General features: G+C 38.4%; 3 protein-coding genes and 2 non-coding genes across 5 annotated transcripts; 2 read left to right on the forward strand and 3 right to left on the reverse strand.

Moving 5' to 3' along the window:
* Positions 1-9759: 9759 nt before the first annotated feature.
* On the reverse strand, positions 9760-12871 carry LOC105387700. The gene is made up of 5 exons (XM_048631263.1): positions 12723-12871; positions 12149-12239; positions 11734-11845; positions 10412-10508; positions 9760-9942 (listed from the first exon to the last, which is right to left on the reverse strand). The coding sequence occupies exons 1-5, from the start codon at positions 12787-12789 to the stop codon at positions 9776-9778; spliced, it is 534 nt and encodes a 177-aa protein (XP_048487220.1). The 5' UTR covers positions 12790-12871; the 3' UTR covers positions 9760-9775.
* Positions 12872-32982: 20111 nt separating this feature from the next.
* On the forward strand, positions 32983-34307 carry LOC105387683 (actin, muscle). The gene is given in 1 exon segment (NM_001309126.2): positions 32983-34307. A coding segment is annotated over 1 exon segment (1131 nt). The 5' UTR covers positions 32983-33046; the 3' UTR covers positions 34178-34307.
* Positions 34308-36301: 1994 nt separating this feature from the next.
* Positions 36302-36419, reverse strand: LOC119692081. The gene has a single exon (XR_005254123.1). It is a non-coding gene; the product is annotated as a U5 spliceosomal RNA (small nuclear RNA).
* Positions 36420-41446: 5027 nt separating this feature from the next.
* On the forward strand, positions 41447-41564 carry LOC119692082. The gene has a single exon (XR_005254124.2). It is a non-coding gene; the product is annotated as a U5 spliceosomal RNA (small nuclear RNA).
* A 7827-nt stretch (positions 41565-49391) lies between these two features.
* LOC105396116 (retinal homeobox protein Rx1) lies at positions 49392-87269 on the reverse strand. The gene is made up of 4 exons (XM_038111222.2): positions 86870-87269; positions 76769-77013; positions 50923-51091; positions 49392-50375 (listed from the first exon to the last, which is right to left on the reverse strand). The coding sequence occupies exons 1-4, from the start codon at positions 87255-87257 to the stop codon at positions 50203-50205; spliced, it is 975 nt and encodes a 324-aa protein (XP_037967150.2). The 5' UTR covers positions 87258-87269; the 3' UTR covers positions 49392-50202.
* Positions 87270-120734: the final 33465 nt, after the last annotated feature.

The raw sequence follows: 120734 nt of genomic DNA on the forward strand, positions 1-120734 counted from the left end.
AATTACAGCCGTTACAAATAAGAAACTCAACGCAATAAAGGTTTTTAAAAAAATCAAAATTTTATAAAATGTCAAGATTAACTGAACAATAGATACAAAAGGTTTATCAGAACACGTTGTATTGAGCAAAGCTTCTTACGAGTCTCACGACGCGTGACGTCACTCAGCTCGTGACGTCACCACTCGAGCCTCCCTCGTTCCACTTCGACACCAATTTTTCCCAAATTAATCTTCGATCAAACACTTCAACTCCTGCCGGAGTGGAGGGCTGCCTTCAATAGAACGGGTGATGGGAATATGAATATCTGTTGTAGGTGTTTTAATAAAATTCTCCGTCGCGCAGAGATGGACTGGGATAAGCTCAAGATGTTGACGAGGTTTAAAATTACAATAAAGAATTGTATGATATAAGTAAGTATAAAACAAATTTATTACTTTAATTGGCTACGGAAAAAGAAATAATAAAATAAATAATAATATATGATTAATAAATTAAATCATAAAACTAACTAGAATTATCTGAAAGCTTACGCCGGCTCCATACGTTGGCCCCAACGCAGGTCCCAACGCTACTCGTCCAACGTATGGATCTAGAAAATTGCATTGGCCCCAACGTTGGGGCGAGCGTTGGTAGTTGGCCGGCTCGTGTCGGTTTTATCAAAGGAATCTGCGCCAACGCTGGCGGTCACGCCCACACGTTGGCGCTTTGCTCAGTGCTCTTGCAACATGCAACGAGTGCGGACGTCAAGCGAGAATGGATTTCTCATCCACAAAATCATCACCTTTATGGAAAAATTAAAAAGTTACAGATTTTATTGAACTTAACAACAAGCACATCCAATAATATGAGATGAAACTCGAAAGGAACATAAAAATCAAAATGTATTATTAGCTGATGCATGGCGCAGCATTCAACAGAAGATGGGCATGATCTTCTCAATTGAAGATTCAAAAAAGCGGGAATCATTAATGAGCACATATTTATCGCCTCAGAGCAGTTAAGATTTCTGTATCGGGCATCTTTACGTTGGCCCTGCCGGGACACAACTAGTTTATTAGCCAACGTATGTAAGCCTCACCCAATTTGCAGTCCAACGTTGGTACGAGCGTTGGGGCCAACGTATGGAGCAGGCCTTAAGCGAAGTCCATTAATTATAAGCCTAACGAAATTTTCGGAAATGGTAAGTACCTAAGTTACCAATAAACCTTCTGAAACGGCAAGAAAACGAGCAGTGAAACCCTCCATCGTGCCTGTAAACAAGATCCCGACCACACGAGACCCGCAACTAAACCGCCGACAAACAAGAACTGAATTTTAATTAACTTACTCTCCCCCCTCCCTCCCCCTCCCTGAAGCAGAGTTACCTAATCTGTTGACTCCTTGTTCACAAGCCCAATACCGCTTACGCTTAGCGGCCGCCGGGGAATCAGCCAGGGAATGTAAACCTGCGGAGGACGCGGCTGATTCTAATCATGTTAGCCGATCCCATTCCTGCAAATTCTTGGAGAGCCAGGTAGTGTGATGTGATACAAGATAATAGATGACTGCGATTTTAAGTCCTAAAATGTAATGCCGGCCACACACGTAGCGGTATACTTGACCGGAACTGTAGACAAGTTTACTGATGTTTTCCCAATCGATTAAGTTGACTTTTCTTGGGAGTACCCCTGGGAGTCAATTTAGGTCCTCTATTTTTAATATTATTTCTTTATTCATTTAATAATAACGACAAGGTTTTGAATAATGTGTCTGCTCATTACAACAACGAATCTTTATCTAAATAATCAAACAGTTATTAACTTTTATCAGGCTCTGTACATGAATCTGTTATCAGTATCAATAAAGCTCTAACACGCAGGCACCTGACTCAATAACTAGTTGATAATGTGATAACTGTGTTATTTTGCTACAACGCGTAATAGGGCGGCAAATTGAACAATCAATCATTAGTGTACTTTATTATATCCAGATATCTGATATCTGATACGTGATATATATCTGCGTGCGACGTGGCAGCTGACGCCTCGTATCGCGATACTTGAGCATAATCAGCTTTTTATTACTTTTGGAGTTATCGTGATGTAAGTAAGTAAGTACTATTGGGTAGGCGTAAGTGGAAACAGCGAGATTACTTTTTGTAATTTGGATTTTTATTTGGATGTACACGGTTAGACAGGTAAGACGATAAAGGGGAAGATGTCAGTTGTACATAGAGCACATTGCTTTTCTTAAATAGAATACAATCACACAATAAGGTTGTACTGGTTTATATCATTATTCCAACAGTGGCCCTTAAACCAGTATAATAATATGTACTGTGACCTTACTCCTTAAACTTGAAACTAATTCACAAACTTAAGTTACAAAAACAAAAGTACTTATGACAGAAACCAAAATCATTTCAAAATAAAATCAGTCTCCATAAAATAGTGGCCCTTAATAAAACATTGAAATAACAACAAAACAGTAACACAACAATAGGGGCTTTTACCCTATAAAAATATAAGTAGGTACAACAACAGGAGCATTTATCCTATAAAACACATAAGTACCTATCAACTTATAAATCAAAGTACATTATAATATCAAGCTTTGGCACTGGAGAGGGCAACTGTTAGTTGTTTAAGACTCTCTCCCATGAAGTAACAGAGTTACCTAATTTAAAGACGTACCCTTTATATCACCTACGGACAATCTCGCAGCTGGCCCAATCGCATCAACTTAACCTTTGACATCTAGGCCGCTCTTACGATGCGATTCACCCTGAGAACTCACACATCAGTCGGAGTCCATAGAATCCAACGTAGAGTCTCCTGGTACATAGGTGGGATCAGAACCTGACGTTTCATTGTCTGACAATGACAACTCAGAACTTGATGCCCTTGACACCACGCTTCGCCTCTCTGTAGGGATAACCTGCTGACTTGGAGAAGGACCTGCACTAGCAGCGGAACCATCAGATGGCATCCTTTCCTCGCTGCTATTTGCCGAACAGTCCAACTCCACCATGTAGAACATGTCACCATCATTACTAACTTTCTTGAAAAACTTATTTTCGAAGAATGTGACATTTCTAGCTTTTATGCACTTACTTGGATTACAAGGATCTAGCAGTCTGTAGCCCTTACTGTCCTCACAGTAACCGACGAATATGTACTCTTTGCATTTGGAATCTAGTTTTGTTCGATTCTCGGTAAGAGCATACACTACACAACCAAAAGTACGTAAATGGCTTAGATTTACCTTTTGATTGGTCCATCTCTGTTCAGGGGTAGCTCCAGGCACAGCACGGCTTGGGCTTCTGTTTTTTAAATATACAGCCGTATTAACAGCCTCTGCCCATACCCTCTGGTCTAGTCCAGCGTCCTGTAGCATACATCTGGCCTTCTCGACGATCGTGCGGTTTGCCCGCTCTGCCACTCCATTTTGCTGCGGCGAGTGCGGGATAGTAGTTTGATGTCGGATGCCATGCTTCTTGAGGAATTCCCGGAACTGAGAACTAACATACTCACCTCCATTGTCGCTACGAAGCTCCTTGATTTTCTTGTTTGTTTGATTCTCCACCATTGCCTTGAAATATTTGAAGTTTTCGAAAACTTCACTTTTATTTCTTAGAAAATAAACAAACGTCTCTCTACTGTAATCATCGATAAACGTCAATACATACTTAGCACCACTGAAAGATTGCACAGGCATCGGACCACACAGATCCGTACGTACAAGCCCTAACACATCTGTGGCTCTGCTCTTTGATGCCTTCGGAAACGGCAAATGACTCTGTTTACCTTTGACACAAGCAACACATGCTTCAAATTTACCTACGTCATAATCAACACCATCACACATACCATTTTTCAGAAGACGCATGCTTCTGGCATTCAGATGACCCAACCGGCGATGCCAAGTATCCTGGGTAGTTTTGTTCCCAGATTTAGCCGCCATGGATAACTCCTTCTCCTCAGGAACAGCAGACTCACTGCTTAAATCTGATTCAATCTGTGGACAAACAAAACAGTTGCCCTGCTCCCTACCTGATGTTCCATCATTCAACTGATACATACCATTTACATGACTGGCTGTGGCAATAACCTCACCATCATCATATATTTTACAACTTTTATCATCAAAAATAACCCTATAACCCTTTTTAGTTATAGCACTGACAGATAACAAGTTGGCTGTCAGTTTAGGTACATACAGAACATCGCTGATAGTCTTTACTTTTTCCAATTGAATCTTAACATTACCCTGTCCGGCTGTAAAGATCTGCTCACCATTGGCAACGCATACTGCAACAGGCTTGCTTTCACGGAAATCAGTCATCATTGATTTGTTTCCACACATATGACTCGTCGCCCCGGAGTCCAGGTACCATCGATCACGCCGCATCTCCGCTGACAGTGCATTCAACATCAGCGCTCCATTCGCCCCCTTTGCTTGACAGCTAGTAGATTTGTTGTCGTTGCTCGGAGTGCTTGACTTCTTTGGGCAGTTCTTGATACTGTGTCCTGGTTTCTTGCAGCGATAGCATTTGAAATTCTTCTTTGCTACAAGTGCTGTGGCCGATTCATCTTTACCTGCTCTTCTTTGGCATTCTTGTTGTAATTTCGCTTTGACAACTTGGCTCGACAGCTTGATATCCGAGTTCTCAAGTGCCATTATCAGTGGGTCGTAGTCAGATGGCAACCCACTAAGCAATATTACCGCCAGGAAATCGTCGTCTAGAGGTGCTCCTATGTCTGTAAGTTGCTGTGAGACATCACTCACCCTGCCTATGTAGTCTTCCATGCTTTGACATTGATCGTACTTTGTCGCGAAGATTATCCTCAAAAGACTTAACCTTCTGCACAATCCTTTGTCTTCAAAAGCTTTCTGTAAGTTGTTCCAAGCTTTGTAAGCTGTGCTCGCGTTTCTTACGTATGTGAATATTGACGGCTGCACCGACAAACATATCTTCTTGAGAGCCTTTTGTACACGCTTTTCGTCTGAACAACTCTCACTTTCGCAGCAATCCCAAAGATCTTCGTGTATAAGTAACATTTTCATTTCAAATTTCCAATTAGTATAATTATCCATACCTCGTAGTTTTTCGAGCGGAAAAGCAGTCGCCGCAGTGTTCGCCATATTGTAGTTCACTTTTCACAATATTAATATTTTTCGGTAATTAGTTTAAATATTTACCAAATAATATGCTCAGTGTTTTATTTAAGTTCTGGGCCCATAACCTATTGGGTAGGCGTAAGTGGAAACAGCGAGATTACTTTTTGTAATTTGGATTTTTATTTGGATGTACACGGTTAGACAGGTAAGACGATAAAGGGGAAGATGTCAGTTGTACATAGAGCACATTGCTTTTCTTAAATAGAATACAATCACACAATAAGGTTGTACTGGTTTATATCATTATTCCAACAAGTACGTATATTTTTAGGTGATTTTCCCCTATATTAATGAGTAGGTTTGACTGACAAATACTTTTTTTGGATTTATATAAAGGCAATGATTCTAGTCCTGCCAAATTCACCTTATTCTTGGCCGTCAATAGTGTTCCTACACCCTTGCAGTAGCCACCTCACTGAGCCCAATCAGTGAATTAACAGAATTCCCACACGCGGCCCCGTATGTGTACCGCAACATGACTGCACATTGTCGCGGTGCAAGCGCGTAATCGCGGGAGCGCCAAGTGACTGGGTCGCTATACTCGCTGTGTAATATTTGCACAATTATTGCCGACTCGCTGGTCAGTGCTTCGCGTGAGAGTTTGGAGTTTTTTTTTGTTTTATTGTTATTCAAATTGAGTGTTTTGTCGATTTTAATTGGAGTTAATTTAATTGATTTTCAATTGATTTAACAATACTTGTTAAGCTTATGCACCTGAAGAATGAAAATCAACAAGTTCTCATGATCAAAGTGCTGTTGTCATCTATCTCTACCTCATTACTCTAGTAAATTGATAGTACCTTTCTTGAACGTAATTATAATTTTTATACTTATGTTTATTTTTTCGATTATTTATTTTATTGTAGAATTGAATAGAATCGGATGAATTGGCCTACTAATTACAAATTAGACTACTCCTTATTACATTGGCACCAATGTCATAGAGTGGTAGTCTTGCGTTGTTGCACAACAACTCACGACTGCCTACCCCGCAGCTCGCAGTTCGTGAGTGCCAGTAACAAATTCGTCATTTATATCAAAGGGGCATATTCATTGAATGCTTATCAACGTTCTTTGATATTAGTCGATATTGATGAGCTGAGATCCTTTAAGAATTCATGATTTTTTTCCGTCCGAGCTTTTATCGTTATCACAAGACTATTTAAATTAACAAAGCAATAAATCAATAAATTTTAGCAACCAGACTAAATACTACAGACTCAATCACCCCTGTAGTTAATACGTACTGAGTGTACTGAACTACTGTACTGACTGAGCGAGTATTAAATTGATACAAACGATTACCCTCCCCCCCTCCCCTTACCAGAGGGCCGGGGGTGCAGTAATAGCCGATATTAAGTTTATCTAACGATTTGTGTCTCCTCACTCTGTAAACTGGGGTGAGAGGAAGATGAGAGACACTGCGATTTAAAAAAAATGTGGAATGATTCATTTGAACTTTCGCCAGGTACCTACATCTACAACATTTATTATTTAATTAGAGTCTCGCACATACCTACTTATAAATATCAAGACTTATTTGTTTGAAATTGACGTTTTTGTTGAATTCAATTAGTAGTATTCGTTAAGTACTTTAAAACCAATTCTTTTAGAATCCACGCTTATCTAGTCCAGTACCTAAAATATAATAAAATTTATTTACCTATATAACTCCACAACCCACAAGTTGTAAACTAACCCCCGCCCCCCGGTGCGGCGCAGCAGTGAGCGTCAACATTTCATATTGGGTCAATTCATACCAGCCAGCTTTATTACTTACCTCCTCTCTACCACCGACACCGCACTATCGCTCCTCAGGCCATGCATTGCTGCTTTAGCTGTAACTGCTTCTGTCTAACCACGGATATACTCCGCAGTGGATGTGGACTGAGGGAAACCTGTCGTGTCGTTAGTGGTCTGGTGGTGCGGGGTATTGGCTGTGCAATGACATTTGCTCATCCCTCAGATTACGGCGTGAACTGTGGCTGTCGGTTGTAAATTAGTTTGTGAGCGCCCTTCAGCGAGTTATTGCATTTGTTTGTGTGAACAGGGCTTACTGGGCAGCTTATTATTCAATAAAATATTTATAAAATTTTGAATGTTGACAAAAATATTGAATATTTTAGTGTGTATTTTTTTTTTAAATCAATGTAGGTATGTTGTTTAATTGGTTTGTAATTGTACCTACTACCTTATACATTAGAAGTGTAGATATAGAAATCGGCTGTCTACATTATTTATTAACTTTAACAACTGTACGGTAAATAAACCCGCAATTAGTACTGCAAGGTAGAAACCGTAATCAACTTGCCCCAATCAAGCGCAGCGATCAAATATCAACGCGGCTTTCTGCAACTCCGTACAATGGGAGCATGAGTTTGACAGCGCGGATACGGTGGTATTCTGGTGTCTTTATAAATCATATCATTTTTGCGGATAAGCTTCCATTATTTATAGGTACCGGTCTGCATAATATTTGTATTTGTAGTGTTACTTACTAAATACACGAATAATGTTCGTTCGATTGACAAAAAAACTGGTAATTAGATAAGTTCTATGAATTCGTACTACCCCGTCCTTCCCCTTGTAGCGATTTACAAACATTATTCAACAATCTAGGTACCTCTAAGAATACGACAGAGGTACTTCATTCTATTCTATTCTATTCTCTGTGGGGGTGTAAGTACCTGCACCTGGCTCTCTCGAGTCGAACCTTTGTGCATATCCCCAAGGTCTAAACTGCCTTCCTAAGCTTGGACTATTTCCCACCACGCTGGTCCACTGCGGGTTGGTGGTTTCACATAATTATCTAGATGTGCAGGTTTCCTCACGATGTTTTCCTTCACCGTAAGAGCGATGGTATACATTGTACTTAAGTTAAAAGAACTCATTGGTACACGTCAGCGCCGGGATTCGAACCCGCATCTCTTGCGTAAGAAGCGGGCGCTTACCCGACTGAGCTACCACCGCTCCGCGTTGGATCATCCTCATAACTTCTATGATACAGTGTCCCAGTGAGTAGAGACAGAAAACACAATACCACGGGTCTACACGGCCACCGGTGACACAGTCGTTTCGTTTCCTTTTGTCTTGATCGCACTGAAGCCGCTTCCCGTCACAGAATAGTCCGCTCACTGATAACGTTATAAAGCTATTTATTCGTAACTGGTTCTTCATTTCTGCTCGTTACCAGAAGACAAAGGCTGCAGATACAATGGAGGCTGCGGGTGACAGACAGACAGACACGCCGGCTAGTAGCGGGCGGGAAATTGTACCTACTTAATTTCTAAAACACTCATTTAAAATACTTAAGAAGTATTTGTGTAAACTGCTTTTTAACCCTTATAAAACAGCTGCTCTCGTATTATTTATATCGTATTTTTTTTTTATACTTAACACGAATGTTTATTCCCTATTTATTTATTTGCACGTATAGATAGTTATATTTAGCGAAATCGTCACTTAATAGTAAGCGATTTCACAATTGCACCTAAGTATATTGTTCATCACAAAAATCAGCGACACTAAACTTCAAAAACATCCATGATACTGTATTAACAAGTCATCCGCCTTTTGTTTGCAGAATGAATACACCTGATATTAATAAAAGTGATCAGTGAATGCAGTGCTGTAGCTCTGTGTGAATATTTTTATTGTATTTGTGTAGTAGCTAGCTGGTGTCGCGCCCCGCTCGAGTCAAACGACTAGTTATTGAATCTTTATAGTCACTGCAGTTCACCATCACTTGCCTTGAGTATGGAGTGCACAGTGATTTAAAAAGGAATGATGAGCCCATCAAAACATTTTGTTTAAAGAAAATGTTAAGTAGATCCATAACTGGCACATAATAACATCTGGCACAGTTTACTGTGCCAAATGTTATTATCTCGAAATATTTTTTTAAAATCACCAACATCTTAAGTCTTTCTTATTAGACGTTTTACATTTACCAATCAGTGCTGATGAAGCACAACCGAATACTAAATTTTCCCCCGAAAGTCGTACTTTACCGAGTGCCACTAGCTACAGACGCGGTCTGCCCGTCCACGGCCGCGCATATTAATTGTATTGTGTCTCGGTGCATTGTGCCGCGTCTGTATTGTCCGACGCTCACTTGTTTCATTTCATCCGCTGCAGAATGTCTGATTGAGTCTGCGTGTAATGACACAAGTAATTGTCTTTGTTTGTTGTTTGATTCGATACTACTGAGCCATTAATGAATATTTAACTGTGTCGTTAGTTGTTGTGCGTTTTGTCATCCTTTAATCTGACGGAGTATATTAACTTTAACAAATCTTTATAACAAAGTACAAGACATATTTAACACTGCTTATGGGCTTGTACACAAATTTTAATAGTGTTGCGACGTCGCATTGCAAAATCATTTGCCCTGAAAAACTGTCAAACAGTCACAGATTTTTGCGATGCGACGTCTCAACTCTGTTTTGTGTACAGGCCCAACACCACTAAAGAAATGCAGTCTGATTGCTGAAAGCAATCTCAACCAGACAAAAACACTAGAGCTGGACTCGGTGGTGAAAGGGTTGATGTCACAAAAATCCAGAATAAAAAGAAATAAACAAAAAACAACCACAAAATTCCTCTCTCCCTAATTTAATAGAACTCTCCATCCGACAGCTTCATGGCGTACAGGTGTAGAGCTCTGAACTCGCAGTGCTGGTGCGAGCAGCGGCCGCCGCGCCCGTCCGTGCAGCGGCACGAGTCGCACTCGTCCATGTACTTCTCGCCGGGCGTGCACACGAAGAACGGGTTCTTGATCACTGGAAGAATGAGAGTACAGATATGCCATATGCTGTGGTAATGGATTAATTTAGGCCTTAATCCAGGCGATCTGTTGGTCCAAAAATAGAAAATGTAATCTCATCTAAATCTTGGACCAACAGGGCGCCTATCTCAGCTATTGCAACACACAGGCTTGCTGCTCCAGTTTACTCGGGAGCTAGGCTGGCCGGGCTGTGATTAAGGGGATATGTACAAAAGATACGCTCGAGAGGGCCACCTACAGAAACTTTGCCCCCTCTCTGAATAGAATACAGGCTTTAATGGAACTTAAAAAAAGCTTTTATTCAAGGGCATCACATGCACAAATTTTAATCTTACGGAGACTTGAATAAAGTCTACTCTTCATGCAAGATGCAGATGTACTGACCATGCACAAGGGAGTTTATACTTTTGCGAATGGTGTAGGGACAAGGTGTACATTCTTGTGCAGATGCGGGTGGTACGTACCGGTGCAGCGCAGACAGGGCGCGCCGCGGTCGCACAGCGCGGTAACCGTGGGCTCGCAGTACACGCAGCTCGGCATGGCCCGACACGCGCCCGAGTCCTGACAGGAATGTGGAGGTTTATGTAGTAAATGGCAGAGAAACCTGAACCCTCTCAGAAGCATTGTTACTATGAGAGGGGGTCAGGTTTCTCTGCACATGGCCGTACTTGCGATAGTGATAGTGATAGTTATGGCATCTTAGGTAGTCAGCGAATAGACTACGCTGATTGCCGAAACCCTTCATAGCCTAGCCTTATGACTTATGCCAAAGGATAGTCCTAACAACCTATGAATAAAGACATAATTGTCATCATCAGCCAAGATTTGTCCATAGCTAATTAGCTAGACATAGCTGGCCACTCCCAAAGTTGTAGATAGTGCATGCAGGCAGCAGGCAGGTATGGACACGTCATAACTTTGGAATGACAACCAATCCATTATAGACCCGTGACACAACTGATATTATTTTATTGTATTACATCTGGAGGTAAGAAGATTGGGCAGTCAGATTAGTGCCAGTTGCTGACTGTCCATGGTACACCAGACCATACAGAAAAGGGAATCTATCAGTAGAGGGGGCTCCTATGAACCGCCGCATGCTACCGGGTCCTAGCATTCTACACCATATTAGTAACCTAGCACACCGGACATTACATGCGTTACTTATACCTCACCGCATGTCACCTGCGCTTCTATCTGAAGGGCTAGAACGGGGCGCATTTAAGACGTGACAAAAGTTTTGCATCGCGCAGCCTCAAGAGCGAGCGCGACGAAAAACTTTTGTCACGTCTTTATAACGCCCCGTGCTAGCCCTTCATAAGACAGCTAGTGTGGTGATAGAAGAGCAGGCTATGGTCCTATAGTATGACCCGCACATAACATACATAAAAATAAGTCTGCATCACATACATAACATCCTGCTACAAATATAATATATTATTATATAGAATCATACCAAAGCACACTTTCTCACAACACACACGCATACATACATACACACTGACACACACCACTCACATATAATGTTATATTTATTTAGTTAACACAACACTCAGGGACGTGCTGAAAAACAGCGCTGTCACAAAACATCTGTTTCCGGCAGCACATGCTGAGCATGGCACCTTTTGCCGAAAGTCTGTATTTATATGAATAATTGTGTTTAGTAATAGTATTATGTACTAGGTGTTTCTTTCCGCATGTGTGCAAATGTTTCGGCAATAATTTTTTTTTTCTTTCTTTCTTTCTTTCTTTCTTTCTTTCTTTCTTTCTTTCTTTCTGTCTATACCTGCGCCTCGCACAGCAGACAGTTCCTGGCGTCGGGCGCGCGCGTGAGGGCCGTCTCCTCCTCCCAGTGAGCGTGCGGCGCCCGCGGCCGCGCCGGCACCGAGATCATGTAGCTGCAACACACGGGGGGACAGGGAAGATTATAGAGTCACTACAGGATAAGGTACTAGTACGAATATGGCTACAGCTACAGGTGTCCACCACAGATATCTAGGAACAAAATCCAAAAGATAGCACTTCTTGGGACAGCTCTAGCAAGAGTCAGCCCCTTCTTGTGTTGAAAGGATTGGCCAGTCAGATGAGCGTCATTCGCTACTTAGGGCGCGCCATACGTATGTAACTAACAGGTTTACATCACTCAAAGAATAACACCGTCCGTGCACCCCTAAATACTTAATACATAATGATAAACTTACTTCTGTGACTTGGGTCTGTAGACGGGCGGGATCTCCTCCCCGTCTCCCCCCACACTGCTCAGCGTGCCCGGCGACGGCGGCGGCGACCCACCTGTCAACACAACATCATCATAAGATACTGGATACCTACCTACATAAGGCACGGACATAAAGTCTGTGGAGTGATAATAAAATCTTAAAAAAAAAAAAAAAAAAAAAAAAGATAGGTACTGGATTTACTTAGTCCTCTTGCACTACAACCTACAACGCTCTGTCATCGGCCTTCCTCATCCAGTCACTACCATCCACCTGTCTTCGGTCGTCGGTCGGCTTGCCTTACGCTTGCCTGTGCTTGGGCGAGAAGTCGTTTACTAAAAAATTACCACGACGTTAATCGGTTTTTCAGCTTACATACTTCTGGGCCCTGAGTGCGAGTTTTTTTTAACCTATCGAGAAATGAAATCGAGACGCAAATTTGTATGGCGCGGAGCTAGTACAGCTACTTACCGCTAGATGGCGTGTCTCCAGCGCCATAAAAATTTGCTAACGGATCACATTAATGACGTCACCTCTACAGCTTCAAACTCCTACTCACTGTCTCCATATCCGATCCCTGCGCTGGCGGCGGCGAGGCAGGCGGCGAGCAGGGCGGCGTGTAGCATGGTGTGGGAGCGGCGAGTGTCGCCGGCCGGGGTGGAGGCAGCCAATCACAGCCGCCGTAATTGCTACTGCCGATAACGTCTACAGGACGGATGGTTTACAACATTACATGGTGGGTTGATCCGTACCAGGAAATGAGGTATCCATACTATCAATTTTTTTTATTTGTGCTGTGTGTGGCACTCTTTAGATCAGGAGTGGACCTTTATTGGATGATGATGTTTATCGTAATTCAAGACAGCAACCCAAGATTATAACCTGGTCCGACTTTCTGCCAATAGATTAGATTTTGATGCTGCTAATGAATAAAGTAATAAAGACATAGCCTGTATACAGTATTTATCGTTACGTATAAATCATTTTACATTCACGTTTATTAACGTTATCGAGCTCGTTAGCAGAACCCAATTGCTGGTGAACTCACAGTGGCAGTGCTATGTGTATTTGCTACGCTCAGAAACTTTCTTCACACAAATAGCAGACTATGACTACGCACGAATATACGATATACGTCCGGTACGCGCGGTGGCAGTCAGACTGGCCAATCCTGTCAATTCTGACAAACCCTAATCCAGTTCTAGTATTTGTCAACATCACAGATGAAGATCATTGGTAATGATTACTTACCCCGTAAACTAGTGGTAACAGCCAGATACGCTCCAGCCTGAAGCTCCAATAAAATTAAGCTCAGTTAATACGCAAATTATTAATCCTCATTAAATCATCAGTTCGTAATATTCAGCCCATTAACATTCAGATATTGTGGATATTGCATTACGGATTCAATATTTGAATTATTTCAGCTCATTGAAATTATTTCAGATTGCAATAAAATTATGAAAACGTACGGTACATGCAATAATCCTTTATAAATAAGTAGAGATGTGTTATAGGTACTTTATTACTAATTTATGTTTTAAGGTTTATTAAGGAGCCCTATAAGTCTGCCTTCTGTGTTCTGTCTACCTAGGTAACTCTCTATAGGGCACCTAGCACTTCGTCTGGTCCTAAAACACTGAAAATCCAAGTCTAAACCTACTATTATACTTACCTAAAGTTTTAACAATTTTAGAGTCCATTTAATTTTTCATCCTTCCTTCCAACTCTCTAGCTACAAACTCACACTCACGTAAGTAGGTAATTCTCACAACATTTTCACACGATAATATCAATTACCATTTCAAATTATTTATTCAAAGGATCCTATTTACCATTTACCTTTGTGGCTTCACCGCTTCTTCAGTGGACCACCACGCCCGTGTCCGACTCAACAAGTTACCTGTAAAGGCGCATTCACACTCGAGCCGTGAGCCGGAACTGCCTGATCCGGTAATGAACTAATGATACAAATATTGCCGTTCTTCTTTCATCGCGTCAAGTTGTGTGTGCGCCGCGTATCCGGTCAAGGTAGTAGTAGGGATCCGTAGTTAGTTTGACTTGAGATCACGAAAAAACGTATGTTAAAACGTTGTTACCCTCAAGAAAATATAAATTTACTTACATAGTACGAATAAATAATATCTAGACATGAAAAATAAAAAAGAGTTAGAAATAAAAAAATAAAAAAGAGTAAGAAATAATATAAATTTTTCATGAAGTATTGGAAAATGTTCTGATTGCATGTAAGTTTTATTAATAATCCCTATCAAGCATTATTTGGCTACGGGTCCCGCGTCTAGTTCGCTGGATCCAACAATTGTGCCGATTTGATGTTTTCGGATAATATAAACAGGCAAATAGGGATGTAATAGTGCAAACGAATGGTACGTGGTGTGTGGTCTTCATATTATCTATAATCTGATTCTGGATGTTTTTACATTTTATAAAAGTACTTAATACAGATACTTATTGTATACTTATTAAGTACCTACTTACAAATTTCATTTAAGGTTTTGCCTCTGAAACATTACCTGTTTTCATTATGTTTCTTTAAAAATACAAATGATATAAAAAGTCTCCGTACCGATTGCAGCGTAGATAATAATTTAATAACTGTACTTTACTTTCCTAAACATACATTCTACTTCCTTTCAGAAAGAACTGTTATTATTGAACCAGTACAATATGAATTTGATTTATATCTCTTTGACAAACAAAAAATATATATAAGTAAGTAATAATTATGTTTGTGTAACTACGTGTAGCAATATCAATACAAGATCACTATAAAAAAAGTTTCAAATCCACCCAAAAAGGTAACCGAGCTAATAAAAGCTTACACCGCACTAAATATCAATTTCATACCACAATGATGTAAATACTGTGTTCATTATTTGTAAGGAACATTTAGTTCCGAAGGTCGGAAGTGCGAGATCTGGTGACAATGAGCACAATACAACAAGAGTTAAGTATTTGCGATATTATGAGCCGCGCTTTGTGTGAGCGCGCCTTTATGTCGGTTCATATTGTCACCACATTTCGTCGCAAAAAATAAATAGGTCAGGATTGTACTTTAAGTAGGTAATTGTAATTTTATTGGGCACCGATATTTTTGCCTTGGGCTTGCTGAAATGGTACCGATGAAATGGTTTCAGAAATAATAAATTTCATGTTACATTGTTTTCGCTCCTCTGCAGAGTTTATGAAAATCCTTGCACTGAACTGAAAATGTTCCATTACGGTGATGGTTTCATCCACTGTGAGAGTAGAGCCAGCTTCTATTATATTTTTTGTCAAACTACTTAACAAACCGTCAAGTTTAGAATGAGTTCATGAGTTTGTCAACGTACTTCATAACTGTATAGCTACTTATGAAGCTAACTGGTACTTATCGCAACATACAAGTGCAAATATAATGTAAAAGTAGCTAAATGTCCCAATTACTAACCAGTAGTAAAGAGTTTTTTTTCCCCAGCACAGCGGTAGTACAATATTAGTAGTGGTAAGTACCTAATGAGTACAACAGCGCAGCGTGGGACGCCCCCCGCGGCGGCGGCAGAAGCGGAACTGGGGATGGGTTCCGTACGGTATGAAGTTTGGTAGTTTATGCATTGCATTTAGGGAATGCAATCCCGACTCGAGATTGCGAATTCGGGATCCCGCGGGATTAGAAATATTAATCCCGCGGGATCCCGGAATTTTCGGGAACCCGTCTAATTAAAAAAGAAATCAGATAACTGAAAAAGCTAATAACTGCTTGTTTGTGATAGTGAGGCTAACTAAAATAACATATTACTTACTCGAAATAAATAATAAAAACCTTTATTCTTTAATCTTACCAACTAAATAATAATCAGGTTGTAAGGAAATTAACGTAGGTAAATTAGGTAATACGCTTATTTCAAGGGAATTAGGGAAAACAAGTGATGTTGAAAATTACTCCTTAAAAACAAGGGGTATTAATAGTTCCATCTGCTAAACGGCATCTAATGTCTGTTGCAATGTACCCCGATACTGAGAATGCCCTCTCCGACTCAACGCTGGTTGGCAACAGCGTGACGAAGCAATTATTCCCGTCAATCTCGAACGGGATCTCGTCATATAATGCGTCGGGATTGATCCCGAAAAATTACACGAGATATCGCGAGATCGGGATCCCGCGGGATCGGGATTGCATTCCCTAATTGCATTGTATCTATTGCATTTCTTAAAATATATCGATGAAGAATAAAAACTTATTACATAACTGGATATTATAACGTTTAGGTAAGTGTATCAGACGTAGGTAGGAAAAGATGAGGAACAATTGAAATGACACTCGGGGTGGCCCTGACATCGTTCTTTATTAACTTTTTACTTACATTTAAGTAGTTACATACTTTGTTGACGTGAATATTATAACCGTTGATAAGTGAGTGATTAAGAACACTCCCTAACTGTGCAGTCACCAATATTGTAACTTTTTTATTATTTAAGCTAAAGGTTTCCATAGTGTTTCTACGGAACCCTCCAGTCGTCCCCGCCTCGCTGCAGTAATCACGGGGCACCACAACTAAATATCAATATTTTGGGGCGAGGACAAAAGATCTGCGGTTATTAAAGACTAATAAAAAGAATTTGTTATTTTTGAGCATCAATGGAGTCATAATACTCGTAATGTAACGGATTTAATGTGCACCTCTCACCCTTGCGTTGTCCGCGCTGAGTTGAGTGCTGAGAACGTTGTATAGGTACCTATCTGGTAGGTACTATACTACCAGCTAAACCGTATCATAAAATTAATTAAATAACGGGGCAGTTATAAAAAAATCAGTTTTTTTTTAACTTAAATAGATGGAGTGAAAACATTGTGGAAATCTTTTAAATTAGGTACTAATTTAAACCAAGAATTTACAATGTTTCAGGATGCGTTTCAGGACTGTGACGCAAAAGTGAACAGGAATGCAACTAATAACGCCCCTTATTTAGCTCCTTGAAAAAAACAGCAATAAAAACAACCCAAAATAGCTATAAAATTACAAATGATTAAACTTTGATTCTTTTCATACTCAAGAACATCGCAAGATCGCAAGTCTAATAGCCTCGTCTTATGATGTGTACCACAAAGCGCCGACACTTCATTACACATCATGTCATTACATTACACATGATGAGTTCCGGATCTACTGAGCGTCTAAATATCTGAGAAGTTGGGTGTGTGATCGGGTGCAGTGCGCGCGATGGCTCATGTCACTCGCTTTTGACTATTTATCGAGAGTTTTATAATATTTAATTTAATACCTACTTAAACTTAGATTGTTATTGGGGCAGCAACTAGCATAAGTTGTTATAAATTACAAAAAACGCCATGGAAAGTTTTAAGCCAAAGAAAAATTGGCTGTTGATAGTAGTCGTTATTTCATAAACAAGTATCACGTAAGGTGTTTATGAATAAATACTTGTTATACTACTTACTTCATAATTACGTTACAGTTAGCGGTAACTTTATGTTGCGTGTAACAGATTGATACACTTTGATGAGGATTGATGAGACTTATATAAGCTTTAATTAGCTGTTTGCATTTTTGTCGTACAATAATCTTATTATTAGTTACTGGTACAATAGTCGTAGCCATTAATGTTTGCTCCAAGTATGACTGAGACGGGTGTACCATTTTATGAAATAGCAAAAAACTATGAATATGGAATTGAATCGTAACTAGCCAGATCTGGTGACAGTTCCATTGTGCAGCAGACACATACACACATACAATAAGTGAGCAACTAACCCACAAACCGCATTCTCACGACAAACCCAGTTCAAAGAAGGATATTCTGAAAAAAAGGTTGATATCGATGACACCCACTGCGCTTTAGAAAAACGATGTCCATTTGATGGTTCCTCGATCTACTAACTATCTACAAATAATAATTATAGAGATAAAAAAATTCGTTAAAAACTTTTTAAAATTTTATTATGTAACATAGTTTTCCATTAACATTTACTAAAAAGCTAAGATAACATACATCACATAGAAATGATTAAGAATTAATCAAGAATGTAAATAAACCGGAACAAATTAATTATGTTTTATTTATCATGCAAATAATACATTACCATTTTTACGGATTTCAGCATGGAATAGGTTAGTTCGTTAAATTCTCCTAACGTGTTCTAATTAGTTATTATTATTACATAATCATTATAATTAAAATAATAAAATTAATAAAGTACCGTTACAGTGTAACGTTATTAAGCTCATATTAATAGAGTTACGAACTGTAATTACAAGTTGGAACATTTTCACTAATTTATCGCAGAACTGTACGAAAGCTCGGCCTGTACGTCCAGTATCAGCTGACCCGCGCGGTAGAAGTCACGGTATGGAGAGAGGGGTCACGGTTGTCTGGTCGCGCCGACACTCGCGCGCGCCTTATTTAGACCCGCGAGTGAGGCGGCTCGCGGTGCGGTAGAGCAGCGCTGCTGTATTGTGTGGTGTGTGTGTGTTCTAAATACTCTTCTAAAGCAAAAATGTGAATCTTTCTGATGGGAAATTGCCCATAGATTGGAGGGAGGGCTGATTGGCGGGATGGAGATAAAATATATGACACAACATAGCATAACATAAGAAAAAAAGAACAGAACTGTATGTCCCATAGTTAGCAATTAGTACAAATCATAATCAAAGAAAATATAAGTACTATCATCATTTTATTTAAAAAAATGCTACCAATGTCACTAATACCGTCGTCCGACGGTAGGCGATTGGACACCCGCACCTCCCCATAGACAGTAAATAAACATTTAAGATTATTTTAGGACCCGAGAGCAAAATAATCCAAACCAAACTTAAGATAGTTTAGAATGGGTGTCTTTTAACTATAAAATGTACCTATAGAAAAATGGTTTGCTTATTTTACTCACTGATATTCTATTTTAGCAATAAAGGTATAAAAATATAGTGTTCTTGGCCAACAATACTAATTAAACAACTTTCCAAGTTGTTACACACACAACACATCAAAACAAATTCATCAATGAAAACGTAAAAACTTAAGTTTGCCGTAGAACCTAAACCTAAAGATAGTGCGATGATGAACATAGCTAGGAGCATTTAATGAGCACATAGATGTTGAAAACACAAAGTTGTTCATAAAATATCATAAAAAATTTCATATCGCAGAAGCATGCATCTTCTTAAGAAAGGTCTACTAATGTTTTTTTTTTTAATTTTCTAAAGCTTTTTAAACAAAATTTTATTTAAAATCAGCCACTTCTCTCTTTTTAGCTTTTGAAAGTTCATATTTATAATAACGAGTACTATCAAAACGTAACTGAATTATTTTGATGAATTGACACCGGATAGGAACAGCTACTTATCAGTGAACTTCCCGCTGCCGGAAGTTAAAAAGTTTAGAGTCACTTTCATATTAAAAAAGCTTTTATATCATATTTCTATCTTATGGTGGCTACTTTTATTCACATTATTACCAAATTGATGGTTTGTAGCCAAAATAATGTAATTCATTAAACGGACGACCGAATGGCGTAGTGGTTAGTGACCCTGACTACTGAGCCGAAGGTCCTGGGTTCGATTCCCGGCTGGGGCAGATATTTGTTTAAACACAGATATTTGTTCTCGGGTCTTGGATGTGCCCGTAAAATGGCAATAGGCCCGCCCCCTATTACATTGGGACTAACAGAACACTCTGGCGAAAAGTGGGTGCAGCAATGCACCTCTGCCTACCCCGCAAGGGAGTACATTAGTACAAGGCGTGAGTGTGTGTGTTTCATTAAACGGAAAAGTGGTGTGTGGATGTGTTGTGTTGTGTTGTGAGTGTGTGTGGTTGTGTCCGCTGTGACGTGGTGCCGCTCTACCACACCGCGAGCCGCGCCGCAGTGCTCACCAAATAAGCCGTTCCCCGCAATCTGCAACACTCTATTAATACACGTTCTCTTACAATATCAACCCTATCACCCAAGACATAAAGCCCAAACTACATTGGGAAGTTCATTCCAATTCCCACACACCGCGAAAAGTTATTATAATTTTTATTCCGCTCATTTTAAAGTTTAATTTAGTATGTTTAGCGCGGCTCGGTTAGTTTGAACACTTTCTATTTAAATTGCACTCTAAACTTTTGGCAGCTGAAATGAAATTTGTTCCGCGGCTTTGTGTCAATCCTGAAATAACCCCTTCCTGTTTGCCAACCAAATATACACCTTCAGCTTATGCCATTGATTTGATATTCCGTCAACCGTAATGCCCCAGACTTAAGCCGTTTTCATTTGGAAGCGAAGTAAGTTCTCCTGAAAAGGTATCGCGGTGCAGTATCGCTGTCTCTGTCCGACGTATGGCGGAATGATCAGCTGGGTCGTGCCGTCTCGCTCTCGCGCTAATTCTGTAAACTGCTCGCACGTGGCCGGGGCTGTATTTATAGTGGGCTCTTACGATAAGACTTGCTAAGTATTTGTCTGTCCAGTCACTGGATTACTATTTCAGAAGTTCACAATATTAGTATGTCAGGTAGACAGGCAGAGGTAGAGGATGGATGAGGATGGCAGAGGACAGAGGGTTGTGGTACGCCTTGGGAGAGTTTAATCTCTATAATTAGGTAATTATTTTGATAATGTTGATAGGAACCACACCTACAAGGCTCTTAAGGCAAAAAGAAGATGGGTCATCATCATCACTAACCTATCCACTGCTGGACAATGGCCTCTCTCAAGGACCACCAGAACTATTATAATAGCATTCTGTCTTCGGCTTTCCTAATCCAACCATTACCCGCTACTTATCCAAGAGCATTTTTCCAGCGGGCCGCAGGGCATCCCACGCTAAGCTTGCTTGGTGGTGGTCTCCAATCAAGAAGTCGTGAACAGGCACCAAGAAACTATATTGGCCACTCCACCGCAATTACGCAAAGGTTTCGTATTGTATGGCACCACATAATGTAGATACTTACCTACACTATGTAAAGCTTTGCAAGGAAACCTGTTAATTAAACTGCATTCTGTAAGAGTTCTTATTGTCTATTTCAAAAGAGTCCTGAAGCTATTCTCAACATGAGTACAATGTCATGTGCCGTCAGGATCGCATCGTTACAACTATTTATACGATATCTCCCGCGAAGCTCACTTCACTTCACATTTAGATATGTATGCAGATAGTAGAAGTCATGGTGATCTTGTTCTTTATCTTAGCATGTCGGTGACAAGCACATGAAGGGTTTGTCACCGCGGTGAAAGGATTGGCCAGTCAGAATAGCGTCAGTCGCTGACTGCCCAGCATGCACTGGACGTAAGTATACAGGGTGCTTGTTTCATAGCAAAGTTAAATACCTACTCAATCAGAATGTATGGAACAGCTGTTTTATTTTTCTCGATTTCAGGGTTGATCCCATAACGAAAGTTATTATTATTTATTATTTATATATTAGAAGACCAACAAATGATACACTTGTTAAATACATCTAGGCTACATAAATAAAATACTTAATAAAGTTATACAGTATGACGAGAATTCACCTGCCAACGGGATGACCACTAATAAACAAGCACCCTGTTTAAATTACAGTTGATACGGCTAGGGAGACAATGTGGCTAGGTGTGGGTTCTCGGATGTACAAAATCTGAGTTGCTTGTGTGAAGGGCTACAAACTATGGTACATCATACAGTTCTGTTGTAGGCATGTATTATTTAGCGACTTTGTTGGTTTCTCGTCGACACGATTCGATTCTGAAACCGCCTATCCAACTATCCATTCATTGTTTGAAACATTGACGGTTCGTCAGTTTGACAAGGTACAAAAGTGTATAACGACTTATGCAGCTGACCGTACATCACTTGGCGAGGTGTACCCCTTGTTAACAGATGCCATTAGTTAACATTGATTTGTCGCTTAGTATTGATTATATTATGAATGACGTCCGTCAGCTCAGTCGATTGCAGATAATGGGGCGTGATCTATCGATACATGTCGTACGGTTCACATAACCTGGTAATTACGATGTTGGCAACGAATACACTTTTGTACCTTGTCAAATTAACAAAGATTGACATTTAATTCGTTTTTTTGTCTACGGTTCTACTAAATAAATCTTTAGAAGAAAGACTTCAACAATAAGATCAATACGCGTTAGTTCAGAGCAAGTGTAATTAATTTCATGAGTTACTATTTATTTCCTTAAGTCATGTTGCAGTCACAACTACACTGGGTGAGACAGTGAGCGGTGGTCCACACAATCATTAGTTGCACTAATCCAAATAACAATGCGTCTGTACATCGTAAGATAATTCCTATGACGTTATGGAGACGTTTTGAGTTTTACGGTTATAGAGATATCCCATCTCTTACCTTAGGCGGGTAGCCGGTAGTGGTTGGATGAGGAAGGCCGAGGACCGAGTGTTATGGCGCTCTTTGGAAGAGGCCTATGTCCAGTAGTGGATGATTATTGGCTGATGATGATGATGAGATATCCCATAGTGAAATTCTATACATTTTGTCTATCGACATAATTTATGAGTCGTATCCAATGAAATGTAATTAATTAACACAAATTTCGCAATAGTATATTTGTGTGCGTCGTTCGGAAAATTGTGAACTGTCATAGGAATTTGCTAAAAAGAAGTCTAGCTTAGTATCTATGAAGTACATGTAGATGCATGCGAGTATGCTAGTAGATGTAATTGTATTTGCATGCCACCATACAGTTGCCAAGTCTAACGCTATGTGCAGAGATGGTGCCAAAATTTTGTCATTATTTAGCTGCTTTTATAGAGCAACTTAATCAGAGTTTAGAAACAGAAATGGTGCACGAAAGGACTCTCCCAGAGTGACGTTTCAACTGTACTGTACTTTATTATCCTACGCACCCTAGACTGCAACTATAGCGACTGATAACGTCTTTCCACACGGTGACAATCGCTAGTCCAGTCAAGTGTTTGTCACCAAAACTCTAACAAGTAGATGAAAACAAAGCGATGGTCCCACCCGGGAATTGAAGGCAGAATCTACGCAGCTCTACTCTGCTCTGCTCTCTCTACCACTAGTAAAACTACACCACTAGTGTTTTGTATCATCACGATGCTAGTCTTATATAAAATTTATCCTGAACACGCCTTTCCCTCAGGTCACCCACTGACCGGTGCTGTCACTGTAACGACTTGCTCCACATTCGCGTCTCGGCGTGGGAGGGGCGTCCCACAGGGACATGCTCGTACAAGACGTGCTAAAACTACCGCTACAAGAGTTAACGGAATCCGATCTGACTGGATCACTGCATCAATCAATCGTTCAACCATAGTCACTCAACAAACAAACACAGCATATAGTAGTCCATCGTGCAAAGCTCTCTTCGCTTCTGCAGGCGGCTGAAAGTAATAATATCACACATCACTAACACTCAACATACAAGACCTCCTACTGAAAGACCTATTTACCCAGTTGACCCGTATTTCCCACAACATAATAATATTCTTTTTGTTGCAATTATCTGGTGACTGGAACATTCAAGAATATCCTGAGCACAGGGAATCTGTAACGAGACTGAGCACTACACTTCTGTCACTGTAACAGACTGCATCCAATCCACATTGAATGCTATCCAAGAATAAAATTGTGATCCTCTTCTTCAGAAGTCAGTAAACGCTTCCTCGGACATGTATCTTGCATCAGGCTCGCCGCTGGACTATCGCTGTAACACAACTCGCCGCTGTTCGGGGTCCGCTGGGACCGTGGGAACGAGTATATTTAGCGTCGTGTCGTCATCGACGAGCATCAACATTACACTCTATGTGGAGATACAGACCTGGTTGATAAGAAAATCAGCGCAGTTCAGAATCATCATCTGTTTAGCCAATCACGGACCATTACTGGGCATCGGGCCGCTTCCAAGGAGCGCTAGAACCACTGCATCGTAGGGTTTCTGTATCCAACCAGTACTGGTTAGCTTTTCAATGTCCACCGTCCCACTATATTACCATAATAATATTCGAGCACAGCACATCAAACACAGCTGGAAAACAAGATTAAAATATGATTCTTAGGGCGTCTTGCATAACAAAGTTAATCAAAATTAAATCTATGACCTCTTGCTCTGACATTATACTATCAGAGCAAGAGACAAACTATTTAATTTTATTTAACTTTGTTATGCAAGTCACCCTTAAACTTCATAATTATGTTTGGGCCAGCGAACTATATTAGAATTCGCTGGTTACTGCTGAGTAAATTAACTTTATTTTCCTATCTGAGAAATTGCAAAATAAAACGGGGAGGATGGATGCACACAATGGCCGTGTGTTTATAAACGCATTACAGTCGCCCGCTCGCCGGTGTGACTGTGTTTGTTCAGTCCTGTGGGAAACGAGCGATATTAGTTAATCCTTTGTTGTTATTGAATACAATTGTTAACGTATTGCAAAATTCATTAAATAGGTACCTACTATTTGACATTTTAAGAGTCAAAACCCAGTCTTTGATAAAAGCAAAATGGTAAGGCCTAATTTCACACCATTCGGTTAGGTTAAAAATACCTCGGTTTGGTTACATTTTGGACCGTTAAGGTTAGTGAGTGTCCCACCATGCTAAATCACGGGGTTAACTCCCTTGATCGGGTGATAAACTTGATTGCTGCTGTGGGGTTCCGCTAAGACTTGGTTAAGACCGGTAACCAGGCAACGGGTTGTTTACTTGTCACTCATTCTGTCAACATTCAAGATGGAAAAATGAACAGAGCCTTTGATAAACGATATACGAACTAGATGTTGTGTGACATAAAAAATTAAGCGAAATACTGTCTGGGTTTTATATAATGTCAAACCGAGATAAAAGTTTAAATTTAAGGTCCTAACCTAACTTGGAACCGCAATATAGAAACACAAATTGATGGCCCTACCTGGAAATCGAACCCGGGATCCGTGGGTGATGAAGCTGAGCTTCTACCACTAGACCACAGAGGTAGATTCAAGAAGTTAAACCTAATGACTTAATGAGAACTATTGAATTAAGTGAAAAATCTTCTAACAAAATATTTTAAAATAAGACCTTACTTAGAAATTGATATGTTATTTCCCGAGAAGTTTCTTTTGCACTGACACTCCATCTTGTTCGTTGTATTGTTTTTCAAAGGGCATGGCGTAATAATATTATTTTCAATGACGGATGTCAAAAAACAACCTCGGTAGAAATAGTAACCATGGCAACCTCAAAACCAAAAAGTTTGGTTGTTTGAGGTTGTTTGAAATCACAGAGACATAGACAGCAAATTTCAATGAATATGACAGAATATTGAATGAAGTGTGAGTGAATGATTCACATAATGCTTGATTTATGAATGGACTGTTAGATTTTCGTCATGGGACTCATCCAATTTATTTAACCAAACAAGGATATTAATCCTTAACCGCGTCGTCAGCAAATCCGCTATTGAGACTGTAACTAACAGAATCATGAGAAACCAGGTCTAAGACTTCCATTTGCTTCAATAGGTTCTAGGCACTAAAGACGAGTTTAGGCGTTCATTTTCTATAAACTTACGATTGATAATCATCTGGAGTCCTCCGTAATCGGAAATTCGATAAAATTTATCGTCCTAACAATTCCAACTTTTAGGCCTAATTTCACACCATTCGGTTAGGTTAAAAATACCTCGGTTTGGTTACATGTTGGACCGTTAAAGTTAGTGAGTGTCCCACCATGCTAAATCACGGGGTTAACTCCCTTGATCGGGTGATAAACTTGATTGCTGCTGTGGGGTTCCGCTAAGACTTGGTTAAGACCGGTAACCAGGCAACGGGTTGTTTACTTGTCACTCATTCTGTCAAGATTCAAGATGGAAAAATGAACAGAGCCTTTGATAAACAATATACGAATTACATGTTGTGTGACAATTAAAAATGAAGCGAAATACTGTCTGGGTTTTATTGTCAAACCGAGATAAAAGTTTAAATTGAATGTCCTAACCTAACTTGGAACCGCAATATAGAAACACAAATTGATGGCCCTACCTGGAAATCGAACCCGGGATCCCTGGGTGATGAAGCTGAGCTTCTACCACTAGACCACAGAGGTAGAATCAAGAAGTTAAACCTAATGACTTAATGAGAACTATTGAATTAAGTGAAAAATCTTCTAACAAAATATTTTGAAATAAGATCTTACTTAGAAATTGATATGTTATTTCCCGAGAAGTTTCTTTTGCACTGACACTCCATCTTGTTCGTTGTATTGTTTTTCAAAGGGCATGGCGTAATAATATTATTTTCAATGACGGATGTCAAAAAACAACCTCGGTAGAAATAGTAACCATGGCAACCTCAAAACCAAAAAGTTTGGTTGTTTGAGGTTGTTTGAAATCACAGAGACATAGACAACAAATTTCAATGAATATGACAGAATATTGAGTGAAGTGTGAGGGAAATGAGTGAATGATACACATAATGCTGGATTTATGAATGGTCTGTTAGATTTTCGTCGTGGGACTCATCCAGTTAACAAGGGTAACAATCCTTAAACGCGTCGTCAGCAAATCCGTTATTGAGACTGTAACTAACAGAATCATGAGAAACCAGGTCTTAGGCACTGTCACTGAATTCTAGATAATAACATTATAGAAACTTCAACTAATGAGTGAATTCTGTATTGGTGTCCTCTGCCGGTCCGTGATTGGTCGAGGCACGCGCCCGGCGCGCGGCGGCTAATCGTTTGAACACCGAGACCTATTAGCACATCCGATCAGACAGGGTTGACAGTTTGCAAATTTTGATTTACTTGCCAAAGCTTGCTCTAACAATACCTTAAAATGGCACCCTGACTTTGCCAAGGAGGCAGTGATACGTGAATGTATTTAAATCTATCTCTCTGACCCCTTAGCATGAATTTTCATCGTGAACGTGACACGTGACGTGAAATTACTCGATGAATTTTGTAGGGAAATTTAAGTTCTGCTACCGACCGCCAGGGGCGCTGTTCATATTTTCATACAAAATTACTCGATGAATTCTACTTCACGTTCACGATGAAAGTTCATACTAAGGGGTCTGGTCCGTATTCAAGGATCTTTGACATACCTACTCCATTCAAGAATTCTGCCGACTCATTCATCTGTTAGTACGACCGAAATTGACTTTATGTACCTTGTTCCTCATAACTTGGTCATCCTCTTCCTCCCTGTCCTGTTTAATGATAATAATGACTTAGATAAGGCTTAAGCTTAAGCATCTGCAAGCAAGGAGAGCCTGACATCTTACACTGCCCCAGTATTTGCCATTTATGGATTATACAGCTTTGATAATCCATGGTGACAACCCTGGGGCGCCGCTAAAGGGCAACTAGTACGGGTGAGTACAGCGAGGGGTGAGGTAGTGGGGGGGGGGACAGATACAATAACGATCAAATTAAGTATACATCGCCCGCGGCCGCCGGGCGCACTGCGGGGCAGGATGATAGGGACACCGGGTGAGGCGAGGAACACTGTTCACAAAGTGTTCTGGCTATTAAACTATGGTAAATTCATAGTTTACTACCAAAAAATAATAATTTAATGAGTGTTTAATTCAAAATATGATACATTTACCCGTTTGGAAAAGTTCAACACATTCTTCTGAAGAAAAATTAATAATTGAAATATACTTTACCTACTGTGTCCCCTGAGTCCACGATGGGCTTCAATCAATGCCAATGTCAGTAAGACTAAATAATATGAAAATATTGTCTGATAGTTAATTCTCTGCTCGCCACTGTACAAGAAGCAGCAAATCACCAATTAGCAACATTATTATTTGACGGCACACACGCGCCCGATCCACCCCTCCCACACACGCCAAAATAACCCCTAACCCAACTCCCATAAGGCTCATTAGGTATTATAATAACAATTACTAGTAAACTGGTTAATAAAGACAGTAAAGCAACTATTCCAGCTAAGTTGGATGAAATTGGGCTGTAATTGGATGGGATCAAGGTCGGTAATGGAATGGTAAGTTAAGTTGTTTTTTCAACTTGGGACCTCCCTCAGTGGATATAGTTGTCATTGGGCACAATCTGAGGGCACAGAATAAAATATTTCACAGAATAGACACCACATTGGATAAAAATGTATTTGATAGATATGTCCGTTACCTAAGAAACATGATTTTTCTCTTAAAACCATACTGTCTAAGTAAATCTAAGTATTTCCTTAGACCCGACACATCAAATAATTAATAATGTTATTATAATCGGTACTTTACAGCTAAACAATTAAATTGTTTTTTCGTTTTCATCAAAAATGAAGTTAAAAAAACATAGGCCCCATTAAAACACCCTGGGGCACACCTTTATATTTTCACTTATTCTTTCGCTCCAATTTGTTATTGTGTCGGGTCTGTGCCTGCAGCATGGACCCTCACTCTGGACAGGTCCTGTCTCAGCGACACAATGGACTGATTTCATTATAGCGACCATTAGCCGCCACGCGCCGACTGTGTCAATAGCAATGCGATGTTTATTGAGAAATATGCCGTTTTCTTAATTTCACTGGATTCTGTCAACCCTATAAACATACAGTAAGGTACTAAATAATAATTATGTCCTGCTGGTGAAATTTCAATGACAGTGGACAATCAATCTTGTTATAATCAGGCTGGTATTCAGGCATAGAATTGATGGATAGTTGCTGACTGCACAGTACACGACTAGAGAGAATTAAGTACAATCGTGAACCATAAATATTATCATCATCATCAGCCCGCAGTCGTCCACTGCTGGCCTCTCCCAAGCAGCGCCAAAACACTCTGTCCTCGGCCTTACTCATCCAGCCACTACCAGCCACCTGACTCAATTCTTAAATAGGTAGTATTTAAAATTAGTATTACAGGAATAAACCACAAACTGATTTATAAATCTCCGAGCCCCAGAACATGATCTAGACAAAAAATATCCCCTCGTAATGAAACCATATGAAAAATGATATCTTATTATCTTATTTATGACGGTATGTAAATGATAAACCCAAAATTAACCGATGAAATTCGATAACATCTCCACTTATTAATAAAATTCACTACCAACCAAACACAATAGCCCTCGAAATGAACAGTTATCTAATAACCCATCTTGATACTTTATTGATAACGTTAATAAATTCTAATACAAAAGATCATCCCTAATACACCCTCTGATAAATATACGCTCAAAATGTAATAACTACCGAAAGAATTGCATTCGAAAACCTTTCTTTCGTATTTGTCGGTAGACCCAAACTCCTCTGGCACATCTAGTTTAATATAATCAAAATCATATTAGATAGACAGTAAGCCAATATTTTCCTAATCTCGTCGGTAATAGGGTTGATTTTTTCGTGAGGCTGGTGATTAATAAGATGAGCGTAGTGATCTGTGAGACGGAGTGATTGTGCGCGGCGCGTGACGTCACATTGTGCGCACTACAGTACACAAGTACACGGGACACAGTAGCTGACACTGGATAGGAGATCATCATGAACTTTGTTTGGGGCCGAATTCTGTTCATAGTTTTTTTTGTTTGATCTGAATATTGTATGAACATTTAAAAGTAGGTACCTACATTATGTGTTTTTTTTAGTTTATACCAAATAGTTGTCTATGTTTTTCACATAATATTTATGAAAACATACTGCAACAATGTGGACTAATGATGAGATTTTTATTAAATACAATACATTTATAAGGAGTTGGAGTTGCCAATCTGTTAACATACTTTTAATAGGCTGCTTTTTATCCCGGAATTATCAGCGAAGCTGGCGAAGAAAGCTACTGAGAAATTGTAGTTTATAGGTATTTAGCTTACAATGTTTAAGTATTATCATTGGAAGTCCAAACCTATTTTGTCACTATAGTCACAGTGGGTGCAGAATAGGCCTGCTCCTACATCTGATATCGACGAACAAATCTTTTGATTGCTCATTTTCTGCCCGAGGGCCCACACTCTGTGAGGGTGACGGAGAGCTCTGATCATGGCAAAAATACGTTTAAAGAATGGGTTTTGATCGTAGCAGACTTCAATCAGAAACGTTGAAGCAGTCAGCCACGTAATCCATAATTACTTCCTGTTAGTCAGTTACGTTAGATGTTTGTAGTATTTTACCTTTTGGACTTAGGATTGTAAAATGATAGCCGGTAAGTGAGCTATGGAGTCCATTAGCTAAATATGTAACAAAGCATTAATGTTTGTAAAGTACATCTGAAAAAATCTGGTGCATATCAGGGTTAGTAAACTCTGCCTTACGAAAAAACGATCTTTTTTATCCTTGTATAGGGAGGATAAATTAGGACTTAATTGATTACAATAAAGTCCTAATTCATTCCTCTTTTTAAGCTAAAGTTACCATTCACGAGAATGTTTATTATACGTTGTGCCTTACCTTCGTTCAAAAAAGATTTTTATAATAATATGCCTAGATATTCTTTATAACAATGTCTAAAAATTTCATGCAGCCGGGTAACCCCAAAATGTAAGCCAAATGTGACTCAACGCTCCAACACTCACTGAAAACCAAAAAAGACAACAAACGAATTACGCGAAGCATAAATAGTGATGTGATTGACATCAGCCAGTCGGCCAGGTGCGAAACAATCGAGGAATAGAGAAGCAAAACAATGTGTTGGCCTCGCTCCAAGCATCTCGTCGATGCGACACCCATCAGTGGGAGTCGAGTAGCGAGACCTTTCGATGTATCGATCTATTTAGTTGATCTTGTTACTGCGTGATGAAGGGCTTCCCTCGCACTGAATGATTATTATTATTAGACTTTGACGATAGAAGATAGTCAATATTGATTAATGATTGTTTGCATTTTGATGAGATGAGAGTCATAAAATGATATTTCTCTTAAGGCCTACTGGAAATATTATAACTAACGATAAATGTAAGTAGATAAGTTCGCTGAAATAAAGAACAGAGGTAAGAAAAATTTAGATATTCAAACAAAATTATGTAGGTCAATAATTCAATTATTTTTCGTCAGATGTTCCAGGCATTGCATTATTATTATACCTCAAGGAGTAAAAAGCTTACAAAATACGAAACACAATAAATGACATAAACATCGTGTTGAACTCTACCAAATAGGATCAACTTCATAATATTTGAACTTGTGTTTCTGTGCACGCCTGATGTTGCGAAGTAACGCGGTATTTATAGCAACGGACGGGAGTTCATACGACTGAACGGTAGTCTTCAATGAAATCAATTATTATTACAAGACACCGGGTATAAAGTATCAAAATACTAAAACTTCTGAGAAGCTATAACATAATAGTTCTAGCATAGATTAGATATAGAATATAATAAACGGTTGAATATGCCAAAACAAAACCGGGTCAGTAGTATTCAATAATACCTATCCGTAAACCCCGAAAACACAACTATATAATTACACAGTTGGACAATCTTATTCATCAGTTACCTTTACGAAAGATTTTCAAATGATTACCCTGAAAAAGTTAGGTATTTACATAATAAGTTATCGCAACGCCAACACTCGTATTCCTCGCTATGATGCACCTCGCGCTTCCTTCATCTTCACAGAAATAGGGTTTTCCGAAAACCATTCCCGAGCCGTGTTTACATGTCCACTTATGGGCATCCACCTGAACCCCGCAAATAGAACGCGGTCGTTGCACCGAGATGCAGACACGATCAGCTAAAACCCTATGCTATCGCTGAAAAATATTCTACATCCATCGCCGCTTTTCTTACCAACCATGGGACAGATGGTAATGAAGGAGCACAAATAGATAGTGAAGACAGCGATGTTACAGACTATCCTGAAGCTAATAATAAAGGTATTGGTATTCGATTGAGTGCAATGAATGAACGGCTGCAATTTGTAGCAGTGACATTTGCACCTATAGTCATCTGATTAATGCAATTGTAATGAGAGGTAGTAAATAGTTTGGCTGATCGCTTTGTGCTAGTAGCCGATAAATTAATTCTTGTTGTGACAATAGTGTCAGGTACTCTTTAGATCAATTGTTTGTTTGTTAAGAAATTATAACATTGATGATGTAGTGTTTACAAATGGTTATTTATGATCAGTAATACTTCTAAGGATTAGCTAATCTATGAGACTACTGTAGGTATGATATAAGATGATAATGATGTAAAGAAGAACTAAAGTTAGTAAATAATTACTTTCATCTACACTACACTTTTACATAATTAAATAAATAACGCAGTATGCCAGATGATAAGCAAAAAAATTGTTAATCATAACTGTGCCTCAATTATTTTATAATTGCTTCAACAATGCATTATGAAACTTATCTTAGATCAACAATAAATAATGTCAAAGAGTGTTACATCCACTGGTCGGTGCATCATGCTGCTAAATCTGCACTGATGGATGGTTGGGCTTAAAATAGATTTCATTGCGCCTACACTAACTACAGGTGAACCAATCATAAGCAAAGAATTCCAGGCGCGAACTCTCTTTGAGTTCTTTTTACCAGAATTCCGAGACATTTCCTAAAATAGACATGATCCCGAGGGACTGAAGAAAGTCCTCGCTCCACAATTCTGTCAATCAATAACACCATGAAGTAACCAAACATAATATTTCATCCAATTGGATTCGCCGAATCCGGACTCGATGTTTGATAGCGCGGCGCGGGCTCGCGCATCGCCCGAAATGGTTTCGCGGGTGACAGGTCCTGTGGGGTCCGGGGGGTCGGGTACCAGGGTCCCCGCAGTGCCCAGGAGGTGCCCGCGGCCCCGGCGGGGCTGCAGCAGGGTCCGGCGGGCCGGCTTGCCGCGCGCCATGTATGGGCCGGCGCGCGCCGCGTGTCAGTATATAAGCGCGCCGCGGCCCGGAGCGGCGCACTCGCAGTCTCGCTGCCGTAGAGTCAACTCCAAAGTTCCAACCCCACACTCTTCAACATGTGCGACGACGACGTAGCCGCCCTCGTAGTGGACAATGGCTCCGGCATGTGCAAGGCCGGTTTCGCCGGCGACGACGCGCCCCGCGCCGTCTTCCCGTCCATCGTCGGTCGCCCCCGTCACCAGGGAGTGATGGTCGGTATGGGACAGAAGGACTCCTACGTCGGTGACGAGGCCCAGAGCAAGAGAGGTATCCTCACCCTGAAGTACCCCATCGAGCACGGCATCATCACCAACTGGGATGACATGGAGAAGATCTGGCACCACACCTTCTACAACGAGCTGCGTGTCGCGCCCGAGGAGCACCCCGTGCTGCTCACCGAGGCCCCCCTCAACCCCAAGGCCAACCGTGAAAAGATGACCCAGATCATGTTTGAGACCTTCAACTCTCCCGCCATGTACGTGGCCATCCAGGCCGTGCTCTCCCTGTACGCCTCCGGTCGTACCACCGGTATCGTGCTGGACTCCGGAGACGGTGTGTCCCACACCGTGCCCATCTACGAGGGTTACGCCCTTCCCCACGCCATCCTCCGTCTGGACTTGGCCGGTCGCGACTTGACCGACTACCTCATGAAGATCCTCACCGAGAGGGGATACTCCTTCACCACCACCGCTGAGAGGGAAATCGTGCGCGACATCAAGGAGAAGCTCTGCTACGTCGCCCTGGACTTCGAGCAGGAGATGGCCACCGCCGCCGCCTCCACCTCCCTGGAGAAGTCCTACGAGCTTCCCGACGGTCAGGTCATCACCATCGGAAACGAGCGTTTCCGTTGCCCCGAAGCCCTGTTCCAGCCCTCATTCCTGGGTATGGAATCTTGCGGCATCCACGAGACCGTGTACAACTCCATCATGAAGTGCGACGTGGACATCCGTAAGGACCTGTACGCCAACACCGTCATGTCCGGAGGTACCACCATGTACCCCGGTATCGCCGACAGGATGCAGAAGGAGATCACCGCGCTGGCTCCCTCCACCATCAAGATCAAGATCATCGCTCCCCCTGAGAGGAAATACTCCGTATGGATCGGAGGATCCATCCTGGCCTCTCTGTCCACCTTCCAGCAGATGTGGATCTCCAAGGAGGAGTACGACGAGTCCGGCCCTGGAATCGTCCACCGCAAGTGCTTCTAAGCGCCGTGAGCGTGCAGTGAGAGTGGTCCGCAGGGACGTGCGTTGTGCCTAGTGATACCTGAGAACTGAACATCTGATGACGCCATCTTATTGTATAATGTAATTTATTGTAAAATTTATATAAATTTAATTTCTTTTTTATTTTTATTATACACGAGATCGTTATGGATCTCAACGCCAAAATGTAATTAATAAATAAACGGTTAATTTATTTATTTTAATTACAATTTATTTCTTTTTATACTTGATTTATGCCTTTTTAATAATAGCGAAATTCCTGAACCCCTCTTCCTTCCGATGTATCTCGATGACGTGAGCGTCGATGAGGCCTCGCATGAGGTAATAATAAACGCATGACCCGATATAGAGCAGTCAGTTGATCTCGAACCGATAGATGTAGGTCAGACTGGAGCCAAAATTCTTGAGCATCAATAACTTTGAATAGCCAACAGCGAACATGAGAACCATCACAATATCGAAGACACGAGGAAAGCAGCGACAGGCGCTAGAAAGTGAAGCATAATTTTAAAATTAGACCAAAGTCCGGCGCCCGCGCACCACCATAAATAGTAAAGACACCATCGCGAGCGTTCTCTAATTTTACCGGAATTCCCGTGCGATGTAAACTGAACCTAGAGCATCGACAGCTAGGATTAGATTCCAACGCGCGGTGGATTCCCTAAATAACACGGAGGGAGGCGGTGAAAAAAGCTTCGGCGGCGCTCTATTAATATTTCCCGACTCCCGGAGAGCGGCGCTCCCTACATGTAGCGTCGGCGCGTCGCCATCGCCTGCCGCCGCCGCCGCCGCCTGCTGCGTGGGCGCGCGGGGCGGGCCTTGCTGAAGCGTCATCTGGTGTTGTTGGATATTCTTCGCCACGTGTCCGCTTGCTCGCTGGGAGCGGCCGCGCTATGGACTCGGCTATTTCAAGATCGTGAATTTTGTTCTTGTCGTCTTTCAAGTAAATGGTTGAGTGGTTTGTTTGTTAGGTTGATTACGAAGAGTTTGTTTCTGAAGCTTGGTTCTGGGTATCGTCATTGGTTGTTTACATGATTCCATTTTTCAGTTTTGTGTTTACCAATTGCAACGTCAGGATTTTGCACATCTTAATAGCCTTAGTTACAAAGGTTTTTTTTAAGTTCTTTCACTTTCGGTAAATTTCATATTTCGGTAGGTGAAGTTTTTGGTTGATTTTCGTCAAGAATTTATTACTTTTTTTTCTTTCAACCCTCTAAAATGTTTGGATTATCTCTATTTAGGTATTATTTATTATATTTTTCTACTTAGGTAAGTACCTGCAATTTTTACTTCAAAATCATCCATATCATTCATGCTTTCAATAATTTTACTTCTAACTCCCATGTCAACAACTTTACAGATGTAATCGAAACAAGATTCGTCAGTGAACGGTCCAACGCAGAAACTATTAAAAGTGTTGGTCAAAAATAGAATGTTGTCTAAGATGTGGTTCAGAGTGGAGTAATGACACAGATACTGGACGCGAGCTGGTGTTTGATGCCAAAACTAGTAAACGATACCCATTTATTAATAGTCATAATTTTCAGTGCTGCTTTATTTTAACAATATGCATTAGGGTCTAATCGGGGTATTTTATCAACAGATATTTCTGATAGATTAATTTACATTATGTAGGTTAAATTGTAATTAAGTACGTCTAAGGTTATTTTAGTAAAGATTAATTGAAACATTATCGTGGTTGTAATTAAAACCCTTGATTTACTTGATATAATACATAATAGAAATGAAAATATAAGAAATGATTCCACAAACATGAAAATATGTATGCCTGTCTAGGTGAAAGAGATAATTGAGAGAATTAAACGAAAACATCAGTTGATGTTTTCGTAAAATAAGTCATCTTACAGTTCAAAAATAAATGTAAGATGCCTTATGCTAAAGAATGACAACTCTTTAGCCATTGCTATGAAAATATAGTATTTCTAATATATTTTATTTTATTTTATATAGTATCTCTTAATAACCCTTGCTGAGTATCCAAATCCGTACGGGTAATTGGTCTTCTACATTGATGATATTTCGGACAGACTACAGAGGATGTAAAAGATGAGCTGATCTCTTCAATCAAAGTATTAGAAACTTGTCAACTCTGCCGAAGCAGAGTTTTCAAAAATATGAGTTAGACTCATTTGAGTGTTCCCCTCCACGGAAATCTTTAGTAAAAGGCGAAAGATTTATACGTTTTGAAGGGAAACCAGAGTAACGACATAACGACTGCTGTCAGTTAATGTACTAAACGTGAAAATATCTTAATACCGCGATGTAGCTTTAGCGTCAGCAACGCCATCTGTAGTGATTTATAGGAACTTATTACCATGATTTCTTTTCATGTGGAGAGTGTTACTATTATTTATTGATGCTAAACTATTATTTCCGTTTTACTTTATTATCATTAGCAGAGTTTCTGTTTGTTATTTTTTTAATTTTAATTATTGTCTTTGCTAATGCTTCTCCATTCTAACTATTATGTAGGTACTTACACTTAAAACTACAATGTTTTTAGTTGATGATTACCCCATCAGAGTCGGAAGCTGTTTCCATTACCCCTCGTCGCCGTACGACGGGCCGCGCGTGACGTCACTCAACTGTGTAATGCTTTGATCTGCTGCTCATTTGATTATTAACATTTTCGCATTCTCTGCGCACGTCTGTCGATGCGATCACTTTATTAACTTTACGTTGACAATGGAGTCTTTAGTTGAGTGAGTATTCGGAATTAAGCGTGTTATTAAATATTTCTGGAGTTAGAATCGATGATTAAATTGATTTACGTGGAAGCTTTGTTCATATATTTTATGTATAGATCCTCATTATATGCCATTTTGTGGTAATCGCACATTTTTTTCATTTTTATTTTAAATAATCATACCTACTTAAAAGTTATAATATTAAGTTGAAATACTTTACGTCATTCTACCAGAATGTATGAATAGCAATCACTTTATCTGTGTCAAAACGTGCCTGAAACACAGAATGTACATTTTTTGTAAGTAGGAAATGCAATTAATTACATTAAGTACTATATTGATATAAATTAATTATAATTAACTAATAAGCACATAATCACAATAACTATACACACAGCTATGTCCTCTCCACATCGGTCAACACCCCGCTAACTAGACAATCTAATAACCCTATTAACCCCCTTCCCCCCTACCCCCCCTTACCCCGGGGCGCAGGTTAATATTAATAATGATTATTAATATAGTTTGCATCGTCGGTGAAGACAACTTGTTTAATATCGGAGTTAGACTTCGACTCGTGATGGACTAGTCGGGCCGGGAGGGTGGAAGAATTATATTTAAACTATTATCATTTATTATCTAACTATCTAATTATCATCCGCCCATAGTTGTGAACTGCTGGACTTAAACCTCACTAAAATGGGTAAAACAATATTCTGTCTTGTCTTTGGCCTTTCTTATTCAACTATAACCCTCAAAAATAATGAGATAGAAACTAACCCATAATGTATTTTAGTACTTAAAAGGATGTCTGAACAGCAATCAAGCTATGTATGTTCTTGTGAAATAAGTAAGTAAATCTTTCACTTTATTTTCATTCTTGTTCTGACTACTGCACTTAAATTTGCATTTGTGCAAATTTTACAGTTACTGCAAAGATCTCATGACACTAACCAAATAACATGATGAGCTTTAAAATAAAGCAATGAAGCTGATAGTCACTAACAAATCAAGTATTATTATATTAGTCTTCAGTTTACAATTATAAATCATTTGTAATTTTTGACTGAAGTAGTAAGCTCAGGCATACTGTACTTAGTTGAACGAACATCCCGCCTCACGAACAAAAGACTAGACATTCATATTGAAAATGATATTACGAGTGCGGCTTTCATCTCCACTCATCAGGATGGAATCAAATAGTTCCGTTTCTACTAATTAAATAGTTAGATTGTTTTAAATGGAAAGATCTTCCTGGAAATATTAATAATTTCCTATATCAAAGCCAGCTTGCCTTACTGTTTAAAGGGTAAGATTTACCAAGTATTGAACAACAGTGATAATTGAGAAAATATACCTATTTATAATCTTCTGATAAAGAACTTTAAGTAGCCCCAGCATCTAATACCGTCGACTTACAAACGTAGAAGTCAGATAAGTAAATATACTAATGGAAGAATTACAACACCTTTCTTCTTCCATCGGAGTTTTATGAATTCAGAAGTATATACAGCCAAAGTGTTGTAGCGAGTGACTAGTCGTCTAATTATATGGTCTCCCACGCCAACACTCCATACTCTTACTCATGCAACAAGTATTTGGCATTCATCTGCATATTAGGATCTATTAGTGCATTTATTTATAGATGAGCCAGGAATGAGAGCGTTCATGCTTGAAATCGCTTACATTCATCCCGAAGTGACGTACCTTAACTATTCATATTTACACATTTTAGTGGAAATCATCTACTGGAACCCATAATCATTATTTGGCGCAAGCTTTTGACTAAAAAACTATTAAAAGACCGGAAGTTAAAAAACACAACACATAAGTAATCCTTTCAATACTCAATTACAAATTGTAACAAAAGCTAAACCGTTTCGTAATAGTTCTCTAAACAGTAGTTACACTACAAATAACAAAACGACTTGTACAAAAAAACAACTTTAAAAAGCTAAAGCTATATTTTTTTTCGAAACGATTTCACCCTTTTCATGCTTATAATAAGAGCGACTGTAGCGTTGGTTTAGTGTAATGCCGGGGTGGTTTAGTCCACACAATAAAAGAGAAACAATATTCTTTAATCTCTTTTCGTTTAAATACGAGTAGTAGCGACTACTGGGTATTTCAGGGGACACATTACGGGTGGCAAGAGTGAAATCATTTGTGAAGTGAGGGTTCCTTTTAAATAATACAAGCCCAAAAAACAAACAAAACTTTACTTTTTTCTATATCTATAGTCGACAATGAGATAATAAAAAAACACCAAATGAAACGAAATTGTATTTACTAAACTAAAGGAGATTTCTGTATAATTAATATTTCTAGTGGCATTGTATTTATCCTGGATTGACATCATCTTTCTAACGTAGTATATAACGTTGTATTTATAAATAGTTGAGGCGACACAAACCTTCCCTGGGGCACTCTATAAATTTTCTACTACAAATAATTGTTAACCAACTTATACCAACTTTGTCCCACAGATCTCTAAAACGTTAGCGCTAATGCAAAGTGAGGGTACCTTTTTAATATCCTTTTCTGTTTATTATCTGTGTCTTATCTCATTTCTCCCAGTAACTGTGTGTTGACGCCGCCGCTGACTTGCTGATGTATTGTAATATTCGTGTAATGACGACAACGATACTGGGAACTGTATAAGCGGATCAGTGTTGCCGCGGCGATGACATAATGTCTCTTGATAGAAATCCTTGCGTTTTTATTTAGGCATTGGAACCACCACGCATTGGCAAGACATCGGTTAAGTTTATATGGAATGCTTTTCATTTTGATAGTAAGTAATTTTCGCCTTCTTAATTCCCACCCAAAGGTAAAATATAAGACCGCCTTCTGTACCTAGTCTTAAATGCATTGGTATAAGTTTAGTTTTGTAACTTTGTTCTGTTAAATCAAGAATATAATTATATCTATCAACGTGTAAGAGGGTGATCAACATTGGACCCTTTTGTCATTAGGCCGTTATTAAATAAAATTCTCACTGAGTCTTAAACCAACACAAACACAGGCCAGTCTCCCCCGCAAGCGGTCTTATCCCCAAGAGCAATATCTGCACACAGCGCATTTATTCGCGCGGTCGTATAGAATTAAGGTGAAATTCATATGATTCGGTGAAATTACTTTTAAATCAGTTGTGTCCACAGAGCAGGGTAATATCGTCGCGGGATCACGAAGGGGGAGGGGGGGTCACTGGCGGATAGGGATGGGTCACATAGGGAAAGGGATATTTCATTTGTAATTAGTATTTGAGTTAGTAATAAAAATATGCAATAGCAAAACTCTACTTATCATTGTATGTAGGTACATTTAAGCAAGATCCATAGGGTATTAAATACATATCACATAATCAAACATTACGCAAGTCTGCTGAATCTTATTATAATAAAATATTATTTCATCATCATGTTAGAGAGGGTCTACCTATTCACATTTAAGAAAAGAAAGAAGCTAACAATCGTGTATCGCCAAGTGTCCAGTACATACATTGGTGAGATTCTGATAGGAATATGAAAGGAATGATTGGATAAGGGAATTAAATTACCTATATTTTACGTATTATATAATATAATGTTCCTAGGTAATTATTTTAGTTTCCTACCAATTAAGTAAGTACATTTGTAGAAGCGTAACTATTATTACGTTTCGAATGCAAGATACCTTATCTATTTTATTTTAACAGCTATTCATTACACAGTAAAGTATTATAATTATAGAATCAATAAGCCATTTAAAAGAGACCACTGATGGAATACAGAACAAGAAAAAAAAAAAGTGATAAGCGCTTACTTAGTAAAACACACTATTTACGAGAAACATAGTACATCTGGCAATGTTATCCGGCAATTCGGTCACAACCACAAATTTAAAATAGTAAGATGATATAAATGTAAGAAAAGGAATCAAGTATCTACTTCCTTACGAGTGTTCTTTTCCCATCTCTCTTTTAAGCGTTTTTAATATAACTAGTAACAATCACAGAGATCCACAGAGTCAACTGCAGCCAGTATTTGTTCAAGACATCGCCAAGACATTATATGACGGTAAGTGAGTGAGAGAGTGAGTGAGTGAGTGAGTGAGTGAGTGAGTGAGAGGGGGTAAGGCTGTGTGCACACTGTGTACTTTGAGGAGACGAATTTGGTAATTTCGAGGATTAATGTAAAGGTTGTTGTACACTTGCAGCCAATTCGTGTTATAATATTTGCTATAACACTGTGATATTTTTGGTAAAGTAAGGAACTATAAAAAACAATGTAAGTAGGTACATAAAAAATAAATGACCATGTAACACACAGTTTGAAATGTTTAGTGGATCGAGCAGATTCGAGCAGTGTAAGTAAATGTAAAACAATCTCGTACGATAAACGTAGACGTTGACTATGATGAATATGATGATACTAAATTGCTTCGAGGACTTAGCAGCAAGTTCCTATAAATCACTACAGATGGCGTTGGTGACATACTGACTACATCGCGGTATTAAGATTTTTTTGCATTTGGTGACTACCTAACAATAGCTTTTGAAACGTTACTCTGGTTTCCCTTCAAAACGTATAAATCTTTCGCCTTTTACTAAAGATTTCCGTGGAGGGGAACACTCAAATGAGTCTATCTCATATTTTTGACAACTCTGCCTCGGCAGAGTTAACAAGTTTCTAATAAAGTTGAAAAAAGGAAAGGCAGACCAAACAGTTAACTCAGATAAGTTAACAAACTCGTGGCCATTACAGAGTCATTATCATTAAGCTATTCTTTAATTTCTTTATAGTTATTTTTATTTGACATAAATGTAACTATTTTACCTAACTGATTTTCGCTCGTTGTCGTTGTCTGCGACAAGTGTGTGTGCAGCTTTACCCCGCGGTTACATCCACTAATACGAGGTCTCTACGAATGAAAATTTAATAAAGATTCGACCAGCCACCAAGCGATAGACCCCACCAGTTTTCCTTGAACCCCATCCTGCAGCAAAACCGACTCTACTGCCGCCTCATAAGGTGGAAACGAGAGGTCAAGCGGAGATGGTAGGTCTGTAATAACGTTTGTAAAAATATCCGCCAACAAACGCCTTAAGGGGAATACTCTTTGGAATGCAAATGCGAGCTGGCTCCTGATTGGTGGAGGCCCGCCTGAAGTGCCGTGATTAAAGGAAAGGATTTAATTGTAAAGTTGGTGTAAATAGTCGTCGCTGCAGACAATTTGAATGCTAATGTGTTTGGTGTTATTCAAATGATCTTTAAAGCACAAGGGAATTCGATTTTATTTACCTTCGTTCAGCAATCTAACCATTGATTAATCTTTCTTGAAATAATTGTGTGAGTACCTAACGTAGGTAACAAGAAAGGGTTCCTATAGTATTTTGATAATTTAACTATTGACTAACAAGAATAGCATTGCATTACAGTATTTGTACCATTATGTTATTACTTAAGTATTTTATTAGTGTTTGAATTAAATACAACAGGGCTTAAAATAGTGGTAACGTCAAAATCGATTCTCAATCTAACATTGACTCTTCATTCAGTTTTTTGGTCCTTAGATTTATATTTCGGAGAAAAGTTACAGGTACGTATATTTTATTCGTTATTTTTACTACTAATTTTATTCTTACTACCTACTAACTAGTGAATTTCAGAATCCCGTACTATACTTACGTATTCTGAATGTCTTTTCTATATATAATGAATTATGATTTCCTTATAAAAAATATAAAATTCTGGACAACGTCCAAGTCAGCAGGAGTACCTACTTTGATTTTTTCCCCCCTAATACCTGAGCACTTCCCCTTAACTCCGTCTCGTGGCGCGCTGTATTTGCTCGTCGCCTTAACCCGGCGAATATTAAATTCTCCCCCCCCCCCTCCCTCCCGTCCCGTCCCGGCCGTCCGGGCGCAGATACAGGAGACGTGATCCCGGATTAGGATTACAGATTATAGGTTGTTTCCAGTGCAACGATCCGGGCAGGTGATTGGTTGTAGGTTCGTTTATTTGTATTAAATCAAAATAATCCTTACAACGAACACTTACGATATCAGCTAAACTGTTGCGCTGTTTGTCAGCTGATGACAGAGTGATCACATCTACTTGACTACATACATCGGTACATAATATGCTCACGACTGTAATCCTCTAAGGGGTAGTCAAAGGTAACACGCAAGCGAGCCACGACTACAAAACGACCCTCTCTGACTACTTGATACTTTTAATTATATTACCTACTTACATAAACCCGAACATTATTTTACACGTAAACTACTTATAATCACAGAAGTCCTCCGTCATGGGTTGAAGGTAGTCCACAGTAACTAGCCACTGTCTCTAGGCAACAGACTCGATTTTATTGGATTATTTTAGTAATTAAAAATAATATACCTATTACCTACACACTAGTAAAGTTATTTAGAATAACTTTTTTAGAGATAATAACTTAATAATAACAAATTATCAGTGTCAAGTTAATTTAGAATATCCATAAGTACTCTCATTATCCAAGTTAGTTGAAATTTAATGTACCTAGTTTATTACAATTAGATATAACTATGACAAAATTCCAGTAACTGTTGTAATAAAGCCATTATATTTGCCGGCGCGGAGTCTTCATACTCCAGCCGTAATGAGATATTACCGACTCCTGTAACTTTCAGCTGAAACTATCCGGAACTTTAATTACATTCCGTATGAATTTATAATTTAATATAACGGTATTTGTGAAGTTCGTATAATACGATAAAATTTATGATGAATTGATGGCATAAGTATAATTAATTCATAACTGTGTAACTACAGTGTAATTGTGTTTAATTTAATTATAATTATGGCTTGAAAACTTAGTTATAAGGTCCGATTTTACAGAATTTTATGTTTATATTTCTCTGTATCTACTTATTTCTTTAGTTTTACCTATTGTTTGTTTTAATACAATGATTAAAAGATAGTCCAAATACGAAATTCTATCTTGGCCGTATTAAAATTATCTCAACTCACACATAGTGACATCTGTAACTAGTTGAAGAACTAAAGAGTGCGCTACTCGACGCTAGATGGCGCTGCTGTGTGAACTGAAAGCTTGGAAGCCCAAATTTAAAAGACTGTAGTGTAATAGCTTCGGCATTAGTTATATCGAATTAAAATAGATGGCGCACGTAGTAGATATTTTAGAGTAAATTTTTGTTATCATTATCAATCATGAACATACTTAAAATATTACTAATAATAATTGCGTATTGGCATTAGCTGTTAAGAATTATTGATTTTTATAATAAATTTATTAATCAGTGCAATAACACAGTCCCATTTTATCTCAATTCGTGTTAGGTAGGCAATATGTTGTCCTATCAATTTAAAACAACTTGTCTACTCTCAAAGCTTCGAAACAGCAACTTATTGGAAGCTCCCTCAAACAGAGCTTTAATGAAGTGGCTAAACAGTCGCCTTCGACAAAAAGCTTAAAAAGCTAATACTTGGCGTCGGCGTCGCTAAAAGGCTTTAAGGGATGAGGGATACTTTAATTAAATTTTCGTCCGGGGTCGTTTAGGTACATTCTTTTTGGGTTTTTTATGTGTTGTTGTATGAAAAGGTATCGCGCTATAAAGAAACATGTAGATTTTCGGTACATGGTATAATGAGGTGGAAAAATTGAAAATAGTCTTAGCGCTATTACTTTGCGTTGATGACATGATTATTATAGGTAAACGATTTTCTATATAAGACACATTCATGAAAAATTAGCTACTGTTGCTGTCTAATAAATACTACAAAAAAAATGTTAAAAAGTTCTTCAAAATTATTCGTTTGATTTACCTTCCAATACAATAGAATGATTATGATATTTATCTGGCTATCGGTCCTTAGTACATTAGAGCCAGCCTAGCGGCGAGTAGCTGTACTAAAAAGTTTTTTTCATGATTGCCAGCTTTCATAGTTTAAAACCATATTGAGTAATAATTTATTAAATTTCACTTTTAAACTAGTTTGCAATATAACCTATGCTGAAATTTAGTTCTAAGTACTGAAATAATTTGATTTTGCTTTTATTAATTTTACTACTACACTTGGTGTCATATAGATGGCGTTAGTAGTCAAATGGGCAGTTAATAAAACTTTCCATCGTACATTGTCGAAAGGTTGCCAAGAAGTGTAAAAGCTTCAGCTTCACGAGTAAAGTTCACATGTTCGGGTGGGGACGGCGACGGGGGTGAAGAGAGGGGTAGGGGGGGTCACATTAGTGTTGACTAATTGGTCCATAAGTCAGCGAGCTTGAACTATTACAAGCGATACAAGGGACCGCTGCCACGGGACTGGTATAACAAGTTTATGTTTTAAGTGTAAATGTAAAAAGCCTTACAATTTTTTTGTGGATTCCGAAATTAATAAGGCAGGCAAGCAATTTTTGTAATGACAACGGATTACAATTATTAAATACACAAAAAACTCGGAAAAAATCCACTTCAGGACATAAACCTCCTCTAACACTAGAAAGTTTTTGCTGCAATCTCTTAAACAAATAATTATCTGCTCCAGCTGAGGAGCAAACCCGGGACCTTCGGCACAGCCGTCACAGACTAACCACTGCTCCATCCAGTTCTTCAATGAAGTAAACTAGGTTTAAGTTTAAGTTGTTAAGTTGTGGTGGTGAGGGTGGCGCTAATGCGAGACTGTTGTGGGGCCGAGTGGACCGAGAGACCACATCATTACTGTATTTTAGAGAAATAAAGAGTCAAAGAGTGTTACAGATTTTACAACTGCGTTTTTTTTTTATTTATTTATTTATTTATTAATTTTTTTTTAAATAATGTAACCTACGCCTGTATGTAGGTGTAAAAGGATGAATTTTGAAATAAATAAATAAAATAACTAGTTATATTTTTTCATTCAAAACTTATGTAACCCGCAGTATGCCAATCACAGATCCAATTCTGTCAAGTGTTTTTTGAATGATTTTATTATTTTGTTGTTAATATAAATCTAAAGCCTCTCTCTTTATGCTGTTATGTGTGTGTGTGTGTGTACACGCAACAATATTTTTGGTGGTAAATACCTATATTACTTCCTCCTACACTCCGGGACTACAACCAACTAATTGTTAAGGCGACTCGCACTAATTTGTACGGCATTTAGTTAAACCGAGAATCAACGACTAACATTACCCAAGTACATGCTAGCTAATGTTACTCACATTATAAATGTGTTGCATGAATCTTGTGAGAAGGCGGACATGTGTCATTATTGTCATTATGAATTTGATTTCATTATGCACGGAATAATCTAATCAAAGTTTACCGATTATGGCTTTTTGTAATTGTAAGGCGTTGCGTGTTAGTTAACAAAATATGGAGGGAAAGAAGAGGTTCATTGTTCATTTGTATTTTACTAATTGACATAAGGCGTAATCTTGTAATACCTAAATACTCCTTTCTAGAGTTTGTGTGTGATAGGTGTATTATATTATAATAAAGATGTTTAAAATTACGTTTCTAATTTAATTTTTTTTCAGTTCCTGCTCCTTATCTGGAACAGACTATATTTTCCGTAATAATCGTGTCAGTTATATTTTGTTTATTTAATAGCAATTATTCATATTTATTCGTTAATCTCGCGAATGTGATTGTGTATTTGTAAGTGGAATGTAAATGTGTAAGTTTCTAGAAGTGTGGCGGGCAGGTTGCATGCGACGAATGAAAAACATAACAAATTAGTCCTAGAAACGGTTAATGGGCAGTCAGCATTCCACGCCACTGTGGATGTGGTATGACTGCCTTGCCTACTTACCGTTTATAAAGGCAGACTTTATTATTGTTGTACATTAAAAATGCAATGAGCAATAGAATAAGTCAATTAACATTAATTTAACAACATTATCTTACGATCCGATTATTTTATATTTATTTTATTATTATAACCAACTTCTGCTACGAATGGAAGCCTACGAGAAGAAGGCTACGAGATTTAGCTACGACGCGGCGTAGCGTTGTGCTACGAAACTTCGTAGGCATACTACAGTAGTTCTAGACAAAATAATAATGATTAATTATTTTAAAATTCCCTTCTTTACATTATTTGTACATTCACCTATATCTTATCAGCTTCCCGCTAACGACCAGCAACACTTGAGAATTTAACTGAGATTTCTAAAAGATCGACATATTTTTTTAATACTAAATTAGGCTTACCTTAACACTGGCTAAAAAACATAGCACCAATGTATCTCTAGCCTACTCTGTAAGGAGTAAATGGTGTGAGTTTGTCTATTATATATGATTAGACGCAAGCCCCGGGGTGTTGTGAGCTCGTTAGCTGATTACATTATCGACGGCAACTCCGCGCCTTCGGTGTTAGATTTAAATTAGTTTACGAGAAAATATTAATAAGCTAGGTTTTTCGCATCATGTTGAAAGATTATGTTCTCGTACTTCTAGACTCCTTATAGCTTATGATACTTACTTTCGAGCGTGGCTATAGCTTTACTGTATTAGTCGGACCCAAGTCTTATAGTAAACAGTTTAATTGCATTTGTTTTTTGTGTTTAAGGCTGCGTTCCCAGTAGACAATCCACGAGTATTTACCCGTAAATAGGAGCGAGAAAGTTTACGAATTGCGTAGAAAGAGCGCCAAGCCAGAGAGAGCGCAGAACCAGCAAACAGTGATCACTCGGTAAACCGTCACTCATTGTAAAACTGTTTGCCTACTGAGCCGCAGTCTAAGTAAAGATTTCACTCAATATTTGCCTCATAGTACTACAACCTAAGGGTGATTACATAAAAAAATCGGGTTCCCTGTATCTACCCGTACCGGTAACTTGATTAGGTATGCGAAACTGAGAGATTTAAAACCGGGAAATGCTCTAGCGTACTCGCAGAAAGATAAACAGCAGGTTACCGGTACGGGTAGATATAGGGAACCCAGTCTCTCTATGTAAGCACCCTAAGTCCTGAGTCCGGTTCGACGTGGCTCTAATCACATCAGGAGCTAGTTAGTCTCGCAACCACTTCCACACACGCGAAGGACGAAAAATAATGACATTTCACTTAACACTGCTTCACTGAACTTCACGTGTTATTCTATTACACCTTGTTACCGCCAGAAGCTTTAATACAGTGTGTTCTTAAAGTGTTATAGTATGCCGAAAGGGATTGACCCAAGAACTCATTCTAAACAACTTTAATTCTACAAATTTTGTAAATTGTATCAAAAAATACTTACTACTATTATGTTTTTTAATGTTGCAGTAGCTTTGATAGAGCCTTGTTAGTTATAAAGTTTAAGCGTTTAAAAGTGGGTTCAGCAATATTTAGGGTGCTTTTCCACCAGAGATGTGCTATGCTACGATGCTATGGATGCGTTTGATATCAACCAATCATAATTATTGGTGCACATAGCTTAGCACTGGTGGAAACGGATTCAACTAAGATATGTTTTTTGTATGGAATGATGCGTGCTATGGATGTGTGCTATGGATGCGTGCTATGGATATGTGCTATGGACCATCGCGAGTGGTGTAGCTATGGCGCCGCCGCCCCCGTCGTTTCCCTACTATCGATACATAGCATAGCTCGAGATGCGCATCTTTCTCGCACAGCTACTTTGCGGCGGCGCATCTTCGTAGCGCATCTTCCTCGCACAGCTACCTAGCGTAGTATTGGTGGAAACGGTCACATATTTTCGTAGCGTAGATATCACATCTTCGCAGCATAGCTGCATAGCACATCTCTGGTGGAAAAGCACCCTTAGGGTTAAATAAACTTTGCACTCAAGTACATTTTGATTCTAAGGAGATTGGAAAATACGAACACTGTTTAGGAAAGAACACATTTATTAATCTCTTATTTCTTATTATGTATACTTTTACTTATAAATACGATACAGTCATCTACTGGTTATGCCATCCATATATTTTATTTATTTATTTACAATAGTACCATCTACATTATAAATAGCTTTTTAAATTACTTAGATATGACTAAACACAGTTCACTACTTATAATAATGTATGTACATTAGAGTTAAGAAAATCAAGAATTGTTTTTCAGTAGGTAGCTCTGCGGCTAGGTAGGTAGGTTTTAAACACAGATTATGAATAGTTTTAGTTTAACTAAGTAATATGTTTATTAAATAAATGTGTATTAAAATAAACCTCACGTACATCATCAGAGGACTATATTTAATTCGGTAGTTACTCTTCTAATGCTGTGAATTAGTTTTGTAATCTTATTCTTCTTAAATAATATCGAAGGTAATTTTAATAACATAAATCAGAAAGTTAAGGGATTTTTATGACTTAGTAACTCCTGAACACATATTTGATTCACAATTGCAGTCTAAATAGCATCAAACTTTTAAAGGTGATTGAAATAAGATCGATTTTTGTATTCTTTGAATATTTTTTACCAGAGTGATATTTATAAAAGACTAACTCAGAAAGTGGCTTACAATTAAAAACCTACATCATTATTATATATAGGTTAGGTACGTATCTACTGTTTAAAATATACTTACTTACGTGTACATATTTACTAAGATTATTTTGACTGTTATGATATACTTTATGTACAAAAACATCAGATCAAGCCAATTAATATTATAATTATGCAGTGTCATCGTCAAAGTAAATTATGTTATTACTTTTATGTGTAGCATTTATACAATCTTACATACAATATTTACAACAATATGGAAGATAATAAATAAGAAACTACGAATGTGATATAAGGTCTATTGCATAAGTTCAAATAAACTTAACGACATAATGATCTGTCGTTACAGTCAGTTGTCATTAAAGTACATTTTATTAGAAATATCAAATTAACTATTAACTAAGCCCTCATTTTCCTGCGACTACCTAGTATTTTGAAAATAGTTAAGTACCTACTGTAGTATTTTTAAATCACATCATTATTATTTATAGTGGTTTATATCTGTCAGCTGTAGGTTTAGTTATCCATGAAAACAATGTAAATACCTACAAATAATCACTGAAGATGGCGAATCGAACTGAATAATCTTAAATAGCAATTAAGTACAAATTAAAATAAATCTGTCTTTGATTAAGTACCGGCTATACTAATTATTTACATTAAAATATTGTGAGTATACTGTATAGTTTATTATTCACCTTGAATCATAGAACATAAACAATCATCGATCATAATCCGTTCAACTATGAAAAGAAAGAAAGACAACTGGCCTACTGAACCACACAAACTACCAACAAAACACCAGCCTTACAAATCTTTACACTAGCCTCATCATAATATACAAATTTAAATCTGCACATTTTACACCCGTCAGTTCACACCATCTGCATGCCCTTGAGACTCTCCACATGTTCCTTGGCCTTCATCCGGAGCGCGGCGATGGAGGAGGAGCGGGGGTCGGGGGCCACGGGGGGCGGCGGGGGCGGCGCGGCGGGCGCGGGGGGCGTGAGGTACGACGGGTAGCCCGAGCCGGGGTGAGAGAGGAAACCTGAGGAAAGAGAGATAGGTTAGTGTCTTCTGTGTGCTGTATTCAGACCAATATCTTTGGTGTGTTTATATTATTATCAGTGATATGGCATTAAGAGTACCTATGGGCTATGCTTGCTTCTTGATTGTGGCTAGTGATGTAAGCCGAAAAACCCCTAAACCATTGAGGGTGATGAGTTCAGCAATGGGTATAGTGGAAATGCTAATGTAACCTGGCTTCGATGTCTTTAAACCGGTAGCTGTTAGTAGTTGCATGACCAAGGCAGAAGATAGATTGTCTCCATGGGGCCTCCAATGAGAAGGCATTTATACACCAGTAGATCCTATATTTATCTTCTTACTGTGAACTAGGATTAGCTAGACTAGGATTTATCAATGTCGTGAAAGGATAAGCCAGCCAGATAAGAGACAATCTCCCACTTCATGCGCCTCCCACAACCCTCCAAAGAAGGCGCGTACATACCAGGCCGCGTCACTTGCTTTTCAAATATGACGTAATTTGAAAGAATCTGTCAGGTTGTCAGTGGTGGTACGATAGCAGTACATACCAGGCAGTGCCGTCAGCAGCGGCGGCGCGAGCCACGGGTCGACGGGCAGCCCGAGCCCGGCGCCCAGCCGCCCCAGCGCGCCGCCGCACCCGTACTCCGACAGCCCCAGCCTGGCTGCCTCCATCTTCTCCTGCCGACGCCACTTGGCTCGCCGGTTCTGGAACCACACCTGGAAGGGGAGAGGGGAGAGTAAGAGACGGTTATAATATAAACAAACTATAGGCAGCTGTAATATAGGTATCGGACAGCTGATATATAATATAACTGTCCTTACCAGCCAGGAATCGACCCGGGACTTTTGGCTTTCAGTCAGGGTCACTAACCACTACACCTCGGTAGTCGATGGTTGAAAAGAATATGGGAGAAAAGTTGTGGCTAGAGCTGAAATTGCTGGGCGCTGACAGAGAAAGATGGAAACGAATGTTGTTAGCTGACTCCCCCTCGGAGAACATAGTCGTGAGCATAATTATGATGAATCGCATGAATGTTGTTAGCACCAGTTTTCTTGGACGAGTAACGGGAAAGAAGGAAAAGAAGACAAAGGATTCAGTCCCTTTAAAAGTTAGAGCAATAATGTTGCTCCTGTTTTTTAAAGCCCCATTTTTTGTACAAATGCTGTACTTTGCATTAAATATTTCGTGGTTAGAGTTCATACCATGATTCACATTGACAATAAACTTTAAAAGTTCAAACACAAAAATACATTCTGCAGGTTAACAGTCCTCTGTGACTTTTGCAAATACGATTCATCCTTCGAAGTAATAACACGAAAATTGTTTGGCAAAAAAGAAAAACTCCGTTCTACACAACTAGCACTTATCACGACATAGAAGCAGACACATCGAGGGTGCCATGTGGAGGGAAACTGTTCGCGACAATCGATAGATAGAGTAGATAACTCGCGAAGGTTCTGGAACATTCTATCACTTTCCAGTAGTTTCGATAAAATTCTAGAAGGATTAGTATGGATTCAATAGATCTACAATAGTCTGGAAGCTTCTAGAACAATAGTTAGAGAATGTTCCACAACGTCCGCGAACTTTCTAGATGCTAAGTTAGGTACTTAAAGTTAGTAGATAAGTATAGAGTGTTTATACCTACTTAGTAATAATAATAATAAATAGTGTGACCTCGGGTATCTCTGGAACTTTCGGGAAGATCGCTCGCCGGCCTATATAAAGCGAGGTGTCTGGCGCACATTAAGTTCAGTTTTATAGTAACAGTCGAACAGTTCAGTTTAATAGTAAGACTCGAATAGTGAACATCTCCAGAGATCCTCGAAGTGAATAGTTATAGTAATACTGGTGTTTTCTTTCAAGATAGTACCATCCGGCATTCGTAATAGTTGTGAGTCGTGTCGAAGGGGCTCACATTTATGGTCCTTTGAGCCGGAGAGTTATAGTTGAGCCGGCATTCGTATTAGTTCGTGAAGTGACCTTACATTTATGGTCATTCGTGCATCCGGATTGAAAGAAAAGAAGATGCCTGTAACGAGGTCTCAGAAGTCGTACGCAGTGAAGAGGACTACGGACGAGAAATCTGCCGTCTCCACGACGAGATCTGCAGATGCAACGGAGTACGCATCGGCATTGGGTGCAACCACAGGAGGTACATCAGGTCCACAACCGCCGTCAGAGCCGACGACGGAGACGCTGCACCCTCCATTGTTGCTACCCTCCCCTATAGTCGTTGCCGGTGTCACAACTGCCGTTGCCCCCGCCGCCGCAGTCAGCGCTGCAATAGATAGTGTCGAGTCAACATCGGCAAATCAGGGAAGATCACGTCTTTCATGTTCGTCGCGCTCCACTGCTTCTCGTGCACGGCGAAGAGAATTGGCCCAGGCTCGATTGGAACTTCTCGAGCGACGAAAAGAGGCGGCCATAGCTAAAGCTGAGGCAGCTATGTTTGATGTCGAATTGGCTGCAGCCAAGGTTGCCGTGCTAGAGGAGGACTCGGAAGAGGAGCAAATAGAAGGAAGTGTCTATGAGTCTAGATCGTCGAAGAACGGAACTTCACATCCACCAAGTTTATCACGCCCCATTGATTCTCGTGCACGGCGCAGAGAATTACAGGCCCGCTTGGAACTTCTTGAGCAACAAAAGAAGATGGCTAAAGCTAACGCTCTGGTGGCCATAGCTGCAGCTAAAGCTAAAGCTGAGGAAGAAGAATTAAAAGCTGAATTGGCTGAAGCCAAGGTCGCTGCACTAGAAGAAGAGATAAAACAAGCACGGGTTCGGAGAAATACACTCGCACGCGCATCGCAAGACGTCACCACGTGCCAAGTCCTGCCTGAACCTGCGAGAAATGTTGTCGCCAGCGGAGTTACGCCTGAACCTGCGGAAGTAGTCGTCGCCAGTGAAAACCGGCTGGAGCCACAGCGGAACGAACCGCTGCAGGGAAATAGAGTGGCTCTTGTAAATAGTGTCACATCGACAAGTGAGCCAGTTAGTACTGAAAGTGAGCGGCCTACGCAGCCGCCCCCAGCTGAAGTCGTCGGAGCACTCACGCCATCCATAGACACGATTGAAGATCGTAGTCTAGAGAATCGTAGGATGAGTGTGAGTGCCATAAAAACGGTTCATCTCCCCACAGAATTCAATCCGACAGATAGTGAGATAGATCGGCATGCGCTGCCGTTTCTGGCGGACAAACCAAAGGGTTTACCGGCGGGAGAGACCGAACTGCTGTGGAAAGTAGTGTCCAACAGCAAGTGTGACTCAGCAGTAAGACGACTGGATCTCCTAGAGAAGAGATTGACAGGAAACTTATGGACACGTTGGATGAATAAATATCTGCGAGACTCTCAGCGACGTGACGGAGTCATGAATCCTGCGGCTGCCTGCCACGGAGATGACCGAGGAGCTGCCCATCGACGAAGATGTCGCGACCGCGGATAGTTCAGCTACAAGAGCTGCGGCGGGAGTAATGTTCGCGACAATCGATAGATAGAGTAGATAACTCGCGAAGGTTCTGGAACATTCTATCACTTTCCAGTAGTTTCGATAAAATTCTAGAAGGATTAGTATGGATTCAATAGATCTACAATAGTCTGGAAGCTTCTAGAACAATAGTTAGAGAATGTTCCACAACGTCCGCGAACTTTCTAGATGCTAAGTTAGGTACTTAAAGTTAGTAGATAAGTATAGAGTGTTTATACCTACTTAGTAATAATAATAATAAATAGTGTGACCTCGGGTATCTCTGGAACTTTCGGGAAGATCGCTCGCCGGCCTATATAAAGCGAGGTGTCTGGCGCACATTAAGTTCAGTTTTATAGTAACAGTCGAACAGTTCAGTTTAATAGTAAGACTCGAATAGTGAACATCTCCAGAGATCCTCGAAGTGAATAGTTATAGTAATACTGGTGTTTTCTTTTAAGTTCGTACCATCCGGCAGTCGTAATAGTTGTGAGTCGTGTCGAAGGGGCTCACAGAAACCGACACATAAATATCGAGGATCCAAACTTCACCAAAGAACAAAATAGTCGTAATTGATGTGACGCCATCCATAACATGCTACCAGCATAATTTGACCTCCAGTTCTCCACCAGCTAAGGTTTTTGACAGGTCCCAAACTGATAGTTGTGTGATCTATTAACCAGAGTTAGCGGAACTCTAGATCGTTGGGAATGGCGGTTGTGTAGAGGTCAAGCAAAGGTGGTCGCATTGTCACCGTCTATTAAAGTATCAAACTTCCACTGTCAAAGCTATAAAAGTTGTAACGAAACGAAAATGCTTCGACGATAAATCAGACGCTTCGGTTGATGGTACGGGAGCTGCACAATTCATACTGTATAAAAGTACCTTAAAAATTGTAAAAAAATGGCTTTTAGACAGTCCTGACCACTGAATAACAGGATTCACATCCTATCTGTGGGACGTAACGGCTGTAAGTTTTTGGCATTAGTTATCAATCTAAAGTGGGCCTGTCAAGTATCGCTTAGTTTGGAAATTGTTACTATCTGCTCTGAATACAGAGCTCATAACCCATTTATTTATTTATTATAATATTCGAAATAAAGCACTGAATGCTAAAAGCGTGATGATGTTGATGACCTACATAATAATAATATAGGACTATTAAGTTTTTATATTATTTCTTTTATTAATTTGTATTTGCATGTTTTGGTGTGTGATGTTTGCCACTGAATATTTTGTATCTTTACTCCTGGACTATCCCAAAAACCAGACAGAACACAAGCGAGCTACAATAAAGTATGCAACACGAATGATACCCGACACAACACCAGTTTGCAAGCAAAAACTTACCTTGATGTCATGTGGATAGAGTTCGCTTTAGAATGAACATGATACGTGTTGATACTGAGTGTGAAATGAGACAATGTTTTGTAAAGGGTGCATTCTGATAACTGAATTAATAAAATAATTTCAACTAAGACACAAGTTAAATTACAGTTGACAATGTACTTTAATATTGCAGATGGCGTGATTCAACTAGTCTTTTCCGTTTAGAAGAAATTTGGTGCAATTTTCACTGGAACCTTATGATTGATCGTGGGTGTATAAAATATTTTTCGAGACTTTTTTGGTTTTTCTAAATTAGTACATACTTTTAGCGGGTTTTCTATATTGGTTATTATTTTAGTATCACCCTGTATAAGTACAGTAGTATGGCGCGTGACAAAGACATGGCAACATGTAGGTTCATCGGACGAGACAAGAAAGCTCGATTTTGAAGCTTCAAGCTTACTGTTCCAGAACTTTATTATGCTGAATGTATTTTACTATGAAATTGACTATTTGAAGGATGATAATTATGGAACGTATTACAATGTTAAACTAATATCTTAATATGTAGGTACATCACACACACCGTCTTTCATCCGACTCTAAACTAGACGGAGCCTGTAATAGAGGCATCGGACAGCTGATATATCTGCACAGACTAACTGTTAGAATCAGTTATTGAAGGTTACCTTAGTTCAGTAACTGATGATAGGAGGATAAACTTATATACTGAAAATTATACGAAATATCCAGCAGTGGGCGGTTACGACCATTAAACCTATGAACAATTCATTTTGAACTTGGCCAACAGCAAGTTTTTTAATCAACCATTAACTTTGAATGGCGTTTATAAAACCGGCTAGTCCTAACTATGGTAGTTTGTCATAAGTTATCGCGCGACGTGACGAGAGTGAGCTATGGTGTCGCCCCGTGCCACTCTGTCCTCGGCTAGACACGCACGCACACACACACACATAAACATATCTACACACAGGGATAAACGCATATTGCTATTATGAATGGTTTAAAATATTTACTGTGAAAGTGTGGTAGTTTTTCCTTCTTTCACGCCAGCAGATGTGAATTTAAAATACATATAAACATACGCACACAAACACAGGGATAAACGTATATTATTATTATGAATGGTTTAAAATATTAACTGTAAAAGTGCGGTACTTTTTCTGTCTCTCACGCCAGCAGATCTGAATTGAAAGATTTTTTGGCAATGAAGAAAGATCTAACTAACACTGGCACGAAATAGGCTACTAGCTACTATAGCTGAAGCTAGATAAAAACGTTAATGCATTGAATATTTTATTGCCAAAATCTATTAAAATGCTTCCACTATTGGTGTAATATACTTGTGAAAGTCCCTAAACTTACACATTGCATAAATTGAAGATGAAAGCTTACCTTTAGCTAAAATAAAACACATAATAACCCTCAAAAGGCAAGTCAAAGAATGAACTGTAGTAGCAGTGCCATCGTAAAACTTGTAACTGGCGAATAAAGACAACGAAACTCATTGAATGTCTGCTAACAGCTCACCCGAGCTTACTGCTTATTGCCTGATTAGCGACAAACAACCTATTAACGTTGTTCGTGCGAAACTTTTGAAAAGGTGAGACCACACTCGTCCGAACTTCCTCAAAATACCTCAGTAGGTTTTGTCTTTATTTTTGTCTTATGTTTTTTTTTTATTATTATTAAATTCTTTATTGCACAAAATATAAATATGTACATAGGCGAACTTAATGCTAACAGCATTCTGTTCCAGCTAACTTTTTTAAATATTATTTTAAGTGTTTGGTTCTCTTTGCGAATCTTTTATGTATACCGATAGGATACGCTGTAACTGTGTAATAATTATATTTCTAATGTTTGTTGTAATTTTCTATATGTGTAATTGTGCAATAAAGTGTTCAATATGTGAGTTGTAGTTGTTTCTGAACCAGTTCATTCCATTCACGCAATCTGTAGCGTGGGAACCGCCTTATAGTTACACACGTGTTTTACTTGTAAGTCAGTAAGTGCTATTTTATCTATATGAACTACTTATAACATAACAGTTGTAAGGAGTCAAAAAATGTAGTAAATGACGTACGATCTACGTAAATCTCGCTCGGTTGAGTGTGGTGGAACCTGCCCGGCACAAGCCAGCGTCACGCGAGCAAGTCGCGCGAAGGGTGTTTTTAATACGGTGCGGATTTCCATCACGCATGCGGGATCGCATGCCATTTTCCCGCGTCCCGCGTGCGTATTCCACGCATTAGTATTTGTATGAAAATAATACTTTTGACGGCACCGTAACTAAGGCAGTAGTGAAGCTGCTTCCGAAGCTTGGGGCTGCGAGTGCGAATTTCGCCCAGGGCAAACATTTTTGTGTGATGAGCACTTGTGTTTGCCTTGTGTCTGGTGTCGTTTATCTATTTAATATGTATATATATCTATGGATTTGTGTAGATATATCAGCTGCCCGACACCCATGTCACAGGTTCTGCCTAGTTTAGGGTCGGATGGCCGTGAGTGAGATGTCCCCACATATTTATATTTTTTTACTTGCGGGTGTCACGCATGCAATCCCGCGTGCGTGATGAAATCTGCACGACATTAAAAACAGCCGAACACGGCTCGCGCCGCCGCGGCTCGTAAATTATAAATAAAACTTCTTATTAATTGGTGGAGTGCGTGTTTCTGCGACTGTTGGCTTTTTCTGTCGGCTCGTTTTCTTCACTGATGCATTATAATTTCTAGTTGAACGTTGTTGTTGAGTTCCGTTTAAAAGTTTTGTTAAGTATTCTATTTTATGTGTTAATGTATCTAAAGAGAGTCTCATTTGTTGGTCTTTGTAAATAAAAAATGTGTTAGTGATAAATAAATTTATGAATAAAGCTTATACTTACTGTACGTTATGCGTTGCCGTTATATAATTTAACATTATTAAACTGTTTCTACTCACAACAATTCATTAGTTGCTTATGGGTTACACCGTTACACGTCAACTGAATACATTATACCTAAGTTTACTTATTAGTTTACCTATTACGAATGCGTTGATTTAATTTTGCATTTAGTAACAAATGCAGCTTTTTATCTTGATTATTTTTAGTTGTTCGTAAAACTATACGAGAGGTAATATCAAATAGCAAGTATTATAACAGCGGTGTGATAGGAATCAACAGGCGGGTTGGTAGGGTCGGTCGATATTGTAATAAGTTATCAAATAAAATACAGACTTCATACAATAGATACCACCCGTGGTGTCGCTTTAAAGTGCATCCAATGTAATTACTGGTGTAGTTGCGAATACTATGTTATTATTTTTATTTCGTTTTTATATGTGGCCGCTATAGGCACCAAAAACTTCACATTCGTTAGACGATATCACGTATTTCGTGACATTTATTTACTTTAAAATCAAGGTTTAAATAGGTTTTTTTTTACAATTTATTTTATGTTAAATAGGTACGTTACGTTAGTTTAGTTTTAATATTAGGTTTGATGGTATTTTTATTTAGACCACATCTCACATCACGACATGTTTATAACAGGTAGGTACTTACAGATAAAATAAAGCTGGAAGACAACCTTTGAGAAGATACAAATTCAGGTTCACAATAAATATCATTATTTTGCCAACATTCGTGCAACAAAACAAATTAACAAGCCCGCCCCACCAACTGTTCAAATTAAAAAAAGAAACGTCACATTTCAAATAAAGAACCTCGCGAAATGTGACAGATGTCAGATTTGCGCTCCGAATGCCGCGCGCTGATTGGTCTACCCCTATTCGTTTATCTCGAAGTCAATTCAGTGCTTGGTATAATGCAATTGTTGTTATAGTTGGAGGGTTTTTAGCTCTAATGGAGTGTCAAATTGACAATGATGGCAGAAAAATGAGTGATTGTTTTGTTATTGAATTTAGTTTGTTTTGATGGAAAACGGTTTGCTCCATGCTCCATTTAATTCAAGCAGAAAATAGGTTACTTTTTTACACGAAAACTCAAAGTAAACGAGCTAAAAGTTCGTTATAAAGAAAGTTCATGAGTAATTAGACGTTTGATGGTTATCCGCGTAAGTTATACGGCGGTTAAAGCTGCTACAAATTATAATTATTAGTAAACTAAGTACTGGCCTGACCCGAGTCCATTTGTCACACATAACTCTTGATAAGGAATGAATGAAGACACTATTTATAAGAAAAATCACGATGTAGTGCAGTAATGAACTCAGAACATGATATCAACGACTTTCATTTATCAGCATCATAGCGTATTTTATTAAATAAATAATCTCTTTTATAATTATATACCTACCTTCCAGCTAGTTCTAAGTGACGAGGTAAGCTTCATAGTCGTTATTTTATTATTATTCAATAAATAAGAAAAAAAATGTACTTATTATAAGTTCAGTTTCTCACCTGGGTAAATCTATGAAATCATGTGCAAGTGACTTTACGGTAATTTTCTAAGGTAAGGAAAGTTGTTTAGAATGTAAACTAACAAAAGACCCTTCATAGAAGAAATGGTACTTACAACTGCAAGTATAAAATATTACTTAATTAAGTATAATTTGGGCATTGTTTACAGTGTGCAGTACATGGCTTGAAAGTTGAAACATCACTCGAGCGAGTGGTTTAGTTTCATTAACATTCCTTAGTTTCTAGTGGTTTCGATGAGGCAGTATAATGTTAGCCATGTTAGGGCGATATGAATGACTGAATGAATGAAAGTACGTAGTTGGTGGTAGGGAATGTTATTAGGTAGAACTTAGCCGATCTGGCTGTAGATATTGTATAAATTAATTATGAATATTATTTAATTTGGCGTAGCAGTCAGGTCCAATAATGATAAAACCATTCGGCCGTCTATGTACCTATCTAAAAGGTATCTAATAACGCAACTATCGAACAATAAATACGAACAATAAAAATATTTCAGACAGGCATACAGGTAGGTAGGACTGGCGGAAAAAATATGCAGACGGTATTCGGCCAAAAAAAGACAAAACACGTCTATTCCATTTTCACTTTCAATTAATATTCCAATATTGGCGAGTCGTCTTGTCGCTGTCTGTCGCCCGTCGCCGTCAATAACCGAGTGCAAAACTACCTATAAGGGTGCCAACTGGCGGGCAACGACATGAGTTTGCTGCAGACGTGTCGCGAGACGTCACTACTGAGCCTCTGTACGGGTTTTGCAATTTACGAAAACGAAAAAAGATTAGGTTGTTTTTTGTCATCTGCATACATCAGATATCTATCAAAAGTTTCACGGTAGTTTCCTCTAGAGGAGCCATTTCGTATTCGAGAAAACGTTAGCTTTTATTGTTTTTAACAAACTATCAAACTTGTAGGTACTAGACGCACATGTTTTTATGGGAATGAAAATTTTATGCAATATACAGTCGTTCGTCATTGTTAACAGTGGTGACGTTACGACATGTCGTCCGCCGCCAATTTGCACCTTTACCGCGTGGAACAAAAAGTAGTGTGACACGGAGTGAGGAGCGATGACGTGTTGCGGCTGCAGTTGTAAACTGAATTGAAAGAATATCGCGAAAACGTGAGGGTTGGAAAATATTGTGAGTATTTTGACTGTAGGATATTGTTTATTGAGGTAACTTGTATTGTGAGTGTTTTCAGCAAGCGTAAAAGTTTGTGTTGTTACAGAATAATAACTAGGTATTGTAAAAGAATGCACTCAGAATTAGCATAGTCAAGTTAAAAGTTATCGTTTTATATATTTTTACAAAAGCTATATTTTTAACTTGCTTGTTTTTGAACGTATTAAGGTTATTTTCCTAATTTGATAATACAAGAAAATCTCATAAAACTTTAGACCGTGAACCTCAATTTGCTATATAATTCAGCATCGATCGCTGCCTCCCTTTATTTACACGACAAAACCAATTGACATCTCCCATCCCTCTCGCACCCCAACACAAACAAACAGACTTCGCATTCTTTCTATTAAGAAAAGACGCTAGAGCGAGACACACGTACACCTGAAGCCGCAGCTAGACAGAGACAGACATATAGCGCCATCTTGGATGCAACCCGTGGACCAAAAGTTAGCCAATAACAGTTCGGAATCGAGTCCAAACAACTTAAGTGACGGCGAGACGTCTTTGTAAATTGAACTGTATTCTTAAGGTGCAAGATCCTGATTTGCAATGCTCAGAAATTGTAATAATGTTTCTTTTGATGACGGCAGCTGAAGTTCTTAAGGGGAGAAGTCACTTTGAGAAAATGAGGTGAGTGTTACACGTAATAAGTTCAAGTTGTTTGAACGATTTGCGACTTTCAACTTTATATTCGTTCTAGTAAGATAACTTTTGCAATCTCTTGTAACTTTTCTCTTTATTGACATTGCAAAATGGGCTTTATTGGAAGACGTTTAGGTTACAGAAGGATCTCAGGTAGATATTGTGTCGAGAATGGGATTCGATGAATAATGCCAAGCCCAGGGGTGATATTGTCGCAACTTCAAAAGATCTGGATTTGACAGTTAAATATGTATAATTAGGATTTTTAAATGATGGGGTTGCATAAGAATTTAAAAGTTAATTTTAAGGCGAGTAAGTACCTATTATAAGAAGTTAAGAAATACTTTATCAAGAATATGGTAAGCAGATACCTAATGTGCTACAGCCGCCACTAACAAAACGATTTTCTTAGCGTCTCTGTGACAAACACTAAGACTGAACTAGGTCTTGTCACCATGTTGAGGCCATTAAAATGTTTAACAATTATGTTTTCAAAGAAGCTTATGGTTTTAATAATAGTCATAACACAGGGTAAAATTTTTACACTTTTAATAATGTAGATTGAAAATTTTACTCAAATAAATCATTTCGTTTCCCCCTAAACTTATCCAGGTTTAAGTAGGTACTTACTGTAAGTTTTTTTTTTCTTAAGCCTACATGTAGCCTATAAAATACCTAATACAAGTTAGTAAGTATACATAATAACAATTCACGATATTGGCTTCAGACATAGGTATTACTAAAAAAAAACAAAATTAGTACACAAACTCACTCACACATCAAAAGAAAATACCAAAACAACCACACAAACTCATTTAATCTTCAACTAAATTAACTCAAACTGTATAGCCCATAATAACATCAATGTAGTAAGAGTAAGCCAATATCAACTTTATTACGTATCAGATCAGCAACCACTAAAACAATGTAGGTAGTCGGAGTTTGGGGAACTACATACCTACTTTATTGCAAAAATAATCGTTAATAATGAGGCAGAAAAGTGAAAATCCTTTGTTGATAAAGTTTAAATATCTATTCTGTGGAGTTCACATCTTCAGAGTCGTGAGCACAAGTTTCGAACCTCCGTTAACGTTGCGTATCGTCAACTGTCACTGTCAAAATGTAAGGCAAAGTTAGTTCCAAAAGTGACATTTGTTTTTTCCATATGTTAGGTGGAATTTCACCAAACGCTAAACGTATTTAGTAGAATGTCATACGTCTGTCAGTTAGTACAAAATGTATTTAAAATTTGATTTAAATACGTTTAGCGTTTGGTAAATGTGACCCTTCGTGTAGATTCGAAAATAGTATCGAATCCTATGCTCGCTGCACAGTTCTCTGTACTTACCTCATTCGAATACACTCGCGAGCAACCAAATCGACTCAAGCCTTCACGGCGCACATATACATTGATTTTCCTAAAACGATAAATGGTAAATATAAAAGTGATATGTCATTCGAAAGCTGAAGAATTAGGCTTTCAATTAAGATCAATACCATAAAAAAAAACTAAGCGCAGATTTAATGACGCATTTTAATTGCCCGTCAGTGTTAATTACCTCATTAGGAATCCACGCCTTGCGCTACCTGATCCCGCTATAAAACCTTTCCACATCCGGTGTACCTTATCAGTCGCTTGTTGCAAGTTGACCGGTACACATCTCGTTGCATTGTATTCCTTGTTTTCGCAAACCCATGGATACCACACCAGAAGAAGCTGCTCAAGTTGTTGCCTTGCTGCAACAAGGGTTAAGTCAGCGAGCAGTCGCTGCCCAGCTCCACTTGAGCCAGTCTGCTGTATCCCGAGTATACAGACGGTTCCAAGAGACTGGTGCCTTCAATCGAAGACCAAGAACGGGCCGCCACCGCTGCACTTCAGAGAGAGACGACCGCTTCATTGTCTCAACCTCGCTGCGCAATCGACACCTTACGGGCGTTGATGTGCAGCAAGAACTGAGACGTGTACGACAAGTGGCTGTCAGCGAGTGGACAGTGAGAAGACGCTTGAAGGAAGCCAACTTGACACCAAAAAGACCTGCATCAGGCCCCAAATTGACTGCAGGCCACCGACAAGCGCGTCTTCAGTTTGCTCGAGAGCATCTCGATTGGAGCATTGCGCAATGGCGGTCGGTCCTGTTTACTGATGAGTGCAGAGTGTGTCTGCATGGCAGTGACAGGAGAGGCCGGGTCTACCGGCGTCCGGGGGAACGATTTGCCCAATGTTGTTTCGCTGAAACAGTAGCATATGGCGGCGGTTCCTGCATGATGTGGGCTGGTATTTCTCTAGAGGGAAAAACCGCACTTGTTTTCGTGCCTGGAGGCGGCCGAGGAGGCGGGTTAACAGCTGATCGGTACATCACCGACATTCTACTCGGTCATGTTGTGCCCTATGCAGAATTTGTCGGTGAAGACTTCGTGCTAATGCACGACAATGCCCGCTGCCACACGGCACGAGTCAGTCGGCAGTTTCTGAGAGAGAAGGAATTGCGCACGATGGACTGGCCTGCGCTCAGTCCTGACCTGAATCCCATCGAACACTTATGGGACGAGCTCAAAAGAAGAGTTCGGGCCAGGAATCCAGTCCCTGCAAGCGTGGACGAGCTGAAGACAGCTTTATTAGAGGAGTGGGACGGCATTCCTCAGGAAACTGTCAAAAAGTTGATAAGGTCTATGAGAAACAGGCTGCAGGCTGTAATTAGGGCAAGAGGGGGCAATACAAAGTATTGATTTAAATAAATAAATTTTTATCTTAACATTTTTTGTTTAATTTGTATAATACGATACCCATACCCTTTTTTCCTAAATTCCCGTTTTTCCTACAATTGCGTTCAGACATCATTTATTTCAAAAATGATGAATGGATTTCAATAATAATGATATCAAATTAAAGCTGACATCTTAAGCTTTTAAATGACATATCATTTTTATTATTTCTATTCATAATTTTACTTGTATTAATGTATGTTTGCGCCGTCAAGGCTTGAGTCGATTTGGTTGCTCGCGAGTGTAGATGTAAGTGGATAATGTTTGATGGTAAATTAACTTTGTTACGTTGGGAAATGGCTGAAATTGGATTGGTAGGGTGTGGTTGATCTGATGGTTTGTATTGGTGGTTTCACTAAATGAGAAATTAAGGGTAAATAGATATTTAAGGGAAATCTCTTATAATATAACCCTACTCTTAAAATATAGGTAGGTACCTATTAACTTTTTTTATTTTTCAGTACCTTACCTACCACTGTCAAATATAGATATTATGGATTGAATCAAACGCTCTCTGAAATGAAAATGTCCTCAATCTGATGGGCTAAGTCACATACGCACCCCACATTAAACTTTTAACACCCATTTATTCCACTCTGACTGGGATAAAACACGAAATGGCATCCATCAGGCGGCGACAAACACAACATTGATTGACATTGAAACCGAATAAACGAAGCGAAACTCAATAATCCCTTATACTAACACAGGAATACCAAATTGCATCAAAATTCAACCCAAAACACGGTAAAAAACACCCTACACCGACCGAAATACAGTTGAAATTTAATTGGGAGGGAGTAATTCCGCTGTTTGGACGTAGGGTGCATGCAATAGTCGGCCCCCTGTTTGCTGGAGACTACTTAATAACGACTTATTTATATTTGTACAATGGATCGCTGTAGTAATTACCCGCGGATAATATGAGAACTATTAACTCCGTGTTGAAGTTTAGGGTAAGGGTTGTTCGGGAGAATTCAATTGGAAATGTGGTCGGGAAAAATGAATTTTGTGTGGAAACTGTGCCTTAACTACAACACTTGTCTACAATTTAGTGGGCTAGGTGACTTTGATATGGCTATGTAGTTCTACTAACTTGATAGATAGCAAATGTATATTATTTACTATTAGATTGAAATACAAAAGTTGCTTACATTTTTACATTAAATTAAAATAATAACCGTTTGATAAAATAAATTTAGCCCAATTTGTAGCTACGACAATAACAATTTGCGTAAAAAAACCCTGTCAGCCACAAAAGAGTTTTCATCAAACAAACCGGATTACCTCGCGCGGCTTACAAAACGCACAACACTGTAGGGCTGCGGCGCTTTCAATGAAAGATAAAAATAAACACATTTGGGGACGCGATTGGAAATAAATTACTTACGTGAACGAGTTAAACTAGAGTCCCGGCTGATCAGTGCAGGGTTGTTCCCAGCGGATCACCGGGATGAAATTAAAGCATACTTATAAAATATAACTGTTAATCAACAGTATAATGTTTTTTTTTTTAATATAAGTACCTACCTATTTAAGTTTTGATGTGTGATAGCATTTCATAAGGCACAGTGAAGAAAGCAAATTAACAACAATGTATGAAAAAATGAAAATATATTTATTATGCAAAAACATACATACAATACAAATCAGTTGCTGAGGCATCCTTTTAAGTACAAAAAGACCTGTGCCAGGACACCCCAAACCCACACCCCAAAATGTATGCTCAGTCAGTAACTCTACAGGGTGTTGCAAAAAGGGTATACTAAGCCGAAACCTATATGTGCAGCATGGTATATCTAAGCCCGAAACTGAAATAAGAATTTTAAAAATTCGCGAAAAAAAAAATCATTTCAGTTTCGGGCTTAGATATACCATGCTGCACATGTAGGTTTCGGCTTAGTATACCAATTTTGCCACACCCTGTATTGGCTTGAAAAAATATTCCCTAGCCACTTTTACGTGATTTCTTGATGATTAGAATACAACCTTTTAAATGGTTAGAAAAAAAAAACATCTTTTACGTGATATTTCGGTGATCAGAATACACCTGTCTGCGTGGTAAGCGGGGCCATTGTCGCCCGCCGCCGCCGCCGCCGCCGCCGCCGCCGCCGCCGCCGCCGCCGCCGCGCAATCGAATCAACTCCGTATCGACAAATTAATTCGTTTTACTCGGTTAATTTCATTCACGAGCTTTCAATTTCATATTCATAATGGCGACAAAATTGGAAAGCTAAATGATAGAGCGTTTTGATGAATTGTTTCATTAAAATATCTTTTGCCTACTAACCGGATTGGTGATAGGAAATTATGGATTTATGTTTTAATTTGTTAACACAAGTTTAGTGGCAGTACACTGACTTATGTTGTTTTCTTTAAAGTTTGTTTAATTTAATTTATTTAATTTATTTATCAGATTTCAATCTTGCCTATGAATGTTTCTGTAAGAAGTATAAATATAATAAATATGTGGGGACATCTCACACACGGCCATCCGACCCCAAGCTAGGCAGAACCTGTGTTATGGGTGTCGGACAGCTGATATATCTACACAAATACATAGATAGATAGATACTAAATATAAATATCAACACCCAAGACCCGAGTACAAATATCTGTCTTTAAACAAATATCTGCCCCAGCCGGGAATCGAACCCGGGACCATCGGCTCAGTAGTCAGGTCACTAACCACTACGCCATTCGGTCGTCTAATTTCTTCCAGCAACTATTCATTTGCCTAATTTACTTTATTTTTTTATTTTATTTATTTGGTACACAAAACAGAATAAAATCATTACAAATTAAGATTATAAGCATTGAAGTACATAGATCTAGATTTCATTCCAAAGCATGCATACACATAATCATATTAATATAAGGAACATGCTACATAATTAATTTATCATAATATCTATCAAGTGTTCATAATTTCATTCAATAGGTACAAACAATTTTACATAATTTACAAACATATTTCAATAATTATAACTTACGATAACAAAACGAATGTACCACTTTTTAATATCAGATGGACTTATCTGATGCTAAATTAATGCATTTTTTTCGTCGAGATTCCTAAATGAAATTTTTAAAAGCACAATAATGAGGTCCCACTCTTTGATCGAGTCAACATTGCGTAATGTACACACCCACTGTTTACTCCAGTCAATCACACTACTTTTTTGGTCTCACACAAGAAGTCAACAAACTTATTACATCCAACCTAAAATCGAACTTACCCACTACTAAATAACTATCCAATTCCCGAGGCACCAACTCACAATGACATTTTACACCGCTAGTTTCAAAAGGCCCCTAAATCCTTAGGAAAACACTTACAACAATGGAAAAGCAACAGATTTTCATATTCCTAATTGTGGCGGCCACGTGACGGCCACGTGACTCGCGCCTAATTACAACCAGCGACCCGCAACAGTAATAATTAGTTGCTGCAAAGAATAATAGCCTTTATTTATAATGCGACTAGAGTTGTGTAGAGGAGCGTGAGTGAGTTGGCGCGGCGGTGGTCGTAAGGGTCGGTATTGGCTGCGTTTACCCTACTCGGGTTGTCAGTCGCAAGTTTTGCCCAATTTGCGAGGTTTATTGTGAGTCGCGGACGGATCCGGTTCCACTCGGATATTAATAGGCTCGCTTGATCTCTTGAGGTCTCTGGGAATTCGATTACTGTAACCTTCGATCTAGTGCGGAAAGTCGACACAACTAGTAGCTAAAGATTCAAGCATGGTGGAATTTAATTAGGGACTAACTTGAAGGCAAGTCAATGAATAAAATGTGAAAACAGTAAATTGAATAAGACGTACAATTACTTTACACTCACTCACTCGCTTTACAGGGTAGGCAGAGGTGCAATGCTGCACGTAGAAAGGTATTAATCGTTAACCATCGATAAAGAAATGTAAAATTTTACGTCGAATAAAGAATATTTTTGATTCTGCCAGTGGTTGAAATCTGAATCATAAAGTATAAGTTTTCAGTAACACATTTTGTTTAGGAATAACACAGCATTATTAGTTCCTAAGCAGATAAATGCTACCCAGCTTTACGGAATTTAATGAGATGAGATGAGAGAGAAAATGCAGATAGCGTCATTAAGCTAGCCTCTTCCGTTTAGGAGTAATTCGGTGCTATGTCACTGGAACTATTTCATTGCTCGCAAAGCATATTAGCTACTTTAAATAGATAGCCATGAAATACATAATATAATATACATAGCGGGCTACAGCGCTATGTACTCAGCAGTTCGGCAACAATGGACAACATTTCATTTTCTTTACCCTATATTTTTATTAGTTATTCGGAAAGTTTATAGAAAATTAGTGGACCCGTATTTTTTTATTTTGTATATACCTAAATTTTTGCATGTTATTTTTAACTTTAAAGTTAATTATTTTAAAACCGGAAGTGACGTCACATATTAGACTCAATTTTTATTTTTGTCTATTGCCTGAGTCTCGAAAAAAAACATAAATGACACTGACAAGTGACATTTAAACTTTGTTTACATGCCAACCAACAAATGAGTCATTTTCAAATGACCTTGATATTTCTAATGATGGAAAGTAGGTACTTATCATGTAAAAAAATAAGCAGAAGCATTTTTTCAGCTGTGTAGGCGGTGGCATGCTCTGGGACATATTATATAGAGGTCATCTCTTAATAATAAATAAAAAAAATAGTCAGAAAGTGTCAGAACAGAATTAATGAAAATGACCCAAATAAACAACAACGTCACGATAAAACGTCAACGTCAATCAAAAATAAAAGTGACAGTTACTATGTTTTTAAATCTATAGGCTTTGATCATCAAAATGCATCGCACCTGATGCATGACGTCATCAGCACTTTTTTACTATTTTATGATTTTCTCGAAAATGATACATCCAAAAAATACAAAAACATTTTTTTTGTGGTCTTTAGAGCTAAATCTCGAAATGGTTTTCGATTTATAGCAGCTTAAGTTTTTTGAAATGTTGTCCATTAGCGGCGCGGGCCGGCGCTAATTCGTTTACGCCGCGCGCCAGTGTGGAGACGGATTTTTAACATTTTTTACCAAATTTAAATATTCTTTATTTTACGTAAAACTTTGCAATTATTTTGAAGAAATATAGGTAGTACCATTTTACAAAGGCTAGGAAAACTACTGATAAGAAATACAATAAGTATATAACCGGCCTGGTAGATAATAGAAAATTGACTTAAAGGACTAGTGCGTTTTTAATATCAGGGATGATTTTTTTAATAAATAAATAATCATGTAGAGATATGGTCTTATCAATTCGTGTCGTGCAGCATACTGTTCTATTCAAAGTCTGTTCTTCCAAATACCCATCTATTCGGCAAAACCGTTCACCTTTAGCACTTATATTTTTTCTGACTATATCAATATGTCTCCTATCCTTTTAACCTCTCGTGTGTCGCTAGTGCCCACATATCACGCGACGACTTGAGCTCGCATCACAAGTGACATTGTGTCTGGAGGGTTACTCTATACTGACAAAAACGTACGAACGAGAGCTGTCGTGCAATCGGCACGACTTAGAGTCGTGGTCGCGCAGCAGTAGAAACTTAGTTTTTCGTCATATATAGAGTGACCCGCATGGAACGCGCGGTGGCAGGCTATAAAACTTTGACTTTGACAAGGGGCGCGTAAAGTTACGATTGGGTCTGAGCTTATAGACGCATAAATTTGATTTCAATAATAAATATTGTTTATTAGCAAACTGGTTAGTTTTATTGGTAAAAAAAATATGCGTCTATTATACTAATGTATTTGAAACTGTAAATGAGTTAATATATTTTAATTCTTGCTACATTGCTTTTGGAAGCATCACTATAACAACTATGACTAAAACATGCTTCTGTAGCTCCTGCATTGTCTATTGCACAGTAATAAAATCTAAAAAGCCCAGCTAATAACAAAAGCACTTAGAAAGTAAATGCACTAATTTATTTATTCTCAGCAAGTCGGTTTCCGCACTGGCGAGCTAAGCGGTTAATTAATATTTGTCAGCTCGCCGGCCCAGGAACACAACGTCTCAAGTGCACGCCTTCATTCAACACCCGCTCCTACCGCCCACGACTCAAAGCTCAAATTCCACCACTAATTCAATTAAGCGCTCGAATTATAAAAGCGTCACAGCTCAAAAGGACTTAACTAACAATTTAGCGCCATTAGAATTTAGATTTTAATTGCAGTTAATTAAGGTTGTTTTCGGATTGGTAATGGAGTTAAGTGCTGGTGACTGTTGGCTGAATCTTTCAGCTGGAGTCCGAGCAATGTCGGTAATTCAGTAATTAATCGTCGGCGGAGGTCGTTACTTCATTAGGATTTTGTTCTTATTGCGGGGGAGAGGGGGGTGGAAGAAAAGTGGGAGGGGAAGAGGAGGTCTTAAATCTACATAGTTTAAATATTGCATTTAAATTTTTTCTTCAGTATGATTTTGCCTATTAGTTGTTGTGCTTGATGATTTGGTTACAAGATAGGTACTTACTACAGTCCCAGTAGTCTACAAGTAGGTGTACCTACTTAATGAATTCAACAAAGTGTTTACCTATAGAATTATCTCTATGAGTGATGAAACTGACAGAGAGTTAATGAAAATTAAATTATTTTCTTTCATCTGGCTGCGCTAGTTGACATCACACTTCATCTTAAGTACAAGAAGCCTTAAAATGTCTTTAAAGTTTCGCTTTCCTATTATTATCGAGTGATAATACTGATAATAAATAAGTCTCCAAAGACCGACTCATAGAGATGTTCCAAAAACGCGGCTCTTCAAAATAAAGGCAGATTACACATTCTATAGAATTCACAAAAACTTCTTACCTACTCAATGATAGTGTCAAATATCTCTAACAACGCTTGCCGATTTGTATAGAAAACAAATTTACTAGTAACAAGCAACAGAGCATCTCATTTCATTAAACTCAAGGTGTATTTTCCTTTGTGTTTCGGGTCGGATAAAGCCTGAATGGATGTGTAATGGAGATCAAATTGGCTGGATAATCCCGTCCTTTGCGCAATGAGAAAAAAATATGGCGGGATCGTTTGTCGCTTACTTGCGAGGATCAAGGATCATTTTCTTGTTAAATATCTTTTGACACTATAGTTTTCTATAGTTTAATGTTGTATGACAGGATATTTTAAAGTTGTTAACAACTTATTAACAACAACAGACAGAAAGAGCCCCTTATCCGAACGGAGAGTAGTTTGGAAAAATTTACGTTCATCAGAAAATTTTATATTTACTTATATGCGATTCATAAAAACATTTGACTTTGGCAACTTGAAAGATACGGTGGTGTTATTTGTAAACGTAGAGTAATTATTTACTTTACTAATATTAATAATATACCTATGTGGGGACATCTCACACACGGCCATTCGACCCCAAACTAGGCATAGCCTGTAATATGGGTAGGTAATGGGTATCGGACAGCTGATGTTTGTTTAATGTTTTTATTCACCTAAGTGACTAGTACTACCATCTACTTCAGTATTTTATAGGACTGGATTTTCTCAACAAATGCGTTCCCTACATGGCCGAAACTTTAACAAAAACACTGCCATTTTAGTTGGACAAAAGAAAAAAATGCATTTGGAACGGAAATATCAAGTTTTTGAGTTCCGCCGGCCAGCGCAGTAATCCACACCACCATGATACCTCCAGGACCCGCCATTATACCAGCAGCATGCTTTGTGATACCAACCATCTTGTGCAAAACCCTGATATTAAACTCCCTATGTACATAAATGGCGCTGGCGTCTACGCGAAACTAAGAAATTAGTTCACGATCCCGCCGCACATCGGGTTTTTATCGAGGTTCAAATAAAGTTGGTTTGGGGCTAATTGAATTACTCTATAATAATCGTGTTCCTGTTTTTTTTCTTTTTTGAAAGGGTATTTCAAGGCAGGAAGGAGTCGTCAAAATTTAATCAAATTATTAGATCACAAAGAGGTTTTTGTTAAGGTTATGATTAGTATTGCTTTCTCGATAATTTTAAAAGGTATTGATGTGTGAGTGACGTTATAATACGTATTATTAAATTATTTTAATTATAAGTTTAGTTTTGAGCACTTTTGTAAAATCACAATAGTCTAATAGAGTTAGAACTTGTACCTTGTCCTCTATTGTTTAGGTAGGTTTTATTTTATAATTTTATCATAGACCATTCCTTAAGATTTGGTCAACTTTTTATTAAAACCTGTAGCAAATAAGCATGTGAATTACACAAGAGTGTGTGTGTGTGTGTGAGGTACACATCATAGATCATGTTTACTTGCACAAGTAAACATGCACAAAATTTGATTTTGATTCCTATTTCGCCACCACTAGTTCATCACCTCTTGATAACATGATGTCATAAACCATGAAACAATTTTACTCCACCAACAAAACAAATAAGATAAAATGGCGGCGGTATCACATTTGTTTCCTCACAAATGAAGTTGATTACGCAATAAGAAGAAATGCGAACCGCGGGGAAAAAAATACCATTAGAGGAGAGAGGGGCGAATGGGGAATAAATGATCTGATACGAATAAATACAATTTCCCGCCTCTCCTCCTTAGTAGGGACCTACTGCGGTCTCGGGAAGATTCGGCTTTTATGACGTGTTTATATTTTTATATGTGTGGATTGTGGATGTTTTTGAGGCATGGTAAGTATCAAACGGATCGTTTGATTTCAATTTTAATCAATTTAATGTATCTACCTACTAGAAAAAAAGATTTTACCTATATTCATTAAAGTATGAAATAAAAATAATGTTATTGTTGAATACTCGATGGCCCTTTTATGAACTTCTTTCAGAATCACCTACTATTTGTGGGGAATTTCGACATAGTTACGTTTATCTACGTCTTTAGCGAACCCATGAAGCGGTAGCAGTAAACATATAACATCTCATAGTACAGTCCCACGCCGGGTGTGTATTCTCACGCGGCTATATCGTTCATACGGTTCGTTACCGCGACGCGACGTGACGACACGGCACGACGCGTCGGCTCAATGTGTCACTTGTTGTTTCAGAACTACTTTCTTTGTTTTTGTAAAAAATACAAAGTAAACGAAGTTACTGTAATACGAATGAAAACGTTAGTGCCTGTACGTCTATCACAGGATTCGATACTATTTTCGAATCTACACAAACATATGGATAAAACAAATGTCACTTTTGGAACTGACAAATTCTTACATTTTGAGAGTGACTATATATATATATATTTATTAGATTAACAACAATGATTAAGAACGAATCGAACCCAGTAGGTACCTCACAACTCCATAATTTGAACACAAACACACCCGTATCAAACGGTCACATTCACAATTCACTCAATAAACACAAAAAACATCCATTAAACAACCTATTTAAAACTGTCAAATTGAATCCGTAACAATGTAGAGAATAGTAACATTTATCTGATCGCGAAATAGAATTTAATTGTCTCCGTTGTGGGGTGAAAATCCTTTACCTTTGAAAGCCGGTCAAGCGCGAACCACTTGGATTCTGTAGAGTCTGCAGTGAGAGCCTCGTTGTATGAGAGATTAGATTTAGATAAACTGGCACAATGTAACGTTGAAGCATTTAATTTGCAATTTAGGTGTGCACCCATTGACATAGTGTATGCACGTTTTTAACCCTCGACGGAAAAGAAGGGTGTACTTAATGAGTTTAACGTGTCTTTGTATGAGTATCTGTATATGGTAGCGTAGCTTCCGTTTCTGTTTTGTTTTTTTTGGGTCATTATTTCTTGGGCTGAAACAACCATAGCTAAACATAATCGGTTTTTCTCCCTTGTAGACGAAAAAACACTTGAACGATTATTGTATGAGAATAATAACATCCTAATAAATATTAGTAACGCATAACAGAACGACACATTAGCAGCAATGTATGCGTAACTAAACTGTACATTGTACAATAGCATCAGGGGGGTCACTCTATATAACGAAAAACTATGTTTCGGAGCGCTACGACTCTATCTCGTTGAATTAAACGTGCCGATTGCACGACAGCTCTCCTTCGTTCGTTTTTCGTCAGTATAGAGTAGCCCTCCTGAGCTGCATCGAGCTTAGATCGCTACACACAGCTAATAAACGTTTTCATACTAAATGGACCATGAAATCATACCCCCAACCCTTAGACAAGCAAAAACCAACCTTCAACCGACAGAAATACAGCTGAAATTAGCTTAGTAAGTGGAAATAGGGGTGCGAATGATACGATCGAAAAGTAAGAGCGTTTTATAAGAGTTTTTGCGAAGAAAGCTGTAAGTGTTTTCGAGGGGACAAAATGGTCCCACTTGTACCGAGTGTGTAATGGGCTTTATTACCAACACGTCTATGGGTGCGAGTGAAACGGCAAGAGTCGGTGAAAAGAGATGAAGATGATTATTTTTCAGCGAAATTTTAAAGATGCTTTATCCCTTATTGTATAACTTACGAGTCTTATGACCTTATCGTAGATTTACCTATTTATTATTTCGAGGATCACAATGAAAAGGTATGTATACCTACTTTTCGTGAAATGGACTTATAAAATTATATTTAGGTATGAATATAGATATTTATACAGTCATTATTTTGGTGGGTAAAGTTGGGCCTAAGGCAATTAAATTTAGCAACTAAACCGACAATCTCGATTCGACAGGGTTCCAAAACAACAGTCGCTCATTTTCTTAAAGACATTAGCTCGCCGGCGGGGAGACGGGGGCAATTAGAACCCTTTCACAATCAACCGGTAATTGTTCTCCTGACAGCTTGTCTGTGGTCTGGCTATTTGTTCTCGTGGGTTTTTCGGTGAAACTCCCTAATTAGTATTTTAAGTATTGAGTCGGTGCGAAATACGTGTTTTTGAAACAATCTGTTGTGGCAATTTTTGCTTTTACTTGTCGTTTTTGTTGGGTCGTGTTAATATTAATTAAGAAAATAATACTTATAGTTTATTTAAAACATAATTGTGATTAATTACTTAGGACAGACAGTCAGGTATGCCATTCTAACGTAAATTGTAGGTAAGTGATACGATAAAAAAAAAAATAGAATTTCAAATTTTCATATGTTCAGATAGGAAGAAACTAATCTTTGACTACATTTAGTTAATATATTTTAAGCCGATCGATATATAAGGATATCGTTCTATCATGTTACATTAAATTAGTTGGGAAAGTCAACGTACAAAATCAATAAGATCAAACATGGGTACTTATTGACTCACAACAATTCAATATCGCAAAATGAACGAACACACAGACTCCTATTTAAGTTATAAACCCTTCAACTATTGACCAAAGTTAGAGATTACACATCAAACCACCACCGCGCCAGCCAACACAATCCCCGCCCTAATTGCCTTAACTTACGATCCACTTTAGCACAACGCAACCTTGATCGCAATTTCCTAAGGCTATAAGAAAGCAATTAGTTGGCTCCCAAATTGATTGGACCTCTAAAGTGACACGCATTTGCGTGAGTTTTCTTTCCGCTGGCGTTGACGGGGAGGTCTGAGTTCGCTGGTCGTTTACGAATACCATTGACATATGTTCAGCTGGCAGGGGGGGGGGGGGGGTCGAGTGCTCGCTGGTTCATTATTGCCACGCTTACCCTTTTTGTTTGTCCCTCTCCGCTCAAAGTGTTCTTATTTCAATTTAATAGACGGATTACTTTTATTTTTGCCGGCTTATGTGGGATCAGGGTTGGCATGAATGAGGTTAATTTGGTGAAACTGTATTTGTAGCCGCTTGGGTGTTTCTCTAATTCATAGACTGCATTAATTTTTTATGTGATAATAATAATGACTCTAGTTTCCCTTAAACCTAATTAGAGATTCAGTCAATTGAATCAGGAATACCTATAAAAGTGCACTGAAATTCTTTCAATATATATCACAGTCGACGCGCAGGTATATTGCTTAAGTCGGCTACCGGCGTGCTTTAAAGTAAGTTCACTTAGTAAGGTCGCATTCACAGATACCTGTTTACATGTTTTCTCACCATACTTCATTAACCTTTTGCGTCTCGTAGTTGCAATATCACGGCGAAAAACTATATATTGATTTGATATTCAATTGTTTACAAAACAAAACACTTACTTGAACTCTAACTTCGGGCAGGTTGACCTTCATAGCCAGCTCCTCTCGCGAGTAGATATCGGGGTAGAAAGTGTAATTCACTTTATTTTTGATGCGATCCTTCACAGATAGACCGGTACCTGGAATACCCTTTACGGTTCGGCACCAGGAGGTTAAATACATACCGTTCAAAATCATAACCCTTCTTTTTGCTTCGCCGTAGTCAAAAGAAAAATATAACTTACTTGAACTCTAACTTCGGGCAGGTTGACCTTCATAGCCAGCTCCTCTCGCGAGTAGATATCGGGGTAGAAAGTGTAATTCACTTTATTTTTGATGCGATCCTTCACAGATAGACCGGTACCTGGAATACCCTTTACGGTTCGGCACCAGGAGGTTAAATACATACCGTTCAAAATCATAACCCTTCTTTTTGCTTCGCCGTAGTCAAAAGAAAAATATAACTTACTTGAACTCTAACTTCGGGCAGGTTGACCTTCATAGCCAGCTCCTCCCTCGAATAAACATCAGGGTAGTGGCTCTTTTCAAACGCCCGCTCCAGTTCGTGTAGCTGGTAGGTAGTGAAGGTGGTCCGGTTGCGCCGGTGCTTCTTCTTGCTGTCTGCGGCGGAGCCGGGGCGGGGCTCTTCGTCTGAAGGAGGCGGGGATTTGTTGGAGGTACGGAAGCCGTCGTTGCTGTTGCAGGAACCCTCGCCTGGAATGAAGGGATGGGAGGGTTAGAGATGCTATTCTATTCTATTCTCTGTGGGGGTGTAAGTACGGTGGCCTGCGCCTAAGAGTATACAGGGGGAGTTTTTAAAATAGCGATCCGTGATGATAAAGGGACCAGCTACATCTGTTATAAATCCGGGGACGTGTTGTGTGTGATGTGCGTAGCAGTGATGTTTATGTGGATGCGCTTGAGCAGCATGTGAGCTTGAGATCGCTATTTCAGCCTGTATACTTTTAGGCGCAGGCGACCGTACCTGCACCTGGCTCTCTCGAGTGGAACCTTTGTGCATATCCGCAAGACTGCCTTCCTAAGCTTGGACCATTTCCCACCACGCTGGTCCACTGCGGGTTCACATAAATATCTAGATGTGCTAAATCTAGATATGCAGGTTTCCTCACGATGTTTTCCTTCACCGTAAGAGCAATGGTATACATTGTACTTAAGTTAAAAGAACTCATTGGTACATGTCAGCGCCGGGATTCGAACCCGCATCTCTTGCGTGAGAAGCGGGCGCTTACCCGACTGAGCTACCACCGCTCGTTAGAGATGCTTTTATTCATCGTATAAATATTATTTTTTCTAATGTTTTTTTTTTAAAAAGAGCTATTGGTTATTGTAAAAAGTAACTGAATAATAAGTACCGAGGAGCGGTGGTAGCTCATTCACGCCAGAAATGCACGTTCTTTTAGACAGTCTTCGATTGGTGGAGAGCTCTTGTACTTATCATTATGTTAGGTTATTATAAGGAGTTGAAAACACATAGGTAATGCATATTATTATTATATACTTTGATAAACAATAAACAAACAAAATAGAGTACCTATCGGTGCAAAAGTAACGCCATGTATCACAAAGTTAAATTGGTGATTAAGTATCACAATGTAGTGGACTAATGAACCTTATTTTGAAATCTAGATTAGAAACATATTTTCATACGTAATATTATAACCCGCTAACGTTCCATCATCAATACGAAATGGCCCAAACCATTAATTTACTTAACTCATTTCGGAGTCGGTCTGCACAGAACCGCAAAATAGATTTTCCAGGCATTTCCTCTCCGATAACATCACACAACCACCGCGGACGATAAATATGATTGTAATTTGTATCATACATCATCGCATTCACCCTATCTAACAACAACACACAAATATCAATCCTAACCCCGAGGAATAATGTGCAAATTGCAACGGTGTGTGGGAGTATCAGATAGGGTGGTAGCTACAATTACGGGCACAGCAAACAAACATTCTTCGGAGGATTTCCGCGGTTATTATTTTGTGTTGAATTTTAATTTGTTTTACATTTGTTTCTGTTTGTTCGTGTGATTTATTCCACGGCTGCGCTATTATTTAGCGATACGTTCGCGTTTTACTGGAGCACTGTTGAAGTTCGTGATTTAATGTGCTGTAAAGTTGCGGGTAAACTGTTATTAACCATTACTATTACTTACACCACACTGATACACACGCACATACACAGATACACAACACACACACAGATATACACACACGTACATACGCACACATGATTAAAGGTAATTTCGCACTCATCTCTGCGAGTGATAAGAGAAAAAGTAAATTAGAAGTTGTGCCTACTAAAAATAGAGTTTTTTATGCATTTTGGTTCTGTAGGTCTTTCAATGTACAAGAAAAAGCTTTTTTGGGACTCTACTATCGATGTAATACGCCATATTGAAAGTTGTTCAGCAGTATGTCAGGTATTAAACAACTACTCAAATCTTAAAACTAACTATAGCCAATATTAAAAAGAGATTATAAAAATTAAAATAAGCTTGTATTGTATTTATTTAATACCTCCGAACATTTCAATAACAAAGAAACAAACATCAGAATCTGTCACTCACAACAGAACGATTAAGAAATCAAACATATCTTACTCACAGCTACAACTATAGCACAACCCTGACAATTACAGATTTATCAACCAAAGTCACAACACTACAAAATACTGCTAACGATATCTATAGCTATCTCTTTTACACTCAACAAAACACGCTACGACAGAGCGAGGCGGGTGTAGAGCATTAAGATCGCCTCGCAAGATAATCTTTCTGGCACAAAACAAATAAAAACATAACATCGAACGCATTAAGACATTTTAAAGTTATCATGATTCGATCTGATGAGCCAGCGCGTAGCCTTTTGTAATAATTATCGGTAATCTGGCAACACTCGGCCGCATTAGCGCTTGTAATGACGTGTCTTGTTGTTTTTTCCACGCGGCAACCCTAATCAACTGTCAGATTTACTAGCCTCGCTTCTCTACTCACAAAATTACTCCTACACTTATGAAGTTGGACATACAATCTTGTTACCTTGATAATAAAAGCTCTCGCAACCCAAATAGGTGTAGCGATAACTCGTATATTGAACAGCATTAATGATTTTGAAAATGGATTCATTATCGAATTTGTTTTTTAGTTGGCGTGTTTTTTGTTGTAAATTGAACGTTAATTAGTGGTGATTAAGTCGAGTTTTGTTTTTGCGATGGGATCGTTTGACAGATTAATTGAGAAGTGCCTGATGATCAATCGTTGTAAAGTTTATTTATGCCGCTATGTTCAGTTTCTACTACTGGGTTACTACGGCTTTATATTATGTAATCTGACCACTTGTATCTAGGACAATGAGCTTACACTAGGAATTCATATCATTATTGAATTGTATTATGTATAGGTAGTTGTTTGCATTTTCGTAGGCAACATTTCTTGATTTAGTGGTTCGTTAAACATTATTATTTCTATGTGATTGATATGATATGCCTGTCATATTATATTTTAATGTTGTACCCGAGCCAGATACCTATCTATTTCTTTAATTAATTATTTCACAATTAAAGATAATATATAGGTTTGCACATTTGTTTCTTTGAGAAAAAAATTAAAACTATCTAATAGCCTATTATAGTCAATTATTCCACGTATTAAGCACATACTTACCATAGTCTATCTAGGTATAGTATATAATATTGAAGGATGACTGCAGATATGGCATATATCCCCAGATGCAATCTGTCCCCCCCACAACTGCACATAACAGCAAGCGCAAACACGGCCTCATAACTCATAACACAACATAATAGATGCAATTCGAGCCCAATTAGCTCGCCATAACCACTCCATTACCGCGCACTCATTCTGCAAACACAATCACACACACACAACACACCCACACACGAACACACACACAATCGGCGATCACAACGCAGTCCATTTGCAATTTCCTGCACATCTGTACCAGTCGCGCGACCGGTCGACCGATCGGTCGGACGGATGTGTCGGCCGCAAAACGGGGAAATGACCATGGCTTCCACTGCCTATGCGTTTCTGTGCGCCTAGTACCTTAATGGAAACTATGATTTGGTTACAGAGGCATGTATGGATGGTAGCTGGAATTTGGATGAGTGAATCTGGCATGTCGCTTTGTTTGTGGGGCTTCGGGTATTGCATCAAATACGGTTTAGTTGATAATGTTGACACGCTATTGACGGGGACCCTGTTTGCACGGCTCTGTACACAGTATGGTTTGCTAGTACTCTCATCTAGGAATAGTATTATCATAGTCAGTGATTTATAATGTTGAATATGTGAGCGTGCGATGTGTTGTTAGCCAGGTAACTTCCTAGCTAATGAAAATCTCAGACCCATAGAACAACGCAGACTCGGGTATGTCTCAGACCTATTTAAACGTATCTGCCAATATACTTTCCTAATAATTGGAGTTTTCATGCACAAACTATAGTCGCACCTATATATTCCTATTCCTACATACACCTACTACAAAAACTAGACACACGAAACAAAACACAACAGGCCTTACCACCAACCTTATACAGTAATCAACAGGATGTTTAGCGCTATCAAATGCCTTATAAATCTGTAAAATATCATTTTTAATACCAGTTGAACTATAATCGAACATGTTTAAAACACTGTTACCTTATGAGTCACGACACGAGACTGAAACGCCAAGATTTTTGGTAATACATTATCAATTCGGCAGACTTTAATGAGGAAAAGGATTGAACTATATTCAAAGCTTAAAGCTAGCACATTAGCCTTTAATAACAGCACCAATTAAAATTATAAACGTAACAAAAGGAAGTAAGTCCACAAACGACAATGGGCTAAAACGCGAGCACGGAATAAGGTCACAACAAACTAAACGAACAGTAATTTGTGTGAAATTATTAATTAGTTAATCTTGTTATCAGAACGAAATCTTGAGCGGGTCAAGTTAGTAGGCGGTATAACCCGGGCTATTGTTGCTGAGCTTCGGGAATTACTTGAAGTTTCACTGTGGTGAGGATGTTTTTTTACAGTCATAGGTAGAACAGAATATAAATAAACTTATTTCTATATTACCAATAGCTCTATAATAGATCCACACATAACCAAATAATTATGATAATGATTTGAGGCTAAAGTTAATTCATTAAATACCGGTCGTTGAAATCTAGAAAAATATGTACTCAGATAAAACTTTTTGATTACAAAACCTATTATTGTGTTTTTGTATATCTCACTTACGTTTAGATGTCATTTACCCATTAACTTTTTATTTAATTAAAATAAAACATTGACATTGTGGAGCCTAGAAGCCACACTGTACTTCGGCCGTTGGGAGAAAGCGTTTTTGACGTTTGCTAATGTCTGGTAAGAAAAGTTGCTTTTCCTTTGCAGTCATCAAATATGTATGGAATTTCTAATGTCAAAAACGCATTCTGTCAACGGCCACAATACAGCCGTCCTACACCGCGTTAACGTCCCATACCCTAATCCTCGGTTGAAGCGGCGGCGTCGCGTGCGTTCATAAACTTAACAAATAAGCACAATAAATGTCGCGCCGTAATTATACGAATAGAAATAAAATATAGAGCCTGATAGCGGCAGCCATGAAATTTCATAATTTGTTACCGAGCTGCCCTTTGTGTGCTGTACACTGTGAGAAGGCTGTTTACATTTTGTAAGTAGGTGTATGAATATAAGAGAAATATTAGGTTTATCCTAAGTTATGGTCCGTTTCAATATTTGTCTAGATCTCTGTTGTCTACTTTATAAGTGTATAGTTACTTACAAGCAATTAAAATAAGTAAAGCACAAAACTGATAGCTCAAAAAACGTGAAAATATAAAAAAATAACAATAGATAAACGTCTAATGCGAATAGTTTAATTGGATGTTAAACTGGGCTATTTTTATTAAAAACAAAAGCCTGAATTATATTATTCATTTTACAATACGACCGAATGGCGTAGTGGTTAGTGACCCTGACTACTGAGCCGTTGATCCTGGGTTCGATTCCCGGCTGGGGCAGATATTTGTTTAAACACAGATATTTGTTCTCAGGTCTTGGATGTGCCCGTAAAATGGCAATAGGCCCGCCCCCTATTACATTGGGACTAACATAACACTCTGGCGAAAAGTGGGTGCAGCAATGCACCTCTGCCTACCCCGCAAGGGAGTACATTAGTACAAGGCGTGAGTGTGTGTTTTTTTTTTTTTTTTTTCATTTTGCAATGATGTGATTACAAAATCCATTACCACTGAAAATATATTTAATACTTGATAAGCAGTATAAAAATTTGATAAGCACTGTTTTAAAAAAATAGCCTTCACTTCATAAACTTACAATTAACGATCTATACAGCTCTTGCTGCAATGATCTATAGATCGATATCTGTTTCACAATGCAATCGGCTGTTGCTATAACATCCGGTGCTAGTTGAGAAACGTATAATGTTGATAAAAATCGTGATTATTGTTTAGTGGTGCTTTGTCAGATTATCAACTATAAGTACTCACCGAGTTTTGTTGTTCTTTTAGAAAGTTTGTACTGAGATTACTGAGTGAGTATTTAAATATGAAATTAATGTACCTAACTACATAAGTTCTGCTAAACCTCATTTTTATATTCATTGTTGAACGCGGAATAATAACCTATTGCAGCAATGTTTATCTGTTATTATTATGTTTATTTATGTATATAGCTCACTTGCGGAAGTATGTCGTTAATATTCCTTGCCAATGATTTGATATTTTATGAAATGCTGTTAATAGCACCATGCCAATAAACGATAAATTAATACCCGTACTCTGAAATACTAACTGAACTGAATCAAAGCTTAAACTAAAAACCCTAGTTATTATACTCGTAATGCAGTTCTTTATGAAGATACCTAACCTAATTATGAAAAGTAAATTTTCACACTAAGCCACGTGACCTCCAGCTCTCCATACAAAAGCTCACAAACTAGGCCAGTGCATGTAAACTTATTTACACTAACCACATTTACATACTTTCAGGACATTGCGGCTCTCCAGGGACGCCAGTTCTTCAGTAAAAACACTTGTTAAATTCAAGTTTACATGCATTACGCTGAAACGTGGGTTAGAAGGTTTAAACGAGCAATTTGAATTAACTGCAAAGACTATATTTTAGTTCACTAACATACCATTATAAATTGCATTTAAGACTGGAGAGAATGACACTGTCCATATCTTCACGTTATAATTTTGTGTTGCAGATATTTATACAAAGACACATTTAAACTTTATAGAAATACCCTGGTAAAGTTACTAACTGAACATAATATGTATCTACTACTGTGATGTGTGTTTTTGCCAGTCTTGTATTTAGACCTAATTTAATATGTAGTGAGCCTATTGCAATTAACTTCACTTAGCCGATACAATTTTCTTGAGGAAATAAAAAATAAACAAAGGTTTTTTATCGATTAAAAAATACCGCCAAGTTTTCTATTTTAGATGTAGTTAGAGTAGTTACTACATATTTACCTACATTACACACAAGTTAATCCTAATGAGTAGTTAAATTATACAACAGGAAAAACAATATTAGTTTTTCTAATAAAAGTATGCAATCAAAATACCAATTGTTATTAAAAATTTAGTAAAACAAACGCTACGAGGCCTACGCCGAATCTCGTAGCGCGCGCTACGGGTCTCGTAGCGGCGTAGCGCGTCGTAGCTGGTTTCCTTCCGCCGGTAAATTTGCAGGCGCGATACTCGGCAGATATTGCCGTGTGCTTGTGAGCGTTATACTTACGTATGTTATAAGGCGGAAAAAATGGGTGTACGTACTTATACAATACAATATAACGTATTTTAAAATAAGGCACAACATAATCATTATGGTAAAATGAAATTGAGGCCTTATCATAAGAATAAAATTTAAAGTGAGGGGTTTTAAGCATTTAGGTAAGTTTGTAATGTAACGTATTAAGTAAAAACTACAAAAAGGATTTAAAAAAGGCTTTACTAATACTTATATGAGTGCAAACTTTGAAGGAAATGCGAATCTCACATGAACATGTTAGTACTTTATACGTAGTTAGGTAGCTACAATTCTACCTGGTTAAATGATCCAAGAATACCGACGGACTTTATTATGATTATTGTAAGTACCTATTTTGTGAATTTAGTTAATAAATGAAAAGTTTCAAATTATAGATAATATTTTGAATAAACTACAAACATATTGATTAAGTATTAATACACCCTGACAGCAGATTAAAATTAAATTAAACACGAAGCACAGTTCATTTTAAAATAAAAAGTTATTTTCTTACAAGTTTTTTTTTAAACGGCACAAAAAACTCCTTGTCATATAAATTCTTACTCGTTAAATTAGTGCTTAATAATAGAAGTAGCATGAAATGTCCAATAAAACTTAGTTTACCATTACGCGTTCATAAACCAATTGGGATTGTTTCCTAAACGAGTATTAAAGTGAAGTAAAATTACTTAGGTTTGTAATATTATTTTGTAATAATATTAATTTGTATAGCTGTTCTGTAAACGCATAGTTTACTTATTTATCTGAACCGTATACGGTTCAGGCCTATAGGCCCTATTACGAGTAAAGTGTATTGAACGTAGATAGATAGATAGAATATTCTTTATTTGTACACAAGAATAGATTATACAAAGCTTAAATATAAACACATCGGTACAAAAAAGGCGGTCTTATCACTAAAAGCGATTTTTTCAAGACAACCTTTAGGTGGAAGAATATTTATGTTCAGATAGGGTCAAGTGTACTAAAGAATTTATTAATTAACTATAAATACCTACAAACTAAACAATATACTTACGTGAAATTATACTTATATACCCATAACAATCATATATATCATATAATAAACTACATATACCTACATAAATGTAATTATCAGATTTTATAGGATTATATTAATTCTTGTCTGAGCTCCGATAATAAGACAACGGAAAAAAAAAACTACCTAAACACTAAGAAAATGATCCTTTACCATTCTTTTAAAAGAAGCCAGTGACGGCGCTTTACGTATGTGTAGTGGGAGATCATTCCATAAGGTGATGGCTTGTATGGTAAAGGAATCACCGTAAAATTTTGTTGAATGGGGAGGGATATTGAGGCGAAGATTATGTGATGAGCGAAGTGTCCGAGTATGACATTCGTACCGAAAGTTAAAGCGCTCTTTAAGGTACGCAGGGTATGCTGGGTTAAACAGTATTGAATGCAATAGTGAAAGGATGTGGGTATTCCGGCGGAGGCGAATAGGGAGCCACTTGAGCTTGGTGCGAAATTCAGAAACATGGTCATATTTGCGTAAACCAAATATGAACCTTATACAGACATTTTGGAGGCGCTCAAGTTTGTTAAGTTGCTCCTCGGTAAGATCGGTGTAACAAGAGTCGGCATAATCTAGAATAGGAAGAAGTAAGGATTGAGAAAGAGCAATTTTGGTGGCCGTGGGTAGGAAATTCCGCAATCTCCGGAGTGAGCCTACAGAAGCGAACACCTTCCGGCTCACCTCGTCGAGCTGATTCTTCCAAGTCATAGCGCTGTCCATGAAAACCCCTAGATTCTTCACACATTTACTCCAACGTATGTGAACTCCATTGAAAACTATTGGAGGCAGGGCATTTAGGTCGACAAGAGAGGTAAATCTAGGGCTGCCTAAAACTATGACCTGCGTTTTGGTGGGGTTAACTCTCAGACCGTGATCTTTACTCCATGAGAGTATATGCTCAAGGTCAATATTCGTTTGATGGATCGCATGTGGTAGATCAGAAATTATGTGGTAAATCAGTATTATGTGTTTGGCTGTTTATTCAGTAAATAAAATAAATAAATATGTATTTTTTCTGTTTGTATTTTTTTGCACATTCCCCTTTTCTTGTAGATATAATTTCTCTCATCCGAGGTCCTCTTGAATAAATTTGTAATTGTAATAAACCCACCAATCGTACCGTCTATGTTGTGGATTTCATTTTGTAATTTTTTTGTTTGTGTGCAATAACGTATTACGTATTATCTATCTATAAATAAACGTGTGGTTTATAAACCACAGAGCAGAGCGGGTCCGAACTTTCTCGTCGCGAGCGCGTTGATATCTTTTGTATCGCGAATATCTGCCGGCGGCGGCGGAGACATATTGTCTGCCGCGACGGAACACTGAAGCCCTATTCTGTCTATTTTAAATATACGAGTAGTAGTAATAGATGTATGCCTGTTATGTGGATTATTTTAATTGTTTACCTAAGTTTTTGAGCAAAACTATTTCAAAACTCATTGAAAAATGTTAAATTAAAATTTTGCACTGAAATGAATGTTACTTATCCGTTTTCATTATTATCTGTGAACCTATAGTATAATAGTGGTAAGCGGCCTTATTAATCAATTAGCTTACGGCTGATGATAATTACTTTTCCCAGGTGGATCAATTCACATATTTGCTAACTTTTAGGCAAAACAACACCCGTCGGCAAAGAACCACCAAAATTTTCCGTAACTTTGACTGAAACTTACCAGCACTTTCCACGGCCCCCGGAGACACCGACACGGCCTCACTATCTCTGTCCCGCTCGCCCTCACGCCGAGCCTCGAACTCACTCACTCGCTGTCTCTGTCCGTTCAGCCCCAGGATCGCATCTATCGTATGCCGTGGACCCTGATTCACTGATTGCACTTGAGTGAGGCCTAACCGCGACTTCACAGCATCAAAGTTTTGCAACTGCATTTGTTGCGCGTAAAACATGCCCATCCTGTTCAAAGTCTCTAAATTCTGTTGGTGTTGCGATAACGATAAGTTTTCGGTGACGTTGATCGGTGAATCGGGGCGGCTGTGGCAGGATGTCGGGGTGTTGTTCTCGGAGCGGTCCGGGGAATGCGCGAAATAGTCGTCTTTAGCGTCCATCTTGTTTGAGCGCCGGCGCCCGACTGAGGGATCCGCGGCGCGCGGTGAAGGGGCGGGGCTAAGCGGAGAAGGGATGATTACTATTGGCGCGCCAATTTGTATCTGCGTAAGTAGGCGCTCTTAGCGAGACGAGTTTGGGGTGCGTTTCGGCTGCGCGGGTGAACGCTGGAAGATGTGGGTTGAAGTGCGAATTTTGGGGTCGCGGAAAAGATTTTGTTTGTGTAGGGAGATGTATTAGCATTGGTTTTCTTTGTGAATTGAGTAGTTTTTTTCCCGTTGATTGGCTCGATTGTGCGAGGTGTTTGTTGCCGGGAGTTTGTTACGGTTTTCTTGGGTGAAGGGATAAGTGAGGTTCGGTAGTTTGGGTATTTTGGTTATTGAATTGGTTTGCGGTTTATTTGTGAGTCAGAATAGTATTACGACCGTTTTGCATACATTTGTCACCAAACATGATAATATTGACTATGGAAGTTAGATTCATATTTTGACGAGACTAAGTTACCTACCTAGTGTACTTATATATTTTTTTCTAGGAATAAATCTCAATTTAATTTATACATCGTACCCTGAAACTTAAATTGAATATCTCACAAAGCCTACAGATCTAGGTAAGTCTAAGCTCTAAACTCACCATCAAACGCTATTTACTCCTTTACGTTCGCTCAGAATGTTAATTAATCAACTCCAAAGGAGCTGCTAAAATCAATTGCTCCACACAGCTACAAATAAGGACAAACTGCAAACACAAACCAGTTTAAATTTAATTAAACTTCCAATTACACACACACACAAGCAAACACACACACACACGCAAACAGCAGACGGAGAAGCCTCAGAGGACATCTGCTACACACAAATTTAACCAAAACGGTTAACCAGCGGCCAAACAATAACAGCTTTTCCAACTGACCAGACATACACACAATCCAACCTAACGTAGTCACACCCTCCATTTAATACACAACCTTAAATCCAACAGCCTACGATTCTTAATTCGCTAGCGCTTTGAACCTTTAACGTCACCTAGAATTCGAAAGAAATTCCATCAATAGTCTTCGGTTTCACTCTGTGGTGCAGCTGTCTCTGTCGCTCTCATCTCAGGTGTAGTGACGGTTGCTAGGGGGCGTGGCTTCGATGACGTCACGGGTTGATCGGCCAATCGGGTGAGTGCGTTGTAGTTTTTTTTCTTGGCTTGTTTCTTTTGTCCGTGTCCTGTGATTGTTGCGACGCGGCTGCGTTCGTTACAAACTGGTTTCGTATTATGATGGGAGCTTAGCTTATAGATAGACAACATTATAATAATTTGAAATTAATTGTAGGTGGTGTACTGGTTTCAGTAGTATTTTTTGCAAATTTAATTTAGTTTATGGATAATAAATTAAGTAATAAAGAGTTTTTTATCGATTATAATGACTTAAATTTTACTTAGCTACGCAAACAGTAACAAATCAATTGTAATCCTGATTAGTTTCACTATTCAAGAATATCTACAAAACCTACCTACTTGTATTGAAGATATACTTACATAATTATAATTAATAATGATTAATATTATTATAAATAACGAGGTTGATCAGTGTAACATGTAAAAAATATTGTTAGTTTTAGGTAGGTAGGAACATAGGTACATAGTTTTACAAAATGTTAGAACTGAAACATAGACACATTACTGCGATTAAAATTCAATTTCTAAATCAACAATAAATCGATTAAGTAAACTTCAACCATCCCCTCCCATAACCAATAAAAAACCGTGAAAATGTAAAACTAATGAAAACATCCATTTGTCCAATGACATGTCACGGCCGGGACAAGAACCCGCCTTCAGTTAATGAAGGGTTACCGCAACACCTCACAATAACCTGCCACGGAATTAAATTGCAATCTATTAAAAAATGTTTTAATTTTTTTCCAGGTTGGCTTGAAATAGTAACGAAGATGGTGGCAGCACTATCAAATATGGGTAGGTATTTTAAAGCCTATTTTTCCTAAAACAAAATTTGATAGCTGAATTGACAGCCAAAGGAACGGTAGATCTTGGCTAAGAACGTTTTATTCTGATAAGAAGTACTTGTTGTAAGTGTTGTAACTTGGTATAAATTTATTTATTTATATAAGGCACATCAACAGTACATGTTACAATACACTTACAAATTAACTAAGTGTACTAGTGTTGTTTTCTTTTTCCATACCTTTATTAAATTTTCTTGCACCTCCTGTTGTGGGCTGATATAAAATGCTAGTAGCATTAACTCCACCCTTTGTACACTTAGTCGGTATGTTTATATTTTTGTGCAATAAAGGATTAAATAAATTATAATCATCGGGGCAGAGGACATCACATGAACTGCAAAACAATGCGTGGGACGCCATGCAATCCCCTGGACCGACGTCTTCAGACAGGTAGCCGTAAGGCTGGATGTGGAAGGCTGAGTACTATTAGAGATCTAACCTCATCTATCAGTACCTTTATGTCTATGCTTTTATCGCACAATTTCAACATATACCTAGACAAGCCCAGGTCCATCCAAACAGGTTTTAGTTCCCATTTCGCTCACTACCTTTAAAAATCAAAATAGAAGCGACAATGTACCAGGACAATATAGACACTCAGGGCATTCAGGTACTTTGTTGCAGCTCAAATCGCGTGAACTCAATCGAGCAAAGAGCTCACATACATTATTCAATACTGCAATCACACAAATGTGTACTAATTACCCAACTATTCCATTAATATTGGGTTTTTACTACGAACTTGGTTAGGGCTTAGGTAATTAATATTGGTGACTAAGTGAGCCTAGTTTTTAATCGAGGACGCCTAATATTAGTGTGCATCTATGGTAGATTAACCTGTAGGTGCAAATTCAAATTCAAATTCATTTATTGCAAGTCACATTGTGGAATTAGGTGGTAATGAGTTCATTAGTTACAAATGTGACACCCTGTAAGGGCGCAGCAACACAGAGGGGCTTAAAATTACTTAGGTACCTACTTATCATATAACATGCATTTTATTTTGAATAACAATTTTGTAGCAACGAAGATGCAGTTTTTATGAAGTACTGAAATAATTTGTTCATTATTTCTAAAACATATCTTCCTACATTACAATATGCATGGGTCCCTACTAAGTACTAAAACTACATTTTACAGTTTTACAGTATGTACAGTTTTAATTAGAGATGCCACGAATATTCGGCAACTATTCGGTATTCGGCCTATTCGGCCAGTTTTTTCAGTATTCGGTATTCGGCCGAATAGTGCGTACTATTCGGGCCGAATACCGAATAGTAAATCATGTAAAAAAATACTTGTTATTTTAATCAAATTGTGTTTTTATTTCCAAATCACAACATTTTAGTACTTAAAATTAATCAGTAGTAAGTTGTGCTGGATAAAAACGAGCATTTCAGCATTTTTTGGTAGCCCACGATTGCGCTTTTCATTCTAACCATCCTCAGAAAATAACCTCTCACTATAAACGCTACTTCCAGGTCAAGTAAGATAAGTTTTTGCAAATTTTAAAAGGTTCGGGGTATTGTTTTTTGTTTGCTGACCAGTGACCACCACTTGTAAGGATCAGCCATCCGATCTAGGCGAACTATTATCAAATAAAAATTCAACTCGTTTGCCACAGCATTCTGCCTCCTAATAATTAGCATTTCTCATATAATCTGTAGCGACTTCTTCAAAGCAGTTCCAGGAACAAAAAAAACAGGTTGTAGCGCCGAATATTCGGCGGCCGAATATTCGGCGCTTCGGCCGGCAGCGTCGCCGAATATTCGGTATTCGGCCAATTCACTATTCGTGGCAACAGTAGTTTTAATACTTGAATAAATAGACATGTTGAAACTATAAGCGCCAGAACCCTATATCCTCATTTTCTATTGGGCCGGGGCTCTGAAACGTATGCTCCCTTTAAATTGTATAAAAGAAACAAAGTTTAGATCGACGTATGGATATTTGTTATTTTTCAATAGGAAAACGACTAATGAAATAATTTTTGATGAAACTTGGTATGTATTTAGGTATGTTTTAAGCTGCATTAACATTATGGGCAATTTTTTATCACTGAAAAACTTTTGCAACAGCTAATGTGTTATAAGACTCAAGGCAAAGTTCAAATAAGTTTTTCCAGGATTACAACCCAGATACTGTTAATAACATGGCAAGAGGATTTAATTACAAAGAAATGACATATTTGCTTGGCAAATAAATAAATATGTGGGGACATTTCACACACGGCCATCCGACCCCAAGCTAGGCAGAACCTTTGATATGCGTGTCGCTGTTATATCTACAGAAATACATAGATATACAGGGTGTCCCAAAAGTCAACGTCATCCCTTAAAGGGCTGATAGGTCAGCTCATGAGAGGCCAGAATATCACAATATGACCAAAGTAAAAACTCGATAATTTTCGAGATATTGACATTTTTATAAATTTTCTGAAAATCGACACCTTGGATCAGTTTTTTGCGTGCCGCCGGTACAAAAATCCATATTGTTAGAATTTGTTTGGTGTTGCATCATCCTGTATAGCCCTGCTATTGATCGCAGTCAAAAAAAATATCGAGTAATGCTGTATGTTTAAAAAAAACACAGTTTTCAAAGTCATAAAAGGTAATCGTATTTTTTTATAAACAACTTTGACTCTACATACTGTAAAAAAAAATTATCACGCAAACCTGGCACCTTATTTGAAAAGATTGCTCATTTAATGCAGTTTCCAAAATGGTATAAAACGTTGCTATTGTTTTAATTAACAAAAAAGTTATTGCTATTTTAGTACAAAACGACCTCGATGTAAAATTGTTTGAAGGAAATTTATCTGACTGAATTTATTAAGGGTAAGTCATGTTGGAATGAGTAAAAGTAAAATAGGTGATGGGGTCGGCCGTGGCAACATAGATGACGCAAAAATAGATAAGAAAAAACTTAACAAACTCTTATAAAACATATTTTGAGTTTTTTTCACCTTATTTAAAAAAAACAAACATTTATTGACTTTTATTTCTCAAAATTATAACACCACATTATTATATTAAGTACATAAGCAGCAAAAAATAATACTCATTAATGGTCATAATCATAATTTTGAGAGTTTGGTTTTGTTCAACAATAACTTTAAAATAAATAACAAGTAATTAGAGGTAATGTTAATGACAAACTGATCTGTCCCTTTTTTGGATACTGTGGGTGTATAATGTACATGTGTAAGTGTTTTACTTGTACAATATCACACATTAGCACTACTCAGGAATGAACGTTACCATGCGCTACATTTATGGGGAATGTGGAGTTGCTATAGTCCACTTTTTTCGAGAAAGATACTCAAAATGAGTTTTTTTTATTAACTGTGACAACGTTGTATCTTTTCCCACTCCCGGCCACACCACCTATTTTACTTTTACTCATTCCAACATGACTTACCCTTAATAAATTCAGTCAGATAAATTTCCTTCAAACGATTTTACATCGAGGTCGTTTTGTACTAAAATAGCAATAACTTTTTTGTTAATTGAAACAATAGCAACGTTTTATACCATTTTGGAAACTGCATTAAATGAGCAATCTTTTCAAATAAGGTGCCAGGTTTGCGTGGTATATTTTTTTACAGTACGTAGAGTCAAAGTGGTTTATAAAAAAATACGATTACCTTTTATGACTTTGAAAACCGTGTTTTTTTTAAACATAACAGCATTACTCGATATTTTTTTTGACTGCGATCAATAGCAGGGCTATACAGGGTGATGCAACATCAAACAAATTCTAACAATATGGATTTTTGTACCGGCGGCATGCAAAAAACTGATCCAAGGTGTCGATTTTCAGCAAATTTATAAAAGTGTCAATATCTCGAAAATTATCGAGTTTTTACTTTGGTCATATTGTGATATTCTGGCCTCTCATGAGCTGACCTATCAGCCCTTTAAGGGATGACGTTGACTTTTGGGACACCCTGTATACATGTCGCAGTCATCTGGTTTAATCTCCTGTTTGATTGAACCGCTAGCCCGTTCATTGGATGACGCTACTTAGTTGAATGACTAAAGAACAACTCGTCAAGTGGTTGACTGTAACGTCCAACGTCTTGACTGAACGTTATTCAGCGAAGTCGTTAAATGGGATATAGTATAGCAACTTTGTGATGTCTGGTTAGGATGAACATGACCAGACAAGAGTCAACAAAAAGACTATGTTACAAAGCTCTCATCTCACAAATTAACTAAACAATAACAATAAACGTACCTTGATATTGTTGTTCATAATTATCCAGTTTCAGCACATTTTTTTCTTTGAAACTATCCGCCGGCGGTGAAATAATAGGTAAATCCATGTTGTCACACTATTTTAACATAAATAACGCACTTTAAAGCTAATTTATTTGCAAAAAATAACAATACAAGTGCTTTTTGTGTCAGCTGTTCGCTGTTAGACGCCATATTTGTTTTATTCACCACCTGACTGATTTTAAGTCCGCTAACTAGTTGGACGTTTTGTGACGCTTGTACAATCAACGTTCGGCCTAGTCATACAACTGAATAGCGTCATCCAATGAACGGGCTAGCGGTTCAATCAAACAGGAGATTAAACCAGTTGCCTGCGACATACATATTAAATCGATAAACGACAACCATTCACAAGGCAAATACAAATGCTCATCACATAGATGTTTGCCCTGGGCGGGATTCGAACCCGCGGCCCCCAGCTTCGGAAGCAGCTTCACGACCGACCGCCGTACCTGTCTAATATAGCATAAATTTAGCAGACATGTGGTCCCTGGTGGTTGGTCATCTATTAACCCAACACAGCGACCGCAGAGTGAAAAAGCATAACACAGAACTCACAAAGAGGCAGGCTCCATTAAATGTTGTGAGCAGATCTTAGATTTACAATATACGAACCAGATTGTGTGTCACATACAAAAACAAAGCAAAAACTGTGCGCATTTTGATTACTGTCAAACCGTTTTAAATGTAACCTAATGACAACCGTTGTACCAATTAATAAGGTCACAAATCTTCTAAACAAACTAGATAATTCAAAATAAGAGCTGAGTGGTAGAATTAAGGTGTCGAAGGTCGAGACGTTTCTTTAGCACCGACTCTCCATCTAGCTCGTATATTGTTAGTCTAAGGGCCAGATGAACCGCCCCTCATCTGATAAAGTGACGTTAATTGCGAACGCAGTCAGTTTGTGTTCGCGACTGATTTGAGTTAACTCGCCGGGTAGGCGGGGGTAGGTTGGGGCAAGTTGGGGCAAGTTTGGCCAAGTGGGGGGAAAGGGGGTAGCCGTTTGATAGAGGTTGGTTGGGTTATCGATGGGTAAATTATTTAAGGATAAGGATTTATTAGAAATAATTAATTTACAATTGTTGTGGTTATACAAAACATAGCGTCAAAAACGTACCAGCTCAGCATGAGCTGTAGACACTAAGGCCACAGCGCTGGTTTTCGTACGTATCTCACATCTCTCGTCACGTAAGTATATGTTTTCTTGCCAAGAATCGTGATATGTATTGTACTGTCTCAGCAAATTTGATCAAAATGATACGGGTTTAGCGAATTCGGCATATCGGCAGACCGTACAAGTGGGCTTGGACATATTAAGTATTTCAACAATCCTACTAATATTATACTTACCTAAATGCGAAAGTTTGTGAGAATGTGTGTGTGTATGTGTATGTTTGTTACCTCTTCACGTCAAAACGGCCTACTTAACGTCCTAATTAGAAAACAGCCACTGTATGTTATGAAAAGAGCGGGACCACCTGTCACAAGTATCTTTATGCTTACTAGGTGGTTCCAACCTTGTATGTAACTAGCTATAAGTTTGTTAAAGAAATAAAGAATATTTGAATATTTGAACGTCAAAACGGCTGAACATATTTTATTGAAATTTGGTGTGGAGTTAGCTGACACCCTGGATTAACACACAGGTTTTTTATCCCGGAAAACTTTTTAAGGCTAAGCGAAGCAACTTTATACACAGGTAGTATAAAATATATCGCATAATAATGACGACAATACCCCGTCCCGTCTCTACCCGTTGTCATCGTCCAGTAATTGGTGAATGAGCGGACATTACAGCGCAATTAGCGAACACTGATTGGTCCGCCCCCTCCCCCCCCGGCCCCGCGGTGACGCACTTCACCCCCGCCGGCGCCCGCCAGTGAGGACCATGTGGACTCGGCTCTTAAGAGGAATGGCTTTTGGGGATGAAGCCACTTGATATTGAGTTAGGAAACTGTGTTGGTAATGTTGGTATGGAGCGGTGATGAAATTAGCAGAAAAAAACTTGGTAGAAACGAATTAATTTCTGGCTGGGTAGGTAAATATAAGACAGATAGAGTCAGACAACCCATACCCGTAAAACAAAATTATATTGAAAAAGCTCTAACCCAATTTTACAGCATAATCTACCGGTAGGTACTAAGTGTAAATTAGCCATCATAAACAGACATTACCTAGGTATTATCATAAAACCAGACGAGACTCCACAAACCAGACATAAATAGCCCTCAAACCTCAACCCTTAACTAAAGCGTCCCCGAGTGACTACAGGGGGGGTCACTCTATATGACAAAAAACCAACTTTCCGATCGTTACTATGCAAGTCGCGACTGTATCTCGTTACATTAAACGTGCCGATTGCACGTCAGCTTTTCGTTCGTAAATTTTTCATCAGTATAATAATAATAATCCTTTATTTGATGCATCTGATGCAATACATTTTTAATTACACCAAAATAACAAATAACATATATATTATATATGAATGAATACATATTATGTAGCATAGAGAAAACTAACTTAAACTCTAGCACTAGTAACCGGGGATTGAATAGTCTGTTTCGCCTCCCTGTAGCGACTGAAAACGATTCCCGCCCGCCAGTGACGAGCGTAGTATAGGGTACCTTTGTGCAGTAGTATAGAGTGACCCTCCAGTGACGAGCGTATTAAAATTAAAAAGCTAATAACAGTCGCTGCTCGCGACGCACTTTGATCCCGCGCGCCGCGGCCCGTTGTCAGTGCGGATGTCGGGGGGGAATCCGTGGTGACGTCACTTGGTTTAAGCAGAGTGTTACATAATGATTATGAAGCTGAGTTGCAGAAACTTTTTTGTAGTTTAAATATATTATTACTGCCTTGCTTTGACAGTATACGGACAAAACGAGACAGACAAAGATTCAATTTCGACATTAACTTATAATTCATTTCTGCAACTCGGCAGTTTCAAATTGCAACATATGCGTTTACCACCAGCATTGGCTATGTTAGCCACATAAGGTTACACCAACTGAAGGCTGAATAATCATCAGCAGTTCCCGTAGCTGCATCGGCATGGATCACATCAATAAAGATTCATAATGGTCATAGCATGGGCTTGTAAATAATAATTCAGAGATGGGAAATGCGAGTTCCTGTTACTGGTTGTTTTATATAATGTTAATAAAGTTTAGCCGAAATTTAATCCATTTGTCTCTACTTATTACCTTTAAAGTTGCATTTTTTCTTTCGGTACATATAGCCGTAGGTATTGTATGTAAACAATGAAAGAAAGCTTCAGTGGCAACACCGTGCTACCCTACCGGAGACCAAAGCTCAATCGAGTTACGTGATCGACGGCGAACAAACGGCGATTAAAGCGATTCATTAGACTCACGTGGAGACTCATTACCAACCCGGCACGGTACAATAACAGGTTGACAAACAAGCACGCTATTATTGCAAGTAAAAAGCATGCTTGCTGTTTAACTAAGTACGTCTCGGAATCAAATCTGGAAAATTGCATTTCTAAATAGGCAATATGTTAAAGTAAGTTGCAATAGGTTTAAAGTATAATGTTATAGTTTGTCGATGCAATTTTTCTGAATATTTATTTTTTGTTTAAAGTGTTATTTAACCGTAATATAGATAAATAATGGGGTGCAACTCCATATTTGGAGTGAAACATGTGCAGTATGCACAAAGGGGACATCCCCTTAGTGTAAAAATCTTACGGACAACTTCTTTTATTCTAAATGTAGCTGTAAAACTTTCCTCATTAGACTTCAAAAATTGGCTGCAAAAATTACTAACAAAAAAAGAAGCATGCTCGTTGAAGAGAAGTGTATGTCTAGCTCAACCCTTTCATGTTATAATTAATTTGAAAAATCATTATAAATTGAGGTAGGTAAATGGGATGGTTAGCAGACTTCGGGGTAAATTTACCAGCACGTGTATAACTTATAATTACAATATCAAAGACTCATCAACCGGTGGGGTTATAACCAAATGATAGGCCTTTGATATAGTAATCTGGAAATTAAATTAATATTTGTACTCCGCTCTTACGGGGAAAACGAAGATAGTTTATAATTAATTTTCTATTTATAAGTTTAGATTTTACTATGACACTCAGATTACTTTACTACTAAAAGTATAAACCATCTCTCTCTCTCTCTCAGCCTTCCGTAGTCCACTGTTGGACATAGGCCTCTCCTAACGATCGCCACCCCAAACGGTCACCCGCCATCTGCATCCAGCGGCTTCCCGCTACCTTCCGCAGATCATCAGACCAACGGGTTGGGGGGCGACCGACACGCCGTTTGCCGACACGGGGTCTCCACACCAGAACCTTTCTACTCCAGCGGTCGTCGGCTCTGCGGGCTACGTGGCCAGCCCATTGCCATTTCAGCGTGCTAATCCTTTTGGCTATGTCGGTAACTTTAGTTCTCCTGCGGATTTCTTCATTACGAATCCTATCTCGCAGGGACACGCCTAACATAGCCCTTTCCATAGCACGCTGAGCAACTCTGAGCTTGTGGATAAGCCCTTTGGTGAAGCACCACGTCTCGGCTCCGTAAGTCATCACTGGCAACACGCACTGATTGAAAACTTTTGTTTTCAGACACTGAGGTATGTTTTCAGTGAAGATGTGTCGTAATTTCCCGAACGCTGCCCATCCGAGTTGGATTCTACGAGCTACCTCTTTATCGAAGTTGGATTTACCTAATCGGATCACTTGTCCTAGGTAGGGATACTGATCAACAACTTCGATGGTGACACCTCCTACAGTTACGGGCGATGATGAAACATGTTCGTTCGACATGACCTTTGTCTTGTCCATGTTCATTTTCAGCCCAACTTGTTTAGAGGCATCATTGAGGTCTGTGAGCATTTCGCCCAACTCCTCCAGCGTTTCCGCCATAATAACTATGTCATCAGCAAATCGTAGATGAGAGATATATTCGCCATTGACGTTAATGCCCAGTCTTTTCCACTCTACAAGCTTAAAAACATCTTCCAGTGCACAGGTGAACAGTTTCGGAGAAATAACATCTCCCTGTCTCACGCCCCTTTGCAACTGGATCGGTTTTGTGCTATGTTCGTGTAATCGAACTGACATTGTGGCAGCATTGTACATACATCTCAACACCTCGATATAGCGATAGTCTACATGGCACCGCTGAAGGGATTGAAGCATCGCCCAGAGCTCAATAGAATCAAAGGCTTTCTCATAGTCCACAAACGCTAGACATAAAGGTAGATTATACTCCTCGGTCTTCTGTATAACCTGCCGAAGCGTGTGTATGTGATCTATGGTACTATAGCCTTTTCGGAACCCGGCTTGTTCGGGTGGCTGGAAGTCGTCGAGTCTTTGCCCGCCGTAAAAAAGGAGAATCACCAACACGCCTGCCAAGCGCGGTGATTATGGCAAATACACCTCCTAATGATGAAAAAAACAAAGCCCCGGCCCCCAGTCCCCGGCAGCCCCGCTATCCCGGACTCCGGTAGCGGTCACGGTAACGGCGGGGCAGGGGGTGCGAAGAATCTCCGGCAGAGAGTCGGCTACCAGCCCAACCGACCCTTGCACCTGGCAACATATAACGCACGGACACTGAGGGAAGACGTGAAGATAGAGGAGCTGGAAAAGGAAATCAGCAAGTTAAAATGGGACATTATAGGGTTATCCGAAGTCCGACGAGAGGGAGAGGATACGGAAATTCTCCAGTCCGGAAACTTGCTGTACCACCGGGAGGGCGACCAACTGTCCCAAGGGGGTGTCGGGTTCATCGTCAACAAGTCCCTCGTCAACAACATCGTTGAAATCGGAAGTGTGTCGACACGGGTTGCGTACCTCATCCTGAGAATATCTAAACGATACTCAATGAAGGTCATACAGGTTTACGCACCCACATCTAAGCACACCGATGATGAGGTCGAACTTGCGTATGAAGACGTATCGTCTGCCCTGCGTAAGTTCACTACTCATTTCACGGTGGTGATGGGAGACTTTAACGCGAAACTCGGAAAACAAGAAGGCGGCGAGACGAAAGTGGGGTCACATGGATTTGGAGTCAGGAACCATCGTGGGCAAATGCTGGCTGACTTCTTGGAGAAGGAGGGCCTCTATATGATGAACTCCTTCTACAAGAAGAAGCCACAAAGGAAGTGGACGTGGATTAGCCCCGATGGGAAGACTAAAAACGAGATCGACTTCATATTGACGGATAAGAAGCACATATTCAATGATGTCTCAGTGATCAGTAGGGTTAAGACCGGCAGCGATCACCGACTCGTAAGAGGCACTTTGAATATAAACTGCAAAATAGAACGCTCCCGTCTAATGAAGTCCACGCTCCGTCCTACTCCTGCTCAAATCCAGGATCCCGAAAGCTTTCAGTCTGAGCTTTGCGACCGCCTGATATGTTTAGAGAATTGCGTTACAGTTGACGATTTAAACAATAGGTTTGTGGAAACTGTCCGAGAGGTAGGATCGAAATATTTTTCGTCCCGAACCAACCGAGGACCTCAAAAACTCTCAGATGGGACTCTGAGTCTCATAAGAGAACGGAGAGAAATGAGGTTGCAGTCTTCAGTTGATATGGTCGAATACAGACGTCTAAACAGACAGATCGCCAAAGCAAGACGTTGCTATATGAGACGCTACAATTGCAAGCGCATTCAAGACGCAATAGAGCAAAACAAGGGCTCCAAAGTCTTTGCTAGAGATCGATCTGTTCGGCAGACTCTGTTGACCCAACTGAAGACCGACACTGGCAACACCGTTTCATCAGTGCCCGAAATTCTGGGAGAAATTGAGAGATTCTACGGACAGTTATACACCACAACACAAAACCCTATTACCAGCGGTGCTCACGACAGCCGAGCGCCACTCACCCGACACTATACCGAAGATATTCCGGACGTCAGTCTAGACGAGATTAGTATAGCTCTCAAACAGCTAAAAAACAACAAAGCTCCGGGAGATGATGGAATAACGACAGAACTTCTGAAAGCCGGCGGTAGACCGATTTTAATAGCACTTCGGAGGCTGTTTAATTCCGTCATACTCGAAGGCACAAGCCCGGAGGCATGGAGCAGAAGTGTAGTGACTTTGTTCTTCAAGAAAGGCAACAAAGCCCTATTGAAGAATTATAGACCCATTGCACTTCTGAGCCATGTGTACAAGCTGTTTTCGAGAGTTATTACGAATCGTCTCGAGCAAAGTATAAACCATATTACCTATAATATTATTACAATAAATAATATTTCACACGACTATTTTTGTAGATAAGATTCTAATGTACCATCAGAGAACATTTATAAAATATGTTTCACAAATAAATACACTCACGGGCAATGAAAAGGTTCCACTTAGAAAAGCTCCAAAATACTCCTAAACGGAAATAGCTAGCTTAATGACGCCTTCTGCAACATTGAAGCACATAATATAACAGAGTATTAGGATATTACCAACTAAAAAACGTAATATTTCGATCAAATTTTTAGTTAAATGTTTGAAAAAATTGGGGCTGTATGTTGTATGGTGTAGAAATTTGAAAAATGTCGGAAAATGAGTGGAACTTTTTCTTTGCCCGTCAGTGTTATTGCTATTCTATTCTTTTCTAAAGATATATATTATATGCTGCGCAGTATACAGCAGGTAGGTATTATCACTGAATTTCAGTTTTATTACTGTTATACGTATGATTATAATAATGATGCAAATATAGTATAAATACTATTAATACCTACCAGTTAGTTAGATGGCGAGCACTATAACTTCATAAACAATCTATACGCTATGAGTTCTCGAGTTGCTACAAGTTGAATACGTATTTAACTGTGTTATCAGTTGGCTATCAGTTGAGCGCAGTTGCCAGTTGCCGACAGTTGCTGGTTGACGCAGGTGACTCGTTACTGGCTCATTCAGGACCTGATTCAAGCCATCGTGTGTAGAGTACCGGATAGAAGTGAGACAGGATTACTTATCATTACGAGGGTTTGTAATAGTGGAATATGTAAGGTTACTGGTTTCTTACCTAATTGTACTAATATATTTTTTCAGTATTTCATATTTTTAATATTATTAAGACTTTGCTGCTTTTTCTAGGAGCCTTCCCATTCGGCCTCTAAGTCGCTACGTTCGTAAGAATTGCATAATTACGAAGCCAATTTTTAATTTACGATTTGAATGAATTATTATCAGCTAAAAATCCTACTCTTCTTGGGACCCCACTCTACCCAAGACACTCAGTTATCGGTCTTCATTACCCATGCCCGAACTATAGGTACTACTTATTGCCTAATTAAATTACATCAAAACAATTCTATGTCTCTTCACTTTAGTCAGGCTACTCTATGTCGCAAGATCGCCGAGTGACCACACCGTCTAGTAACTTAGATGGTCCCTGATCACGTCTTGTGCTAGCCTGACCAGTAGTAGTATAACTTTGTTGTACAATTTACAGTCTCCCATTCAGATATATGACCGACCCCAAGTAATTCCATTAACGTATCTAACGTTGGATTTTAGTCGTTAGACCTCTGTCTGAGCTCTAGAGTAGATACTATAGGCAGTAATTTCCCTGAAAGCAGTCCAATCTAAATAAGTACTGCATTGATATAAGAAGTGTACTTATTGTTGTTGTCAAAAATAAACCTTTACCATTACCAATCATCATAGTCCTAATTATATTTTCTATAGGGTGTACTGTTAAAGATACCTATATTTTTAACAAAACTACAATAATATTAAAACACAAATTTAAATAAGAGTAAGTTTTTTTTGCAACAAAAGTGAATTGGGCACCGTCCTACTGAAAGTCAAAGTGGCCGCAAATTCTTCGCAAAGCCTTATCTGAAATGCATCTGCAAGATGAAAGTGTTTATTTTTTTCTCGTGAATATTTGTGTAATGATGGTGTAGGAAGACTCATAAGGCTACTTAGCAGCAATTATAAAGGCACGAGCTGCATTATTTTGCAGTTTTGCTAACCTTTTTTATACAACTTTGCATTTTGGTTCTGTAGGATTATTACTTCGGTACAAGCCATTGGAAAATAGTTTATTTTGTTCTCAAATGAAATAATGAAATATTAGGTAGGTACGAAAAGTGGGTGCAGCAATGCACCTCTGCCTACCCCGCAAGGGAGTACATTAGTACAAGGCGTGAGTGCGTGTTTTTTTTTTTTTTTTTTTTTTTAGGTAGGTATCTAATACAAACCATAGGTCTATTTTTTTTCTTAGGTAATTTAATGGGCGTGGATATTGCTTAAATATATCGTCTTGAAGGTACGATGTGCAACAAGAAGCTACAGCTATAGAATATAATAGAATACTACTTTATTGACTAAAAATAACACAAATAACAATTTATACAATGGAGTTAAAGCAATAGGCGGCGCTATACCTCACAGATAGACCACTCTGCTTCAACATACCTACTTACACAATGCAATATCTTGCTTTAATAAAACACCACCAAGAGAACTCCAAACAAAATGCTTACTAAGCGTCTCAAACACGGCCAATTACCACATTGCGACTTGGGAGCGCGACGACGACACAAAAACCGCAATCCAGTCACGTCATCCCATCCATCATGACGAGGCCACTTAGCCATAATTAATACCTGCCCACTGCTGCCGCCCTGGTACTTCAAGCCAGGATCACCACTGTTTTTGATTGATTTTAAAAAGAGTGGATTTTCGAGTTTACGAGGATTTTCTTCTAATTTTTATCAATAAGCACTTACCTAGGTAAACAATAAAATGCTGAATATAAGATGAAAATCACAGATCATTATCATCAGCTAATAATCCGTCCACAGAAGGAAAATGGTTCCGTGATATAGCAGCTTCGCTTTAGGCATAGCGTGCCGGTGAAAAATTGAAAAATAGAGCTAGACTAGGGTTGGCCACATTTGTTGTTACCATGATAAGATATAGTACATCTTTAATTAGGCAGAAATAACCTAATACATTGACCTAAGTAAGAACAGTAAAGTTTATAAATAGCATCATTACACAAATGGTAAGTACATTCTAATTGAAAGCTTTATCCATGTGTAATGTTTAATATTAAATTTAACACACACGGCAAAGTATTTGCCTCGTCACGTCGTCCATCACTCGTCGGAACAACTCCGGCAAATTAGCACCTGTCGCCTCATGCACCCCTGGTACCCAGGATTCAGACCAGTGTGGCCAGATCTCTACCGTCTTTTAGTTTTGGAGGATGAAAACATTCAATCCAACATAGGTATAAAAAAATTAAATTTAATTGATAGTGCTTTGATTTGTTAGTGCCTAGTTTGAATTTTATCTGGCAATAAGTAATAATTTGATTGTCACCAATAAAGTTCTTCCATTGAATATACAGAATTAATTGTTAAGTTACATTTACAAAAAATCTAAAACCAATGATACTACCTATTCTATTCTCATAGGGGGTGAAGTTCCTGTACGTGGCTCTCTCGAGTGGAACCTTTGTACATATATATCCCTTGATTTCAGCTCAGCCAGCCTAGCTCCCGAGTAAACTGGAGTGGCAGGCCTGGGTGTTGTAATAGCTGAGGTAGGCGCTCTGTTGGTCCAAGAATAGATAATCTTGTTTCTGTAGTAGGTGGACAAGCTAACAGAATATGTTCAACCGTCTCATCTACTTCCTTACATGTCCTACATAAGGGGCTAGTTGAGTGTCCTACATAAGTGTTTATTCACGCAACAATGTCCTGTCCAACAATTATACTACCTACTAAGTATATATTATTTTTGTTATAATATATTTATGAATAAAATATACCGATACCAAATCTAAGACAGAGTTCATCATATTCTGGTCAGAAAGTAATAAGATCTTATTAACGATGTAAATATTCAACCTTTTTTTGTTAAACCAAAAAAAACTTGAGTGCTTTTCAAACGATATGATATATTTATGTGTAAACTAGTTTTTTTTTGTGAAATTACAATTTATTCGGTCTAAAAGCATTTCATTTGGGTAAGTGGGTTATTGTATTAGTATAATTGATACCTTGTTAGTTAAGTTACCATTTAATTTCATACTTTTAAAAGCAGGTAGATACAGCTAGTAGTTTTTAGATTGGGCAATGGTAGTAGGTCGGGATTGAGGAGCACAGGAGAACTCAGCAACATTTATGATTACCTACTTATGGTAGAATTAACAGTGCTCTTGTAATTAAGTATATACTTGGCATATCTTATACATTTACATATACTTAATATTTCTTACATAAAACAATTATTACTTAACAGTTAGTTACCAGATCTTAATAACATAAGCAACTTTACTGTCGTTTGAAAATGTCTGAAAGAAAGATTTACTTACATCACTGAATTCAAACTTCTATTACTACTTTTGTGTTTTATAGTATTTGCCTGACTAATGTACATTTTAATAATAATTACATTAACCTAATCATAGAGAAACATCACAAATAAAAATAGTGAAGACCGTTCGCACACATGCTTTGAAGTAAACACTGTAATTTCACATTTCCAAATAGCTATTTAAAAAACAACAAACGAATATCACTTAGCGGTATCTCTTAAAACGCATAACTCAGTAACTGCAGTAACTAGCTACAATTTGATCGCTTTTAGAAGAAACAACTATAATTCAACCGCTACTTATGAAGTGCCGGTAAATTGACCATTTTCTCGTACAGTTTAATGCATGCTACGCGGTAAACATGTATATTTACATCATTCTTATTTCGTGTAGCATATGGCATATATTTCAATGACTACAGCAGATTTTGAGGTAGTTGTACAGTACTATAATTGGCCGGTGACTTGTGATTGTTTGAGCTAATCTAATGTGGAGCCACTTTGGACGAACATTTTAAAGTGTATTATCGAATTATGGGAAGTGCTGACTGCATTGTATGATTTGTGTGTCTGGTTATGATTCAATAAAATGTACCTACTTACTTACTAAAACTGTAAGTAGCTTAAATTTTGATAAGTCATAGTGTCGGCTGGATGTGAAAAGAAATATCCATCTTTGTGTTACAGTAAGTACACTCACGGGCAATGAAAAGGTTCCACTGAGAAAAGCACCAGCAAATTAATTAAAAAGCCTAGCTTAATGACGCCTTATATTAGGTACCAACTAAAACGATAATATTTTGTTCAAAATTAAAATTAAATGTTTGAAAATATTGGGGTTGTTTTGTCGGCATTTTGTGAGTGGAATTTTTTTAATTGCCTGTGAGTGTAGGTATTACAACTATTTGAATCAGTTAGGTATTTATACTATTATAGTATTGGTTACCATAGAGTCAAAGCAGAAGTGCAAGCGTTTAAATGTTTGGTGGAAGTCACCCTAAGAAAAAAAAGAGGAATCTAATTATGTTATTCAATAAAATATATTGAATAGCTTCTTGATCATGAGGTAAGAATTATGCATATTTATTTATAAGTATTCGATCATTTTGTCAGTTTTGAAGTTCATTTGGTAGTCATTTCATAACAATGACTACCAAAACATATTCTACAAAGTGCTTAAAGTGAATGGGTACTTATAAGTTAGATAATAACAACACAAACTAACGAAAGGATTACAACTCATTCATAAGTTTCCACAACAGAGCTCCAGTTGTAATCCTTTACACACAGAGATTCTTAAGTACTTAATAATAAAATAAATTGAATGTGAATTATATAAAAGTGGACTATTTTGCTAAATGACACAAAAAAGAATGATGGTCCATTTCAATGGAATTATGGAGAAAGTGGTACAGACTTACTTTTGTAGTTCTGATTTTTCAAATGTTTGTCATTGTAAGGTGCATAATACATTTAAGATTAACATATTAATTTAACCTTTATAATAGATAGTATTACTCGGTACGAATATACAGATGGTAGCTAGGTAATTATTAGGGTGATTCTTCGAAATTCCATTCTTCGTCTGATTTATATGGCCATTTTTTATTAAATTTTTAGCTCTATGACATATGTTTATATGAAAATGGATATAGCAAATAACATATAATTGGAAAAGTTTTAATCATGTAGTTTTTGAGTTATTGGCTTTACAATTTTTTGTTGCCATATGAATCAGAAACAGAAAAAAAAACCATGGCAAACCTTCTTTTTTTTTAAACATACAGCATTTCTCGTAATTTTCTTGGACTGTCATCAATATAAGAACTATAGAAGGTTACGCAAAATAGAATTCAAACTAAAAATATTGAATTTTGTACCAGTGACATGCAAAAAACTGGTCTGGAGCGACAATTTTCAGGAAATTTATAAAAGTGTTAGTATCTCAAAAACTATCCACATTTTACTGAGGTCATATAGCGATATTCTGGTCACTCCTAAGGTGTTCTATCAGCCCTCCAAAGCATGACGTAAACTTTTGGAACATCCTGTATAGGATGAGGTTTTTTACCGTATGAATCATATGCATATGAATCAGGATTTTGCATAAAACTTTAGGTAGTTCATAATACATACACACTACAGTGTTGTATATTTTTTTCATAAATCTGTAACCCAAGAGCATTACATGAAACTCGTATTGAAGAAACATACTCAGAAAATATATTTTTTACAGGAGACATATTAATCAGAAGGGTACCGGAACCAACACTATATTAATCAGATTTTGGACCTTCTTTTCACCTGGATGTTGGCATACTAGGAGCACCTCCATCTACTGGCTGGTCCGTTGGAGAGCTGGCTTCCAGCGAGCGGACAACCAGACTCCCATTGCCACTACAAGACCAAGTATGGTTATCAACATGTTACGACATATGAATCAGTACTGCATGCCGGACACTCCTTATTTATTGATTCATAAAAAAACTTACGTATTTATAAGTACTAAATATTATTTTTTTGTGAAAGGAAAACTCATTGCCCTTTGATTAAATTTTAATTTTATTATTAAAAGGGAAATGTGATACTGAACATTTTGTTCCCCAAGCTGACAAACGGACGCCCTATATGAATCAGAATAACACACTTCAAATATATTTTTTCAGTACTGAAACAGCTTTTACTGAAAAAATTAGATTGGTTACAAATAGAGATAGAGCTAGACTGTATTGAAAAAAAAATTCGTGTCATTATCTTAATTGGTTACAGAGATATCTTCAACGCCGTCGAAAATACGGTCCCTGATGAATCACCCATTATTTCAGGTCTGGACACACGGGTGGGTTCCCAATACATTACTAAATTTAATTATAAAATGCTAGCTGATTCCTTAAAACAAATAGACTGGAAACCTACCAAACAAGTTATCTGCCCATTAAACCTATATAATATAATTATAGAAAATATACAAAAATGCTATGAAAAATCTATGTATACAATAAAAAGACCTACGAATATAAAACGTATGACCAACAACTGGATTAATAACAAAATCATAAAAGCTTGTGAACATAGGGATAAATTATTCTTAAAATGGATCTCGGATCCCACCAATAAAATTATAAAGCAACAGTACAATTCATCAAGAAATTTTTCTAATAAATTAATAAATAAATGTAAAAATAAAAGTATACGGAATGAAATAATTTCGAACAAAAACAACCCAAGAGCGCTCTGGCAATTATTAAATAGTATTACAGGCAGGGCAAGAACAATAGCAGATGCGGTCATTCAGGATGCAATGTTGAACAACAACAACACAACTAGTAGCATTGCAAATAACTTTGCTGAAAACTTTGCCAATAGTGTTAAAAACATAGTACCTAATTGTGATAGAAAACTGCTAGATAAAAATCTGTATATCTCTCCAGTGAATGCAAGCTGTAGATTTCAACCAACGTCGGCCAAGTCAATTCTCACTGAGATACGATCCCTGAGCAACCGTAAAGCACCAGGATCCGACAAAATACGCGCTAAAGACCTAAAAACAATTGAGATCGACATAGCAGAAATACTATCAAAGTTTATTAATGCATCGGTCAAGGAAGGTAAATATCCGAAAGAGCTCAAAACAGGCATAGTTAAACCTATTCATAAAAAAGGCTGTCATAAAAACTATGACAACTACCGCCAAATCACTATATTAAATACCATAAACAAAATTGTAGAAAAAGCATTAGCTAAACAAATAAATTCATTTTATAATAAACATAATATAATAACTGACAAACAATATGGGTTTCAGGCAGGTAAGAGCACAACACAACTACTAACAAAATTCACAGACGATATTTACAGGCACTTGAATGATAAAGAACATATCCTAGTCGCATTTATTGACTACAGCAAGGCATTCGATACCCTGAAACATAATATCCTGGGTGAAAAACTAAGCGACTGCGGCATTCGGGGACCTCTTGGCGAATGGTGTAAAAACTATCTCAAAGAAAGATCTTTCACAGTTAAAGTCGGTGACTCACTGAGCAAAAAAATAGCAGTATCTGAAGGTACAGCACAGGGATCTGTCTTGGGTCCCCTGCACTACATAACATATGTAAATGACGTGGTCAAACTTATAAAATACTGTAAAATCTACCTATTTGCCGATGATACATGCCTCATTGCAGCCAGTAAAGACATAAAAACGGCTTTAAAACAACTGCAGAGTGACTTCACCCTACTAACCAAGTGGTCCCATGATGCAGGTTTGGTCCTCAATGCGAAGAAGACAACCTTGATGTATATTAGCTCTAGTCAAAATAGAATAACCACAGAACCTAAACTAATTGTACACAACCACCGCTGCCTCCACATGCAGGACAACCAACATTGTTGTTGCCCACCAGTCGAAGTCGTCAGCAAACAAAAATATCTTGGGCTGATATTCGACGACAGGCTCAAATGGACAGAACACATCAACCACGTATGTGATAAACTGAGAGCAATACTAGCAAAAATAAAAATTATCAAACAAAAAATCCCATACAATATACTGCTGCAGCTATATAAAGCACTGGGTGAAACTACCATATACTATGGGCTTAGTTCTTATGGCAGAACTTGTAAAACAAACCTAGACTCCATATACGCACTACAACTAAGAATTATTAAAGCGATTGTCCCATTTAAAACTAAAATTAAGCACCAAGACAACTACCACCAACTATTCCACCACTGCAAAATAATACCTATACATAACCAAGTTAAATATAGCCTTTTGATTGATAACTTCTTTAATCATAAATATCAAAACGTAATACATAATCCAAAAAATACCCGAAGCGGTCTAAATAATAAACTACAAGTCCCCCAGTATCGTAATTTATATGGAAAACAGCTACTGCAATACCAAATACCTACCTTAATAAACCAACTCCCGCTAAATATAAGACAACAAATAACAACCAGTAATATTAAAAACAAACTTACACTTTTCTTCTTACAATCATAAATATGTAAAATAATCACCTAGTGTGTCTACACAAACAACTACTCTTGCATGTTATTCATCATAGAACAACACGGACTCGATGTTATTTATAATGTGTTAGAATGTAAGCCTTATCTTTAAGTATTTTAAGACCAATGTACAATGTAATATAATGAGTGAAGCCGTGCGAATGTCGGTGTGCGGTCAAACCTAAACTGGTTTTTGTCACACTGTAACTGTCTTTTTATATAAAATGTAACTTTGTGTAATTTATAATAAAAATAAATAAATAATTTAAAGTCTTTTTAATCTCAATTTAAATCATTGCTCCCGTGTTTATTTTCAATAATTGTTCAAATTCACAAACCAATGTAGTTTAAAATGACGAGTAATATCTTTCAGTTAATATCATTATCAATCAAGCTGTATACTAATACTCAGTAAGTATGTATTATACATATGAAGGACTTTTTACAAAAACAACGTAACTATAATTTTTAAGCAAGGGATTTTAATTGCTGATAGCATAATTATTGGATTACAATTTCTATAAAACAAAAAAAGTTACGTTGTTATTGTAAAAAGCTCTTTATATACCCATATACAAAATCAGAAAATACCGCTCAGGGGCAGGGGGGGTGTCCCACGCTTACACTCGACTCTCTAATAAACATTTAACAAGAGGACGCGGCCACAAAGTGCCTCCCGCATTATAGTATACACACGTGTTAACTTTTTTATATACAGAGTGTCCCATTTTATGGTTATTAGGTGACGGTTCACACCCAAAAGATAGTGACACAAAAGATCTTTAGACTTTTAAAATATACTCACGAGTAATGAAAAAGTTCCATCTGCCAATGCCGTTCCATAGAATAATGTTGATGGTCACGTGATTTTTTTTGTGTGGGAAGTAGATTTTTCTCCTAAAAAAAAAGACGTAGAATAACTCCTCCATGAGTCGCCCCCTTTCGGATCACAACACCATTTTTATAACATCCTGTACATTATTTATTTAGTTATAAGTAAACATACATACATGAGAGTGAGTGTGTGTGCTCATTCGATTATGGAGCGAAAAAATTTATACAGGAAAAACTGTGGCTTGTAAAATATGAAGAGCAGCCACTGAAATATCGATAAGATAATCATCTACCAATGTAAGCTACTAAACATCAGCTAAAAAATAGTCCACTACTGGCCGAAGTCTCTCCAAAGGATCGCCACAACACTCTATCTTCGGCTTTTCTCATCCAGACTCATCCAGCCAGTCTATAAGTCACCTCTCGTGTCAAGTTCGTCAGTAGATTACAATTAACAGTTAGAAAACCCCGCGGTTACTTAGGACTTCCCAAAGATAGCCCGGACATCGGAGGGTTTTTTGCTCGTAGTGTCTCCACGCATTTGTAATGTAACAAGACATGGGAGACTGGTTCATCTTCCTCCATGCAACTGCTCCATGCTCTGGGGGTATCTTATCTCTTTAGTAGTCCGTACAAGGCTACTCCCGACATGGCTCTGTTCCACTGATGTAAGCGAGGAGCTTCGTCCAAATCGCTGGCGTTTTTTAATAATTGCTTTACTCTATAACAAATGAGTCCGAAATTGAATCGAGCTCGGCAAAAATGGATGCTTAATGTCGTTAGTGCGAGCGAGAGGGCAACGGTTTGCGAGCGGGAGGGAAGACTTGCTTGTTGGGTTGGCTTGTGTTAGATTTTTGTACTGAAAGGCTTTTTTGTAAAATTATGGGAAAACACATAAAATTCCACCCTGTATGTATATTATGAATGTATGAATTGATCCTGGAATTTATAAACAACAAAGGTACATAGCAAGTTAAATCCAAATTAAAATATGAAATGAAAAAGGAAATATTCAAAAGTGTAAATACCTAAATAACCAAACAATTTTAACGAAAATTTAAGATTAACAATTAAAAATACGAGACGAAAAAAATGAACTTAACTTTATAATTGAAACGAAGTTTGTGAAGCAGCGAGAATAATTGAAATAAAAATTACGGACCAACAGGATTACACGCCAAACAAATATCATTATTTTACAATTACTCTTAAAATGAAAAATGGCTAAGGGTGACTTGGTTTTTACTTTTTTAATTATAGAGCTTTTTTATAAACATTAAATTGATATTTGTATTAAACTAATAATTTAATATTCAAGTTAGGATTAGCCAAATACTTAGATATATAATATACTTATCCCCTTATGGCGCTCTTTAGGACCTACATACTATTATATTTTACCAATAGACTAGTATTAAAACCCTAATTTTAGCCAAAAACTGGTACCTAATCGGTCCAATAAAGCCCTGGAAAGGTAATTAATCATTGTGCTCCAATGGGACAAGCCTATGTCCACCATGGAATCTTGGCCGATCATGATAATTTAATTACCTAAATACAGTTTGATAAAAGTAGGATACAATACAACCTTAATAAATACAACACTCTGTTACAACGTTCAGTCCACTTTAACACGCTTTTTATAACCACAGCCTTCGTTCATCTTAAGGAACCTTATCCTAAGGTCATAAGATCTAAAATCCTATAATTTCTCATTCCTAATATGTTGGCAAGGATAATAAGCATTTGAGGTGTATAATTTGTTCTGTAATAACTTTTATTACTTGATGCTTAAGGTACAGAATGGCTCATTTCAGCTGGAGCTAACATTGTGAAGGTGTAATGAGTATTCAGTAATTGCAGAGTGTCCGAGATTCGGTATGTGTCCCGGTTCGACATTTGAAATTTTTGAAAAAATACATAATTTTAAATTAAACACAATTTAATAATAATGAATGAACTTAAATATAACTTTAATTAAACTCCAAACATGCATATCGACTTTTCATTTCCAAATTACTACACTTAATGACTGACTAAAAAGGGGGATAATAACAGTTACTGTTTTGAATAATAGCTTTCACGAGTTTGAAAATAATTTAAAAATAATCTATTATTATGTTAATAATGATTGCTTTCCATACCCATGGTGGTTGACCCCCTCAAGCCAGAAGAAAGTTTTATACTTACATTTTAATCTTACATCACTATAAGGGATTGGGTTCAACCCACCGGTCCCGACAGCCCACCGCCGGGGGGGTCCTCGGACCGGGGGGAGGGGGGTGTTCACAGATAACAAGTTTTTTATTGTTTTATATCGCGCTTACACTGGATAAACGGCAAGGCTAGTTGCGCTTCGGGGTTTTCCCGTTTTGGGATAGAGCTCCCTTATGGTAGTAATATTTTTTGCATGCCTATCAGTTGATACGCTTAAATAACGACAAACTATTAGATGAAAGAAAATGCGTTTATTTCCATTCATTCGTTTCTAAATGTACATTATAGATTATGAGCTCCAGACGAGGTGTATGTCTAGCTTTACAAATTATAGTAAGTGCCTTCAGAATCGACATCATTATCTGCACTAAATGTATAGTGTCGAAATGACGCTGGCCCTCGCCTCGACTGCGTTCAATTTGTGTCGCAGTGTGACCCGCGACGCTGCTGATTGTGTTGCTCCACATCACTGCAGCATCAAACAATCACTAACGTAATAAACGTAATACCTTCATCACAACCCATCACGTCCATTGAAGGAAGGGTTTAGGCCTAGTCCACCACGCTGGCCTAGTGCTGGTTGGTGGACCCCAACACAAGCAAGCTTGGGCTGAGAGAGTTGTCGGGTAATTGGACAACCTGACTGTCAGTAAATATCTTGAAATTCTACCTTATTTAGGTATCATTTACTACCCGCTGCCGCTGGGCTGTGAAGAAACAGGCAAATGCTGGAAGCGTCATCATTGTTTTTATACTTATTTATTTTTAACCCCTCGGCGGAAAAAAAGATAGCGTAGCTCCCAAACGGCTTAACTGATTTTCGTTTCGTCTTTTCAGGGTCATAGGTAATGTTACTCCGAGTGTTCTTAGCCATGTTTTATGAAAATCCGTTCAGCCGTTCAAAAGTTGTATGACTTTTAGTGTACTCAACACTCGTCGTCGTCGGGGGTTTTTAGGTCGTGCTTCGGATAGGTTTTCATTGGTGGTTCTTTGGCAGATATAACTGAATTTTAAAAGGTATGATGGTTTGATGGTTGCCTCAGCTATCAAATGTATTATGATCTGTTGTACTGTGTGGAAGAGTAATGGCTTTTTAATATATCACTGTAATATTTTACTTAAAACTTTATTTTGCCACCGGTTTTTGCTGTGCACTTAAATAAACTTTACCATACTTTTGGAAATTAAAAAACTAGCGTACGTAAACACCGGAAATATTTACCTACCCAAAACGCCCAACCAAACACTTTAAACTGCATCTTAATCTCCCAAACTTTACCATCGAACAATACCCGTAGCACAATACCTAGAGGGTTACTCTATACTGACGAAAAACGAACGAACAAGAGCTATCGTACAATCGGCACGTATAATACAACGGGATAGAGTCATGGCTCGCGCAGTAGCGCTTCGAAACATAGTTTTTCGTCACATAGAACCCCCGGTACTGTGTCGACATGTAACATGCTATTTGTCTTGTGTAGAGCTTCACACCTATAGTTAGCGCGACGGGAGACCAGCACAATGCAGGGGAAAGTACACAGAGTATCACGGAATTAAATAGTGTTGGGGATGAGTGGGACTTGTTTTGAAGCCGTTTTGAAGATCAGATTCAGAAATAAAGTTAGTGATGAATACACTTATATATTATTATAATCATAAAAGCATAAGTGTTCAACTAGAGTGGTGATAGCTCAGTAGGTAGGCGTCTGCTTCTCACGCCGGATCACGCTTTTCACGAAAAGGATTTACTGGTTTTCCTATACCTCCTAGTAGGTTGGTTGTTCTTCTCCTAAGACAGAAAGAACCCTCCTTATCCAAACGGAGAGTAGTTTGTAAAAATTGACGTTCATCAGATTTTTTTATACGATGAATAAAAACATTTGACTTTGACTTTGACTTGTGGGTTGGCTGGTATTAAACGCTTTAGGATTAAGCCCACCTATTTTGCACTAAATTTTATACTTGTGCAATAAAGAATTAAACAATAATAACATTTTGTAAAAATTTTCTAACAACAAAACAAATTTCAGAACCAACCACCCCAATGTCCCGTCACACTTGTCTCGCCACTCGCTCAGACACGAGCAGCTTGCGCCAGCGGGGTCCCGGGTTCTGTCCCGGCCGCGCCTCTCTGCAACTGTTATCTGCGACGCTCATGTCAATGAGATCAACTCCTGCGCAGCGCAATCGAGTTAACAATGTTATTTGGTGCCGCGGGGTAGGGTTGCTATTATTTCTGTAACTGAACAGATTTGAATTTGTGATGAGCGACGTAAGTATACAATGCTTTTGCAAAATCTGAAGTGAAAATAATTTTAAGTTCCTTGTTAAATCAACTCCTGCGCAGCGCCGCGGGACCAATCGAGTTTAATGATGTTATCTGTTGCCGCAGGGTAGGGTTGGTTATTATTTGTGTAGCTCATTTGGATTTGTAATGAGCCAAATAAGTACAATGTTTTTGCAAAAGGGTCAAACAAGAGCTAGTTCCAGTATACGAGTACCTACACGATTTTTTAAGTTCGTAAAACTACAATATAATACCTACAATTCTCCAATTTAAATATTTTAGTCTTAATTTGCTATTTTATTTTATTTATTATTTATTTAACTCTGTATTGTACAAATATTACAAATTTGGATTTATTTAGATTTTATTGCAAATTTTTCGCTTAGGCTTTCAAATTGCATTAATTAGTTTTTTACAGCTTACAACGTCGGTAAAGTAGGTTTTCTATTACAATTAACATGACCACGTAAGCAAATATAGAAACATTAACAAAAGAAGAGTAAAGATGTAAGGGTGCGTGCACACTAGTCGCGGCTCAATCAGCGAGCATTACCGGTGTCACCGGAGTACGCATTGTGAGCGCGCCCTTACACCAGCGAATATCAAACTTTTGTTAAATTTCTGTCTGTTACGATCTTAAACAAGTCCACCCTTGGATAATATTTTTTTTAAATAGGTATTTATATTTTTTCTTACTCTTGCAATAATAAACTTAAATAGGTACTTATACTGGTAAGTATTTAGTATGTTTTGTGACTGTATGCTAAATGTGTCTATCCAATCATCATCACAAAATACATATAAAATGAGCTTAAAAGAAATTTTGGTGATCCTTCTGCACTTGGAGAAAGTGCTGACGAATTTTGAACTCAAAAATGTCTAATTTCGCTGGAACTACCTTAAAAAATCTGTAATCCTTTTCCAGCTAGAAAATTTCGACAACAACCATTAAAGCACAAATTCATTAACTCTTCTGCCCCGAACCTCAAAGACGGTCGTCAGCGAAAATTGTAGCGCGAAAACGCAATAACAGGGACGCTCCAAAAAGTCGCCGCAAAAAGTTTGACAAACGCGCGCCGACCGCAAATTGCGACAAAACAAAACACGATCAGCATACCGAGTGCCAGTTTATGCTCCGTTCTAGCCCCCGCTGCACGGGTACGTTATCGACGTAGATAAACGTCACTTTAACGCGATTCGCTAGAAATACGGTGCTGTGATTGGTGGAACATGTATTATACGAGTTTATCGTCGTCGATAACAGACCCGTGCCACGGGGCCTGTTGTGGCGATTAAACGCGAAATTGTATGGCGAGGGAGAGTTGCCACCTAGCGGTATACGCGCTGCACTAGCTCCGTGTCATACATATTTGAATAGAATTTTACTCGAAAAACTTACACTTGGCCCTCAGATTGTTTCTGTCTCGTTCACACACATCGTGCGTCTCCCTCGCACGCCCCCCGCGGCCTCGTTAGCGACGTATAACAACGTTGTAATACAATAAAATTGAAAATAGAATAAAAAACATGGACAATGCTCCAAAAGCCAATACTCCCCTGCTGATCACATAACCCTTATAACCGTTGACATAGGAGATAATTTAGTCAGTGAAACTGTATTTCCAAGTTGGTTTTCGTCGGTACAAAGTAACATTTGTGTGAGGCGGTCACCCAATATGTTGCTTGCGTATAAATAATTGAGTTTTTTCTGTATTTTTGTTTAATTGTTGCAAATCGTCGTTTTGGGGCTGCCGGAGTGCCGAGTGGGACAATAATGAAGTTATCCAGACTGAGGGGAACAAATAGATTATTCAAATAATGGGTCGTGTGTTTAATAGATATACGTGGGCCTTTAGATTGAGTTTTAATTCGTCACTAAAAGTTAAAGGTTTTTTAGTCTTAAAAACATTAATAATCTCTTAGGAACAGACCTATGTGTATTGTAGACCTTAAATACAATTATTCTGTCATAACAACGATTTAATGGTGGTAAAGTGGTCCTTCAAGCCGGATCAGAACTAGACCTATACGAGTATATTATTATGTCTTATATTGTAATCCGCAGGATGTATAGAAGAAATCCGCAGGCGAACTAAAGTTACCGACATAGCCAAAAGGATTAGCACGCTGAAGTGGCAATGGGCTGGCCACGAAGCCCGCAGAGCCGACGACCGCTGGTGTACAAAGGTTCTGGAGTGGAGACCCCGTGTCGGCAAACGGCGTGTCGGTCGCCCCCCAACCCGTTGGTCTGATGATCTGGGGAAGGTAGCGGGAAGCAGATGGCGGATAACCGTTTGGGGTGGCGATCGTTAGGAGAGGCCTATGTCCAACAGTGGACTATAGAAGGCTGAGAGAGAGAGATATTATACACATACCTATAGCTGAACCTAATGTGAATATCCCAGAAGAGCTGTGTTGATGAAGACAAACAGAAACCTTCAGCAAGTAGTAGTATTTTTAAATTATCCGAAATGTTTCTTTCCCTGCAATTTTTATTTCTGTTCCCAAGGTTTTTTCACCAGTCGGTGTTTGCATATTGTTCCTCTCGTATTGTCGCTGGTGCAGATTACACAGGTCAAGTTTCAAGAACTGCGCTCTCTTTGTGCTGTCGATCTTTGCGCAAATCTCCTGAGTCGCAGTGGAACCGCCGACAGAACTGGGAAAAAATCGTCTATTGTGTCACGTACTTTGTGAAACTTATCGGTGAATCAATGCTGTGGCTTGTAATTATGTAGCTTTTTGTTAGTGTAGAGACGATGTCGTTTAATGTTTTGGGAATTTTAATATTGCTACTAAGATGTTTTATTGAAATTGCAGATGTTGATTCAACAGGAGAAGCGGGTGCAGTTTTTATTGAAATATTATAAAAACATAATAGATAAGATATTCTTAATTACCAATCTATATATAAAACATATTCAGACATAACATAACGATCATACAAAGAAGATTAACATACCAAGTTTACCAAGCCCCGATTCATAAAACCAACAATCAGAATAACATTATCCACTAACTATTCCACCACAATACTAATAGCATACAAACACTCTTCAAGAGTCTATAGAAAAGAAAAAAACCTATTTTTTTTTCTCTCCATTGACCATTTTGGCCCTTCGCTTACCGCGAACGCCTCCAAACAGTCGGATTAAGTGTTTTTGTGGACATCTTCAGACTAATAATGCGTACGGAATCCTTTTAAGAAATGCGACAAAACACTTGAATCTAGATAAGAATGGTCAGGAACGACTGTTGTATAGTGTTGTGGTTCTTTAGTTTCTTCGTATTTTATTCTCATAAGGAATTCTAAGCGAAGCGTCCGTAGTCGAGCGGGCCTCAGTGATCGTAACTGATCGCTGAGGTTAAGCAACCACTGACACGGTCAGCCATTGGATGGGTGACCAATTTCAAGTGGTGCTTTTCTGGACGCTTCCGTGCTTCGGACGGCACGTTATGCCGTGGGTCCCGGTTGCTACTTCGGCAGCAGTCGTTAAGCCTAGTCAGAGGCCTTCGGGCGGCTTGAAAACATCTGACAGTCGGGTTGCCCACTTACCCGACAACTTTCTCAGCACAAGCTTGCTTGTGTTGGGTTCCACCAACCCGCACTTGGCCAGCGTGGTGGACTAGGCCGAAACCCTTCCTTCATTGGAAGGAGACCCGTGGCCCAGCAGTGGGGACGTAATGGGACGTGATGAAAGGAATTCTAGGCTGCAATTGATTCACAACTATTGAAACAGATGGTCGTAAAATTATATTAGGTACTATACCTAGTAAGTATATTTTACACTCTGTACTTTTGGGCACATATTCGCAATTTTGAAAGAGTTTATAAGCGCTTCATATTTCTTTTTACATAAACACGTGATGTACATAAAAGCACCCGTTTTTTCTGAACATTTGCACTCACCTGATACGTCGCGACCCGTATCGTTGTTTTGGAATGAGTCACAAATTAGTACAACGCACTTCGGGTACACAACACAATCATGTTGAAACCTACTATCTATAGGTACAGGTTGATTTATTTAAACTAAATTTAGTCCAGTGGAACCCTAATTTACTAATAAAGACGTGCCGAAAGCTCACTTCAGAGCGAATTCACGAGGATTCCTCGAATTTTACAAACAAACTAAGCCTCTTGACCACTGAGCGCCAACACGGCATTATATTGTAACCAGCAGCTTCATAGTCGCAGCTGGCTTGGTACCTGTATACAGGGTGTTGTGAACACTCTAGGACGTGCATTTGTGTAGATATATTAGTCCGATATATCCGATCCATATTACAGGCTCTGGGGATGACCGCGTGTGAGATGTCCCCACGTACTATTAAGTGTAAGGTTAAGAACTTTTACTAGAGAACTACAAAGGAGATAGAATTTGTTTCATATGAAATCCACAATAATAATAATATGAACTTCGCTTTAGGAAGCCCGCAAAATTATGAGTTTTTGATTCTAATTTGGTAGCCCAAGAAATTAAAACACTTTCAAGATTTGAGCACGGTATTTTTGCATCACCCTGTAGTTGTAGAGCGCGGTCTGAGTCCAATTTCAAGCTTCTTAAGTTTCTTTGAGTAAAGTGACACGAAGTGACCATCACAATGTGTTCAATATTGGTTTTATATGAGATGTATCCACTAGAAAGCTACCGTATTTGTATGAGAATTGTAGATTTGGTTCATCGGTTGGGAAAACTTTTGCTTTGTAGTTTTTTTCCTGCGGGTCCCATTGAGAGTCCCTTGTAACAACTTGAATAATATAATCGTCCTTATTTCATTATAGAGGTTTGGCGTGATTCCTTTTAGTATTTTTTTGCTGAAGTTTTTGATTAGCATAGATCTCAATCGCACACCTATTATTGTATTTTAGGTTTTATTGTTCATTATTAACACCCGCCACCAGGACCCGGGGTTGCGCAGCCGGAATTACGATTCCGGCTGTTTGGACCAGGGTACTACGGGCGTCCGGATCTCGAGCCCTCCACTAGCTTGCTAGTGGATCCGGACTTGGGTATGGATTCGTAGTGGCATGTGGTCAGCTACAGGGGGGACAACGTTCGTCTGCCCGGTAAGCTTGTCACCGGGCGTCTCCCCCGTGCGCCGTGCCCCGTGCCCGTGCTAGTGGCTCAAGTAGCGGTTTAGAATGAGGGCCGTTGATGCGAAAGAGTCACGGGGCACGTGAGTTTCCCTTATAGTTGGTTCGACGTCAGTTGGATCGACATCTCCGGTGCTTGACTGGATATCAAGAAGTGCGTGTCGGATAGCATGCGCCGGCCGACCCAGCTGAGTAGGCTCCATGGGTAGACATGTAGGTCTGCATGTCGGGAGGTGAGCGCTCATTACAGCTCCGGTACCAGAGTGGAGATCTGGCAAATGGCTTCTCCATTGTCCCTAGTGTGGATCCCAAACACGAGTGCTCCGGATGGAGTACGGGAAGTGAGCGTGCCATCAACAGCTCCGGCACCTGTCAGGACATCAGGGAGGGGTCTCAC

Source organism: Plutella xylostella, chromosome 28, assembly GCF_932276165.1.
Source record: "Plutella xylostella chromosome 28, ilPluXylo3.1, whole genome shotgun sequence".
Lineage (NCBI taxonomy): Eukaryota > Metazoa > Arthropoda > Insecta > Lepidoptera > Plutellidae > Plutella > Plutella xylostella.

Coding starts and splice junctions, on each gene's coding strand:
- LOC105387700 (XM_048631263.1), bottom strand. CDS start 12,789: ATGCTACACGCCGCCCTGCTCGCCGCCTGCCTCGCCGCCGCCAGCGCA. Junction 11,846..12,148: donor TACAGACCCAAGTCACAGAA/GTAAGTTTATCA, acceptor CGTGTGTTGCAG/CTACATGATCTCGGTGCCGG. Junction 10,509..11,733: donor GTCTGCTGTGCGAGGCGCAG/GTATAGACAGAA, acceptor CATTCCTGTCAG/GACTCGGGCGCGTGTCGGGC.
- LOC105396116 (XM_038111222.2), bottom strand. CDS start 87,257: ATGGACGCTAAAGACGACTATTTCGCGCATTCCCCGGACCGCTCCGAG. Junction 51,092..76,768: donor TGCCCGAAGTTAGAGTTCAA/GTAAGTTATATT, acceptor CTCCCCTTCCAG/GTGTGGTTCCAGAACCGGCG. Junction 50,376..50,922: donor GCTGCTGACGGCACTGCCTG/GTATGTACTGCT, acceptor CTCTTTCCTCAG/GTTTCCTCTCTCACCCCGGC.